The 140,244-nt window shown below is 47.6% G+C and overlaps 4 protein-coding genes and 2 pseudogenes across 15 annotated transcripts; 4 read left to right on the top strand and 2 right to left on the bottom strand.

Moving 5' to 3' along the window:
• The first annotated feature begins 10,228 nt into the window (after nucleotides 1–10,228).
• Nucleotides 10,229–24,887, top strand: TFE3 (transcription factor binding to IGHM enhancer 3). Its single transcript, XM_053580817.1, has 10 exons — nucleotides 10,229–10,624; nucleotides 13,067–13,180; nucleotides 14,212–14,515; nucleotides 15,595–15,840; nucleotides 15,923–16,027; nucleotides 19,807–19,924; nucleotides 21,442–21,498; nucleotides 21,607–21,682; nucleotides 22,600–22,747; nucleotides 23,190–24,887. The coding sequence occupies exons 1-10, from the start codon at nucleotides 10,509–10,511 to the stop codon at nucleotides 23,631–23,633; spliced, it is 1,728 nt and encodes a 575-aa protein (XP_053436792.1). The 5' UTR covers nucleotides 10,229–10,508; the 3' UTR covers nucleotides 23,634–24,887.
• Nucleotides 24,888–40,215: 15,328 nt separating this feature from the next.
• On the bottom strand, nucleotides 40,216–56,696 carry LOC128576813 (cell division control protein 42 homolog; annotated as a pseudogene).
• GRIPAP1 (GRIP1 associated protein 1) lies at nucleotides 56,665–84,999 on the top strand. Of its 9 annotated transcripts, XM_053580804.1 has the most exons (26): nucleotides 56,689–56,736; nucleotides 59,817–59,883; nucleotides 60,025–60,086; nucleotides 61,356–61,382; nucleotides 62,400–62,507; nucleotides 67,400–67,550; nucleotides 68,804–68,988; nucleotides 69,186–69,233; nucleotides 69,875–69,906; nucleotides 70,001–70,048; nucleotides 70,171–70,270; nucleotides 71,961–72,038; nucleotides 72,231–72,323; nucleotides 74,155–74,289; nucleotides 75,493–75,588; nucleotides 75,918–76,130; nucleotides 76,265–76,378; nucleotides 77,553–77,630; nucleotides 77,734–77,829; nucleotides 77,924–77,980; nucleotides 78,065–78,164; nucleotides 80,404–80,534; nucleotides 81,795–81,917; nucleotides 82,033–82,126; nucleotides 83,497–83,651; nucleotides 84,444–84,999. In XM_053580804.1, the coding sequence occupies exons 1-26, from the start codon at nucleotides 56,695–56,697 to the stop codon at nucleotides 84,534–84,536; spliced, it is 2,526 nt and encodes an 841-aa protein (XP_053436779.1). In that variant the 5' UTR covers nucleotides 56,689–56,694; the 3' UTR covers nucleotides 84,537–84,999. The 9 variants fall into 9 exon arrangements, with proteins under 9 accessions (XP_053436776.1, XP_053436779.1, XP_053436783.1 ...); XM_053580801.1 differs by lacking the exon at nucleotides 84,444–84,999 and having other exon boundaries at nucleotides 56,665–56,736; nucleotides 83,497–84,435; XM_053580808.1 differs by lacking the exon at nucleotides 72,231–72,323.
• A 2,653-nt stretch (nucleotides 85,000–87,652) lies between these two features.
• KCND1 (potassium voltage-gated channel subfamily D member 1) lies at nucleotides 87,653–96,990 on the top strand. 2 transcript variants are annotated; one of them, XM_053580798.1, is made up of 7 exons: nucleotides 87,653–87,819; nucleotides 89,325–90,399; nucleotides 92,921–93,083; nucleotides 93,186–93,269; nucleotides 93,356–93,454; nucleotides 93,717–93,976; nucleotides 95,566–96,990. In XM_053580798.1, the coding sequence occupies exons 2-7, from the start codon at nucleotides 89,546–89,548 to the stop codon at nucleotides 95,783–95,785; spliced, it is 1,680 nt and encodes a 559-aa protein (XP_053436773.1). In that variant the 5' UTR covers nucleotides 87,653–87,819; nucleotides 89,325–89,545; the 3' UTR covers nucleotides 95,786–96,990. The 2 variants fall into 2 exon arrangements, with proteins under 2 accessions (XP_053436773.1, XP_053436772.1); XM_053580797.1 differs by having other exon boundaries at nucleotides 89,159–90,399.
• A 3,452-nt stretch (nucleotides 96,991–100,442) lies between these two features.
• OTUD5 (OTU deubiquitinase 5) lies at nucleotides 100,443–138,637 on the top strand. 3 transcript variants are annotated; one of them, XM_053580779.1, is made up of 9 exons: nucleotides 100,443–101,800; nucleotides 114,123–114,213; nucleotides 122,273–122,337; nucleotides 122,425–122,581; nucleotides 122,680–122,828; nucleotides 134,448–134,651; nucleotides 136,801–137,002; nucleotides 137,103–137,216; nucleotides 137,527–138,637. In XM_053580779.1, the coding sequence occupies exons 1-9, from the start codon at nucleotides 101,207–101,209 to the stop codon at nucleotides 137,649–137,651; spliced, it is 1,701 nt and encodes a 566-aa protein (XP_053436754.1). In that variant the 5' UTR covers nucleotides 100,443–101,206; the 3' UTR covers nucleotides 137,652–138,637. The 3 variants fall into 3 exon arrangements, with proteins under 3 accessions (XP_053436754.1, XP_053436753.1, XP_053436752.1); XM_053580778.1 differs by having other exon boundaries at nucleotides 114,120–114,213; nucleotides 137,530–138,637; XM_053580777.1 differs by having other exon boundaries at nucleotides 114,120–114,213.
• Nucleotides 129,155–129,275, bottom strand: LOC128578874 (uncharacterized; annotated as a pseudogene).
• Nucleotides 138,638–140,244: the final 1,607 nt, after the last annotated feature.

The raw sequence follows: 140,244 nt of genomic DNA, 5'->3' as shown, positions 1-140,244 counted from the left end.
GACCCAAGCCAGGTTCAAACCTGCCAGCCTTGGTATATGTGGCTGGCGCCCTACCCACTGAGCTACAGGCGCCGCCCAATGATCTGTTCTTAAAACAACTTAATTGAAATATAATTTATGTACCATAAATTTACCAGAGTGTGGACCTATCACTGTATTCCAGTTTTTTGTTGTTGTTGTTGTTTTTTGCAGTTTTTGGCTGGGGCTGGGTTTGAACCCGCCACCTCCAGCATATGGGGCTGGCACCCTACTCTTTTGAGCCACAGGTGCCACCCTTGTTTATTTTTTTTGAAACAGAATCTCAAGCTGTTGCCCTGGGTAGAGTGCAGTGGGGTCGTAGCTCACAGCAAGCTCCAACTCAAGCTCAAGCAATCCTCTTGCCTCAGTTTCTCCATTTTTACTAGAGACAGGGTCTTTCTCTGGCTCAGGCTGGTCTCGAACCTGTGAGTGCGGGCAATCCACCTGCCTCAGCCTCCCAAGTGCTGGGATTAAGGCGTAATGCCTTCTAATTATACCTTCAAACTATCCTTGATAGTCCTCAAGCATACCCCTAAGTCCTTCCAATGACCCCCAACTTAACTCCTTTTTTTTTTTTTTTTTTAGAAACAGAGTCTCACTTTGTCACCCTCAGTAGAGTGTTATGGCATCACAGCTCACAGCAACCTCGAACTCCTGGGTTTAGGCGATTCTCTTGCCTCAGCCTCCCAAGTAACTGGAACTACAGGTGCCTGCCACAATGCCCAGCTATTTTTTTGTTGTTGTTGCAGTTTGGCCCGGGCTGGGTTTGAACCCACCACCCTCGGTATATGGGGCCGCGCCCTACTTACTCACTGAGCCACAGGAGCTGCCCCCCAACTCTACTCCTAAACCATCTGTATTAGTGTTCTGTGGCTGATGCAATTACTCACCATAAACTTGGTGGCTCAAAACAGCATAAATTTATTCTTTTACAGTTCTGGGGGCCAGAATTATAAAATCAGTTACACTGGGCCAAAATCAAGCAGACCCATACTCCCTCTGTATGCTGTAGGGGACAATCTGTTGTCTCTTCAACCTTCAGGTGGATGCTAGCATTCCTTGGTTTGTGGCCAGGTCAGTATAATCTCTGCCACTGTGGTCCCATTGCCTCCTCTTTTTCTTTTACTTTTTTCTTTCTTTTTTTTTAGAGATATAGTCTCACTTTACTGCTCTCAGTAGAGTCAGGTGACATCACAACTCACAGCAAGACCACAGGCGCCCACCACAACACCCGGCTTCTTTTCTCTTTTACTTTTCTTTTTCTTTCTTTCTTTTTTTTTTTTTTTTGAGACAGAATCTCACTATGTTGCCCTCGGTAGAGTGCTGTGGCATCACAGCTCACAGCAACCCCAACCTCTTGGGCTTAAGCAATTCTTTGCCTCAGCCTCCCCAGTAGCTGGGACTACAGGTGCCTACCACAATGCCCAGCTATTTTTTATTGCAGTTGTCATTGTTGTTTAGCTGGCCCAGGCCGGGTTCAAACCTGCCAGCTTTGGTGTATGTGGCTGGTGCCATAACCACTGCACTATGGGCGCTGAGTCTGCCTCTTCTTATTCTTTTTTTTTTCTTTTTTTGAGACAGAACCTCAAGCTGTCGCCCTGGGTATAGTGCCATGGCATCACAGCTCACAGTAACCTCCAACTCCTGGACTCAAGTGATTCTCCTGTCTCAGCCTCCCAAGTAGCTAGGACTACAGGCGCCCACCACAACACCCGGCTATTTTTTGGTTGCAGCCGTCGTTGTTTGGCAGGCCAGGGCTGGAATCACACCCACCAGCTCAGGTGTATGTGGCTGGTGCCTTAGCCACTTGAGCCACAGGCACCGAGCTGCCTCTTCTTATTCTGAAGGTCAGATTTCCTTCTACATACATCCTATATGAACATTTATGATCACAATTAGGGTCTACCTGTATAATCCAGAATAATCTCCCTAGTCCAAAATCCTTAACTTAATCATATCTGCAAAGTACTTTTATATTGCTGTATAAAGTAACATTCAAAGGTTCAAGAGATTATTCTTCTTAGTAAAGTATCTCAGGAATGGAAAAAATATATATCCATTGTACTCAGTAATATTATGAAACCAATTTATAATCACTCACACTTTCCTTTTTTTTTTGTTTTTGGCCAGGGCTAGGTTTGAACCCGCCACCTCCAGCATATGGGACCGGCGCCCTACTCCTTGAGCCACAGGCGCCACCCCACACTTTCCTATAAAAGATGAATTACAACTATAGCCCAGGATGAAGGAGAGAAGGGGGGGATATAAGGGGAGGGGGGGTGGTTCGATAGAGGGAGGGTTAATGGTGGGACCACACCTATGGAGTATATTGCAAGGGTACAAGTCAAATCTATCAAGTCTAGAATATAAATGTCTTATTTTATTTTATTTTTTTTTTTATTAAATCATTGCTGGGTACAATAATGCAATCATGAGGTACAATGTGCTGGTTCCATATACAGTCTGAAATATTTTCACCAAACTGGTTAACATAGCCTTTATGGCATTTTCTTAATTATTGTGTTCAAACCCTTATACTCTACACTTAGTAAACTTCACCTGCACCCTTCCAAGATGCACCCTAGGTGTGGACCCACCAATCACCCTCCCTCCACCCTTCCTCCTCCTCCCTTCCCCTCCCTTGCCCCCTTCCCCATATTCTTGTACCGAGATTGGGTTATAGCCTTCGTATGAAAGCTATAAATTAGTTTCATATTAGGGCTGAGTACATTGGGTACTTTTTCTTCCATTCTTGGGATACCTTGCTAAGGAGAAAATTTTCCAGCTCCATCCATGTAAACATGAAAGAGGTATAGTCTCCATCTTTCTTTATAGCTGCATAATATTCCATGGTGTACAAATACCACAATTTATTCATTCATGAGTCGATGGGCACTTGGGTTTTTTCCATGACTTAGCAATTATGAATTGGGCTGCAATAAACATTCTGGTACAAATATCTTTGTTATAATGCGATGTTTGGTCTTCTGGATATATACCTAGTAGAGGAATTATAGGATCGAATGGCAGATCTATTTTTAGATCTCTAAGTATTCTCCAAACATCTTTCCAAAAGGACCATATTAGTTTGCATTCCCACCAGGAATGTAGAAGTGTTCCCTTTTCTCCACATCTGCGCCAACATCTCTGGTTTGGGGTTTTGTGATGTGGGCTAATCTTACTGGAGTTAGATGATATCTCAAAGTAGTTTTGATTTGCCTTTCTCTGATGGTTAAGGATGATGAGCAATTTTTCATGTGTCTGTAGGCCGTGCGCCTGTCTTCTTCAGAGAAGTTTCTCTTCAAGCCCCTTGCCCAGCCTGAGATGAACAAGAACACAAGTGTCTTAACACTGTGATTAAGTAAATGCGGTGAAAGCTATGTTAATTGGTAGGATGTAAGCACTCCAATTTGTACAAATAATCAACACACTGAATCCCACAAAGGCATAAATGTATTCATGATCTATGTATATATGGCTTAAGAAAAAAAAAAGGAAAAAAAAGATTCGAGAGATTGTTAGGACATGGGCATCTTTCAAGGGGGTTATTATTCATCCTACCATGTCATCCTGTGGCAGTTAACAGCTCTGCTCCTTAAACTACCTTACAGAATATTCAACTCTGTCCCTGAACACTCAGTATCTTCAGACAGTCCCTCCACCTTTACCCCAAACCGTCCATCTTCATCCATCTTCCAACCTCCCAACTGTATTCTGAATCCACACTCCAATAGCTCTCATCTGCACTCTTGAACTGTCCTCTCAAGCCTCATTCCTCCTGAAGATCTTCATATGATCCTTTAATTGCATGCAAACTATCCTGTTTTACACCCCAAACTTGCCCCAAGCCACCTTCATCACCACTCATATCTATCCTTAATTAAGCATCCCCTAGGCTGGGCACAGAGACCAGCCTGAGCAAGACCCCATCTCTACTAAAATATAAAAAAAAGTAGCTGGGTGTAGTGTAGCAGGCCTATAGTCCAGCTCCTCTGGAGACTGAGGCAAGAGGATCATTGAGCCCAAGAGTTTGAGGTTGCTGTGAGCTATGATGCCATAGCACTCTACTGGAGGCAACAGAGTGAGACTATACCTTAAAAAAAAAATTAAAGGGTGGCACCTGTGGCTCAAAGGAGTAGGGTGCTGCCCCATATGCCAGGGGTGGTGGGTTCAAACCCATCCCTGGCCAAAAACTACGAAAAAAAAAAATTAAACCCAACATCACCATCCATCTCCCTTCCCTCCTCCCTCCACATGTCCCTTTCAAGCCATCCCATGGTATGAAACTCCAACTACATCAGAAGGATGCTATTGAGCACAAAAGATTAAGAGAAAAGAGCAAGAGAGCCCACTTGGTGGCTCTTGCCTGTAATCCTGGCACTCTGGCAGTTCTGGCACTCTGGGAGGTCAAAGTGGGTGAATTGCTTGAGGTCAGGAATTAAAGACCAGCCTGACCAACAGTGAGATCCCCCCCACTAAAAAAAAAAACAGAGAGAGAGAGAAAAGCAGAGAGATGTGAGGGGGCATATTGTGCAAGGTATATGATGGGAAAGCACTTGTCATGGAGACATTTGAGACATATAGTGAAGCTGGTGTTTGCACCATGGAATATTATGCAGCCTTAAAGAAAGATGGAGACTTTGCCTCTTTCATGTTTACATGGATGGAGCTGGAACATATTCTTCTTAGTAAAGTATCTCAAGAATGGAAGAAAAAGTACCCAATGTACTCAGCCCTACTATGAAACTAATTTAGGGTTTTCACATGAAAGCTATAACCCAGTTACAACCTAAGAATAGGGGGAAGGGGGAAAGGGAGGAGAGGGAGGGGGGAGGTGGGTAGAGGGAAGGGGATTGGTGGGATTACCAGCGGTGCATCTTACAAGGGTATGTGTGAAACTTGGTAAATGTGGAATGTAAGTGTCTTGGCACAGTAACCGAGACAATGCCAGGAACACTATGTTAACCAGTGTGATGAAAGTGTGTCAAACGGTCTGTGAAGCTAGTGAATGATGTCCCATGATCATATCAATATACACAGCTATGATTAATAAAAAAAGAAGAAGCTGGTGTTTGTAGGATTGGGGTGTGTGATGGGATAATTAATCTGGGTCTAATGCTGTAAATATTAGCTCCCAGTTTGATGCAAGTCTTTCAGCTTTGTGTGTAGCAACTTTCACCAGGCTGTATGTAGGTATATATTTTGATGTGGAAAGGAGAGACCTATGGAGAGACTATGAAGTCCAGTGATGAAGATTGCCTGGGTTCAAATCCCAAATTTTATGACCCAGGCGGGGGTCATAGTGTACAGCAACCTCAAACTCCTGGGCTCAAGCTATTCCCTGGCCTCAGCCTCTCCAGTAGCTGGGACCACAGGCACCCACCGCAACACCTGGATAATCTTTCTTTCCTTTTTTTTTTTTTTGAGACAAAGTCACAGCTCACAGCAACCTCAAACTCTTGGGTTTAAGCAATTCTCTTGCCTCAGCCTTCCAAGTACCTGGGACTACAGGTGCCTGCCACAACACCCAGCTATTTTTCTTGTTGTTGTCATTGTTGTTCAGCAGGCCCAGGTCAGTTTTGAACCCACCAGCCCCGGTGCATGTGCCAGCGCCCTAACAACTGAGCTATGGGGGCTGAGCCAAATTTTTCTATTTTCAGTAAAGATAGGATCTCACTCTTCCTCAGGGTGACCTCAACTCCTCTTCTCAGTCAATCCACCCACCTGGGCCACCCAGAATGCTAGGATTACAGGCTCCAGCCACCACGCCAGTCCTTTTTTTTTATTTTTTAAAAGGCAGAGTTCTTGTGCTAATCCTTGGATAAAGAAAAAATAAAAGGCAGAGTTCTGGCTTGGTGCCCAGAGCACAGTGGTTACAACACCAGCCATGTACACCAAGGCTGGCGTGTTCGAACCCGGTCAAGGCCAACTGCAATAAAAAAATAGCTGGGTGTGGTGGCTGGTTCCTGTAGTCCCAGCTATCAGGAGGCTAAGGCAAAAGAATCGCTTAAGTCCAGGAGTTTGAGGTTGCTGTGAGCTGTGATGCTATGGCACTCTAACCAAGGGCAATATAGAGAGACTTTGTCAGAAAAAAAAAAAAGGCAGAGTCCTGCTCTGCAGCTCCAGGCTAGATTGCAGTGGCCTCAGCGTAGCTCCCAGCAACCTGAAACTCTTGGGTTCAAGCAATCCTCCTGCTTCAGCCTCCCAAGTAGCTGGGAGTACGGGCACCCGCTAGTGACCATTGGAAAACGCTCAGTTGCTCAGCTTGGGCTGCGCATGGGATAAAGAAAAGAATTTCTCTAGATAAAGATTAGGATAGAAAGAAGAGATTTACTTACTTTTCCTAGACGAAAAAACGCCAACACCTTGAAGGAAAGGAAGAGTAGGTTGAGCTAAAAGGGCTACTTATTTAGAATTTTTATTTGGGAAATGATTAAAAAAAGAGGATGAAAGATGTTTGATGGCTGTAGTTAAATTAACCAGTTGTGGTGAATTGTCGTGTCTGCTCCTTTTATTCTTCTTGGTGGCAGGAATAGAATGGGCTGTATGTAGCTGTTGTAGCCGTTTCTTTTCAGCAGAGATGGCCATTAAATGATCTTGCCTTAAAGATTTGATTTTTTTTTGTAGGTTTGAGGCTTGGAATTTGTTTGCTCTATTGTCTGTCCAGGAGCTTTTCAGGAATCACTAGGGGCCACTGGAACAAATTCTCTAAAAGACAAAGGAGGTGGAGAAATGTAAAGAGAAAGAATTTACATTTCCTTTTGGTCTATTGGTCTCCTCAAGAGTTTGTGAGAACTGAAATCTACAGGGTTGGGGGTAGGGGCTGCTGGCAAGAGAAAGAAAGCAAGAGGAGAGAGAGAGATTTTTGGCCCCATTGACAAACTGTGAGTTAATACTATTTTTTTTTATTTTGCTATAAACACCCCCATCCTTACAACCAGGATACCTGGCTATTTTTTTTTTTTTTTTTAGTAGAGACGGGGTATCATTCTTACTCAGGCTGGTCTTTAACTCCTGAGCTCAAGGGAGCCTCCCGCCTCAGCTTCCCAGAGGGTTTAGGATTACAGGGGTGAGCTATAGTGTTTTGCCTCTTGCTTCTTGTTGATATGAATCTTGCTGCTTCTTTTATGCTTAAAGCCTTAAACATATACTCCAAAAATAGTTCGTTTTAATATTTTATAGTTCTGTTTTTTATATTTAGGTCTTTAACCATTCCGGAATTAATTTTTCTAAATTGTGTAAATTAAGAGTCTAACTCCTCCCCCTGGAAGATAGTAATTTCTCTCCAAACCATTTTAGTAAATAGTCCATGTCTCTCCCAGTGACTTGAAATATTTTTATCATTAATTAATTACAATAGGTCCACTTTGGGATTCTCTTTATGTACTATTGATCTAGTTTTCCATCTACTCCCATATCACAAAGTTTTAATTTCTAAAAATATTGGGCCTGGTGTGTTGGCTCACACCTGTAATCCCAGCACTTGGGAGGCCGAGGACAGTGGATTGCCTGAGTTCCCATTTCGAGACCAGCCTGGGTCAGAGGGAGATCCCATCTCTAAAAAAAATTAAAAATAAAAATAATAGCCGGGCATTGTGGCAGGCGCCTGTAGTCCCAGCTGCTTGGTAGGCTGAGGCAAGAGGATCGCCTGAACCCAAGAGTTTGAGGTTGCTGTGAGCTAAGATACCATAGCACTCTAAATGAGGGTGACAAAATGAGACTCTAACTCAAAAAAATAAAATAAAGGGTGGCGCCTGTGGCTCAAGGAGTAGGGCGCTGGTCCCATATGCCAGAGGTGGCGGGTTCAAACCTAGCCCCAGCAAAAAAATAAATAAATAAATAAAATAAACAAAAATATTGGTAATATACTCTGAATCTCATGCCCCCCTCTTTTTTCTTCTTTTGTAAAATTAGCCATTCTTTTTTTTTTTTTTGCAGTTTTTGGCCCGGGCCAGGTTTGAACCCACCATCTCTGGTATATGGAGCCATCACCCTACTCCTTGAGCCACAGGCTCTGCCCAAATTAGCCATTCTTACATGTATAACACACCACAGAGATTTTAATATCAGAACTACAAGTTGCATTTTGGAATCTTTTTTTTTTTTTTTTTTTGAGGCAGAATCTCACTATGTCGCCCTGGGTAGAGTGCGCTCATATCACAGCTCACAGCAACCTCCGACTCTTGGGGTTAAGTCCTAAGTAGCTGGGACTACAGGTTCCTGCCACAACGCCCGGCTATTTTTTGGTTGTATGTGGCTGGCGCCCTAGCTGCTGAGCTACAGGCGCTGAGCCTGCATTTTGGAATCTTGATTGGTAATGCATTTTTTTTCAAGATTAATTTGGGGCTTGGCACCTGTAGCTCAGCAGCTGGGGTGCCAGCCACATACACCAGGGCTAGCGGGCTTAAACCAGGTCCCGGCCTGCCAAACAACAGTGACAACTACAAAAAAAAAAAAAAAATAGGGTGGCGCCTGTGGCTCAGTGAGTAGGGCGCCGGCCCCATATGCCGAGGGTAGCGGGTTCCGACCCAGCCCCGGCCAAACTGCAACAGAAAAATAGCCGGGCGTTGTGGTGGGAGGCTGAGGCAAGAGAATCCCGTAAGCCCAAGAGTTAGAGGTTGCTGTGAGCCGTGTGACGCCACGGCACTCTACCCGAGGGCCGTACAGTGAGACTCTGTCTCTACGAAAAAAAAAAATAAATAGCCGGTTGCCTGCCACAATGCCCGGCTATATATATATATATTTGTTTTTTTTTTGTTGTTGTTGTTGTTGTTAGTTGTCCTTGTTTAGCAGGCCCTGGCCGGGTTTGAACCCGCCAGCCGTAGTGTATGTGGTTGATGCCCTAACCACTGAGCTACGGGCACCGAGCCCTTACTTTCAAGTTTTGAAGCTACTGTGTATTGAGTTGGAGTCTGGTGTCCCCGATGGGTAAAGTTTCCATGGAGTTTGCCTTGGGTGGAAGCTAGCTCAGGAAGATCTGTCGATTTGAGTCCGGAGAGATGACTCTAGGAAAGCCCTTGTAGAAGCTCAGCTCCCGGTAAGGGCTGCCAATGATGGGTGTGAAATGCTCAGCTGGTACTGATGGTGGGACGGGAAAAGAATTTCTCTAGACCAAGATTAGGGTATAAAAGTTTTAGTTTGGGGCCAGGCAGGGTGGTTCATGCCTGTAATCCCAGCACTTGGGAGGCTGAGGCAGGTGGATTGTCTGAGCTCACAGGTTGGAGACCAGCCTAAACCAGAGGGACACTACGTCTCTAAAAATAGCCGGGCGGCAGGCGCATGTAGTCCCAGATACTTGGGAGGCTGAGGCAAGAGAATCGCTTAAGCCCGAGAGTTTGAGGTTGCTGTGAGCTATGACACCACGACACTCTACCAAGAGCAACAAAGTAAATTATCTCTAATCCTCGTAACAATCCTGCCAGGTAGGCATTATAACCCCCATTTGACAGGCCAGCAAAGCTGAGGCTCGGAGAGGGAATGTCCCCTGCCAAATTCAAACTCTGGTCTTTATGATTCCAGAAGTCGTCATTCACCAAAGGGACAAGATCTAATTTCCATTCATCCATTCTTCATTCTCCTGCCAAGGATTTAAGCATTTAAGCATTTATTGCGTAGCACAGCGACCATAGTACAACAACCGCTCTGGATGGCATAGCACTCCCGGGAAGACCAACTGGACGGCTGGACTTCAGACACCAAAAGAGTGGGGTTTCTGGCCCACACCTCCAGGGAATTCGGCTGCGGCTGCCTCCTAGTTACGGCTTCTGCTAAGGGGCATGGCCAGATCGAGGTTGGAGCCCGGCCTAAGACGCAGATATTACCAATATTGGCTGAGAGAGGGCGCAGCCCCGCAGCTAAAAGCTTGCCCTGGAGACCCTCCGCGCGCTGGCAGGCCATTGGTGCGCAGGCGCAGAGGACCCAAGGATGGGTCCTCTGCGCCTAATAATGCCTGGAAGAGAGGTAAGTGGAAAGGAGGGGGCGTAGCTGAGAAAGAAAAGCAAACACTGAGGCGAGACTCAACCAAGTTCCCCTCGCCTATTTGCCACTGCCGCTGAGGGCGTGGCCTACGTGCCCCCTTCTGGAGAGAAGGGAGGGCTAAATCTAGTTTTTTCTCTGCGTCTGAGGCGTTGCTTAAGGCAGGACCTCGAATCTCCCATCAGCGATTGGCTGCCTCACCTAGGGGGCGTGGCCAAGCGAGCCGTGCGGTCACTTCCTGTGGAGTTTCCCCAACCCTGGGAGGAGGGGGAAGAGGACGGGAAGGAGGAGGGCGGTCGTCCAGGGTTAGGTTGGGGGGGGGTTGTCGGTCCATTCAGGGCGGGGGATGACTCACGGCCCATCCCATCTCTCCGACGCCACCCGCCCGCGCAGAACTAGCTCCATGGCTTAACGGAGGAGGCGGTGGCGAGCGGGGGGAAGGGGACTCTTATTTTGTTAGGGGGACCGGGCCGGGGCCCGACCGGCCTGGCAGGGCTCGCCCGGAGTCGGGCGTCATGTCTCATGCGGCTGAGCCAGCTCGGGACGGCGTAGAGACCAGCGCGGAGGGCCCTAGAGCCGTGTTCCTGCTTTTGGAGGAGCGCAGGCCGGCCAACTCGGCCCAGCTGCTCAGGTGCGGGGCCGCCTGGGGCTGGGAGTAACGACTGGGGTTCCTAATATGGGGGTAGCGAGGGCTTTGCACTGGGGTTGAAAACCCTCGGCCTAGGTTTGGAGGACGTCGGGGCGCACGTCTTGAAGAGCACCTAAGGAATCCGGCAGTGGTGTTGAGATTTAAAGGAGTCGTGGAAGTGTATGAAGGGGGGCTTGGGTCATATTTAGGGGACCCTTGACTGGGTATAGAGTGCCTGCTTCCGGTAGTATCTAGAAACTGGTCTAAGGTAGCTGAATTTGGGGGACTGGGACTATGCTTAGAGGCTGAATTTGGGATCCTTAAGTCAGGGAGGAGGGAAATGAATTTGAGGGGACGCTGTGTCAGGTGAAGCACTGCTTTTAAGGGGAATACTGGAATTTTTTTCCCTAAGTGTGAGAGAAGGGGTCCTGACAGCTTGGTGACTCTGACTCTAAAGTAGCTGGTTACGGTGTTGATAACGTGAATCTAAAGGGATTGTGGATCCCTCAGCTATGCTACCAGAGACCAGCCTTGCGAGTGTGAGTGAATGGGCAAAAGAAGCAACATTTAGTAAGACTTGACCAAAATAATCTTTTTACCCCACCCCAAGCTGGGGCAGATTTCAGGGATAGTGGAAAAGCCTTCTTCCCATACCCCCATAGGGGCTTGAATGGGAGATAGGCCGGCAGGCAGAGAGGTTGGAGATGATGTTACCTCTTACCTTAGAGAAGGCCTCAGACCTTGTTTGAGAAACTAGAAGAGGGTCTTGTACCTGCTACCATTTGCCCTAGCTGCTCAGCTAGCCCTGCCCACTTCCTACCCACACATTCTTCTTTTTATCTCACCCCAGTCCCTGGGGAGGTAATCTTGAATCTGTCCCTAGAGCTGGAATGAGTACAGATTGCACCATCTCTGCTTGGGTGCGTCCGTGCTCTGGCCTCTTCTCATCTGCACCTCCATCCTAGGCTTTGGATCTCTAGTGCTCCCAGTCCAGCCCAGCACCTATCTTTTCCAACTTCTGTGCAATGGGTGTGTGAGCATGGGAAGGATTTTTGCCTTCTTTCTGCCTGGGATTGTGCTGAGCTCAGCAGCTCCTGAGCTTCCTCTTCCCGAGTTCCTGGGTGGTTTTAGGGCCCCATCTGAGTGTGAGGACAGGAAAACAGATCCTTGGGGAGGGGAGAAAATTCTTATTAAGTGAAGTCACCCGCAATCTCTCAGGATTCTAAATCCCAGACTAATTTCAAGGATGCATATTCACCCACGTGTGTGTTAGTCTCCCTTGTACATTAGGGTCCTAGGACCTGGCATGGTGGGTGTGCAGTAGCCTTTTTGTATATTGATTCAGCATCTTCTAATTCCTTTATAACAACTTATATCTTCATGGTATTGGGCATAGTTGAAAGGGAGAGGTGTACGTGGCGTGTTATTTTGTGTGCCAATGGGTGTTGGGTGTGTGTATGTATGTGTTGATCTATCCAAAAAACAGAGGGCTGGGCAGACTCCTCTGGCTAAGAAAAGAATGCTCATATGAAGCAGATCACCCCTCCCCCAGTTCTCCCGCTTGTAAATCCAGACTGTTGGCGTGAGGGGAGCCTTTGGTATTTCCATTTTTATATATGGGTGTGTGTTGGCATCCCAAGAACTCTAGCTGGGCCTGGGAAAAACTCCTGAGAAGTAGTAGATCCTTAGGTAAAGTGAAGAAAATCATTGACCTCCAGTTCTCTTTGTGATGCATTCATTTTGTGTTACGATGGACTGTTAGGCTCTGAAACATCCCTACTTAGAGTCTCTGTGCACCTGGAGTCACAATCAGCTGTAAAGAAATCAGTAGGGGGTATGGTGACTGGGGGAACTCTGAATGCAAAGTCAGAAATCCTGTGAAGTAAACTGTTATTCCTAAATTCTTTGTTTTCCTCAAAGCTAGGCTGTTCTTACAGTGTGGGGGTTGGGATCCAGGCACTCTCACTGTTCTCTGAAGGGACTATGGGTAACCCAGCATTCAAAAGTGGTGTGGGAAAAGGGGGCGGCGCCTGTGGCTCAGTCGGTAAGGCGCAGACCCCATATATTGAGGGTGGCGGGTTCAAACCCGGCCCCGGCCAAACTGCAACCAAAAAATAGCCGGGCGTTGTGGTGGGTGCCTATAGTCCCAGCTACTTGGGAGGCTGAGGCAAGAGAATCGCTTAAGCCCAGGAGTTGGAGGTTGCTGTGAGCTGTGTGAGGCCATGGCACTCTACCGAGGGCCATAAAGTGAGACTCTGTCTCTACAAAAAAAAAAAAAAAACAAACAACAAAAGTGGGAAGGGAAAAGTATGTGAGAATTTATGGTAGTGGTACTTAGCAAGGTGGCCAAATTTGAGTGTCTCTCTCTCTGTCTCAGGGGAGGGCTGGGGAATAAGGTCTCCCTGCAATCACTGATCACCACTCCTACCTCCCCCCTACCCTCAGCCTGAACTCTTTGCTTCCGGAATCTGGGATTGTTGCTGACATCGAATTAGAAAACGTTCTTGATCCTGACACCTTCTACGAGCTCAAAAGCCAACCCCTACCCCTACACTCAAGGTATGACTCACCTATCTGACTCCCCTCCAAATTCCTCAGCCCTCCTCTCCCCTCTCCATGGGCAGAGGCCCTTGATTGCAGCCCAACCCATTCCCTCACCATCCTACATATTCCAGATATTAAAATTAGGAGCCAGAAAGAGCATGTCACACAGGAAAACTGGTGGTCAAGCTAGGATTCCAGCATCTCTGACCCAGACCTCCTCTACTTACCCCACTTGCACACCCATTCATACACAAATATTCCAGCCACCCAGGAGCACCCAGAGATAGGGCATGGTCTTCTTAAACTCTTACCCCAGGTAGGTAGAGTCATCCCCCCATCTCCTGCTCAGCCCCTTCCAATACTCTAGCAAATCCCCCATCTTTAGCCCTTGGAGAATCCCTGCTGGTCTTTTCTTTCCCCCTGCCTGGCAGTCCAAATGTGCTGAGTCATGGGCCTGGGCTCTAAAGAGAGGGGAGGAGAACTGGAAGAGGGGCAGGAAGAGAGGATTGTGAAATCTCTGAGATTTTCAAGACTGACTAGCTCCTGAGACCAGAGGCCCAGGCAGGGGAGGAAGAGGGGCCTGGTGCTGCCATTATAGCCTGACACCTATCCCCAGAAACTCAGCATCATCAGCCTCAAGTTGGGCTTAGGAGCCCTCTGCATCCACATTCTACTGCCACAGCTTCAATTCTGCTGCTTCTGCTCTCTTCTAAATAAGATAAGCCCCCTCTCCCAGAGCTGAGCAATGGCATTTCTACTTACTGCATGAACATGCTCGAATCAAGGCATCACCATAAGGTTGGAGGGCTAAAATTCTCTCACCAAACTGTGACCTCTGAGTGCTGGGACCAGGTCTGGTTCCTCTAACAGGCTATGAACCCTGAGGGCTGCCACCAGTCTTGGTTTCTGTGTCTCAGCTTCCACACTGTGGCCTCTGAAGGCAGATGACAGGCCTGGTTCCTGGGTCTGCTCCATCACACTGTGACCCCTTAGGCCCAAGACGAGACGTTTAACTTACCTGTGGCCCCATATTTCCCATTCCACAGCCTCCCAATATCACTGCAGGCCACACCAGCCACCCCAGCTACACTCTCTGCATCGTCTTCTGCAGGGGGCTCCAGGACCCCTGCCATGTCGTCATCTTCTTCATCGAGGGTCTTGCTGCGGCAGCAGCTGATGCGGGCCCAGGCGCAGGAGCAGGAGAGGCGTGAACGTCGGGAACAGGCTGCTGCAGCTCCCTTTCCCAGTCCTGCACCTGCCTCTCCTGCCATCTCTGTGGTAGGCGTCTCTGCTGGGGGCCACACATTGAGCCGTCCACCTCCTGCTCAGGTGCCCAGAGAAGTGCTTAAGGTAAGGGAGAGGTCCAGAGCCCTTGGGAGGGAGATCCTGGGGACTAACGAGTTGGCCCTAGGATCTAGGGATGCCCTGGGCTTCCTGGCAGTTTTGGGACAAGGTCCTAGGGGCTCTAAGGAATATCTCTGGTACTGTTTGAATGGTCTGTGCTCATATCCTAAGTGTGTAGGGTTTTTGAGATGTTCTTGTGGAGTTTTAAGAGGTTCTTGGGTCCATGAGGTTGTCTTCGTAGACCATGGAGGGCCATGTATGCCTCAAGTGAGTCCTGGCTTTTTAGGAGGAGGAGGAGGGGTGTGTGTGTGTGTGTGTGTGTGTGTGTAAGAGAGAGAGAGATTAGGAGTTCTTTGGGCATTAGGGCTTCTTGCAAAGCTATGTATAGTTCCCAGGTCTGTTAGGTAGTGTTAGAGACTACCAGGGAGTCTTGGGGACTATAATGAGTTTTATAGAAACCGTGAGGGATCCTTTCAGCCATGGGTAGATCTTGGGGGCTGCAAAGAATTTCTGAGAAATAGGCCAGGCGAGGCAGCTCATTCCTGTAATCTTAGCACTCTGGGAGGCTGAGGCAGGTGGATTGCGTGAGCTCATGAGTTCGAGACCAACCTGAGCATAAAAGCAAGACACACACCCCCATCCCCCCACTCCCTACCCTGTCTCTACTAAAAATAGAAAAATTGAGGCAAGGGTAGTGCCCGTGGCTCAAAGGAGTAGGGCTGCCGATGTGGCAGGTTCAAACCCAGCCCCGGCCAAAATGCAAAAAAAAAAAAGGAAAGACTGTGGCAAGAAGATCATTTGAGCCTGACTTGGAGATTGCTGAGAGCTATGATGCCACGGCAGTCTACCGAGGGCAATAGCTTAAGACTTTTGTCTCAACAACAACAAAGAATTTCTGAGAAATGGAGTTTGGCTCCTGGGGGAGACTCACTAGTATTTTTGGGGAGGTTCTCAGATTCTACTAGAGGTTCTCCAGTTGGCCTGCCTGAGTCTAGGAACAGATAAGTTAGGAGAGTCAGGCTAGGGCTCAGAGTTACCCCTTGGAGCCTTATTCTACCTTGCCCTTCTCTTTCTTCATCCCAAAGGTACAGACCCACCTGGAGAACCCAACACGCTACCATCTACAGCAGGCGCGCCGGCAGCAGGTGAAACAGTACCTGTCCACCACACTTGGGCCCAAGCTGGCTTCTCAAGCCCTCACCCCACCTCCGGGCCCCACAAGTGCCCAGCCGCTACCTGCCCCTGAGGCTGCCCATGCTACAGGCCCCACGGGCAGTGCTCCCAACAGCCCCATGGCGCTGCTCACCATCGGGTCTAGTTCAGAGAAGGAGGTAAGCAGCTGCAGCCAGCTCTCCTACACTTCCCCCACCCAAAATTCTTCTAACATTGTATAATATTTACTTTTTCCCCCAGATTGATGATGTCATTGATGAGATCATCAGCCTGGAGTCCAGTTACAATGATGAGATGCTCAGTTATCTGCCCAGAGGCACTGCAGGGTTGCAGCTCCCCAGCACAGTGAGTCCTTGAGATGGGAGGTTGGTCTGCAAATGAGGGCACCCCTCTATCCCTGAGATCACACCCATACTGGCTTGGCTATATGAGAGCCTTGATGTAGATTGTGTTGAGATGGAGAGGGTGGCCTGATGGTAAGAACTGGGAAGGCTAATTGTTGGATTGCTGATTGAGAGGTAGGCCTTGTATACCTTGGGAGATAGAGGATGGGGAGTTCACAGAGATAGTAGGGCACACTGAGGGGCTAGGTACTTACTTAGGCTTTGCTGTGTAAATTACCAAGAGGTGGGATTCTCAACTTTTTGGATGTAGCAAGGGAGTTGGGTCACTGGGACATACCCAGACCACATACTAATTAGAATATACCAAGTCTCTTGCAGTCAGCTGTCCCTATAGAGAGTGGATACATATAAAACTTTCTAGAGCAAGGTATGTACTATTGTTTTTTTTTTTTTTGTAGAGACAGAGTCTCACTTTATGGCCCTCGGTAGAGTGCCGTGGCCTCACACAGCTCACAGCAACCTCCAACTCCTGGGCTTAAGGCGATTCTCTTGCCTCAGCCTCCTGAGTAGCTGGGACTACAGGCACCCGCCCCAATGCCCGGCTATTTTTTGGTTGCAGTTTGGCCGGGGCCGGGTTTGAACCCGCCACCCTCGGTATATGGGGCTGGCGCCCTACCAACTGAGCCATAGGCGCCGCCCGGGATGTACTATTGTAATGTTCTGGTTCTCAAACATTCCAAGAGTTTCATAATTTGCTTTGAAATATACCTAGTGGTTATAGCTTTGTTTTTTTCCAACTTACCAAGAGGATAGAAGCATGTATAAAAACGGTACCAATGGGGCGGCGCCTATGGCTCAGTGAGTAGGGCGCCGGCCCCATATGCTGAGGGTGGCGGGTTCAAACCCAGCCCCAGCCAAGCTGCAACAAAAAAATAGCCGGGCGTTGTGGCGGGCGCCTGTAGTCCCAGCTGCTCGGGAGGCTGAGGCAAGAGAATCGCATAAGCCCAAGAGTTAGAGGTTGCTGTGAGCCGTGTGACGCCACGGCACTCTACCCAAGGGTGGTACAGTGAGACTCCGACTCTACAAAAAAAAAAAAAAAAAAACGGTACCAATGGGCAGCGCCTGTGGCTCAGTGAGTAGGGCACTGGCCCCCATATACTGAGGGTGGTGGGTTCAAACCTGGCCCCGGCCAAACTGAAACAAAAAATAGCCGAGCGTTGCGGTGGGCACCTGTAGTCCCAGCTACTTGGGAGGCTGAGGCAAGAGAATGGCTTAAGCCCAAGAGTTGGAGGTTGCTGTGAGCTGTGACACCATGGTACTCTACTGAGGGCAACAAACTGAGACTCCATCTCTTGAAAAAAAAAAAAAAAAGTACCTTGGGCAGCACCTGTGGCTCAGTCGGTAAGGCGCCGTCCCCATATACCGAGGGTGGCAGGTTCAAACCCGGCCCCAGCCGAACTGCAACAAAAAAATAGCCAGGTGTTGTGGTGGGCACCTGTAGTCCCAGCTACTCAGGAGGCTGAGGCAAGAGAATTGCTTAAGCCCAGGAGTTGGAGGTTGCTGTGAGCTGTGTGATGCCATGGCACTCTACCGAGGGCCATAAAGTGAAACTCTGTCTCTACAAAAAAAAAAAAAAGTACCAGTTTAGAGCAGCGCCTGTGGCTCAGTGGGTAGGGCGCCGGCCATAGTGCAACAACAATAAAAAAAATAGCTGGGCGATGTGGCAGGCGCCTGTAGTCCCAGCTACTTGGGAGGCTGAGGCAAGAGAATCGCTTAAGCCCAAGAGTTGGAGGTTGCTGTGAGCTGTGACATCATGGCACTCTACTGAGGGCGATAAAGTGAGACTCTGTCTCTAAAAAAAAAAGTACCAGTTTAATAGTTTAATGCCCAGCGTTGTGGTGGGCACCTGTAGGCCTGTAGTCCAAGCTACTTGGGAGGCTGAGGCAAGAGAATCGCTTAAGCCCAAGATTTTGAGGTTACTGTGAGCTGTGACAACATGGCACTCCACCGAGGGCGACATAGTGAGACTCTGGCTCAAAACCAAAAATGGTACCAGTTTGTCAGAACTTTTTTTTTTTTTCTTTTTTTTTTTTTGAGACAGAGTCTCACTATCTCACTTTGTCGCCCTCTGTGGAGTGCAGTGGCATCACAGCTCACAGCAACCTCAAACTCTTGAGCTTAAGAGATTTTCTTGCCTCAGCCTCCCAAGTAGCTGGGACTACAGGCGCCTGCCACATCGCCCAGCTATTTTTTTGTTGCAGTTGTCATTACTGTTTAGCTGGTCCAGGCGGTTTTTTTTTTGTTTGTTTGTTTGTTTTTGAGACAGAGCCTCAAGCTGTCGCCTTGGGTAGAGTGCTGTGGCATCACAGCTCACAGCAACCTCCAACTCCTGGGCTTAAGCAATTCTCTTGCCTTACCCTCCAAGTGGCTGGGACTGTAGGCGCCCGCCACAATACCTGGCTTTTTTTTTTTTTTTTTTTTTTTGTTGTTGTTGTTGTAGTTATTATTGCTCTTTGGCAGGCCCTGGCTCTGGTGTATGTGGCTGGCGCCTTAGCCGCTTGAGCTACAGGTGCTGAGCCCTGAGCTGGGTTTGAACACACCAGCCTCAATGCATGTGGCTGGCACCGTAACCACTGTGCTACTGGTGCTGAGCCAGAACTTTTTATTAATTTAGACACAGCTAGATATTGAGACCTTATATTAAATGGATCCAGCAGACTAAAGGGGGTTTCAAGTGATGAAAACTCATCAGGAGTTGATACTTTGGTATACTTACAGATTAGTGTGCTGCCCTAGAGTGTATCCAGGATATGAAAACTAGTCTAACATAGGCTGAGTGCCTGTAGATCTGCTAGAGCTCCAGCTACATGCACTGGAGCTGGCAGGTTTGAACCCAGCCTGGTCCTGCCAAACAACAATGACAGCTACAACCAAAAAATAGCTGGGCTTTGTGGCAGATGTCTGTAGTCCCAGCTACTTGGGAGGCTGAGGCAAGAGAATTGGTTAAGCTCAAGAGTTTGAGGTTGCTGTGAGCTGTTATGCCATGGCACTCTACTCAAGGCGATATAGTGAGACTCTGTCTCAAAAAGCAAAAAAAAAAACCTAGGCTAACATAAAAGCTGTGCTAGTTGCATAGTTGAACAAGAATCTTCTGAGAGGTCAGAATGTTCAGGAAGATACTGGTTATCAGGACCTTGGTACACAGCTGTAGGAGACCATGATGTGGAAGGTGGTATGAGTTGATCTTAGCACAAGATTGGAGATTAGGTTGGAACGCTTCGCTCCAAGAGGCTAGATTTTGGATGGAACATTGCCATAACAACTTATCAGAGTCTGAGAAGATTGGGTTGGAGTGTTTCAAGAATGCTGGATTGTAACGTTGTGCTGGGAGGAGCTAACAGACCAAAATGTCGCATCAGAGCACACAAAGACCTGAGAACCATGGTTTTCCAGGATTCTTTCTTGAGGCAGCCCTGGGATTTGAGAGAGGGGCTTCAGAGGTCACTGAGGAATGAGGAGCTGGGTGGTGGAGTGATAAGTCAGGCAGTCTTCAGTCTCCTAGCAAAGCAGAGTAGGACAGTTTGCTCTGCCCTCCATGTTGGGATGCCACAGGAAATTGCCTTGAAAGAGAATGAAAGGTTCCCATGCTAGTCAGCTGATCCCTTGTGTTAGAGGGTCCAATCTTTTGGGGTATATGGAGGGTCAGTAGTCTGGTTCTGAGGAGGGACTGAGCCTGGGGTCTGTTGCCAATCATTATTTCTCTGCCTTTCCTCCCCCCAGCTCCCAGTGTCAGGAAATCTGCTTGACGTGTACAGTAGTCAGGGCGTGGCCACTCCAGCCATTACTGTCAGCAACTCCTGCCCAGCTGAGCTGCCCAACATCAAACGAGAGATTTCTGGTAAGTGACAGGGTCTTGGCCCCACACCCTCACCCTGTACCCTGGGTGATCCCCATGCCTACCAGGTCTGTGGGTGGGCCTAGTTCTTGGGGAAAGGCCTTAGGCATACAGAAATGGGGTCTCTTTGCCCTCTTTTTCCACATGGCCTGTGGTCCTGCTTTCACCCTACTTCCTCTCATCTGGGATTGAACAACTGATTGTCACCATGGCTTTATACGAAATAGTAAAGGCCGGGTGCAGTGGCTCATGCCTGTAATCCTAGCACTCTGGGTGGGAGGCTAAGGCGGTGGATTGCTTGGGCTTATGGGTTCAAGACCAGTCTGCACAAAAAGCAAGAACTTGTCCTACTAAAAACGGAAAAACTGAAGCAAGAGGATCGCTTGAGCCCAAGAGTTGGAGGTTGCTGTGAGCTATGACGCCACGGCACTCTACCCAGGGTGAGCACTTGAGACTGTCTTTAAAAAAAAAAAAAAGAGGGTGGTTCCTGTGGCTCAAAGGAGTAGGGCACCGGCCCCATATGCCAAAGGTGGTGGGTTCAAACCCAGCCCTGGCCAAAAACTGCAAAAAAAAGAGAGTAAAATTAGGCCAGGTGCAGTGGCTTGCTCCTGTAATCCTAGCATTCTGGGGGCCTGAGGCGGGTGGATTGCTTGAGCTCAGGAGCTCTAAAATTAGCCAGCATTGTGGCGTACACCTGTAGCTAGCTACTTTGGAGGCTGAGGCAAGAGAATTGCTTGAGCCCAAATTGAGGTTGCTGTGAGCTATGATGCTATGGCACTCTGCCAAGGGCAACAAAGCGAAACTCTGTATCAAAAAAAAAAAAAAAAAGGGCGGTGCCTGTGGCTCAAGGAGTAGGGCGCAGGTCCCATATGCTGGAGGTGGCGGGTTCAAACCCAGCCCCGGCCTAAATAAATAAATAAATAAATAAATAAAATAATTCTATAAAAAAAAAGGGAAAGAAATAGTAAAATAAAAGCCCTTTAAAAAAATTTGGCCAGCATGGTGGCTCACACCTATAGTCCCAGCTACTCAGGAGGCTGAGGCTTGAGGATTGCTTGAGCCCAGGAATTTGAGACTGCAGCGAACTATGGTGATGGCACTGCATTCCAGCCTAGGTGGCAGAGACCCTGTCTCAAAAAAAAAAAAAAAATCACTTCCTCAGGGCGACGCCTGTGGCTCAGTGAGTAGGGCGCCAGCCCCATATGCCGAGGGTGGCGGGTTCAAACCCAGCCCCGGCCAAACTGCAACAAAAAAATAGCCAGGCATTGTGGCAGGTGCCTGTAGTCCCAGCTGCTTGGGAGGCTGAGGCAAGAGAATCGCGTAAGCCCAAGAGTTAGAGGTTGCTGTGAGCCGTGTGACGCCACAGCACTCTACCCAAGGGCGGTACGGTGAGACTCTGTCTCTACAAAAAAAAAAAAAAAAAAATCACTTCCTCAGCCTACCAAATCCTACCTCAGCATCTGCACATGCTCCCTTCTTTCTTGTACATGGAAGCCCTGACCACCCTCACTCTTTTCCAGAAACGGAGGCAAAGGCCCTTTTGAAGGAACGGCAGAAGAAAGACAATCACAACCTGAGTAAGCCAGGGAACTTGTGACCTTGCCCAGGCACTGTGCAGTCCTGCCTTGCCCTTGCTGATTAATGACTCTTTCTTGCTCTTTCTTTCTCACCCGCTTCCTTCCAAGTTGAGCGTCGCAGGCGATTCAACATTAACGATAGGATCAAGGAGCTGGGCACTCTCATCCCCAAGTCCAGTGACCCGTGAGTCTGGTTGGGAACCTCAAGCCAGTGGGAGGTGGGGTGGTAGCTCCATGCTGCTGAAGTTGTGCTTTGGGGGCCTATCAGCTAGTCTTGCCCAGGACATTCTCCTCTGGTTCTTTCTCAGCCTAAGCTGGATTGTAGGCCTCACTATTCCCCACTTAAAACATTAGGTACATGACATTGTAGTCTCTGTGCTCTTTCTGGTCTCTGTAGGATGTGTGTGTGTGTGTTCACTTAGTATGTCCTTTTATTTCTTCAAGATTTATTTATTGAAGATACCAGAGGGAACCAAATAGACAAAGTTCCTTGTGGAACTGATGTTTTAGTGAGGGCAGACAGACAATAAGACAAGATAAAATGAGTAAAAATCAAGAAATCTCTTATGATGAGTGTTATGAGAAGAATAAAAAATAGAAGGAAAATAGGAGAATAATGTGCAGAGGGTTACACCTTGGGGTATGGAGGGTGGGGACAGGACAGGCCTCAAGTGACAAGGAAGCACTTGAATAGAGTCTAAGGAGGTGAAGCAGGAAGCCATGTGGGTGTGTAGGGAAGAGTGTTGAAGGCAAAGGACACAACTGGGATTGAGTCCCTGACATGGAAATAGTTTTCCATGTTCTAGCAGCACTGAGAGGCCAATGTGGCTGTAGTGAGATAAATCAAAGGGACATAGGTGAGAGAGAAGCCATAAGGGATCGTGTGACAGAGGGTTTCCAGGGTTCAGAGTATAATGGGGCACTGTTGGAAGGTTCCAGGCAGGGGTTTTCATCTGAGCATTCCATTGCCTTGATGTAACCCCACCTCAAGCTCTAGACATGTATATGACGTTCTCTGTCTGCCTGGTACAATCCCTGGCTCAGCTCCTGAGAAACTCCTTATGCAACTTGCCCTTCTTTCCTCCCACTTGGGCCCCCCAGGGAGATGCGCTGGAACAAGGGCACCATCCTGAAGGCCTCTGTGGATTATATCCGCAAGTTGCAGAAGGAGCAACAGCGCTCCAAAGACTTGGAGAGCCGGCAGCGATCCCTGGAGCAGGCCAACCGCAGCCTGCAGCTCCGAATTCAGGTCTGGAAGGGGAGATGGTAGCTGGGTGGGGGTGAGAAGCAGAGGAAGAACAGGACAGGGTTTCCCCTCGTGGCATATTTGGGGGGACCCCAGGTTTCCCAACTCAGAGGAGGAGAAGAAGTAATAATCATAACATTTACAAGAATAATAATGAGTATTAGCCAATGTACATAGCATTTATCTTGTGCCATGCACTGTGACAAGAGCTTTGTATCCATTAACTCATTTAATCCCCACAACAACCCTATGAAATAGGGACCGTCATTATACCCATTTTACAAACTGGGACTCTGAGGCTCAGGGTCTTTAAGAGACTGACATAAAGTTTCACTAGTAAGTGGCAGAGGTGAAATTCCAACCCAGGCAGACTGTCCTTTTAGCATTTATATTTCTCTGCCTCTGAACCCCATCCTATCCTGCACCCACCCCCTACTTTTTGCAGGAGCTAGAACTGCAGGCCCAGATCCATGGTCTGCCGGTACCTCCCACCCCAGGACTGCTCTCCCTGGCCACAACTTCAGCTTCTGACAGCCTCAAGCCAGAGCAGCTGGACCTTGAGGAAGAAGGCAGGCCAGGCACAGTAACGTTTCATGTAGTGGGAGGACCTGCCCAGAATGCTCCCCATCAGCAGCCCCCAGCACCACCCTCGGATGCCCTTCTGGACCTGCACTTTCCCAGCGACCACCTAGGGGATCTGGGGGACCCCTTCCACCTGGGGCTGGAGGACATTCTGATGGAGGAGGAGGAGGGGGTGGTGGGAGGACTATCAGGAAGTGCCCTGTCCCCACTTCGGGCTGCCTCTGACCCCCTGCTGTCTTCAGTATCCCCTGCTGTCTCCAAGGCCAGCAGCCGCCGCAGCAGCTTCAGCATGGAGGAGGAGTCCTGATCAGGCCTCACCCTTCCCCTGGGACTTCCCCACCCAGGAAAGGAGGACAAGTCAGGATGAGGCCCTGCCTTTTCCCCTACCCTCCCATGAGACTGCCCTGCCCAGGTATTCTGGGGAAGAGGAGATGAGGCCTCGCCCCTTCCCCAAAGAAACAGCCCAGTACAGGTATTTCAGAGGGAGAAGGCAATGAGATCAGGTTCTGTACTATGGAGATCACAGCCTTGCCCTTGCCCCTGCCCTTTTGGGAACCATCCTTGCCCAAGTGAGGTAAAGAGAGTGGAAGGGGTCCTACCCCTGTACCCTAGGCACTGCTCTAGCCAGGTCTCCTAGGAAAATGTGTCAGAATAATGTTCCATCCTTTGTCTTGGAACCAGCAGTCTTCTCTATCCTGGCACAGAAGGGGAATCAAATAAGAGTTCCTAGCCTTGCCCTTTCCTCATGAATTCTACCCTGCCCAGGCAAGGAAAGGAAGATGAGACCTACCCCCTTCCCCTGGGAACTCAGTCCTGGCCTTCTAGGAATGGAGGAGCCAGGCCACCCAGTGTGGAGATTATAGTCCTGCCCTTTTCCCTAGCGACATCCCATCCAAACATTCCACACTGCAGGGAAGAGTGGTACTTAAGCTCCCCTGCCTTAACCTGGGACCAACCTGATATAACTTAGGAGGGCTATAAGCTAACCTCACTCTTGGGGAAGGTGGCAGATCTTAAAATCTTCTAAATTGACTTTCCAGACCTAGATCTGGAGTGAGAGTTGGGCCCTCTTGGGTCCTGCCTTTTTCCTTGAGAGGCAATTTGGGGAAGCAAGAGGGATCAGCTGGGACCAGGTTCCCAGTATTGATTTTCAATGTGTAGAGGAACAGGATGAAGGAAGGGGCCATTCCTGGGAGTTCCCCAGCCCAGGGAAATGTAGAAGCCTCCCCCACGAAGGCAGAGGCTTGGAGGAGGGTTACAAAAGCATATTGTATCCCCTCGTTTGTTTATCTGATTTTTTTATTGACCCTCCCATTCAGAAGTTAGGTCACCCCCAACCTCTGGTCCCCACCTGGTTCTCCATTTGGAGGAATCACTTCATTTCAGAGTTACCAAGAGACACTCCCTGCCCATTCTCACCCCTCCTACCACCTACACCCAAGGTTGTCAGCTTTGGATTGCTGGGGCCAGGCCCCAAGGAGGGTGTACTGAGGGGGTCTTTAGGTTTGTGATTAAAATAATAAATGCTAGGCGTGTTTGATGCGCTTTTAACTTTGGCAAAGAGTCTCCTGTCCTTGTTTTTGACTGTGCAGTGGACACGGTCCATGCAGGCCAGGAGGGATAAATGTTCTTGGGAGAAGGAGATTTAAGAAGGATGGGTAAAATTTAGATGGGAAGAGGGGCTGGAAGAAAAGAATCTTCCATTGGGAAGCCAAGGCAGATGGATTGCTTGAGCTCACAAGTTCGAGACCAGCCTGAGCCAGAGAGAGACCCCATCTCTGAAAAAAAAATAGCTGAGTGTTGTGGTGGGTGCCTGTATTCCCAGCTGCTTGGGAGGCTGGGACAATAAAATTGCTTAAGCCCAAGAGTTTGAGGTTGCTGTGAGCTGTGATGCCATAGCACTCTACCAAGGGTGACAAAATGAGACCCTGTCTTAAAAATTAAACAATCTTCCAGCAAACAAAAGCCATCAGTCCTTTATACAACCTGCCAGGTGCCATCCTAACTGCTATAAGTGTTTCACCTAATTTATCTCTCTAAGTAATATTAGGAATTGCTTATTCTCATTTAGTGTTTGAAGAACATAGGATCAAAGTAACTGTTCTGAAGATGGGCAGCCTGTGAATGATGAAATGAGAAACAGGAAAATCAGGTGAACGAGAGGACTCAGGATTGAAAAATGCCACTGAGGACAGGAGAAAGAATTTTCTTGGAAGTTCTAATAAGTATGTAAAGATTTTGTTTTTTTCTGACAACAGATGTGTTCAAGATGGTAGAAAGAGCAAAGACAAAAACCATAAAGGTAGAGGAACAAGGCAAGCAACTCAAATTTAGAACATAGTTGAGATTTGGGGGAATTTTAATTTTTAATTTTTTTTTTTTCCAGTTTTTGGCCTGGGCCAGGTTTGAACCCGCCACCTCCCGTATATGGAGGTGAGCCACAGGCGCTGCCTGGAATTTTAATTTTTTTTTTTTTTGTGGTTTTTGGCTGGGGCTGGATTTGAACCCGCCACCTCCGGCATGGGACCGGCGCCCTACTCCTTGAGCCACAGGCACCGCCCTTAATTTTTTTTTTTTTTTTGACAGAGTCAGAGTCATTTTGTTGCCCTTAGTAGACTGCCATGATGTCATAGTTTATAGCAACCTCAGATTCCTGGGCTTAAGTGATTCTCTTGCCTCAGCCTCCCAAGTAGCTGGGACTATAGGCACCCACCACAATGCTGGCTATTTTTTTTGTTGTTGTTGTTATTGTTTGGCAGGCCTGGACTGGGTTCAAACCTGCCAGCCCCAGTGTATGTGGCTGGCGCCCTAGCTGCTGAGCTTACCCTTGGTAGAGTGTTGTGGTGTCACAGCTCATAGCAACCTCCAACTCTTTGGGCTTAAGTGACTCTTTTTCCTCGGTCTCCCAAGTACAAGGGACTTCAGGTGCCCACCACAGTGCCTAGCTAATTTTATTCTTATTTATTTATTTATCTTTGAGACAGAGTCTCACTTTGTTGCCCTTGGTAGAGTGCTGTGGCATCATAGCTCACAGCAACCTCAAACTCTTGGGCTCAAGCAGTTCTCTTGCCTCGGCCTCTCCGGCTATTTGTAGAGATGAGGTCTCCCTCTGGCTCAGGCTGGTCTGGAACCTGTGAGTTCAGGCAATCCACCTGCCTCAGCCTCCCAGAGTGTTGGGAGTATAGGTGTGAGCCACTGTGCCTGGCGTTTATTTGGATTTTGCCAGTTTTTCCTCTAATGGTTTTCCTAAGATCTAAATAAGGACACTGTATTAGTTATCTATCCCTCTGTAACAAATTGCCTCAGGCTTAGTGGCCAGAAAAAACACAGAGTCATTATCTTTCAGGTTTTGTGAGTCAGGAGTCCAAGGTGGGCTCAGCTGGTCCCCAACTTCAGTGTCTCTCATGAGAGCACAATCAAGGAAGGAGTCGGGCAGGATGGAGGACTCTTCTGAACATGGGACTGGAGAAGGATCTGCTCTGGGATCCTGTGGTTGCTGGCAGGATTCAGTTCTCTGAAGCCTGTTGAATGGAGGGCCCCAGTTCCTTGCTGGCTGTCAGGCAGAGGTACCCTCAATCACTGCAGTGTGCTTTTCTATGAGGCGGCTCAGAGCATAGAAGTTTACTTCATCAAAGCCAGCAAGAAAGTGAGTTGGCCTGCAAAACAGGTAATGTCTCTTGTAATCTAAGCATGGAAGGGATATCCCCTCTATGTTGAGGCATTTTTTTGGTTAGAAACATGTTTCTTAAAGGAGAGGAGATTTTATTTATTTATTTTTGAGACAGAGTCTCAAGCTGTCACCCTGGGCAGAGTGCCCTGGTGTCATAGCTCATAGCAACCTTCAACTCTGGCTCAAGTGATCCTCTTGCCTCAGTTTATTTATTTATTTATTTTATTATTATTATTATTATTATTTTTTTTTTTTTGTGGAGAGAGTTTCACTTTATCACCCACAGCAGAGTGCCGTGGTATAACATAGCACACAGCAACTTCCCAACTCCTGGGCTTAGACGATTCCCTTGCCTCAGCCTCCCAAGTAGCTGGGACTATAGGCGCCCACCACAATGCCCGGCTATTTTTTTTTGTTGTTGCAGTTTGGCTGGGGCCGGGGTTGAGCCCACCACCCTCCGTATATGGGGCTAGTGCCCTGCCCGCTGAGCCACAGGCACTGCCTCTGTTTATTTATTTATTTATTTATTTTTTGAGACAGAGACTCACTATGTCGCCCTTGGTAGAGTGCCGTGACGTCACAGCTCACACCAACCTTAAACTCTTAGGCTTAAGCAATTCTCTTGCCTCAGTCTCCCAAGTAGGTGGGACTATAGGCGCCTGCCACAACACTCATCTTTTTTCTTTGGTATTGTAGATGTTACTGTTTAGCAGGCCTGGGCCAGGTTCGAACCTGCCAGCCCTGGTGTATGTGGCCAGCGCCCTAACCACTGAGCTATGGGCACAGAGCCAGAGTTTTTCTATTTTTTTTTTCTTTTTAAGTTTTTGGCCGGGGCTGGGTTTGAACCCACCACCTCCGGCATACGGGGCCGGCGCCCTACCCCTTTGAGCCACGGGCACCACCCCAAGTTTTTCTATTTTTAATAGAGACGGGATCTTGCTTTTGCTCAGGCTGGTCTCGAATCTGTGAGCTCAAGCTATCTACCCACCTCAGCCTCCCAGAGTGCTGGGATTATAGGCGTGATCCACTGTGCCAGTCAGGGGAGGAGATTATAAAAGACCATGAATACAATAGGCAGGGACTACAGGTGCAGGGGCATTTTAGAAGCTACCTACCACGGAGATCATATTACATTTAGGTATGATATCCTCTTGGGTCTTTGATGACAGTTTTCTCAGTCTGTCCACTAAGAAGACCTAGAAACTGCTACTCTAGCAGCAACAAGCACATCTAGGACTCCCAGAGAAGTGGGTGATGTTAGTTTTGAGGCAGAATCTCACTTTGTCACACTTGGTAGAGTGCCATGGTGTCACAGCTTACAATAACCTAAAACTCTTGGGCTCTAGTGATCCTCTTTGCCTTAGCCTCCCAAGTAGATGGGACTACAGGTGTCCGCCAGAGATGGGGGTCTCACTCTTGTTCAGGCTGGTGTTGAACTCCTGAGCTCAGGCTATGTGTTCCCTCTGCCTCCTAGAGTGCTAGGATTATAGGCGTGAGCTACCACACTCAACAAAAATGGGTGATTTTAAGTCTGGAGCAGAGAGATGAGGCAAGAGAATCGCGTAAGCCCAAGAGTTAGAGGTTGCTGTGAGCCGTGCAACGCCACGGCACTCTACCAGAGGGCAGTATAGTGAAACTCTGTCTCTACAAAAAAAAAAAAAAACTATATACTTAAAAAAAAAAAAAAAAGCCAGGCTCGGCGCCCATAGCACACTGGTTACTGAGCCAGCTATATACACCAAAGGTGGCAGGTTCGAGCCCAGCCCAGGCCAACTAACCAACAACAACAACTGCAACAACAACAAAAAAATAGCCAGGCATTGTGGTGGGTGCCTGTGGTCCCAGCTGCATGGGAGTCTGAGTAAAAAGAATCGCTTGAGCTCAAGAGTTTGAGGTTGCTGTGAGCTGTGACGCTACAGCACTCTACTGAAGGTGACAAGGTGAGACTCTTGTCTAAAAAAAAAACAAACAAAAAAATAAAGAAACCGGGGCGGCGCCTGTGGCTCAGTGAGTAGGGCGCCGGCCCCATGTGCCGAGGGTGGCGGGTTCAAACTCAGCCCCGGCCAAACTGCAACAGAAAAATAGCCGGGCATTGTGGCGGGTGCCTGTGGTCCCAGCTGCTCGGGAGGCTGAGGCAAGAGAATCGCGTAAGCCCAAGAGTTAGAGGTTGCTGTGAGCCATGTGACGCCACAGCACTCTACCCAAGGGCAGTACAGTGAGATTCTGTCTCTACAAAAAAATAAAATTAAAAAAAAAAACCAGGGCTGGGGACTATGGCTCATGCCTGTAATCCCAGCACTCTGGAAGGCCAAGGCAGGCAGATTGCTTGAGTTCACAGGTTTGAGACCAGCCTGAACAAGAGCGTAACCCTGTCTCTAAAAAGTAGCCAGGCATGGCATCGTGGTGGGTGCCTGTGATCTCAGTAACTCGGGAGGCTGAGGCAAGAGAATCACTTAAGCCCAAGAGTTTGAGGTGGCTGTGAGCTATGTTGCCACAGCACTGTACTGATATAGTGAGACTCTGTCTCAAAAAAGAAAAAAATAGCCAGGCATCGTGGCAGGTGCCTATAGTCCTAGCTACTTGGGAGGCTGAGGCAAAGAGGATAACTTGAGTCCAAGAGTTTGAGGTTGCTGTGAGGTGTGACACTACAGCACTCTACCAAGGGCAACAAAGTGAGACTGTCTCAAAGAAAAAAACACACCTCAAAAGGATCAAGCCATATTATGGAATTTATAATGTACGTAGATATAATATACATAACAATAACACAAAGGACAGTGTCTGGTAAATGAAAACACTATTGCAGGTTTTTCCCACCTTACCTGAAAGGGTACAATATCAAGTTTAAGTTGACTGATTAGTTAAGGATGCATTTTGTAATTATCAGGGCATCCACAAAAGGAAATAAAACAGGTACAGCTGAAAAACCAACAGAAGAATAAAAACTGAATATTAAAAATGTGTTAACATTAAAGTGGGAAAGGAGGAATAAATCCAAAACAAATAATCATGTGATAGAGCTTAATCTGAGCATATCAGTAATTCTATAAAATGTAAATGGAGTAAAAGATGGAATTAAAAGGCAAGGATTTAACCCTGGAAAATCAAAAAGCAATACCCAACTAGATCCAGGATTAGGGTAAGGCGAGACAGGGACTAGCCTTTAGTATAAAATTTAGCGGTGGGGGGGGCACCAAAATACTCAGTAATAAAGGTAAATTCTCTTGCTTCAGCCTCCCGAGTAGCTGGGACTACAGGCGCTCACCACAACACCTGGCTATTTTTTTGATGAAGTTTGACAGGGGCCGGCTTCAGACCTGCCACCCTCGGTATATGGGGCCTGAGCCCTACTCAATTGAGCCACAGGCACCGCCCTATTTCTTTGTTGTTGTTGTCATTGTTGTTTAGCAGGCCCAGGCCAGATTTGAACCGACCAGCCCCAGCCTCCTGAGTAGCTGGAACTACAGGCGCCTGCCACAACGCCCAGCTATTTTTTTGTTGCAGTTTGGCTGGGGCCGGGTTTGAACCCACCACCCTGGGTATATGGGGCCAGTGCCTTACCAGCTGACCCACAGGTGCCACCCTACATTTTGGATTTTTAACCAGAGAAAAGATACTTAATAAAAATACATCTGGTTTACAAGAGGCAGCCACTAATCACTGATTCAAAAATAGTCTGATAATTTAAATCCTGTAAAAAGGTATTTGAAATAGTTTTAAGGAAATATACTATCAATACTTTTTCTTGGCTTGGCGCATGTGGCTCAAGCGGCTAAGGCACCAGCCACATACACCTGAGCTGGCGGGTTCGAATCCAGCCCAGGCCTGCCAAACAACAATGACGGCTGCAACCACAAAATAGCTGGGTGTTTTGGCGGGCACCTGTAGTCCCAGCTACTTGGGCGGCTGAAGCAAGAGAATTGCTTAAGTCCAAGAGTTGGAGGTCTCTGTGAGCTGTGATGCCACTGCACTCTACCCAGGGCGACAGCTTGAGGCTCTGTCTCAAATAATAATAATATTTTTTATTTTTAAGACAAAGTGTCACCATGTCGCCCTCAGTAGAGTGCCTTAGCATCACAGCTCACAGCAACCTCAAACTATTGGGCTTAAATGATTCTCTTGCTTCAGCCTCCCAAGTAGCTGGGACTATAGGCACCTGGCACAACGCCCGGCTATTTCTGTTGTTGTTGTTGTTAATTTGTCATTGTTGTTTTAGCTGGCCTGGGCTGGGTTTGAACAAGCCAGCCTCAATGTATGTGGCCCGTGTCCTACCCACTGAGCTATGGGAGCTGCCAATAATTTGTAATATAAATTTAACATTGTGTTAAATCTTCTTAGACTGATTTATAAATTTTACGTAATGAGATCCTTTTTTTTTTGTTTGTTTGTTTTTTTGAGACAGAGTCTCAAGCCATCACCCTGGCTTGAGTGCTGTGGCATCATAACTCATAGCAACCTCCAACTCTTGGGCTCAAGCAATCCTCTTTCCTCTGCTTTTTCTATTTGTAGTAGAGACGAGGTCTCGCTTTTTGCTGAGGCTGGTCTCAAACTCATGAGCTCAAGCAGTTCTCCCACTTCAGCCTCCCAGAGTGCTAGGATTACAGACATGATTCACCGCACCCAGCCACCTATTTTTTTTTTTTTTAGAGGTAATATTCACTCTGTCACCCAGTTTAGAGTGCAGTGGCCTGAACATATAAGGTCTGACAATTAAGTTCGTAAACTCATTCCTGAAAAAGTGCTATATACCTCATTGCTGATTATCACTACGGTCACCTTCAATGTACTATACTTGGGAAGTTATGCACCAACACCAATGCCTAGTCTACCCTTCAAAACAATTTTGGATCTCTTTTTCTGGAATGCTGATCAAAATTGTAGTTGTATTACCTTTGATACCCTGAATGTCATCAAAATATCTTCCTTTTGGGTGGCACCTGTGGCTGAGGGAGTAGGGTGCCAGCCCCATATAGCAAAGGGTGGCGGGTTCAAACCCAGCCCCAGCCAAACTACAACAACAAAAACAAAAATAGCCAGGCATTGTGGCAGGTGCCTGTAGTCCCAGCTACTTGGAGGCTGAGGCAAGAGAATTGCCTAAGCCTAGGATCTGGAGGTTGCTGTAAACTGTGATGCCACAGCACTCTACCAAGGGTGACAAAGTGAGACTCTGTCTCAAAAAAAAAAAAATCTTTTAATATTTCCTTTATCTTCAGATAAAGAAAAAAGTCACTGAGGGCCATATCAGGTGAGTAGAGAGGATGTTCCAATACAGTTATTTGTTTACGTGCTAAAAACTCCCTCATAGACAGTGCTATGTGAGCTGGTACATTGTCATGATGCAAAAGCCATGAGTTGTTAGCCAAGATTTTCAGTAAAGATTTTACTAACTGGGCCAGGCGTGGTGGCTCATGCCTGTAATCTCAGTACTCTGGGAGGCCGAGACTGGTGGATTGCCTGAGCTCACAGGTTCGAGACCCGCCTGAGCCAGAGTGAGACCTCATCTCTAAAAATAGCTGGAGAGGCTGAGGCAAGAGAATTGTTTGAGCCCAAGAGTTTGAGGTTGCTGTAAACTATGATGCCATGGCACTCTACCAAGGGCAACAAAGTGAGACTATCTCAAAAAAAAAAAAATTACTATTTCTCCATTGATATTTACTTGGCCTGCTCTGCTTTTTACAGTCAGCCAATGATTTTGATGCAAAATTTGATAAATTTTTGCATTGTTTTCATCAGTTCTACTCGTTACTGGTCAATCTGACCTCTGTACATCAGTGACACTTTCTCCTCTCAGAAAAAATGTTTAATCCATTGTACAGTGGAGTTTTATTTTTATTTATTTATTTTTTGCAGTTTTGGCCGGGGCCAGGCTTGAACCCACCATCCCCGGTATTTGGGGCTGGTGCCCTACTCCTTGAGCCACAGGCACTGCCCCATACAGTGAAGTTTTCTTCATGGCTGTATCCCCATATACTTAGACTAACATGTTCCTGATTTCACTTCCACTCTTGCCACATTTACCAAGAAATTTAATGTTTGTTGTTTGCTCCAATTCAAGCTCCAGCATTCTCAAGACAGCACACAAAAGCAAGCAACAATAATCTTGAACACCACTTAGAGCAGTGGTTCTCAATCTTCCTAATGCCGCAGCCCTTTAATACAGTTCCTGTGGGTCACAACCCACAGGTTGAGAACCTCTGACTTAAAGAGACACTACCATGTGTGAATAAGAACACAGCTGTGAGATACTGATAAACTAAGGTTATGAAACCTTTAGTTGTTTGTACAGTGCTACCACCATAAGCACATTGTGGCAAGTTCGAGAACTTAATTGGCACACAACAGCCTTGAATTTCTGGGCTCAAGTGATCCTCCCATTTCAGTCTCCTGAGTAGCTGGGACTACAGGAATGCACCACCACAGCTAGTAACTGTTTTTGTTTTGTTTTTGTTCTAGAATTGGAGTCTAGCTATGTTGCCCAAGTTGATCTTGAATTCCTGGACTGAAGTGATTCTCCCACCTTGGCCTTTAAAATGCTGGGATTACAGGCATAAAATTGGAATGGCTATAGTAATAACAATAAAATAGACTTAATAAGACTGTGGATATTGTCTCGGCACCTGTAGCTCAAGTGGCTAGGGTGCCAGCCACATACACTAGAGCTGGTGGGTTCGAATCCAGCCCCGGCCGCCAAACAACGCTGACAACTACAACCAAAAAAAATAGCTGGGCATTGTGGTGGGTGCCTGTAGTCCCAGCTACTTGGGAGGCTGAGGCAAGAGAATCACTTAAGCCCAAGAGTTGGAAGTTGCTGTGAGCTGTGATGCCACGGCATTCTACCCAGGGTGACAGCTTGAGACTCCGTCTCAAAAAAGAAAAAAAAAGACTGTGGATATTATTAGAGATAGAGGTACATTTCATAATGATAAAAGGGTGAATTCACAGGTCTGCATGGTGGCTAATGCTTGTAATTCTAGCGCCCTGGGAGGCCAAGGCAGGTGGATTGCTTGAGCTTAGGAGTTCAAGACAAGCCTGAGCAAGATTGAGACGCCATCTCTACTAAAAATAGAAAAACTAGGCCACGCTTGGTGGCTCATGCCTGTAATCCTAGCACTCTGGGCAGCCGAGGTGGGTGGATAGCTTGAGCTCACAAGTTTGAGACTAGCCTGAGCAAAATCAGGACCCCGCCTCTACTAAAAATAGAAAAAATGAGGCAAGAGAATTGCTTGAGCCCAAGAGTTGGAGGTTGTTGTGAGTTATGATGCCACGACACTATATCTAGGGCAACAGATTGAGACTCTGTCTCAAAAATAAATAAATAAATAAAAATAGAAAACTAGGTGGGCACTGTAGCAGGTACCTGTAGCCTCAGCTACTGGGAAGGCTGAAACAAGAGGATAAAAGGATAGATTAAGCCCAAGAATTTGAGGTTGTGCTGTGAGCTATGATGATGCCATGGCACTGTACCCAACATGACAGTGAGACTCTGTCTAAAAAAATAAAAGAAAAAGAAATGATAACGTGAATTTATCAGGACGACAAACATCATAGATGTGTCAGAAACCAAATGACAGGATTTCACAATAGATGACAGAAAATCCAACATAAACAAAGGGAGAAATAGACAAATCCATAATCATGATTGGATATTTTATTTGTATTTTTTTTTTTGAGACTGAGTCTCACTTTGTTGCCCTGGGTAGAGTGCTATGGTGTCATCATAGCTCACAGCAACCTCAAACTCCTGGGTTCAAGTGATCTTCTTACCTCATAATTGGAGATTTTAACATCCTGTGATTAGTAGCTGATAAAACTGCCAGACTGGGTGGGGCATGGTAGCTCTCCCCTGCAATCCCAGCACTTTGGGAGGCTAAAATGGGCGGATCTCTTGAGGCCAGGAGTTGCAGACCAGCCTGACAAACATACAGAGACTGTCTCTACAAAAAAAAAAAAAAAAAAAAAATTTCTTTTTTTGAGGCAGTCTCACTTGGTCACCCTTCGTAGAGTGCCATGGTGTCTTAGCTCATAGCAACTTCCAACTCTTGGTTTCAAGTGATTCTCTTGCCTTAGCCTCCCTCTGTGTGTTGTGTTGGACTGTAGGCGCCCACCACAACACACAGCTATTTTTTAAAGATGGAGTCTCACTCTGGCTCAGGCCGGTCTCGAACCTGTGAGCTCAGGCAGTCCACCCACCTCGGCCTCCCAAGTGCTGGGATTATAGGCAAGAGCCACGTTACCTGGCCTACCCCCCCCATTTTTTTTTTAATCTACCAGATTAACAAAGCAATAACAAGATTTCCATTTCCAACTAATATGGAATAATGGGAATCTATTTTTCCCTCCTGTCTGAAACAAATAAAAATCCAGATAAATAGGGCAGTGCCTGTGGCTCAAAGGAATAGGACACTGGCCCCATATGCCAGAGGTGGCGGGTTCAAGCCCAGACCTGGCCAAAAACTGCAAAAAAAAAAAAATCCAGATAAATAAAAATAACATGAAACAACAAATCAGAACATATTGGACATCGAACAAGGAAGGAAAGTGGTCTCTGAGAGGTAGGAAACAAACAAATTGAACTTTATGAATACTCAGTTTACTGCTTGGAGACTGATCAACTCAGGATGAATCTTAAAAATATGCTAAGTGAAATAAGTCAGGAGACAAATTTTGTATGAATCTGTTTATGTGTAGACTCTAGAATAGGCAAATTCATAAAGACAGAAAGTAGAATAGAGGTTACCAGGGGCTAGGAGGTGGGGGAGAATGAAGAGTTATTGCTTAATGGGTACAGAGTTTCTGTTTGGGATGATGAAAAAGTTCTGGAAATAAACAGTGGTGATGATTACACAACTTCGTGAATGTACTTAATGCCTCTGAATTGTACAGTTACAAATGGTTAAAAATGATAAATTCTCTGTTATGCATATTTTACCATAATTTAAAAAAGGATAAAGGAGAATACTATCAACAACTTCATGCCAATAATTCTGACAACAAATTCCTTGAGAGACACAAAATACCAATGCTCACTCAGGAAGAAATACATAACTTCAATAGCCCCATAAATATATATATTTTTGAGACAGAGTCTCACTTTGTCACCCTCAGTAGAGTGCCCTGGCTCACACCTCACAGCAACCTCAAACTCTTGGGCTTAATTGATCCTCTTGCCTCAGCCTCCCAAATAGCTGAGACTATAGGTGCCTGCCACAATGCTTGATTATTTTTAGAGATGACGTCTTGCTCTGGCTCAGGCTAGTCTCGAATCCGTGAGCTCAGGAAGTCCACCCGTCTCAGCCTTCCAGAGTGCTAGGATTACAGGCCTGAGCCACTGTGCCTGGCCTTAGCCCCATAGATATTAAAGAGATTGAATTCGTAGTAAATTTACCTTTCCACAGAGGAAATTCCAGGCCCAGACATCTTCCTGGTGAGTTCTACCATATACTTCAGGAAGAAATAATATCAATTCTACATAGACTCTTCTGGAAAATTTAAGAGGGCGTATACTTTCCAATTAGTTTCATTCTATCAAACTAGCATCGTTCTGATAAAAAAAAAAAAAAGAGAGAGAGAGAAAGTCATTATAAGAAAAGAAAATGATACATAACTATCCTTCAAGAACACTGAGATTCAAGGCCGGGCACGGTGTTTCACGCCTGTAATCCTAGCACTCTGGAAGGCTGAGGCGGATGGATTGCCTGAGCTTACAGGTTTGAGACCAGCCTAAACCAGAGTGAGATCGTGTCTCTAAAAAAAATAGTCAGGAGTTGTGGCAGATGCCTGTATTCCCAGCCACTTGGGAGGCAGAGGCAAGAGAATCCCTTGAGCTCAAGAGTTGAGGTTGCTGTGAGCTATGACGCTACAGCACTCTACCAGGGTGACAAAGTGAGACTCTGTCTAAAAAAAAACAAACAGCAAAGGCAAACAAATTTCCTTGAAAGTCACAGTCACATATATAGTGCATCCTAGAAAAGAGGAAGGGCAAGACAGGTTCCACTCACTTTCAGGATTTTGGTCAAATACTGGATCTAATCAAGGGTGGAGAGAAAAGGCAACTTTTTTTTTTTCTTTAAATTCAATAATTCTTTTATTTTCCATTATTACCCACCTATTATAAAAAAAGTTCTCCAGAGCAGTGCCTGTGGCTCAAGGAGTAGGGCGCCGGTCCCATATGACGGAGGTGGCGGGTTCAAACGTAGCCCCGGCCAAAAACCACAAAAAAAAAAAAAAAGTTCTCCTAAAGAATACATTTTATAGCTACAAGCTTCTCTTCTTACAAAACATCCCCTATTTTAATTACTTTCAGTATCAATTTTACTTTATTAATCTTTAATAATTTCACTTTTATAATCAAGATAAGTGTTAGAATGTCTGTAATATAATTTTTAGAACATAGGGCGACGCCTGTGGCTCAAGGAGTAGGGCGCCGGTCCCATATGCCGGAGGTGGTGGGTTCAAACCCAGCCCTGGCCAAAAAAACAAAAAAAAAAAAAAAAAAAAATTTTTAGAACATAATTTATGTTATCACTGTTGGAGTAGTTAATATATTCAAATTTGTGACAATATTGTTTGGAAGCACTTTCTCTTCAAAGAATAAATGGAGTAATTTACAGCTTAAGCACACTCTTGTAATAAAAAGTAGACAAATTGGCGGCGCCTGTGGCTCAGTCGGTAAGGCACCAGCCCCATATACAGAGGGTGGCGGGTTCAAGCCCAGCCCTGGCTGAACTGCAACCAAAAAATAGCTGTGCGTTGTGGCGGGTGCCTGTAGTCCCAGCTACTCTGGAGGCTGAGGCAAGAGAATCGCTTAGGCCCAGGAGTTGGAGGTTGCTGTGAGCTGTGTGATGCCATGGCACTCTACTGAGGGCCATAAAGTGAGACTGTCTCTACAAAAAAAAAAAAAAAAGGTAGACAAATCAATTAAAATACTAAAGAAAAACTCATTATTAGAAATACTAGTCACACTCAACCTGGAAGATTTTTTATTTTCAGAATGTCTGACAGTGTGCTAACTTAATACTTAAGAGTTTCGGTGGTAGAAATCTATAAGTTTACTAGCTAGGGAGTTAGTGTATCTGAGCTTGAAAGAAAAAAATAGAAATTTTGGGAGGCAATTTGGAACAGAAAAATATCATGGAAGGAGTCATCCACCCAAATCCACTCAACCCCTTTGCTAAGCACATGACTACACGTGTGCAGAGGAGCCTCAGTGGGAAAAGGCAACTTTAAAAAAGGAGTATGCTATTAAATGAGGCATTAACTATTCTCCTTCCTAAGAGCACCAGATCGGGAACACGTTTTCTAAGCTAGATTTAAAAAGTGGAAATGTGGGGCGGCGCCTGTGGCTCAGTCGGTAAGGCGCCGGCCCCATATACCGAGGGTGGCAGGTTCAAACCTGGCCCCATATACCGAGAGTGGCAGGTTCAAACCCGGCCCCGGCTGAACTGCAACCAAAAAATAGCCGGGCGTTGTGGCGGGCGCCTGTAGTCCCAGCTACTTGTGAGGCTGAGGCAAGAGAATCGCTTAAGCCCAGGAGTTAGAGGTTGCTGTGAGCTGTGTGATGCCATGGCACTTTACCAAGGGCCATAAAGTGAGACTCTGTCTCTACAAAAAAATAAAATAAAGTGGAATGTGGCCGGGCGAGGTGGCTCAGGCCTGTAATCCTAGCACTCTGGGAGGTCCAGGTGATTGGATTGCCTGAGCTCACAGGTTCAAGACCAGCCAGAGTGAGACCATGTCTCTAAAAATAGCTGGGTGTTATGGTGGGTGCCTGTAGTCCCAGCTACTTGGGAGACTGAGGCAAGAGAATCGCTTGAGCCCAAGAATTTGAGGTTGCTGTGAGATATACACATTGTTGGGGGGGGAGCGACAAAGTGAGACTCTGTCTCAAAAAAAAAAAAAGTAGAATGTGTAATGAATCCATCCTTCTCCTGTTAAGGGCTGTCCACTTGTTTTTCTTTTTCTTTTTTTTTTTTTTGTAGAGACAGAGTCTCATTGTACTGCCCTCGGGTAGAGTGCTATGGTGTCACACGGCTCACAGCAACCTCTAACTCTTGGGCTTCCGCGATTCTCTTGCCTCAGCCTCCCGAGCAGCTGGGACTACTGGCGCCCGCCACAACGTTGCAGTTTGGCTGGGGCTGGGTTTGAACCCGCCACCCTCGGCATATGGGGCCGGCGCCCTACTCACTGAGCCACAGGCGCCGCCCAGGGCTGTCCACTTTTTAACGAATTAAAAAAAACAAGACTAAAGACTAAGAAACAAAGTCCCCACATACTCCCCTGAACAACAGAGAAAAAAAAAAGAACACTAAGATGTCCCAGATTATTTTCTGAGTGGAACCAGGGAGCAGCTTCAACAATTCAAATTATCTGTTACTGAGTCATCACGAGCATGCCTTACTTAAAAAAAAAAAAAAAATTTGAAACAGCAAAAGGAAAACTAGTACTGATCACTTTTGTGACAATACACAATTACTCAAAATTAACTAGTATTGGGAGGGGAAAGGGGGGCCATACCTAGGGACCTCGTCTGACACAAATGCATATGGGTAGGTGCAGGGCATTTGTCATTATTGCAAAAAAGAATTTTAATTTTTAATCTTTTTTTTTTTTTGTAGAGACAGAGTCTCACTGTACCGCCCTCGGGTAGAGTGCCGTGGCGTCACACGGCTCACAGCAACCTCTAACTCTTGGGCTTACGCGATTCTCTTGCCTCAGCCTCCTGAGCAGCTGGAACTACAGGCGCCCGCCACAACGCCCGGCTATTATTTTTTTTGTTGCAGTTTGGCCGGGGCTGGGTTTGAACCCGCCACCCTCGGCATATGGGGCCGGCGCCCTACTCACTGAGCCACAGGCGCCGCCCTTAATTTTTAATCTTTAGGGCTCGGCGCCCATAGCTTAGCAGTTAGAGTGCCAGCCACATGCATCGGGGCTAATGGGTTGGAACCCAACTGGAGTCCACTAAACGACAAACAAATAAAAAAAATAGCCAGGTGCTGTGCGGGGACACCTGTAGTCCCACCTACTAGGGAGGCTGAGGGAAGAGGATCACTTGAGCCCAAGAGTTTGGAGGTTGCTATGAGCTATGACACCACAGCACTTTACTGAGGGCAACGTAGTGAGACTGTCTCAAGAAAAAAAAAATTAATGTTTAGTTTGATTTAAACATTGCTCTTTGTATGATGCCGACACCTACTATGCAGAAAGAGCTCTGGAGAGATGTTCATAGCAGCACACACCTGCAGCTCTTCTTCGGTTCTGGAGGTTCCAGGGAAGCCAATATTGCTTCATCAAATACATTCTTTAGGCCTTTCTGTGTAAGTGCAGAACACGCCACATACTTGACACCAGTCAGGTCACGGGCCAACTTTTCAGCAGTCTCTGTTATGATAGGCTTCTGTTTGTTCTTGGCAAGTGTCTCAATAGTAGAAGGGTCATCTCTGAGATCAATTTGGGTCCCAAAAAGACAGAAAGGAATCTTTGGACCTACCCACTTTTCTTTCACATTTTCTTTTCCTTTTTTTTTTTAGAGACAGAGTCTCACTTTATCACCCTTGGTAGAATGCCATGGCGTCACAGCTCACAGCAACCTCCAACACCTGGGCTTAGGTGATTCTCTTGCCTCAGCCTCCCAAGTAGCTGGAACTACGGGCACCCACCACAACGCCTGGCTATTTTTTGTTGCAGTTTGGCCGGCGCCGGGTTCTAACCCACCACCCTCGGTATATGGGTCCGGCGCCCTACCCACTGAGTCACAGGCACTGCCCATCTTTCACATTTTTTTTTTGCAGTTTTTTGGCCAGGGCCAGGTTTGAACCCACCACATCTGGTATATGGGGCCGGCGCCCTACTCCTTTGAGCCACAGGTGCCACCAATCTTTCACATTTTCAAATGAAGACAGAGATACCAGTGAAAAACAGACTAGAAATACATCTGTTTGTTGATAACTCAGCTGTCATAATCTGTCATAATCCTCTTGCCCCACAAAATCAAAAAGTCCAAGAGTCTATGGCTATCAACCAATTATAACTGCGGTCGCATAGTTGTGAAAAACAGTCAAACATATTCAGATGGAGATTTGTTTGTTGTGTAGGATATCAGGAGACATGCTTTACCAACAGCACCATCACCTACCACAACACACTTACCTGTCTGTATTGCTGAAATAGTTTTTTGTTTTTTGTTTTTTTTTGTAGAGACAGAGTCTCCCTTTATGGCCCTCGGATAGAGTGCCATGGCATCACACAGCTCACAGCAACCTCCAACTTCTGGGCTTAAGTGATTCTCTTGCCTCAGCCTCCCGAGTAGCTGGGACTACAGGCGCCCGCCACAACGCCCAGCTATTTTTTTTTTTTTGGTTGCAGTTCAGCGGGGGCCGGGTTTGAACCCGCCACCCTCGGTATATGGGGCCGACGCCCTACCGACTGAGCCACAGGCGCCGCCCGCTGAAATAGTTTTGTATCCACTTTAAATATTTCAGATCTGATGTTGACCTCAGCGTCTCCACTAGGGTGTTGGCAGCACTGTGAGGAGTCTCCTCAGTTGCTGGACAGGGGCACTCACATGGCCTTTTAATATTTTTTTCCTATTTTAAGTAGAAATGGGGTCTTGCAGTGGCACCCATAGCTCAGTCGGCAGGGCGCCACACATACACCTAGGGTGGAGGGTTCAAACCCAGCCCAGGTGTGCTAAGCAACAATGACAACTGCAACCAAAAAATAGCCGGTAGTTGGGTGTTGTGGCGGGCGCCTGTAGTCCCAGCTGCTCGGGAGGCTGAGGCAAGAGAATCGCGTAAGCCCAAGAGTTAGAGGTTGCTGTGAGCCATGTGACGCCACAGCACTCTATCCGAAGGCGGTACAGTGAGACTCTGTCTCTACAAAAAAAAAAATAGCCGGGCATTGTGGCAGGCACCTGTAGTCCCAGCTACTTGGGAGGCAGAGGCAAGAGAATCGCTTAAGCCCAAGACTTTGATGTTGCTGTGAGCTGTGATGTCACTGTACTCTACTCAGGGTGATAGCTTGAGACTCTGTCTCAAAAAAAAAAAAAAAGAAAGAAAGAAAAGAAATGGAGTATTACTCTTGCTCAGGCTAGTCCTGAACTCCTGAGCTCAAGGGATCCACCTGCCTCAGCCTCCCAGAGTGCTAGGATTACAAGTGTGAGCCACTGAGCCTAGCCCTCAATATTGTTAAAATGACAATTCTCCTAAAATTGATTTATGGAATCAATGTAATCCCAGGGAAACCCCAGTAGGTGTTTTTGTAGAATTAACAAGTTTTTTGTTTGTTCGTTTGTTTTTTGAGACAGAGCCTCAAGCTGTCACCCTGGGTAGAGTGCTATGGCATCACAGCTCACAGCAACCTCCAATTCCTGGGCTCAAGCGATTCTCCTGCCTCCACCTCCCAAGTAGCTGGGACTACAGGCACCCGCCACAACACCCGGCTATTTTTTGGTTGCAGCCATCGTTGTTTGGCGGGCCCAGGCTGGATTCGAACTCCCTAGCTCAGGTGTATGTGGCTGGCACCTTAGCCACTTGAGCCACAGGCGCTGAGCCAGAATTAACAAGTTGATTCTAAAATTCATATCAAGGCTAGACATGGTGGCTCACACCTATAATCCTAGCACTCTGGGAGGCTGAGGCAGAAGGCTCATTTGATCATTTGAGGTCAAGAGACAGAGACTAACCTGAACAAAACAAGGCCCTGTCTCTAGAAAAAATAGAAACATGGGTGGCACCTGTGGCTTAAGGAGTAGGGCGCTGGGTTTGGTGGGTCCAAACCTGGCCCTGGCCAAAAACTGCAAAAAAAAAAAGAAAAGAAAAAATAATAACATTAGCCTGATATGATGGCAGGTGCTTGTAGTCCCAGCTACTCAGAAGCCTCAGGCTGGAGGATTGCCTGAACCCAATTTTCTGAGGTTTCTGTGAACTAAGGTGATGGCACGGCACTCAAGCCTGGGGCAACAGAGTGAGACTATGCCTCAAAAAGATTAACTAATTAATTAAAATTAATATGGAAGCCAGTCTCAGCGACTCACACCTATAATCCTAGCACAGTAATTTATTTATACTTTGAGACAGAGTCTCACTCTGTCACCCTGGGTAGAGGGCCATGGCATCCTCATAGCTCACAGCAACCTCCAACTTGGGCTCAGGCAATCCCCTTGCCTTAGCCTCCCACATAGCTGGGACTACAAGCACCCGCTACAATGCCTGGCTAGTTTTTCCTTTTTTTTTTTTTGAAGTTTTTGGCCAGGGCTGGGTTGAACCCACCACACCTCCGGCATATGGGGCCAGTGCCCCACTCCTTTGAGCCACAGGCTCCGCCCCTGGCTAGTTTTTCTTTATCTTTACTTTTTTTTTTTTTTTTTTTGATAACAGAGTCTCAAGCTGTCTCCCTGAGTAGAGTACCATGATGTCACAGCTCATAGCAATCTCCAACTCTTAGACTTAAATGAGAGTTGCCTCAGCCTCCCAAGTAGCTGGGACTACAGGTGCCTGCCACAACGCCTGGCTAATTTTTTGTTGCAGTTGTCATTGTTTTTTTTTTTTTTTTGGCCGGGGCTGGGTTTGAACCCACCACCTCCAGCATATGGGGCCGGTGCCCTACCCCTTTGAGCCACAGACACGGCCCTGCAGTTGTCATTGTTTAGCAGGCCCAGGCCGGCTTTGGAACCTGCCAGCCTGGTGTATGTGGCCGGCGCCCTACCCACTGAGCTACAGGTGCTGCCTTGTTTTTTTTTTGAAACAGAGTTTCACTTTGTCACCCCAGTAGAGTGCTGTGGCATCACAGTTCACAGTAACTTCAAACTGTTGGGCTCAGAGGCTGGGTGTGACGCCTGTAATCCCAGAATTTGGGAGACCGAGGCTGGTGGATTGTCTATGCAATCGGCCTTCCAGAGTGCTAGGATTACAGGTGTGAGCCGTTGTAGTTTTTTTTTTTTTTTTTTTTTCTTGAGACAGAGTCTCACTTTTTTGTTGCCCTGGGTAGAGTGCAGTGGCATCACAGCTCACAGCAACCTCCAACTCTAGCTTAAGCAATTCTCTTGCCTCAGCCTCCTAAGTAGCTGGGGCTACAGGCACCCACCAAAATGCCCAGCTTTATTTTTTGTTGCAGTTGTCACTGCTGTTTTAGCTGGCCGGGGCCAGATTCAAACCTGCCACCCTCGGTATATGGGGCTGGCATCCTACCGACTGAGCCACAAGCGCCACCCAGTTTTTCTATTTTTAGTAAAGATGGGGGTCTCACTCTTGCTCAGCCTGGTCTCGAACTCATGAGCTCAAGCAATCCACCCACCTCAGCTTCAATGAGTGCTAGGATTATAGGTAAGAGCCATCTTGCAGGGCCTTAATCCCAGCATTTTGGAAAGCCAAAGTTGGGAGAATCGCTTAAGTGTAGGAATTTGAAACTGGCCTGTGCAACATAGTGAGACCCTGTCTTTAAGAAAATTTGAAAAAGCAAGACATGATTGCAAGAGGGACTTTACCTAACAATTGCAATCAGTGTAACCTGGCTTATTGTACCCTCAATGAATCCACAACAATAAAAAAGAAAAAAAGAAAATTTGAAAAGAAAACAAAACAGCCAGGCATAATGGTGTATAGTCTACTATAGTCCCAACTACTCAGGAGGCTGAGGGAGGAGGATCGTTTAACTCCAAGAGTATGATGTTACAGTGAGCTATGATCACATCACTGCATTCCAGCTTGGGTAATGGAGTGAGGAATGAGATCTTGTCGCTACCAAAAAAAAAAAGAAAAAGAAAGAAAGATGAAAGGAAAGGAGGAAGGAAGGGAGTGAGTGAGGGAGGAGGGAAGGAAGGAAAAAAGGAAGGAAGGAAGAAGGGAGGGAGGAAAGTAAGTAAGTAAGTAAGTTCATTAACAGGCTGGGCATGGTGGCTCAGACCTATAATTTTAGCACTCTGGGAGGCCAAGGTTGGAGGATTACTTGAGGCCAGGAGTTCAAGACCAGCCTAGACAATATGGAAAAACCTCATCTCAACAAAAAAATAGAAAATATCTAGCTGGATGTGGTGATTTATGCCTGTAGTCCTAGCTACTCAGGAGGATGAGGCAGGAAGATCCCTCCAGCTCAGAAGTTTGAGGTTACAGGGAGCTATTATCATGCCACTGCACTCCAGCCAGGGCAACAGAGTGAGACCCTAACCCAAAAAAATAAAAATCTGAAAGGAAACAATAAGTAAAATGAAAATGTTTTATTAAAAAAACAGGCAGCACCCATAGCTCAGTGAGTAGGGGGCAGGCCACATACACCGAGGTTGGCAGGTTTGAACCTGGCCCAGGCCAGCTAAAACAACGATGACAACTGCAACAACAACAACAACAATAACAAATAGCTGGGTGTTGTGGTGGGCGCTTGTAGTCCCAGCTACCTGGGAGGCTGAGTCAAGAGAATCGCTTAAGCCCAAGATTTTGAGGTTGCTGTGAACTGTGACACCATAGCACTCTAACCAGGGCAACAACTTGAGAATCTGTCTCAAAAAACAAAAAACAAAAACAAGGCCGGGTGCGGTGGCTCCCAGCTGTAATCCCAGCACTCTTGAAGGCCAAGGCAGGCGGATTGGATGAACTCAGGAGTCAGAGACCAGCCTGAGCTAGAGCAAGACCTCATCTCTAAAAATAGCACAGATGGGTGGTGCCTGTGACTTAGTGAGTAGGGCGTCAGCCCCATATACCGAGGGTGGCAGGTTCGAACCCGCCCTCTGCCAAAATGCAACAAAGAAATAGCAGAGCATTGTGTCAGGTGCCTGTAGTCCCAGCGACTCGGGGGGCTGAGGCAAGAGGATCACTTGAGCCCAAGATTCTGATATTGCTGTGTGCTATGATGCCACAACACTCTACCCAAAGTGACAAAGTGAGACTCTGTCTCAAAAAATAAACAAAAAAACCTGAAAAAACCCCAAAGCAGTCCTTGCAATGTGGCTCATGCCTGTAATCCCAGCCCTCTGGGAGGCTGAGGCTGGAGGATCCCTTGAGCTCAGGCCTTTGAGACTAGCCTGAGCAACGCCAGACCCCATCCTTACTGAAAATGGAAAAATTAGGCTGGATGCCTGTAGCACAATGGTTACGGCACCAGCCACATGCACTGAGACTGGGTAGGTTTGAGCCCGGCCTGGGCCAGCTAAACAACAAATGACAACTGCAACAAGAAAATAGCTGGGCGTTGTGGTGGGCGCCTGTAGTCCAAGCCACTTGGGAGGCTGAGGGAAGAGAATCACTTAAGCCCAAGAGTTTGAGGTTGCTGTGAGCTGTGACACCACGAACTCTACTGAGGGCAACATAGTGAGGCTCTGTCTTGGAAAAAAATAGAAAAATTAGTTGGGCATGGTGGTGCACACTTGTAGTCCCAGCCACTCAGGAGGCTGAGGCAGGAGGATTGCTTGAGCCCAGGCATTTGATGTTGCTGTGAGCTAGGTTAAGGCCATGGCACTCTAGCCTGGACCGACAGAGTGAGATCATCACCACCACCACCATCCCCACACACCCTCTGGTGAAGCACCAGGAACATTAAGTATTAAAATGCACTATACACCTCACCAATCTGAGAGTAATAATGGTATCTGAGGTGTAGTTTTAATTTTTTTCTCATCTTGATAGAAGTAAATGATTTGCCTCTGTGGGAAAATACTTTCAGCCAGTGATCTTTTTTTTTCTTTCACAATTCATTGATCCTTATTGAGATAACTATCTATCTTTCAGTATAAATGTACCCATTTAAGGATACAATTCAGTGAATTTTGACGAATGCATACAACCTGTACCCACCACAATCAAGATATGGACCATTTCCATTGCCCCAAAATGTTCCTTTGTTCCCCATCCCAAACTCCACCCCCCATCCCAGGCAACCACTGATTGGCTTCCTGACTGTAGATTTATATTTGTTTTTTGTAGTTCCATTCAAATGGAATGGGACACCAGGCAAGTGGCTCACGCCTGTAATCCTAACATTCTGGGAGGCTGAGGTGGGTAGATTGCCTGAGCTCAAGAGTTCAAGACCAGCCTAAGCAAGAGTGAGACCCCATCTCTAAAAAAATTGCCAGGTGTTGTGGCAGGTGCCTGTAGTCCCAGCTACTTGGGAGGCTAAGGCCCAGGAGTTGAGTTGCTGTAAGCTACGAAGCCATGGTACTCTATTGAGGGCGACAAAAGTGAAACTCTGTCTCAAAGAAAAAAAAAAAAGGCTCAGCGCCTGTACTTCAGTGGTTAGGGCACTGGCCACATACACCAGGAGTGGCAGGTTCAAACCCAGCCCAGGTCAGCTAAACAAGAATGACAATGGCAAGAAAAAGGTGGCTGGGCATTGTGGCAGGTGCCTGTGCTCCCAGCTACTTGGGAGGCTGAGGCAAGAGAATAGATTGGGCCCAGGAGTTTGAGGTTGCCATGAGCTGTGATGCCACAGCACTCTACTAAGGGTGACATAGTGAGACTCTGTCTCAAAAAAAGAAAAAAAATGGAATGGGACAGTGTGTTCTCTTTTGTGCCTGCCTTCTTTCACTCAGCATAATGCTTTTGAGATTCATCCAAGTTGTTTTCTGTATTAGTATTTTTTCCTTTTAATGATGAGTAAAATTCCATAGTGTAGATATACTATTTTTTAATATTTATTTATTTATTTTTTGAGACAGAGTCTCACTTTGTCGCCCTCGGTATAGTGCTGTAGCACCATAGCTCACAACAACCTCATATTCTTGGGCTCAAGCAATCCTCTTGCCTCAGCCCCCTGAGTAGCTAGGACTACAGGTGCACACCACAACACCTGGGTATGTTTTTTTTTTTTTTTTTAGAGATGGGGTCTCCTTTTGCTCAGACTAGTATCAAACTCTTGAGCTCAGGGAATCCACCTGCCTTGGCCTCCCAGAGTGCTATGATTACAGGTGTGAGCCACTGTGCCTGGCTTGCTCAAGATTGTCTTTAACTCCTGGCCTCTAGCAATTCTCCTGCCTTGGCCTCCTGAGTGCTGGTATTATAGTCATGAATCACTATGCCTGGCCTGTTTAAAAATGCACATTGTTGAAAACAGAAATGAGGCCGGGTGCAGTGGCTCAGGCCTATAATCCTAGCATTCTGGGAGGCCAAGGTGGGTGGATTGCCTGAGCTTACAAGTTCGAGACCAGCCTGAGCAAAGAGCAAGACCCCTTCCCTACTAAAAATAGAGAAACTGAGGCAAGAGGATCGCTTGAGCCCCAAAGTTGAAGGTTTCTGTGAGCTATGACACCATAGCACTCTACCCAGGGTGACAGCTTGAGACTCTGTCGGGGAAAAAAAAAAAAAAAGAAAACAGAAATGGGAAGGGGTTAGAAATAGGGAGTCCCAAATTTGGTGGTTCTAAGAGTGCTTGTGGGAGTGGATGGCAAAGCTCTTAATAAGGGTCACTCTACAGGATTGAATGGCAGATCTATTTTTAGATCTCTGAGTGTTCTCCATATATCTTTCCAAAAGGAATGTATTAATTTGCATTCCCACCAGCAGTGCAGAAGTGTTCCCTTTTCTCCGCATCCACGCCAGCATCTCTGGTCTTGAGATTTTGTGATATAGGCTAGTCAGCCCTACTATGAAACTAATTTGGGACTCTCACATGAAAGCTATAACCCAGCTACAACTTAACAATAGGGGGAAGTGGGAAAGGGGGGGTGGGTAGAGGGAGGGGAATCGGTGGGATCACACCTGTGGTGCATATTATAGGGGTATTTGCGAAACTTGGTAAATGTAGAATGTAAATGTTTTGGCACAGTAACTGAGATAACGCCGGAAAGGCTATGTTAACCACTGTGATAAAAATGTGTCAAATGGTTTATGAAGTGAGTGTATGATGCCCCATAATCATATCATTGTATACAGTTATGATTTAATAAAAAAATTAAAAAAAAAATAAGGGTCACTCTAGGGACTATTGCTGAGGAAGAACCAAGAGACTGACATGAGGAATAGCTGAGTGGGCACTCCACTTTGTCAGCTGACAGGATGTTCCCCATTAACAAGGTAGAAGATGATTTGAGCTCATGCTCTGTGGTGTCATTGTGCAAGAGGAGGCGTCAAGCTTCCTGTACTGAATCTTCTGCTCACTCTGATCTGGACTTGTTTGAGACAAGTGTCCAGTTCAGAGGAATTGTCCCAATAGCTCTGCAGACTCATTCTCTTCTTCTTTTTTTTCTTTTTTTGGAGACAGAGTCTCACTCTGTTGCCCAGGCTAGAGTAGCATCTTAGCTCACAGCAACCTCAAACTCCTAGGCTCAATTGATCCTCTTGCCTCAGCTTCTGGAGTAGCTGGGACTACAGGCACCCACCACTACACCTGGCTAGTTTTTCTATTTTTAGTAGAGACAGGGTCTCCCTCTTACCAGGCTGGTCTTGAATTCCTGAGCTCAAGTGATCCACCCGTCTTGATCTCTGACAGTGCAGGACTGCAGGTGTGAACCACTGAGCCTGGCCTCATTCACTTATTTCTTGAATGTATGTGCTTATCTATAATGTCTTCTCTTGGCTTAGAAAAACAAGCAGAGTTGTCTTTCACGCAGTCAGATAGGATTTGTTGAATAGTCTGTGCAAGGTGCTTGGATAAGGAGATGGATATGTTCTGGGAGGTCCAGCCCTTGAGGAGCTCACATCCTAGTAGGAGAGAAAGGTGGATACACAGCCTCCCCATGAGGCAGCAGAGCCACATCTCACATGCTGCCTCAGTAACACCCAGTAAGGTGTGTCCTTGCTTGCTTGGTAGCCACTCCCCATTTGCCCTGCCTTCCAGACCCCGCCAACCACTAACTACTTTCTGTCTCTATGAATTTGCCTATTCTGAAAATTTCCTACAAATGGAATCATAGACTATGTAGTCATTCGTGTCTGGCTACTATTTAGTCTAATGTTTTCAAGGCTTATCCATTTTTTAGCACACACCAGTACTTCATTCCTTTTTTTTTTTTTTTTTTTTTTTTTTTTTGGTAGAGACAGACTCACTTTATCGCCCTTAGTAGAGTGCTGTGGTGTCACGCAGCTCACAGTAACCTCCAACTCCCGGGCTCAGGCGATTCTCTTGCCTCAGCCTCCCGAGTAGCTGGGACTACAGATACCCACCAGAATGCCCGGCTATTTTTTTGTTGCAGTTTGGCGGGGGCTGGGTTTGAACCTGCTACCCTCAGTATATGGGGCCAGCGCCCTACTCACTGAGCCACAGGCACCGCCTTATTTTTTTTTTTTTGAGGAAAACAAAAAAAAGGTAAGCTGAAGTACTTCATTCTTTTTTTTTTTTCTTTTCGAAACAGAATCTCACTCTGTTGCCCTGGGTAGAGTGCGGTGGAATCATAGCTCAAAGCAACCTCAAACTTGGGCTCAAGCAATTCTCTTGCCTCAGTCTCCCAAGTAGTTGGGACCAGCGGCACCCACTATGCCTGGCTATTTTTTAGAGATGGGGTCTCCCTCTTGCTCAGGCTGGTATTGAACTCGTGAGCTTAAGCAATACACCCAACTTGGCCACCCAGAATGCTAGGATTATAGGTGTGAGACATCTTGTATGGCTAGTACTTCATTCCTTTTATGACTTCATAATATTCCATTGTATGGATATACTGCATTTTTATTTTTTTATTTTTTTTTAGAGATAGAGTCTCACTCTGTTGCCCTCAGTAGAGTGCTCATCACATCTCACAGCAACCTCCAGTTCTTGGGCTTAGGCGATTCTCATGCCTCAGCCTCCTGAGTAGCTAAGACTACAGGTGCCCACCACAATGCCTGGTTATTTTTTCGTTGCAATTTGGCCAGGGCTGGTTCGAACCCGACACCCTCAGTATATGGGGCCAGTGCCCTACTCACTGAGCCACAGGCGCTCTGTTTTTGTTTTCTTTAAGATAGAGTTTCACTTAGTCACCCTCAGTTGAGTGCTATGGTGTCACAGCTCACAGCAACCTCAAACCCTTGGGCTTAAGTGATTCTCTTGCCTCAGCCTATCAAGTAGCGAGGACTACAGGTGCCTGCCCTGATGCCCAGCTACTTTTTTAGAGACAGGGTCTTGCTCTAGCTCAGTCTGGTCTTGAACTCCTGAGCTCAGGCAATCCACCCGCCTTGGCCTCTCAGAGTGCTGGGATTACAGGTGTGAGCCACCTCACTGGGCAATGTGCTGCATTTTGTTGATACATTAATCCATTTATGAACATTGGTGTTACTCCTACCTTTTGGGTATTATGAATAATGCTCCTATAAATATTCATATGTTAAAAAAATGTGTTGCGGGTGGCGCCTGTGGCTCAGTGAGTAGGGCACCAGCCCCATATGCCAAGGGTGGCGGGTTCGAACCCGGCCTCGGCCAAACTGCAACCAAAAAGTAGCCAGGCGTTGTGGCGGGCGCCTGTAGTCCCAGCTGCTCCGGAGGCTGAGGCAAGAGAATCGCGTAAAGCCCAGAAGCTTGGAGGTTGCTGTGAGCCATGTGACGTCATGGCACTCTACCGAGGGCGGTAAAGTGAGACTCTGTCTCTACCAAAAAAAAAAAAAAAGTGTTGCACTAGAATGTTTTTTGCTGCTCAATTCACGTCACCAATATGTGGAATCAACCCAAGTGCCCATCAACACATGCATGGATTAACAAACTGGTATACTGGCTCGGCGCCTGTGGCTCAAGCAGCTAAGGTGCCAGACACATACACCTAGGCTAGGGGGTTCAAACCCAGTCCGGGCCTGCCAAACAACAATGACGGCTGCAACCAAAAAATAGCTGGGCATTGTGACGGGCACCTGTAGTCCCAGCTACGTGGGAGGTGGAGGCAAGAGAATCGCTTGAGCCCAGGAGTTGGAGGTTGCTGTGAGCTGTGATGCCACCGCACTCTACCCAGGGCTACAGATTGAGGCTCTGTCTCAAAAAACAAACAACAACAACAAAAAAAAAACTGGTATATATACCATGGAATACTATTCAGCCATAAAGAAGATGGAGACTTTACATCTTTTGTATTTACCTGGATGGGGTTGAAGCACATTCTTCTTTGTAAAGTATCACAAGAATGGAAAAGCAAGTATCCAATGTACTCAATACTAACATGAAACCAGGAGATAAACAACTACACGTCCACAGGTGAGAAAAATACAATTGAACTCAAATGGAGGGGGAGGAAGGAAAAAGGAAAGGGGAGGAGAGAAGGTAATTGGTAAGCTCTCACCTAATGTAAGGGCTCACAACACACCTTTACCTAAGAAATGCAAGACCCCATCTCTAAAAAAAAAAAAAAAATAGCCGAGTATTGTGGTGGACACCTGTAGTCCCAGCTACTTGGAAGGCTAAGGCAAGAGGACTGCTCGAACCCAGGAGTTTGAGGTTGCTGTGAGCTATGATGCCACAGCACTCTACTAAAGGCAACAAAGTGAGACTCTGTCTCAAAATAAATCAATAAATGGGGCAGCGCCTGTGGCTCAGTGGGTAGGGTGGTGAGTTCAAGCCCAGCCCTGGCCAAACTGCAACAAAGGAATGGCTGGGTGTTGTGGCGGGCGCTTGTAGTCCCAGTTAATTAGGAGGCTGAGGCAGGAGAATCGCCCAAGCCCAGGAGTTGGAGGTTGCTGTGACCTGTGTGACACCACAGCACTCTACTGAGGGCGATAAAGCGAGACTCTCTCTCTACAAAAATAAATAAATAAATAAAAAATAAGTAAAATAGATAAGCGGATTGTATCAGTAGTTTTTCTGATGTTGATGATGATAATCTGTTTATATAAGAGAAATCTTTAACTTATATGTCTTTGTACAGAAAATACTGAGACATTATACTCAAATCTGATTGCAAATTTTTCCCTTGACTGGTATCTGGAACCCTGGCTGGGAAATAGTTCCCTAACATTGATATAAAAACATTGATATAAAAGTTTTCCTAAATTGTAAGAACGGTTCACGGTGCCTAAACTTTGTAGGAACAATGTGGTTTATGCTAACACCTGCATTCCTTCAGAGCCTGGACTTCTGGATAACTTTGTGACCAGTCCTCACTATAAAACTTGAGCACTGGGTCCCTAATGAGCTCCCCTGGTAGACAATAATTTGCATGTGTGGTCACAACCTATTGCTGGAGGAATTGAGTCCCGTATGACTCCACTGGGAGAGGACTCTTGGACGCTTCCCCTGGTTTCCTCTGGACTTTAGCTCATGAACCTTTTGCCCTTGTTCAGGCAAGGCATGGAGCATAAGGAAGCCTGTGTATAGATCTCTAGGGTGTCTTTTTTCTTGCTGATCCTATCTCCTATCGTTTATCTATCCTTTCACTGTAACACATATTAGCTATGAGTACAACGATATACTAAGTCCTGTAAGTCGTCCTACTGAATCACCAAAACTGTGGATGGCCTTGAGGACCCCCAACTACAAAATACACACACACACACACACACACACAGAAAGAGACAGAGAAAGATATAAAACTAAATCTGCACCCTAGGTGTATGTATTGCTCTTTGTTACTTTTTTTTTTTTTTTGCAGTTTTTGGCTGGGGCTGGGTTTGAACCCACCACCTCTGGTATATGGGGCTGGCGCCCTACTCCTTTGAGTCACAGGCACCACCCGTTACTTTTTTTTTTTTTTGAGACAGTCTCACTATGGCACCTTTGGTAGAGTGCTGTGGCATCACAGCTCACAGCAACCTCAAATTCTTGGGCTCAACCGATTCTCTTGCCTCAGTCTCCCAAGTAGCTCGGTCTACAGGCACCCACCACAACGCCCAGCTATTTTTTTGTTGTAGTTGTCATTGTTGTTTGGCAGGCCCGAGCTGAGTTCAAACCAGCCACCCTCAGTGTACATGGCTGGCGCCCTAGCCACTAAGCTACAGGCGCCGAGCCTGTATTGCTCATTGTTATAGGTATACCTGCTCTGAATTCTCTCAGTGAACAGACATGCAAGACACACACACACACACACACACACACAAACGCATGCAAATTCTCTTTATAGCTCTCTTTATCTGACTGTCTCTATGTAAAACCAGGAGTTTGGCTTGGTGCCTGTAGCTCAGCGGCTGGGGCACCAGCCACATACACCGGAGCTGTTGGGTTTGAATCCAGCCTGGGCCTGCCAAACAATGACAACTACAACCACAAAATAGCCAAGAGTTGTGGTGGGTGCCTGTAGTCCCAGCTACTTGGGAGTCTGACGCAAGAGAATAGCTTACACTCAAGAGTTTGGGGTTGCTGTGAGCTGTGACACATGGCACTCTACCCGGGGCAACATAGTGAGACTCTGTCTCAAGAAGAAAATAAAATAAAACAGGAGTTTATTCTGGTATCTCCAATTCCAATTCAATATTTCAAAGTACATTCTCACCTGTGGTGCATCTTACAGGGGTATTTGCGAAACTTGGTAAATGTAGAATGTAAATGTTTTGGCACAGTAACTGAGATAACGCCAGAAAGGCTATGTTAACCACTGTGATAAAAATGTGTCAAATGGTTTATGAAGCGAGTGTATGATGCCCCATGATCATATCAATGTATACAATTATGATTTAATAAAAAAAAAATCTGTTAAGAGAAAGGTTAAAAAAAAACAAAAACAAAAACAAAAAAAACAAAGTACATTCTCAGTTTCCCACATCCATATCTTTAATCCCTTTAGGAAGTAACCTGGCTCCCATTATTCCTAAATATTTACTTGTTTCCTCATGCCTAGATTACACAAAAGAGATTTTCAGAATTTTTTTTTGACACAGAGTCTCAAGCTGTTGCCCTGGGTAGAGTGCCATGGTGTCAGAACTCACAGCAACCTCAAACTCTTGGGCTTAAGCCATGCTCTTGCTTCAGCCTCCCAAGTAGCTGGGACTACAGGTGCCCGCCAAAACGCCCAGCTATTTTGTTGTTGTAGTTGTCATTATTGTTTGGGAGGTCCAGGCTGGATTAGAACCCGCCAGCTCCGGTGTATGTGGCAGGCGTCCAAGCTGCTGAGCTACAGGCTCCAAGCCGATTTTCAGAATTGTTAAATCATACTACTACAAAAACAAATCTTCTTACCAGAGTCAATATTTGTTTACAGGTATTTTTAGGGTAAAATTTACATACGGTAAAACTCACAAATCAAAATTCATAACAACTTGATAAATGAGTACAATCAAGTAGCTCATACCCCTAATCAAGATGCGGAATGTTAACATCACCCTAGAAAGTTCTCTTCTACCCATTCTCAGCCAATCCCCTCTCAAATGGGGCAATGACTGTTGGATTTTTAATTTTTTTTTGGTGTGTGACTGTCCAATTGCTTCAACATCATTTGTTGAATAGACTATCCATTGTGCACTTTACACTTTTTCCAAAAATCAATTGGACTGGATTTGTGAATCTATTTCTAAAGTTTCTATTCACTTTCATTGATCTATTTAGCTGTCTTGACAACAATACCACAACATCTTGATTATTGTAGCTTTATAACAAGTCTCGAGGTCAGGAAGTAAAAAAATCCTCCAGATTTGGTCTTGTTTTTTTTTTTTGTAGAGACAGAGTCTCACTCTACCGCCCTTGGGTAGAGTGCTGTGGCGTCACACGGCTCACAGCAAGCTCTAACTCTTGTGCTTACGCGATTCTCTTGCCTCAGCCTCCCGAGCAGCTGGGACTACAGGCGCCCCCCACAACACCCGGCTATTTTTGTTGTTGTTGTTGTCGCAGTTTGGCCGGGGCTGGGTTTGAACCCGCCACCCTCGGCATATGGGGCCGGCGCCCTACTCACTGAGCCACAGGTACCGCCCCAGATTTGGTCTTGCTTTATCAAAATTGTTTTGATCCTTTCCATTTACAAATGATTGGGTGGGGGGCATGGTTTTGCTTCTCCTGGGCTAGAGTACAGTCGCACAATTATAGTTCACGGCAATTGGCAATCTCAAACTCCTGGGCTCCCAGGATCCTCCTTGCCTTTGCCTCAGGAGTAGCTGGGACTATAGTCATCTGCCATCTCGCCTGGCTAATTTTTCTATTTTTAGCAGGGATGAGTCTTTTTTTTTTTTTTTTTGCAGTTTTTGGCCAGGTCTGGGTTTGAACCCGCCACCTTTGGTATATGGGGCCGGCGCCCTACTCCTTGAGCCACAGGCACCGCCCTAGGGATGGGTCTTGAACTCCTGCCCTCAAAGGATCCTCCCAACTCAGCCTCTGAGAGTGTTAGCATTACAGACGCGAGCCACTGCCCAGCCTCTTTCAGGTATTTGTAGTTCATTGGTGGCTAGGTCCTTTACCTAACATGCTGTACGGTATCAAGTTAATAAAATCGTGTCAGGTCCTTAAAATAAAAAAAGGGGGTGGGGCTAAGGGCTTCACGAAGGGCGGGATTTCCCTTTGAGGTCACCAGAAGAGGGCAGGAACAAGACCAAACCAAAGCTTCCGCTTTCATTTCTGCAGTTATTAAGTCAACCGTTCTCATTAAAGGAATACGGGGGAAGGGTGATTTCTGTCGGCAAACGCCCCTAGAAACGAGTCCAACTTTGAGATAGGGATGCCATAATGTCGCACCGTCCTGTCTATAAAAGCTCAAAAGCGAATCAGATGACTTGTGTTCTGGTAGAACATTAAATTACAATTCAGCTAACCTGTCAGTTTTGTTTTCTTCTCTCTGCCTCCAAAATGCTAACTTCTGAATTAGGTTCTACCCCTTCCATTCGTAGCCAGTGGTTTGGTCCGACCTTAATACTGACAGAAGTTGCGAGCTGCGTCTGCGCAGAAAACTGTGGGGGGGGGTGGGGGGAGGAACATGGCGCAAGCTCTGTCTGAGGAGGAGTTTCAGCGGATGCAGGTGTCTCTCGCGATGGGAAAGACCACCTGGCTAGGCTACCGGGGGTTGGGACAGAGGGAGGTTGTGCTGAGAACAGGTTGGTTGGGGCGGATTCAGAGTCTAAAGGGTTGATTTGGAGAAGGAAAACTGAGGCTCTGAGTGGTGAGAGTATTGGATTCTGAGGTACTATGGGGGCTCTGAAGGTTGGATTCTGTTAGCCTTGTGGGCGGGGGAGACCGTCCTTGAGTAGGCGGTACTTTACTCAGACTTGGAAGGGACAAAACTTTCAGGCCCGTGCAGGGGACACACACCATCGCTGGGTGATGCTAGTGTTGGGCATTGAGAATGAGATCCTGAGAAGGTGAAACCATTTTGCCTGGAGAGGAAGGAAGCGGGTGTTGGGCCGTTTGCGTCATGATGGGGGGGGAAGCCCTTGAGAGGGCAATACCATTAGCGGTGGGAGGTAGAAAGTTTGTGGGAAATACCATTATACCTGGGGATTGAGGAAAGACCCCAGATGTTGTCGGTTTTCTTGGTTGGTGGAGTTCCTGTATGAGGGGAAGTACCATTGGATGATTAAGGATGATTGCATTAGGCCTGGGGCAAAGAAGGCCCCGAATGGGTAATAACATCAGTCCCTGTTGGGGAGAGGAGGTGAAAAAGTGAAACCTTGGACTACATGGAGGAGAGATAACTGGGCTTTTGGGGGGAGCCCTCTGACCACTTGATTCTTTTGGGAGGGGGAATTCTGACAGGGTGAAAGGCCATAGCATTGTACCATGAGTGGGCCCTTGTTGAGAGTTCCTCCCTGGGGGAGATTCTGGGGGGAGAAGGGAGGAACTCTGAATGAAGGAAATCTGGTGTCCCTGTATGAGGAATACTGAGGATAGATAGAAGGGTGAATTCATTGGACCATGGATGAGGAAGATTAATCCAACTGACCCACCCAAGGCTTTGTAGAGGAGAGACTGTGAAGGGTAGGGACTATCTCATTGAATCATGACTGGGTAAATCTTGAAGAGAGTAGGGGGGACCCTTAAGTGAGGAAGGTTGGTCTCACTGGGTTGTGAATGAGGGAAAACTATTGGGCTCTGTTGGAGAGGGACTCTAAGGAGGTGTAAAGTGTATTCTAGTTGAATTAGGATTTAGGGAGATAGATCACTGGGTCCTGGGGAGGATGTGGGTAGGCAAGATTCTGTAGAGGCCAAGCCCTCTGACCTTGAGCAGACTACCAGGATCTAGGGGATGGAGGCTGGTGCCATGTGAGAGAGGAAGGGAAAGGTCCTGATTGGGTAAGAGACAGTGAGTGGGTCTGGGAAGAGCCAGAAAATGGGCCCTACAGGGCTGGAAGGGAGGATTTTGCTGTTTGGAATGACTCATGCTTCACTTCCCTTAACTCTTGAAGGGGGCCTGGACATGTTTGAGAGCCTTGGAGGTAGGGGGACCTTGGGAAGCCCCTGACTCAGTGGAGGTTAGGCAGGAGAATACCAGACCTTCTTAACTTGGAAAAGAGGGAGGAAGAAGATCCCTGTTCTTTTCCTTCAGAGGCTTCTGGCTTCCATGTCTGACCAAGAAGATGGGCCACTCTCCTGACAGTGTTTAATGTGTGAAGAGGTCAGCCAAGATGCAGTGGAGGAACTTTTTTTTCTTTTGAGACAGTTTTACTTGGTCACCCTGGGTAGAGTGCCCTTGTGTCTTAGCTCATAGCAACCTCAAACTCTTGAGCTCAAGTGATCAATCCTCTTGCCACAGCCTCCCAAGTAGCTGGGACTACAGGCGCCTGCCACAATGCCCGGCCATTTTTTTTTTTTTTTTTTTAAGAGATGGGGTCTCACTCTGGCTCAGGTTGGTCTCAAACTCATGAGCTCAGGCAATCCACCTGCCTCAGCCTCCCAAGTGCTAGGATTACAGGCGTGAGTCATCACGCGTGGCTGCAGGGGAGGAAGTTTATCCTGTGGGCATATGAACAAGAGCCCAATTGGGGCAACACTCTGTGATGGCCTTAGTGCTGAATACATTGGGGATGGGGAGATGGAGGGTGAGACTGTCTTGGGTTACAAGTGGAGCTGGAGACAGTGGGACAGGGACTGAGGGCCTGGAGACTCCACTTCAAATGTAGCATGTACAGGTCTTAAAATGGCTAAAGAGGTACATGGATGGTGTGGGGTCTGGGGGCTTAGGGGCTTGAGTCCCTTATGGTGGGGGTAGAGAGGCTTTCTTGACCAATTCTTCTTTTTTAAATTTTTTTTAAAGAGATTTATTTATTTTTGTTTTTTGCAGTTTCTGGCTGGGGCTGGGTTTGAACCCACCACCTCCGGCATATGGGGCCAGCACCCTACTCTTTTGAGCCACAGGTGCTACCCCGACCAATTCTTTTTTTTCTTTTTTTAGAGACAGAGTCTTACTTTGTCACCCTCGGTAGAGTGCTGTGGCATCACAGCTCACAGCAACCTCAAGGTATTGGGCTTAGGTGATTCTCTTGCCTCTGCCTCCCGAGCAGCTGGGACTACAGGCGCCCGCCACAATGCCCGGCTATTTTTTTGTTGCAGTTTCCCTGGGATCGGGTTTGAACCCACCATCCTTGGCATTTGGGGCCGGCACCCTACTCATTGAGCCATAGGTGCCACCCAAACTTTTTTTTTTGCAGTTCTTGGCTGGGGCTGGGTTTGAACCCACCACCTCTGGCATATAGGGCCAGCACCCTACTCCTTTGAGCCACAGGCATCACCATCTGACCAATTCTTTCTTTCTTTCTTTCTTTTTTTTTTTAGGGACAGAGTCGCACTCTGTCACCCTTGGTGGAGTGCTGTGGCATCACAGATCACAGCAACCTCCAGCTCTTGGGCTTAGGTGATTCTCTTGCCTCAGCCTCCCGAGTAGCTGGGACTTCAGGTGCCCAGCACAACGCCCGGCTACTTTTTGTTGCAGTTTGGCCAGCGCCAGATTCAAACACATCACACTCAGTATATGAGGCTGGCGCCCTACTCACTGAACCACAGGCGCCACCCATTCTGACCAATTTTTTTTTTTTTTTTTTATTGTTGGGGATTCATTGAGGGCCATTCTGACCAATTCTTTTCCCTTACCTGCTTCTCCTAAAGGCTCAGCTGCTGGAACTCCGGACAAACAACTACCAGCTTTCAGATGAACTACGCAAGAACGGTGTTGGTGAGTTAGAGGGTCTCATTAGATGGGGTGGAGGTGGCTTTAGGGAATAGAAGCCAAGGTTTTCCCTCAGAGGCCTGGTAAGAAGACATTTCAGCTCCTTGCTACTGCCTGAAGCTGTGGTCCTTGATTTCTCCACACCAGAACTTGCCAGTCTTCGACAGAAGGTTGCCTACCTGGATAAGGAGTTCAGCAAGGCTCAGAAGGTACCTCCCTCCACCCACCCACACTTCCCTCTACTACCCATCTGACTCATTCATCTATCCAGTGAGCACCCACAGTGAACCAGACCTGATGTGCTTGCTACTTTTATGTAGTCATTTAAAGAATTTTCATGGAAGTCTCTAGTTTGCTAATTTTACCTAACCCTGCTTAATTTATTGATTAAATTTAATTTACCCTTAATTCATTTCTAATTTCAATTACTTACTTGTTCTCATTCACTAACTGACAATCCAGTTTTTTTTTTTTTTTTTTGAGACAGAGTCTTGTTATGTCGCCCTCAGTAGAGTGCTGTAGCGTCACAGCTGACAGCAACCTGACACTCTTGGGCTTAAGCAATTCTCTTGCCTCAGCCTCCCAAGTAGCTGAGACTATAAGTGTCCACCACAACACCCAACTATTTTTTTTTAAGTAGTTGTCATTGTTTAGCAGGCCTGGGCCGGGTTCGAATCTGCCAGCCCTGGTGTATGTGGCTGGCGCCCTAACCACTGAGCTAGGTACTGAGCCTCATTCACTAACTTTTAACTAAATAGTGAAATTTATCAGTTAAGCTGCCTTGTGCTCCTGCCTCCCATCCCTGTTGTGGTCCAGTTGGCAAAATGAGACCAAAACCACTTCTCAGATCCTCTAAAGATGAGATACATTATAACCTATTGTGGCCCCTGAAGACATTCAAGGTCATCCTTTGTGTTCTTTACTGCTCTATCACATGCATAGCACAATGCTATACATAGTATGAGCTTGATAAATATTTGTTGGATGGAGGGATAGAGAATGCAGCAAATGTGATAGTCAGGAAGCTGGGCTTTTTTTTGGTAAGGTGCTGATTCTCCAAACTGGCAATGCCCTTGGCTGCCTAGCAGGAGTGCAACAGTTTTCACAGTTACATGATAGGGATCCACAAACATGTTTGAACAGATATACCAATGAAACCACAATTTCTGAGCCTGGAGATCCAGCCTATAAAGGATTACCATAAATACCAAGATCTCTTGGCCAGGCTCAAGAGCTTAGAGGAAAGGATGATTTCTCTGTGCTGTAGCCCAAGGCAAGATTCTCATTCATTCACTCACTCACTCATTCCATCATTCTCGTGGGCTCCAAATTGTCACACAAGCTCTGTGGTTGAAGATACTCCAATTCTGCAGTGCCTATCACCATTGCCTCCCCTTAATACTTGCCATAATTGTCTCATACCTTAGTAAGGTAGCCCATCTCCATTCACGTTAATTCTCTTCCCACTCCACTTTTAGGCACTGAGCAAGAGCAAGAAAGCTCAGGTAAGAGGACCCATGGGGTCAGGGTGACCAGGAGACTACCTTGGTGGGATATTCGTGTATGCTGGGATTTCCTTGTACTGGTCTGTCTTTCTCTGTGTGTGTCCTCGTCTCTGCAACTACCTCGCTGCCATGTGTTTCTTTGTTGTCATTTTCCTGTGTTTTTCTTGAATTTTGTGCCTCTCTGTGTATCTTTCCTTCTCCTTTCTGTCTTTACTGTCCAATCTTTTCTTTGTCTTTTCTCCACCCTGTTCTATTTCTGTCAGCATTTCTCTCTTTTCTACTTCCTCCTTTTCTCTCGACTCCTTGTTTCTCTTTTGCCCCATTTCTCTGTTGCTTCCTAACTCATTTGTTTCCCTGACCTACTCTGTCCACTACCTCTTTTCTGTTTTGTCTCTGCTGATTTCCTTCTGTTCTTTTTTTTTTTTTTTTTGAGACAGAGTCTCAAGCTGTCACCCTGGGTAGAGTGCTGTGGCGTCACAGCTCACAGCAACTTCAAACTCCTGGGCCCAAGCAATTCTCTTGCCTCAGCCTCCCAAGTAGCTGGTACTACAGGTGCCTGCCACAACGCCCAGCTATTTTTTGGCCCAGGGTGGATTTGAACCTGCCAGCTCTGGTGTATGTGGCTGGCTCCTTAGCCGCTTGAGCTACAGACGCCAAGCCGCCTCCTGTTCCTTTCTCTCTGTCTTCATGATCTTTCCTTTTCTCTCTCTCCCTTTCAATCCCTTTCTCCTTCCCTGTCTTTCCCCCTTTTCTCATCTCTCTCTACCTCCTCTCTCCTCTGTCATTATCTTCCCCTCTTTCCCTCCACTCCCTCCCTGTCTTCTCTTCTTTCTCCCTCCCCATGTTTCTCTCTTCCCCTCTCTGTCTCTCCTTGTGACTTGTCTCTGCTGTATCACTTCACTCTCTGTACCTTACATCCTCCCCTTCATGTCATTTTCTCCCTCTCTCTGTTTCTTTGTCCTACCTCCCCATCCTTTCTGCCCTTGTTGGAGTCCTAGCTCATGTCTGCCACTGCAGGAAGTCGAGGTACTGCTGAGTGAAAATGAGATGCTGCAGGCAAAGCTGCACAGCCAGGAGGAGGACTTCCGTTTGCAGAACAGCACGCTAATGGCCGAGTTCAGCAAGGTGCTGGTGCCTGGGATAGCTGAGGGGGAAATCAGGGGTTGAGGCTGCCTAGGCTGAAACTTGACAGCTGCCGTGTGTGGCTGGACAGGGGCTAGCCCTGGAGCACTGTCCGTGGTGCTGAAACAGGTCCTGGATTGCTGTTGGGGGGTAGAAATTTGACAGATGGGGCCACTCAGTGTGCTGGGAATATAAGGCTTTAAGCTCTGAGGTCCATTGGTTTCTGGCCAAGTCACCTCTTTTCTTTGTGCTTCAAGTCTCCAGATTCTATGGAGCCTCAAGGCGTTGGGGTAGGGGCTTTAAGTAAAATTCTTCTGCTTAATGTGAGGTAAAAAGGTGATCTAGCTGCTTCCCTTTTCTCTTTGCTCCCTTCTTTCAACATGAGCCTGGGGTTCTACTTCTTCCAGATAATCCATTCTGAATCAGCTGATTCTATCTCTTTACTGATTTTAATGTCTTGGCTGTTTCTAAATACTGGGCAGTTGAAGACATTGTCTTTTGTTTCCTTATCTATCTTCTCTATCTGATGTTAATAATTTTCTAAGTTCTGCCTTGCTGTTTTGTTTGTGAAAGAAAAATTTAAGAACACATGATTTTCTGTTTTTAGATTGTTTTAAGGAAACAAGTCCCATGGTAGGAAATATGGTGTTTCTAAGGCTCCACCTGGGAATATAGTACTTAAGACCATAAAACAAAACAAAACAAAGCAAAAAAAAATAATCTTTAATCAAGTAGAATATCAGGAGAGGCAGTTTAGCAGGTGGTAGTGTCATTTTTTTTTTTTTAAGAGACAGAGTTTTATCACCCTTGGTAGAGTGCTGTGAAGTCACAGCTCACAGCAACCTCCAACTCCTGGGCTTAGGCAATTCTCCTGCCTCAACCTCCCGAGTAGCTGGGACTACAGGTGCCTGCCACAACACCCGGCTATTTTTTGTTGCAGTTTGGCTGGGGCCGGGTTCGAACTGGTTACCCTCAGTATATGAGGCCAGCACCCTACTCACTGAGCCACAGGTGCTGCCTAGCAGGTAGTAGTTATGAGCAGGCACTCTGGAGCCAGAAGGCCTAGATTAAAATCTTGGCTTTAGGGCAGTGCCTGTGGCTCAGTGAGTAGGGTGTTGGCCCCAAATACCAGCTGTGGTGAGTTCGAACCTGACCCCAGCCAAACTGCAACAAAAAAATAGCTGGGCGTTGTGGCGTGTGCCTGTAGTCTCAGCTACTTAGGAGGCTGAGGCAGGAGAATCGCCTAGCCCAAGAGCTGGAGGTTGCTGTGAGCTGTGATGCCACGGCACTCTACCAAGGGCAACAAAGTCAAACTGTTTCTAAAAAAAAAAAAATCTTGGCTATACCTTTTACTAACTGTAACCTTGAGCAAGTCACTTAACCTACCTGGTTCTTGGTTCTTAAATGTTTAAAAAGGAAATGATAATAATAATATTACATGCTTCACAGGGACATTTGTGAGGACTAAATGGGTAAATGTATATAAGTCACTCAGAACAAAGCCTTGCATATAGTAACAGCCATGGAAGTGTTAGCTACTAATATATCCTTCAGTTAACTCATTTTTGCTCTAAAATATTTCTTGACTTTTATTATTATTAAGACAGTCTCACTATGTCACCCTTGGTAGAGTGCCATGGCATCACAGCTTACATAAACCTGAAACTCTTGGGCTTAAGCAATTCTCTTGTCTCAGCCTCCCAAGTAGCTGGGACTACAGGTGCCCACCACAACGCCTGGCTATTTTTTTGTTGCACTTGTCATTGTTGTTTAATTGTTGTTTAGCAGGCCGGCGCTGGGTTCAGACCTGTCTTCTTCATTGTATGTAGCCAGTGCCCTAACCACTGAGCTATGGGTGCTGAGCGTATTTCTTGACTTTTTTTTTTTTTTTTTGAGACAGAGTCTCCCATGACACCCTCGGTAGATTGCCGTGACATCATAGCTCACAGCAAACTCTTGGGCTTAAGCAACTCTCTTGCCTCAGCCTCCCCAGTTGCTGGGACTACAGGCGCCTGCCACAACGCCCGGCTATTTTGTTGTTGTTGTTGTTGTTTTTTTTGAGACAGAGCCTCAAACTGTTGTCCTGGGTAGAATGCCTTGGCCTGACAGCAACCTCCAGCTCCTGGGCTCAAGTGATTCTCCTGCCTCTGCCTCCCAAGTAGCTGGGACTACGGGCGCCTGCCACAATGCCCGGCTATTTTTTGGTTGCAGCCGTCATTGTTGTTTGGCGAGCCCGGGCTGGATTCGAACCCGCCAGATCAGGTGTATGTGGCTGGTGCCTTAGCTGCTTGAGCCACAGGCGCTGAGCCTTGTTGTTCTTTTTTTTGTAGTTGTTATTGTTCTTTGGCAGGCCAGGGCCAGGGCCAGGTTTGAACCCATCAGCCTCTGTGTATGTGGCTGATGCTCTAGCCGCTGAGCTACAGGCACCGAGCCTTGTTGACTTTTTAAAAGTTTTATATCAGCTCGGCACCCACAGCACAGTGATTTCGGCAACAGCCACATACACCAAAGTTGGTGGGTTCAAACCCGGCCCGGGCCAGCTGACCAGCAATGACAACTGCAACAAAAAATAGTTGGGTGTTGTGGTGGGGGCCTGTAGTCCCAGCTACTTGGGAGGCTGAGGCAAGAGAATCCCTTGAGCCTAAGAGTTTGAGGTAGCTATGAGCTGTGACAGCACGGCACTCTACCCAGGGTGACAGTGAGACTCTAACTCAAAAAAAAAAAAAAAAATCTATCCTATGCCCTGGCCTTGCCTCAGGCTCTTACCACTCCTCACCTGCTCTGCTTCCACACCTCCTCCCTGGTCTTTTTGCTTCTAGTTTCTTCTACTAATTCACTCTACAGAGGCTGTTCTGACCTGCAGGTTTTACCATGTCACTCCTTTAAGCAATATCTTCCATTCCCTCCTCCCACCTGCTGTTCAGAGCCCTCCCCACCCCACCCCACCCCACCCCATCCCCTGGTCATAAAACTGCTAGCTTACAGCCTCACCCCTCACAGTTCCTGCCTCCAACTTCCATGGGATCATGATTCTTACAGGTGAGACAGGGGAGCTGGTGCTTCCCTGTACCTGCCCTGAGCCAAGTGTAAAGATTCCCCTCATAGTCCCCTTCCTTCCTCCTTCCCCTCCCTGGAAATACTCAGAGAGATGCCTGGGTTCTATGCCCCTGCCTCCACCCCTTATTTGCTGAGACAATTCAGCTCAGTTGCTCCTTCAACATATAGTTATTGAGCACCTACCATGTGCTGTACTGGAAATATAGCTGTGAGCACAGAATGGTTTCCACTCAGGCAGCTTACATTCTGGGAGTGGGATGGGGCTGAAAGATGATAACATAGTAAACAAATAATACTAGTAGTAATAGCTTACATTTATGTGGTGGTTACTGTGTGCCAGGTCCTGTTTGAAATGTGCCACACTCTGGGAGGCCAAGGCAGGTGGATTGCCTCAGCTCAGGAGTTTGAGACCAGCCTGAGCAAGAGCAAGACCCTGTTTCTACTAAGAAAATAGAAAAACTTGCTGGGTATAGTGACACCTTAGTCCCAACTTCTTGGGAGGCTAAGGCAGGAGAATCACTTGATCCCAAGTGTTTGAGGTTGCTGTGAGCTATGATGCCACGACACTGTACCCAAAGCGACAGAGTGAAACTCTGTCCCCCACACACAGAAAAATGAAGTTCTCCACATTATTCACTAATTTAATTCTTGAAATAAGAATATGAGATATTCGGTTATAACTGGGTTATAGCTTTCATGTGAAAGCCATAAATTAGTTTCATAGTAGGGCTGAGTATATTGGATACTTTTTCTTCCATTCTTGAGATAGTTTACTAAGAAGAATATGTTCCAGCTCCATATTAGTAGTATCCCTATTTAACAGATAAGGATATATAGTATCCCTGTTTAACAGGGAGACTATGTAATTTGTCCCATGGTCATACAACCAGTAAATGGCAAGCTAGAAATTCAGATCCAAGCAGTCTGGTTTTAGAATCTGTGCTTGTAACCCTACGTGACAAAATAAAATTTAATTATGATTAGTGCTAGATAAGATGGAAATGAGCAGGGCAGCACCCGTGGCTCAAGAAGTGGGGTGCCCGTCCTATATACCGGAGGTGGTGAGTTCAAATCCAGCCCCAGCCAAAAACAAAAACAAAAAAAGAAAGAAAGAAATGAGCAAAGTACTATAATAGAGAGTACTGAAGCAGACCACTGAAGGATGTAAGGAGGTCGGTCATGTGAAGAACTGGATGAAAGGAATAGTGTTCTGGATAGAACATATCACAGGCAATAAAATAAAAATTCTCTGTGGGCTTTGATATACTCATTTGAAAATGGTGACGAGATTTTCTTAGGACTTCTGTGCAAATGGTACTTTAGCTAGGAGTTGCGCATGGGCTAGCTAGGTTTTATTCGTAGTGAATTACCTCTTTAAGGCCAAGGACTGGCAACATGGGAGGTATCAGCGGTGCTGGCCCTGGAAATGGCCTGAAAGCTGTCCACAGTACCTAGGTTGAGAGAGAGCTATCTCTGGGCCTAGGATCCAGGACATAGATCCCTCTATAAAAGAGGAGTGGCAGTGAGGCTGTCTGGTACTGACAAGGTCCAGAGGAGCCAGAGGTTTTGGATTGTATCCATGAGGGTGGGAGTAGGAAGGGGAACATTATTCTTGGTATCCTCATTCTCTAACTCTGCCACTTAACAGATGTGTGAATTTGAAGTTCAACATTGCTGTGCTTCAGTGTCCTTTTTTGTAAAGTGTGAAAGCACCTATATCAAAGGGTCATTATGGAAATTAATTGAATTGTAAAGTGTATGGCCAAATGCTAGGTATGTTTCAGCAAACCTTGTTCTGATTCTCTGCTTCTCTGCTCCCTTTCTCTTTCCCTGCTCAGCTCTGCAGCCAGATGGAACAGCTGGAACGAGAGAACCAACAACTGAAGGAGGGGGCTGCTGGAGCAGGGAGTACCCAAGCTGCATCTCTCGTGGATGGGGAGCTGCTGAGACTACAGGCAGAAAACACTGCCTTGCAGAAGAATGTGGCAGGTGGATGCAGGCCCTCCTGGGGATGTGGGGACCTCAGGGCTCAAATAGGACAAGGAAGGCTTTTATCCTCTCTGGAAGGAGGAGTGCTTCAGAATGAGGCTTGGCCCTGGCACAAACCAGTGTTTGCCTTTGATCAAGCCATTTCACTTCTCTTGAGCTCAAGCTTCATTGTCGACATAGTGCACGTAGTGATGTCTGTCACCCAGAAGATTGTAGTAAAGATAAGAGGTAGTATCACTCTGTGTTTGGTTCAGTGCCTGGTACCTACCAAACGTTACAGAATAGCAGTTTTAATGTCAAAAGGCAGTATTTGCTAAGTAGAGAAAGTGAATGAAGGAACATTGGGAAGTTTCTGAGCCTAGATTGCAAGTGGGGTCTGGTTCGAAAGCTGAAAGAAAGTTAAGTGTGGGAAGATGTGCTTTGTGTACCTTTGGAAAACAGCTGTGACTAGTGTGGTAGGTGCTGGTTCATCGATCAGGAGGGAGACTTGGTAGGAGATGGGTAGGCATTAAGGAGGTTCTAGGAGGGATTCAGCTATAAGTAGAGAGTGGAGCATGGTGGGCATGGCTTTGGAGGGCAATAGGTGGGGCTTAGAGGATTGAAAATGGGGCTTGAGAAACCATCTTGGGGTAATTTGATGGTAGACTGGATCTAAGTATTTGTTTTTTGTTTTTTTTTTTTTTTTTTGTGATTTTTGGCCGGGGCTGGGTTTGAACCCGCCACCTCCGGCATATGGGACCGGTGCCCTACTCCTTGAGCCACAGGCACCGCCCTGGATTTAAGTATTTGGTTGGGCTTAAAAGATTTGTGAGAGAGGCGGTGCCTGTGGCTCAGTCGGTAGGGCACCGGCCCCATATACCGAGGATGGCAGGTTCGGACCCGGCCCTGGCCAAACTGCAACCAAAAAATAGCTGGGTGTTGTGGCGGGCGCCTGTAGTCCCAGCTACTCGGGAGGCTGAGGCAAGGGAATCGCTTGAGCCCAGGAGTTGGAGGTTGCTGTGAGCTGTGTGAGGCCATAGCACTCAACCGAGGGCCATAAAGTGGGACTCTGTCTCTACAAAAAAAAAAAAAAAAAGGATTTGTGAGAGATGTGAAGGGGGCAAAGCCTTCATCTTGTAGGCATGTGGTCATTTGGGACAGGGTCTCTGCCTCCTGAGGGGTTGAAGGTGAGTTCTCCCTTCATTCAAAACAAAACATGGCAAGGGACTTCTGAGACCATCTTATCTGTCACAAATCCCTGTTTTACCCACCAGCCTTGCAGGAACGCTATGGGAAAGAGGCCAGGCAATCCACAGGTGTCAGTGAGGGCCAAGGGGACCCCCCAGGGGGCCTGGCCCCCACTGTCCTGGCCCCCATGCCATTGGCAGAAGTGGAACTGAAATGGGAAATGGAGAAAGAGGAAAAGAGATTGCTCTGGGAGCAGCTACAAGGCTTGGAGGTGAATCTGGGTCTGTTGGGGCTGGGATGCCAAGAGGCAGGCATTTGTCACTCTAGCTCTGCCTATGGTTCCATGGAGATGTCTGTGACATCACCATCTTGTGGGCCTTGATGGGGTGAGGGAAGCAGAAGGGCAGGGGAAGGTAGAGGCCTTCCCTTATCCCTGCTGACAACCCTATCCCTTATCCTTTTCTGCAGAGCTCAAAGCAGGCCGAAACGTCCAGATTGCAGGAGGAACTCGCTAAGGTGGGGGTTTCCCTGAGCTTTGTTCTACTCTACTCCTTATCTGCCAGGCTTTGCTTGACAGGACAGAAGATGCCTTGTACTCTCTCAAAGTCTCAGTTTCGTCATCTGTGAAATGGAAAGACTCATACTTATGTCTCAGAGTTGTTTTCAGTATGAAATGGGCTAATGTGGTCCCAGAGTATGGAAGGCCCCATCTCGTCTACCTCCTCCTAGCTTTGCCTATTCATTCACCCAAGCATTTATAGACCCCTGGCTCTTACCTTAGGACCTGGAGACCCAGTGGTGAGGCAGCTTATCATGATTCTGCTTTCTAGGCCTTCCAGCATAGCCACTCTATGACATAGCTTATTGGCCACTATTTTGGGGGCATAAGTGCTGGGCTTTGGCGCCTTGGAGAACTGGTGGAGATTATATGGTTTCTGCTGACCTGCTGGACAACCAATTACTTAACCCTTCTGAAACTCAGTTTCCCAATTTGTAAAACTGGTACTACTCACTTCTCAGGGCTGTTCTGAGAATTCCTATGAGATGTCATAAGTAAATCCTGGCTTCCAAAAAGGACTGTAAATATTAAGTTTATTGTTGTCTTTATTAATATTATTCTCATTGTTATCATTTGTTTGTGTCCCTTTCACACCCAGCTCTCTGAGAAACTGAAAAAGAAACAAGAAAGGTAAATTTCTTTTTTTCTGGGTGTTTTGGGAGACTACGGGGGTGGAGGGGGAATTGACTTGTGAAACTATCTACATCTGTCTTTCTGTACCCAGTTTTTGCCGTCTGCAGACAGAAAAGGAGACACTATTTAATGACAGCAGGTAACTGCCGTGGTAGGGGGCATTGGGATAATGCCCAGCAGAATTAACTGAAGATTATGGGAACAGAGCCAAAGACAGGGCTTCAGGCCATGCCCAATGCACCTACTCCCTAACATTCCCAGGAACAAGATTGAGGAGTTACAACAGCGGAAAGAAGCTGATCTCAAGGCCCAGTTGGCTCGAACCCAGAAGCTGCAGCAGGAACTCGAGGCTGCCAATCAGGTGAAGAGGACTGGGTTCTGAGATCCCTGAGTTAGGGACCAGGGCCGGGAGTATGGGAAGGTCTGAGATCAGTGGAGGCTGGTTAGAGAGTCTGAGATTGCCTGTGTTGGAAATACAGGGAATAGATGGGTCTAGGCCCTCAAGTTGCTAGGAACTTGGGATCTAGAGAACCCTGAGAACCCTAGGTGTTTGGGATAGGAGTCTGCATGAATCGAAGATCCCAGGGAACTAAGGTCTTAGGGGGTTGTGTGCCACAAGTGTTGAAAGAACTTGAAACTCTTGGTGGTTGTTGGAGACTGGAGTCTAGATGAATGGGGGTAAGTCTGAACTCCTTGGAGCTTGAGTGACTTTGAGACTTTTAGGGCCTGGGATGTCAGTAAATTTGAGACTCCCAGAGGGTAAGGACACGGGGACTGAGTAGACACAGACTTTAAAGGTGAGGCTCCGTGCCCGTAGCACAGTGGTTACGGTACCAGCCACATGCACCGAAGGTGGCGGGCTTGAACCTGGCCCAGGCCAGCTAACCAACAGCTAGGAACAACTGCAACAAAAAATAGCCAGGTATTGTGATGGGTGTCTATAGTCCCAGCTACTTGGGAGGCTGAGACAAGAGAATCGTTAAGCCCAAGAGTTTGAAGTTGCTGTGAGCTGTGATGCCATGGCATTCTACTGAGGGTGACATAGTGAGACTCTGTCTCAAAAAAAAAAAAAAAAAGACTTTAAAGGTGAGACAGTTTGGGCTGGAGGCTGCAGGCACTTGAGACCCTCAGGGTCTGGTGGCTGGTTCAGGCCTGAGACACCTAGGAAGCTGTGGTGGTGGGCTGAGACCCCTGGAACCTGTGAACAAAAAGCTGGTCTGTCCCTGAGATCTATGGGGGATGGAACAGAATTCTAGGTGAGTCTGAGGCTCCTAAGGGGTAGGGGCTGGATGATTTTAAAACTTGTGTGTTTTCCCTAGGAAGGAGTAAGTCACGGGGTCCCTTGGATTGGAGAATATGGTAGCTAGTGGGTCGAAGACCCCTAAAAGCTGGGGACATGAGGGCTAGGACAAGGGCCTTGGTAAAGCTGAAATCCCCAGGAGCTGGTGATTAGCTAGATCTGAAGATCCCTAGAGACTGGAGAGCAGAGTGGACAGGTGGAAGATCACTCTGAGACTTCACCAGGGGCTAGAAATTAGGTTGTATGAGTTTGAAAACTCTTAAGGTCTGAGACTGAGTTTGGGTGGGTCTGAGACTCCCAGGAGCTAGGGGGATGGGAGTTGAGTGTGTTTGAAACCCTCGTGGTGGGTCAGGAGTCTGAGTGAAGCTGTAGCCTGGGTGCTGGCTGCATCTGAGATCTGTGAGGGCTGAGTGTGTCTGAGAGTCCCAGGGCTCCCTAGATGAAATCTGGGTGAGTAATGAAACCTCTTATGGATAGGGGCTGGAGAAGTTTGAACCCTCCTGGAGGTAGAACCTGTAGTCTAGGTGTGTCTAAGATGCTTGGAGGCTGTGATAGAGGGATTGAGTGTGTCTGAGGCCCCTGGGGTTAGTGACCTCTAGGTGAACCTGAGATCCCTGATGACTGAGTAGTCTGAGATCCACAGTTGCCAGGGACATGCTGTTGGGTGGTCAAAGAGGAGAGTGTGTATGGTCATACACCCCAGGGGAGGCTGAGATCTGGAATGGGTCCCCTGGCCTCCTGGTCCCCACAGAGCTTGGCAGAGCTGAGAGATCAGTGGCAGGGGGAGCGCCTGGAGCATGCAGCAGCTTTGCGGGCCCTGCAAGATCAGGTAAGCTGTGCTGGGTGGGCTCAGAGAGCTGGGGTTCAGGGTGGGGCAGCCTAAGTAGGTACTACACAGGCAGGCCCCAGGGATCCTGCTTCCCCCAGTCCTCTGTGTGTGTTTCTCCTTTCTTTTCTTGGCTGTGGGTAGGTCTTCTCCCCCTGCTCTGAACCCACTCTACCTGTTGTGGGGTGGGGTCAGATGTCCATCCAAAGTGCAGATGCGCAGGAACAAGTGGAAAGACTTGTGGCTGAGAACACTGCCTTGAGGACTAGCCTGGCTGCTCTGGAGCAGGTACAGGACGCTTGGGGACCCTGGTGATTCCTCCCAGTTCCCCATCTCCTGCTTCTGGTCTATGTTAGGGCAGAGTGGCCTGGAACCTATGTTGTTCTCCTGCCTCTGTTTCTGTTGCTTCTTTCTGTTGGCTTCCAGCCTCATCTCCCTGGCCATCCATTATTACTTCTTTTGCATTCTAGTTTGTCTCCAGTAAAGTGCAGGAAGTATACTAATCTTAAGTGTATGCTCAGTGAATCATCTCACTTCCCTCCTTCCTCCATCCCTCCCTCTCTATCCATGTAGCCACAACCCAGATCAAGATATAGAGCTTTTTTTTTTCTGTAGAGATAGAGTTTTACTTTATTGCCCTCGGTAGAGTGCCGTGGTGTCACACAGCTCACGCAACCTCCAACTCCTGGGCTTAGGCGATTCTCCTGCCTCAGCCTCCCGAGTAGCTGGGACTACAGGCGCCCACCACAACGCCTGGCTATTTTTTTGTTGCAGTTTGGCCGGGGCTGGGTTTGAACCCGCCACCCTCGGCATATGGGGATGGTGCCCTGCTCACTGAGCCACAGGCACCGCCCATAGAGCTTTTTTTTTAATTTTTGAGATAGGAGCTTGGCACTTGTAGCTCAAGTGGCTAAGGTACAGCCACATACACCAGAGCTGGTGGGTTCGAATCCAGCCAGGGCCTGCCAAACAACAATGACAATAGCAACCAAAAAATAGCCAGATGGGGCGGTGCCTGTGGCTCAAGGAGTAGGGTGCTGGCCCCATATGCCGGAGGTGGCAGGTTCAAACCCAGACCTGGCTAAAAACAGCAACAAACAAATAAAAAAAAAAATAGCCAGACGTTGTGGCAGGCGCCTATAATCCCAGCTACTTGGGAGGCCGAGGCAAGAGATTCGCTTAAGCCCGGGAGTTGGAGGTTGCTGTGAGCTGTGATGCCATGGCACCCTACCCAGGGTGACAGCTTGAGGCTCTGTCTCAAAACAAAAATAATAATAATAATTTTTTGGGATAGGGTATCACTCTGTTGCCCAGGCTAGAGTGCAGTGGCATCATCACTGCTTACTGCGACCTCAAATTTCTGGGTTCAGGTGGTCTTCTTGCCTCCGCTTCCTGAGTAGTATGCTATCATGCCTGGCTTTTAAGATATAGAGCATTTTTATACTTTAGAAGATCCCCTTTACCCCTTCAGTACTCCCGAGATCTCTAGCAACATAGATTCATTTTGCTTGTTCTTTAACTTCATGTAAATGGAACCGGATACTCTTTAGTCTCTAGCTTCTTCCTGGCAGCATCATCATCATTATTATTATTATTATTTTGAGACAGAGACTCAAGCTGTCACCCTCAGTAGAGTGCTGTGGTGTCACAGCTCACAGCAATCTCAAACTCTTGGGCTTAAGTGATTCTCTTGCCTTGGCTGCCCAAGTAGCTGGGACTACAGGCGCCCGCCACAACTCCCAGCTATTTTTTTGTTGTAGTTGTCATTGTTGTTTGGCGTGCCCGGGCTAAATTTGAACCCGCCAGCTCTGGTGTACCTGGCTGGTGTCCTAGCCACTGAGCTACAGGCGCCGAGCCATTCCTGGCAGCACTATTATTTGTAAGGTTTAACCATATGTAGCGTGGGGGGGGTCTGTCCTTTTATCAGTAGGTAGTATTCCATTGTATGAATATACCACATTTACCCGTTTCCCTCATTGATTTTATGTCTGAAATTTTCTTTTTCTTCCTGGCTCCTTTCCCACCTCTCTCCCTGTGTCCCTGGAACTGGGAGGCCAACACCCTGTGCCTGGCCCCTGGGACCTTTCACTTCACTTCCCATCACCACTACTTTCTCTAGATACAAACAGCAAAGACCCAAGAACTGAATATGCTCCGGGAACAGACTACTGGGCTGACAGCTGAGTTGCAGCAACGGCAGGCTGAATACGAGGACCTCATGGGACAGAAAGATGACCTCAACTCTCAGCTCCAGGTCACAGTTCTGTCTTCTCGTAGGTCTCTAATACTGATTTAGTGGAGGCCCAAATAAGGTACAGTGGGAAGGCTGGAATCAGAAGGACCTAGGTTCCAGTCTGGCTGCCTAATTTATTAGTACATATGTGTCCTGGCACAAGTCATTTCACTTCTTTGAGACCAAGCCTCTTTAGTTAGTTAGGATATCCATTCTGATTACATAATAGAAACCAGATTAATAGTAGACTAAAAAAGATACTAGTTTAGTTCTCTCTCATGTAAAAGTCCAGGTAAATTGTTCAGAGATGGAATGATGGCTGTCCAGTCAGCAATGGCCCAGGTTCCTTCTCCATTGCTGATCTGCCACCTTCAACCCAAGACCTCTATCTTAGCATCCAGAATGGTTGCTAAAGCTCCCCTACCGTCATGTTTGCATTCCATCTGTAAGGAAGGAGAAAAGAAGGCAGGGAATAGTATTCCCCTTTCCTTTAAGAGCATAACCTAATTAATCACTTGGCCACACTTAACTGTGAGGGAGGAGGGGAAGGAAATGCCTGCTAGACAACCATGTGCCTAACTAACTACAAATTCTATTGCTAGGGAAGTAGGGGAGAATGACCACTGGGGAGCAACTAGCAGTCTCTGCTTTATTTTTCATCCATAAATTGAGATCATAACACCCACTTGACCAGAGTGAAGGGAGATGGTCTACCAGATGGTCCTGGGTGACTGGCATCTACTGGGGGCTCTTTATAAAATTCATCTGGCTGAGCATGATAGTTCATGCTACCCTGTTTCCCCGAAAATAAGACAGTGTCTTATTTTAAGGTGTGCTCCCAAAGATGCGCTAGGTCTTATTTTCAGGGGACGTCTTATCTTTCCTGTAAGTAGGTCTGATTTTCAGAGGATGTCTTATTTTCGGGGAAACAGGGTAGTAATCCTAATACTCTGGGAGGCTGACGTGGGATAATCACTTGAAGCCAGGAGTTTGAGACCACCCTGAACAAGAGCAAGACCCTGTCTCTGCAAATATAAAAACTAGCTGGGCATGGTGGCATATGCCTGTAGTCCCGGCTATTTGGAAGGCTGAGGCAGGAGGATCACTTGAACCCTGTAGTTTAAGGTTGTAGTGAGCTATTAGGACACCACTGTGCTCTCCCTGAATGACAGAGTGAGATCCTGTCTCAAAAAGAGAAGTTAATTCCCTTCATTCCTACATTAGGAGTCATTACGGGCCAATAGTCGGCTACTGGAACAACTTCAAGAACTAGGGCAAGAAAAGGAGCAATTGATCCAGGAGCTACAGGAGGCTCGGAAGGTAGGGCAACATAAGGGTGGTGTACATGTGTCAGGGGTTAGGGATTAGCTCTGTCCACGGGGATGAGGAAATATGATGTGGCTCAATACATGGGGACAGGAGGGTAAGGAAAGTTCACTAGTTCCCTAATTAACCAGTTTATTGGCCAAATCCATGAAAACAGGAGGGGAAAGAAAGTGACCAGTTCCATAAGGATAGAGTGATTTAGCCAGTTTGGTGGGTATGGGGAGGGTAGGGTTTGGCTAGTTCCTTGGGCATGGGGAGAGGCTGGTGGTGGGCCTTTTGTGGTGTCAGGGGAGGAGATTGACTGCCACCCTTCTGGCCCCCAGAGTGCTGAGAAGCGGAAGGCCATGCTGGATGAGCTGGCGATGGAGACATTGCAGGAGAAGTCCCAGCACAAGGAAGAGCTGGGAGCAATACGACTACGGCATGAAAAGGAGGTGCTGGGAGTGCGTGCTCGCTATGAGCGTGAGCTCCGAGAGCTGCATGAAGACAAGAAGCGGCAGGAGGAGGAGCTCCGTGGGCAGATCCGGGAGGAGAAGGTAGGTGGGTAGAAGAGGATGCCTTTCCTCCTCTAAAACCTGAGCACCATGGCATTGCTGATGGGCAGTGGGTGGTGTGTGTAAGATGCACATTGCTCTATCTGCCTGGTCTGTGACAGTCTACCTTCCACCAGGCCCGAACACGGGAGCTGGAGACTCTCCAGCAGACAGTGGAAGAACTTCAAGCCCAAGTACACTCCATGGATGGAGCTAAGGGCTGGTTTGAACGGCGCTTGAAAGAAGCTGAGGTGAGTTGGTTGTGCCAATGAGCCACAGAGGCTGGTTAGGGCCCACGTACCAAACCAGGGGAACAGGAGTGGTCAAGCCCTGGAATTTCTGAGATGTTCTGGACTTGAGGGTATCCTCACAGTCTCCTGGCTCAACAGCAGCACTCTGCAGTAGATCTGGGGACAGCCAATAGATAGGGTAGACGGTTAGGGTTCAGGGCCGTCCTGCCTTTATTGAAAAAAAATTTTTTTTTTTTTTTTAGAGACAGAGTCTTACTTTATTGCCCTCGGTAGAGTGCTGTGGCGTCACAGCTCACAGCAACCTCCAAAACCTGGGCTTAGGCGATTTTCTTGCTCAGCCTCCTGAGTAGCTGAGACTACAGGCACCCACCACAACACCCAGCTATTTTTTGTTGCAGTTTGGCTGGGGCTGGATTCGAACACACCACCCTTGGTATATGGGACTGGCACCCTACTCACTGAGCCACAGGCACTGCCCTTTGTTGGAAATTTGAATAGATACCTCTTCTAAAACTATTTCATATCAGGAAAGTATTGTAATATACAGATACTATAGAACCTGTATTGGGGCGGTGGGTAGGGCACTGGCCACATACACTGAGGCTGGCGGGTTCAAACCTGGCCCGGGCCAGCTAAAACAACAATGACAACTGCAACAACAGTCGTATTGCATTTTCTGGAAGATTTATGACAATACATGAGAGGCAGTGCCACGGAACAGTGAAGAACACAGATCAGAGCCAGTTATTTGCCTGGGTTTGAATCCTAGCTGGGCCAGTTCCTAGCTATGTGACCTTAGGCGAATTACCTCACTTTTCTGTGGCCCATTTTCATCATCAGTAGAAAGGTAACGACAATAATGCCTACTGCCTAGGTATTATGGGAAATTATAGAAAATGAGTTAATAGATGTGAAATCCTTCGAACATTCCTGGCATGAAGTAAGTGCTGTGTTATGTTTTGCTAAATAAAACATAAATGAAAATCTAGGCCAACCATCTGAATCATGCAGCCCTAGATAGGACAATTCTGCAAACTGCCTAAGGGCACATAGAGTGCCCCGCAGGAGGGTCATTTCTGCCGACCCATAGGCCCCTGTTGCAGTCCCTCACACCTCTAGCTTGGTATGATGTCTTCTGAGGGTGCTATGACCAGACCTGGGACTTGTCTTGTAGGAATCCCTGCAGCAGCAGCAGCAGGAACAAGAGGAAGCCCTCAAGCAGTGTCGCGAGCAGCATGCTGCCGAGCTGAAGGTGCTTCTCACATGATGGTGTACCTCTCTCCCAGCAGTGACAGGCCCTTGGGGGAGGACAGAGGCTTCCCAAGCTGAGGCCTGAACTATTCTCTGCTTTGCAGGGCAAGGAGGAGGAGCTACAGGGTGTGCAGGATCAGCTCCAGCAGGCCCAGGAAGAGCTGGACTGCCACCTGAAGACCATCAGCATCCTGAAACAGGTAAGCCATCCCTCCATGGCCCCAGACACACCACTGGGCTGTGACAGGGAGCAAGGAAATGGCACCTGCCAGCCATGCTTTCTCTCTTCCACAGGAGGTGAAGGACACAGTGGATGGGCAGCGGATCCTGGAGAAGAAGGGCAGTGCTGCTGTAAGATGGGGTTACCCAAGAATGGCCCTCCCACCTATGGGCTTGTTAGGCCCCAGCCCTCATCTTCCTCCTGTCCCCCCACAGCTCAAAGATCTCAAGCGGCAGCTGCACCTGGAGCGGAAACGGGCAGACAAGCTGCAAGAGCGGCTGCAGGACATCCTTACCAACAGCAAGAGCCGCTCAGGTGATGGACCAGGACAGGCAGGGGAGGCTGAGGCTGTGGGTGGTAGGGCTTGGGCCTATGGGCCACGAGGCCTTCCTACACTTCCCTCACCTTCCTGCACCTCCCTTGGCTGTGTCCCTCTTGAACTTAGTCTGTCTTTTACTTTTTGTGTCTCTCTTCTATTTTTTTTTTTTTTTAGAGATAGTGTCTCACTTTGTTGCCCTTGGTAGAGTGTTGTGGCATCACAGTTCCCAGCAACCTCCAGCTCTTGGGCTTAGGTGATTCGCTTGCCTCAGCCTCCTGAGTAGCTGGGACTACAAGCACCCGCCACAACACCCAGCTATTTTTGTTGCAGTTTGGTTCGAACCCGCCACCCTCGATATAGGGCCGGTCCTCTACTCACTGAGCCACAGGTGCTGCCCTCTGTCTCTCCTCTAATTCTTCCTCTACATTGTCTGGGTTTTCTGTCTCTATGTCCTCCTTGGTATGTCTCTTCTCTGTTTCTATCTCTCTCTGCCTCTGTCTCATTTTGTTCTCTGTCCTCTATAGTTCTCTTACTTTCTCCTCCCCTTTTTTTCTTCTCTGTCTCTTGATATCTCTACCTCTGTGTCTTTTTCTCTGTCTTCAGTCTGTCTCTGTCTCCTCGCTGTACGTACTACATATACATTCCCGCACTACATTTGGTGTTCCTAAATCTATTGTATTCATTCTCTTATTCTATAAATCTCCATGTTCAAATCCGGGGTCCCTGATATGAAACCTGCTATGTCCCTGCCCTTCAGGGCTCCCCATTGAGCTAGGGAGACAGACTTACACACAGAAAATAATGCTGCAGTGTTTTTATTATACAACTAAGCCAACTCATATTATTTCTGTCACTTAAGGGAGAAGACACACACACAAAAACTGGAGTTGCCTCACCTTTTCTTTTTTAAATGGGGATGGCCTATAAATACATTTAAATAAATAAGATGCAGTAATGGCTCTGGTATATCTCTTAGATCTCAAATTCAGAGAAAACTTGCTCCCTTGTCCCCCCACTCAGGGTACTCATGGAGCCCCACTTGCCTACCCCACCCTTACTGGAGATCCTTAGGGTGTGCACAGAGCAGCCACAAGAGCAGCAGCACAAGCTCAGTGCCTGTATTTTTTTTTTTTTTTTTTTTTGTAGAGACAGAGTCTCACTTTATCGCCCTGGGTAGAGAGAGTGCCGTGGCATCACACAGCTCACAGCAACCTCCAACTCCTGGGCTTAGGCGATTCTCTTGCCTCAGCCTCCTTAGTAGCTGGGACTACAGGTGCCCACCACAATGCCCAGCTATATTTTTTTGTTGCAGTTTGGCCAGGTCAGGGCTTGAACCCGCCACCCTTGGTACATGGGGCTGGCGCCCCACTCACTGAGCCACAGGCGCCGCCCTCAGTGCCTGTATTTTAAGTGAGATGGCAAAACAGATGGATATCTCACCAAATCAATTTCTCTCTGAGGCACTCAGTCTCCTGCAGTAACCTCTCTTTATAAAGGAGGAATTGTGTTTCTGTTTTGTCACAGATTACTTGGGATTGATTAGAATCATATACCATACTTTCACCTTGTCCATTGGATAAAATTTAGATTTAGGTATATGGTTACTAGAGTCTGCCTTCATCATTTTTTCTCTCGGTATCTGCGGTGACTTGTGTCTTTACAGGGTTTCTGTTCATCTCGGTCATCTCTGGCTTTCTGTCCCTCTGGAGTTTTCTGTCTTCACATGAGTGTGCACCTGTGCCCTCTCCAGCTGTCTCTCTTCCCTTCTTTGAACCCTGAGTCTGAGTGTCTTTGCCACTTGAACCCCATGTGTAACCATGTCGCCATCTTTCCCTCAGCCTCTTCTGTTTTATTTCTTTCTTTCTTTTTTTCAGACTATTATGGAGGTACAGACATTTTGGTTACATAAATTGCTTTTGTACAGTTTGAGTCAAAATTATAAGTGTGCCTATCACCTAGGTAACGTGCATTGTACCCCTTAGGTGTGAATTTACCCATCTCCTCCTCTAGCCTCTTCTATTTTGTCTCTTTTGTTGTCTGTGTTTGTCCCAAGGGGTAGCTCCTTTTTCTGTTTCTGTCTCCCCCTATCCTGCTATATGCTCCTGCCTTTTCCCATGTCTGGGTGTCTCTGCTTCTTTCCATCTCTGTCAAATCTATTTCTGCCTCTTCCTGCCAGTTGCTGCCCTGGGACCTGGGGGGACTGGAGCTCAGATTTCTCTTCCCTCCACTGCCCAGGCCTTGAGGAGCTGGTTCTCTCAGAGATGAACTCACCAAGCCGGACTCAGACAGGGGACAGCAGTAGCATCTCCTCTTTCAGCTACCGGGAGATCTTACGGGAGAAGGAGAGCTCGGCTGCTCCAGCCAGGGTAAGGGGCAAGAAAGAGCCTACAATTCTCCAGCTTCTTGAACCCCAAATCTAGGACCTCTCCCCTCTTTTTTCCTTCACCTATAGCTATCCATCTCCTTCTACTCTGGACCTTCAACACACATTTTCTTGTCAACTTCTCCCCAAGGCCGTAAACTTGGATTCAGATGGCCATATGGGGGATGAGCCAGTAATTTGAAAATAATGTATTTTTATTGTCCCATAAATAGTATGTATGCATTGTAGATTTTTTTTTAAAAAACCACAAGTGAGCAACAATTTTATATTTAAATATCAAAAAAGTCACATTTTCAGCTGGGTACAGTGGCTCATGTCTGCAATTCTAGCACTCTGGGAGGCCGAGGCAGGAGGATTGCTTGAACTCAGGAGTTGGAGACCAGTCTGAGCAAGAGTGAGAACCCATCTCTACTAAAAATAGGAAAAATAGCCAGACATTGTGGCAATCACCTGTAGTCCAAACTACAGGGGAGGCTGAGGTAGGAGGATTGCTTCTGCTCAAGAGTTTGAAGTTGCTATGAACTAGGCTGATGCCACTTACTCTACCTAGGGTGACAGAGAGAGACTCTGTCTCCAAGAAAGAAGTCACATTTTCACCATCCAGAGATCACCATCATAAATGCTTAGTTCATACCCTTCCAGATCTCTCTTTTCTAGACTTAAATGAGATTATGAGTAACCTGTTTTTGTTCAGCTAATCTCTATACCTTCCCAATTTGGTAAATTTTCATGTCATTTAATACTTTGACCTTAATCAGGTTTCTCTAACTTGGCCCCAAAATGCCCGTTTCAGAGCACATGCTGCATCTGGTTGTTTTTTGTCCCTTAAGTCTCGTGAATCTAATGTGGTCCCTTTTTTCCTAAGACTAACTTGTTGAAGTAACCATTCCAGTTGACCTGCTGGAAGTATCCCACCTTCTGGATTTTTCTCTTGGCTTCCTAGTGATATCATTTAGCTTGTTCCTCTTCATTCTAGTTTTCCTGTCAGCTGGAAATTAGATCTCATTTGTTATAGTATCTCCCTTAATCCTCTCCATGAGGCTCTGATTTGGTTACTCTACCCCCCTTTTGGCAAAGGGGAATAGAGTCTCTGAGGATTCTAAGATGGACCCATAGACACCACTGCAGAGCCCATACTCTCCCACCCACCTCCAGCCTGGTTCTCCCCCCTCAGCTCCTGACTGCTATCTGAGATTGGTGGCACTGAGCCTGGGGCTGGCCTCTCCCCTTCTCTTTCCTACAGTCCTTATCCAGCAGCCCTCAGGCCCAGCCTCCTCGGCCAGCAGAGCTGTCAGATGAGGAAGTGGCCGAACTCTTTCAGCGGCTGGCAGAGACACAGCAGGAGAAATGGATGCTGGAGGAGAAGGTGCTGTCTGTCTGCCTGTTCGTCCCCACTTGAAGTGGGGGGGTCTGAATGGGCCCCTCCTCATGTGTGAACATGTACAGTCAAGAGGTCTGAGGTGGGCTGGGCCATCTTGCAGGTGAAACACCTAGAAGTGAGCAGCGCCTCCATGGCAGAGGACCTCTGCCGGAAGAGTGCCATCATTGAGACCTACGTCATGGACAGCCGGATTGGTCAGTGCCCCATCCCCAGCTATCTGCCCTGTTTTAGCCTTAACCTGGCCCTCCCTCTCCATTGTTCTATGCTGTGGTTTCTGTCCTTCTCTCCTCTTGGAACTCAGTGAAGCTACTGACAAGACTGTGACCCGGGCCGGGTGTAGTGGCTCATGCCTGTAATCCTAGCACTCTGGGAGACCAAGGTGGGTGGATTTCCTGAGCTCACAGGTTTGAGACCAGCCTGAGCAAGAGCAAGACCCTGTCTCTGAAAAAAAAAAAAAAATAGCCAGCCGTTGTGGTGGGCACCTGTAGTCCCAGCTACTTGGGAGGCTGAGGCAAGAGAATCGCTTGAGCCCAAGAGTTTGAGGTTGCTGTGGGCTATGATGCCATGGCACTCTACTGAGGGCGACAAAATGAGACTCTCTCAAAAAAAAAAAAAAAAAAAAGACTGTGACCCATGGAGGGGAAAGCGGTGATGCTCTGTCCCTTTATCTCACCTCCCTCCTTTCTGTCTCTGTCATCTCTGCACTCTCTGTTCTCTAATGTGTCTTTCTCTTTTTTCCTTTCTTCTCCCTGTGTCTCATCTTCTTCTTCATTTTTTCTTCTCTCTTCTTCCTGTTTTTCTTTGTACCCTCTCTCCTTCATCTTGTCTTGCTGTCTATATTATCTTATTGCTGTAAATTTTTATTTTCTGGATCTGTATCCATTTTTGGATTCTTTTTTTTTTTTCTTTTTTTTTTTGTAGAGACAGAGTCTCACTTTATGGCCCTTGGTAGAGTGCCGTGGCCTCACACAGCTCACAGCAACCTCCAACTCCTGGGCTTAGGCGATTCTCTTGCCTCAGCCTCCCAGGCAGCTGGGACTATAGGCGCCCGCCACAACGCCCAGCTATTTTTTGGTTGCAGTTTGGCCGGGGCTGGGTTTGAACCCGCCACCCTCGGTATATGGGGCCGGTGCCTTACCGACTGAGCCACAGGCGTCGCCCCCATTTTTGGATTCTTATCTCCTTCCCTCCTTCTCTTTCCTCGCTCCTTCCCATCTTTATTTTGTTTGCTCTTTTTAAATCTTCTTATTTGCTCCCTATTTTTCCTTATTAATCAGAGTAATACCAACTGACATGCTCTGAGGATTTACTGTGTGCTCTGTGCTTCACATGCTATCATGTGCACTTTTCTAATTCCATGAGTTAGTTATTGTCCTCATTTCTCAGGGTTGCAGAGCTAGTAAGTGAAAGAGCTAGGTTCCACATGTCAAAGCCTCCACTTCCTACATAACATGGCTTCTCCCCCTCCCATCTTCCCTGGCTCTGTTACCTTCTTTTCTCCTCTGGCTCTGCCTGGCTCTCCTGGCTTTGCCGAGGGACTGGTTCTTAGCTTGGGCCCTTGCAGATGTATCTGTGGCAGCAGGCCACACAGATCGCAGCGGGCTGGGCAGCGTCCTGAGAGACCTAGTGAAGCCAGGCGATGAGAACCTTCGAGAGATGAACAAGAAGCTGCAGAACATGCTGGAGGAGCAGCTCACCAAGAATATGCACTTGCATAAGGCGAGTGTGCCTTTCAGTCTACCCATCTGTCCACTCAGACACACACCACCCCCTACCTGCTCGTCGACTATCCCCTTCATGTTCTTATTTTCTACCCTCCAGTCAACTTATGATCAATTCAGTCCTTCCATCTACTCATTCATCCATTCATACACATATTCACCCAACCATTTACCTATCTGTCCATCTACCTACCCTATTATTTACCCATCTCAGAATCTCCTCCATGTCTTGCAGCCTATTTCCTGAGATGCCACTCTCTTATCATTAGTTCCCCCTTGCCTTACCTTTTACCTACGCACCCCATGACCTGCTTTCCTGCCTGCCTGTTGTCCTCCATCTGTCCTCTGGACAATTCACTTATCCACTTTTGCCTACCACAGATCCCCCCATACATCTACCCACACATCCATTTGCCAAACCTGCTACTCAACTAGTTTTCCCATCTCCAGGAGAGTCAGAAAGGAGTTGGACCCAGCTCCTGTCTTTGAAAAGCAAGGTCACATTTAGTAGAAGAGAAGATGGTGAGGGTGGTGGTTGTATCCTCCACCAGCACCATGTAATAGTATCTGTAGCACCAGAGGCTCCCTACCCATGCTTGCAACTTTTCTGGGTCCAGCTCACTGCTGGGGACTCCATGAGCTTCTCCAAGTACGTTCCTGTACCAGCTCAGGTGTAGCTGGGTGTTGATTAATTAATGGAGCAAGAAGGAAATCATAGATGATACCCCTACTTTGGCAAGGGAGTGGTCTGCCCCCTTCTCTGGCCCCTGATGGCTTGTTTGTTTCTTAGGACATGGAAGTTCTGTCCCAGGAAATTGTGCGGCTCAGCAAGGAATGCATGGGTTCTCCTGACCCAGACCTAGAGCCAGGAGAAACCAGCTAAAGATCTGCAGGCTTCACCCACTTCTTCCCCTTCCCACCCCACGAGATGCCGTTCTCTTTGGCTGTGGTGGGAAGATGGGGGCCGGAGCCAACATCCAACATCAGATAGGTTGAGAGACTGGACATTAAAGGGGCTGTAGGCCTTTTGAATGGTGTTAATTATACTGTCTTAGGGCAGAGGTCCCGGGGGAGTGGGGATCCTGAGGGAAGGGGCAGGAATTTCTCCTCCTTCTTGGCCCTAGCTCCCAAGGTCTTCTGCCTTCATCTCTGCATGAGCTCTCCCTCCCAGAGACCAACTCTTTTTTATTTTATCTTATTTTTTAATTTATGTCTGGAGCCTAGCTACTCTGCATTTGGGATTGGGGATGGTGGGTGGGGGCGCAGTCCATGTTCAGCGTTCTAGCGACGTGTGTGTGTAAAGGCTGTGCAGCCAAAATACCATCTGGCCAGACTGGCCCACCCACTGACTGTGTGGTCTCATTCTTTTAAACCAGGAGGGACATGCTGGGGGGAGGTCACACCATTGTAATGGGAGGGAAGCTATAACTTTCCTCTCATTCCCCCACCCTCAGGCAGCTTCTCTCCATTTACTACTGACCAACCCTTCAAAGTGGAGCAGAAATATTTGCAGATACATATGTGGGTGGATATGTATGGGGTTGTGGGCGTAGATAAGTGGACAGATGGGAGGATGGATAAGTGATTGACAACTGATGGATGAATAAGTGGACAGTTTATGGATCAATGATGCATAAGTTGGTAAATAAATGGACGGATGGGGGCGGCGCCTGTGGCTCAGTGAGTAGGGCGCCGGCCCCATATGCCGAGGGTGACGGGTTCAAACCCAGTCCCGGCCAAACTGCAACCAAAAAATAGCCGGGCGTTGTGGCGGGCGCCTGTAGTCCCAGCTACTCAGGAGGCTGAGGCAAGAGAATCGCTTAAGCCCAGGAGTTGGAGGTTGCTGTGAGCCGTGTGACGCCACGGCACTCTACCCGAGGGCGGTACAGTGAGACTCTGTCTCTACAAAAAAAAAAAAAAAAATGGACGGATGGATGGATAGGTGATTGGATGAGTAAATGGGTAGATGGGTTAGTAGGTGGATAGGCAGAGGGTGCATGGGGGATATCAATGGACAAATGGATAGATAAGTGCATGGACAAATGTACAGGTGGGTGCATTAGGTAGGTAAGTGGATTGATGGATTTATGGACAGGTTGTGAGTAAATGGATGGATGAGCTAATGAGTGGGAAGGGTAAAGTGAGTGAATAAATGATCAACAGAGCTATAGGTGGGGGCATAGATGGGTGGAGAATGGGTAAGTATGGATAGGTTTGTGAATGGTTAGTGGATAGGATGAACTTACAAATGGATGAGTGAGTGGGTGAGTGGATTAATGACTCAATGAAGAGATGGGTGGAAGGATAGGCAGAGTAATTGGTTACGTGGGTGGAGGGATAGAGAAATTGGCAGATCAGGAGTGTTACCAGTGGGCAAATGGAAGATTACACGGATGAGTAAATGGAAAGCCTAGGGTTGGCCCTGCATTACTGCTCCCACGTCAGCTCACACCTTTAAGATTTGGAATCTGCTGTGCATGCCATACCCTTGTGCTATCACTTTTCACATCATTTAATGCTCCAAATGACAATCAAGTTGGGATAACTTTGCCATCTGACAAGTGAGGAAACAATGTAGGTAATTTGCTCAAGAATACAGCAGTGGTGGAGCTCACCTGCGGTCCCAGCTACTTTGAAGGCTGAGGATCACTTGAGCCCAGGAGTTAAGGCTGTAACCTGTTAACGGCCACTGTACTCAGCCGGGGCTCACGCCTGTAATTCTAGCACTCTGGGAGGCCGAGGCACGTGGATTGCCTGAGCTCACAGGTTCGAGACTAGCCTGAGCAAGAGCGAGACCTCATCTGTAAAAATAGCTGGGCATGGCTTGATACCCATAGCACAGTGGTTATGGTGCCAGCCACATACACCAAGGTTGGCGGGTTCAAACCCAGCCTGGGCCAGCTAAACAACAATGACAACTGCAACAGAAAAATAACCGGGCATTGTAGTGGGCACCTGTAGCCCCAGCTACTTGGGAGGCTGAAGCAAGAGAATGGCTTAAGCCCAGGAGTTTGAGGTTGCTGTGAGCTGTGACGCCACAGCACTCTACTGTGGGCAATATAGTGAGACTGTCTCAAAAAAAAAAAAAGCTGGGCGTTGTGATAGTCCCAGCTATTCGGGAGGCTGAGACAAGAGAATCGCTTGAATCCAAGAGTTTGAGGTGGTTGTGACCTGTGACACCATGGCACTGTACTGAGGGCGACAAGTGAGACTCTGTCTCAAAAAACAAAACAGCTCCTGTGCTCCAGCCTGGGTAACATAGCCAGACCCCATCTCTTAAAAAAAAAAAATACACAACAAGTCAATGGCAAAGCTGGGATTTGAACCCACCTGCAACTTTCCAGAAGCACTCTGTACTCAGTGCTGCTGCCCAGGAGAGGAGGTGTGATTTGAGGCCACTGACTGTGGACAGATTTTCTTAATCTGTGAGACTGTCCCTTTGGAATGGGGCCTGCCTGGGGAGAACTTGGTGTGGGGTGGGGTAGGATTGTCCCCCTGGATTGTCCCCCTCTGCACTCCCCAACTCCTCATTTCACATTCCAAAACAGGAAGATGAGAGCTCTGGTCTCACAACAGAAGTCTTGATTAGAGCTGGGGCTCTAACCCAGACTACACTCCCCTACCCAGGGGAACACTACCCACCAGTTACCCCCACCCCCACTTCTCCTGCCTTTCCACAGTCTGGGGGCAGGGAGGGGACAGCGCTGCATCATTCTCCATGGCACTTTGCTCTGGGGCCATTAACAGACGCCTGCCCATCGATCGGATCAGCTAAGTGCTGCTGATTCAGGCGTTTGGGGGGTGGGGGCCCCTGGGGGCAGAGGGTGTAGAAGCTGGGCTGGAAGAGAGGGGAGTCCAGGAAGGAGGTGGGGAGAATTGGCAAATTTCCCTGCCACCCCCATTTTCCAGATGACGCGACTGAGGCCCAACCACTTTGTAGGAGGCGGAGTCTCCCCAGGGTCCCTCTCAGGCTGTCCTAGGGGAGGGGGCTCGGGGAGCCACAAGGCTCCTCCCTGCCTCTCTCTCCATCTCCCAGCAAGCTCGAAGGGGCCGGGAGAGACAGCCAGAGGAGGAGAACTCAGGCAGCTCTGCAGAGGGGGCCAGGAGCTCCGGTGTTAGTTACCCCCAGCCCCACCGCTGTTGCTGCTCGTGCAGCAGGAACACAGGTGAGGACAGCCCGATGGGGAGAGGGAGGAGGCTACCAATAATGTGGTCCTTGTTCTACCCTGGTCTAGCCCCCACGCCCTAGCCCATTCTGGGATAGTCCCCAAGGATTCTTCTGGACCCTGCCCTTCCAGAGCCTCCATCCGAGGGCCCATCCCCCTCCCCTTGCCCGTGCTGCCTCCTCTCTGAAGCTAGGCTGTGGCCGCCTCTCCTCTGCTGCCGCGAATGCCACTGCCACCCCTACCGCTTCCCTGCACACACCGCCAGCCCCTCGGGGTGTGGTTTCCCCAGACTTGCCCCCAACGGTGGGACCCAGCCTTCTCCAGACCTCCCCAACAGCCTCCTGCAAGGCTCAGCAGCCCCCTTCCCAGGAGACACACCCAACTCTTTCAATACCCCACCCCCCTCTCGGGCCCATTTGGGGGAACTCCCTTCCTCTTAGTCTTTTCTGGTCCTCTGAATGCTCTGGGGCTGTGCCCAACTTCCTTCCAATTGAGCCCCAGACCCTCAGGATTCCCCCAGGCTCCTTTTTCCTCCTTGCAAAACTCTTAAGGGTGTGGACCAGGCTTTCTTAACCCCTTTAGATACCCTCCTCTTCCGGATAACTCTCAGATTCTTAAAAAGTAACCTAGCCCCATATCTACCCCTCTAGATTCCCCACTCCCCTCCACAGCCCTGCAGGAGGCCCTCACCTCTCCTTCCTTCCCCAGAACTCCTGTAGAGTGTAGACAACCCCCCAGGCTATTCTTGGCAGCTCTAGGCACTCCCCAGACACCTTTCAGCCTCTTTACAACCTCCTGGCTCTATAGCCACCCCTTAAATGCACCAGCCCCCTTTCCAGATCCAGAAAGGACCTCCAACCCCCATTTCTCCCCCCCCCAGAAGTCTTGAGGGTGTGGACAACCCTCCTCACCTGTCTCAGTCCCTCTAGACTACCCCCCTCCCCTTCTAGACACTGTCAGCCTCTTTCAAGCACCTCTTGTCCCATTTCTACCTCTGTGAATACCCCCAACCTCCTCTCCAAGCCTGCTAAGAGGTTCCAGGCCCTTCTTCCTTCCCTGAGACTGTGGACAACTCCTCAAATGTTTCTTGGCCCCTCTAGGCACCCCCTAGGCAGCTATCAGGCACTTGTTCACCCTTCTAGAATCATCTCAGTATCTCTAAACTTTCCCTCAGATTCTTTTTGGCCTTTCTGGAAACACATTTTCTGCTTTTGTCCATGTCCCTCTCCCCTTCTCAGTCCCTAGACATTGCCCAGGCCCCTCCTAGACACTCTAAATGCCCTCCAAGCCCCTGCCCATTTCTCTAGTTCCTCCTCCCGGTTCCTCTTGGCCTCTCTAGACACCCCCGGTCTCCTTGTCCGGGTGGCCCAGGGCCTCTCCAAGCCCACCATCCTGGAGACAGCCACTTTCTCCTAAACGCCACCCCCCCCAAGTCTTCGTGGGCCTGGGGAGTGCCAGGATGGCGGCAGGTGTGGCCACGTGGCTGCCTTTTGCCCGGGCCGCAGCGGTGGGCTGGCTGCCCCTGGCCCAGCAGCCCCTGCCCCCAGCGCCGGGGGTGAAGGCATCTCGCGGAGATGAGGTTCTGGTGGTGAACGTGAGTGGACGGCGCTTTGAGACCTGGAAAAACACACTGGACCGCTACCCAGACACCCTGCTGGGCAGCTCGGAGAAAGAGTTCTTTTATGACGCTGACTCGGGGGAGTACTTTTTTGATCGTGACCCGGACATGTTCCGGCACGTGCTGAACTTCTACCGCACAGGCCGGCTGCACTGCCCGCGGCAGGAGTGCATCCAGGCCTTCGACGAAGAGCTGGCCTTCTACGGCCTGGTGCCAGAGCTCGTTGGCGACTGCTGCCTTGAAGAGTATCGGGACCGCAAGAAGGAGAACGCTGAGCGCCTGGCAGAGGACGAGGAGGCTGAGCAGGCGGGAGATGGCCCAGCCCTGCCGGCGGGCAGCTCCCTGCGCCAGCGGCTCTGGCGGGCCTTCGAGAACCCACACACGAGCACCGCGGCCCTTGTTTTCTACTATGTGACCGGCTTTTTCATCGCAGTGTCGGTCATCGCCAACGTGGTGGAGACCATCCCATGCCGGGGTTCGGCGCGCCGGTCCCCGAGAGAGCTGCCTTGTGGTGAGCGCTTCCCAGTGGCCTTTTTCTGCATGGACACGGCCTGCGTACTCATATTCACAGGTGAATACCTCCTGCGGCTTTTTGCTGCCCCCAGCCGTTGTCGCTTCTTGAGGAGTGTCATGAGCCTCATCGATGTGGTGGCCATCCTGCCATACTACATTGGGCTTTTTGTGCCCAAGAATGAGGACGTCTCAGGAGCCTTTGTCACCCTGCGTGTGTTCCGGGTGTTCCGCATCTTCAAGTTCTCCAGGCATTCACAGGGCTTGAGGATTCTGGGCTACACACTCAAGAGCTGTGCATCCGAGTTGGGCTTTCTCCTCTTTTCCCTCACCATGGCCATAATCATCTTTGCCACTGTCATGTTCTATGCTGAGAAGGGCACAAACAAGACCAACTTTACCAGCATCCCTGCAGCCTTCTGGTATACCATTGTCACCATGACCACACTTGGGTGAGTGTAGACCCTGTGTTGGGGAGTTCCCGATCAATTGATTACACTCTCCCTTTCCCTAAAATTAGGAAGGTTAGATGAATGATCTTTTTTTTTTTTTTTTTGAGACAGAGTCTCAATATGTTGCCTTCAGTAGAGTGCTGTGGTGTTACAGCTTACAGCAACCTCAAACTCTTGGGCTCAAGCGATTCTCTTGCCTTAGCCTCCCAAGTAGCTGGGACTGAAGGTGCCCAGCATGCCTGGCTACTTTTTTATTGCAGTTGTTGTTTAGCTGGCCCGGGCTTGGTTCGAACCCACCACCCTCAGTGTATGTGGCTGGTGCCATAACCACTGTGCTACAGGCACTAAGTCTAGAAGAATGATTTTTCTTTCACTTTGTGCTTTAGTTTGCTCATCTGTAAAAACTGAGTAAATTGGACTTAATCTTCAAATCCCTCCTTGTTCTGATAGTGCCTTGGTTTTGTAGACTCAGAAACTTGGATTCAAGGATCATCTTAACTGCTCTTTTTTGTGGATGTTGTTTTCTCAGGGCCTCAGTTTCCCTCTCTGTAAAATAGGAAATGATAATCCCTTCATCATGTAGAGAGGATTCAATGAAATCACAGTTGTGGAAGTTCTCTAAATGTTTTGGTGCAGAATACATTAGTACTGGCTTTCTATATCACCCTTTTTTCTATTTTGAGGACCCATGTCTTCCAACCTTCTAGAATTGTCTGCGATGTGGGGCACTACCTCTGTGGCTTTGTGATTCCTTGCTGTTTCCCAGAACAAGATATTTTCAGCATTATTTATTACTTCCAATCCTTGAGAGTAAACAGAGTTGGGATAAAAGTATAAATTCAGTCTGGGAATGGTGGTTTAGGCATGTAATGCCATCGCTCTGGGAGACCTGGGGGGAGGATTGCTTGAACTCAGGAGTTGGAGACCAGCCTTAGCAAGAGCAAGACCCTATTTCTACTAAAAATAGAAAAACAAGCCAGGTGTGGTGGTGTACACCTGTGGTCCTAGCTATGCGGGAGGCTGACGTAGGAAGATCACTTGAATCCAGGAGTCTGAGGTTACTGTGAGGTAGGCTGACATTACAGCACTCTAACCTGGGCAACAGAGTGAGACTCTGTCCCAAAAATAAAAGTATGAATTCATGGCATTCCCACAGATATTGTCAGGGCAGATTCTGTGAGCCTTATCTATGTTTCCATCACTGGGATTAGATATATAGTTGATGCTCGGTATCTGTTGAGTAAATTACTGAATGAATTGGGCTTGCTTAGCGTCTTATAGTGGTATGAAAATTGATTTGGGGTTTCTTTTCTTTTTTTTTTTTTGTAGAGACAGAGTTTCACTTTATGGCCCTCGGTAGAGTGCCATGGCATCACACAGCTCACAGCAACCTCCAACTCCTGGGCTTAAGTGATTCTCTTGCCTCAGCCTCCTGAGTATGATTTGGGATTTCTAAGGGGTAGAAATTAATTCTGGTTAGAGGCTCAGGATCAGAGCAACAAATATTGAGTCCTGACAATGGGTTGACACTGAGTATTTTGATGCCCTTTATTCAGTCCTCACAATAACGCTGTGAGGTGGATGGCTGCCCATGTCTCTTAGTTGAGGACATGGTCTGAGATGACACATCACAGAGCCAGAAATGGCCAAGTTGGAGAGACTTTTGAGCAGAGTCCTGAATGCTTAAAATGAGTCAAAATACAGAAATAAGGAAAAGCCATCCTAGGGCAACACATGAACGAAGGCCTCCAGGCTGAAGATTGCAGAGGCTGCATTTCTATGGAGGAGTTCTGATTGGTCCTGTGATCAGAACAAAAGTATGCAGCATGATCTTGGGCAAGTCAGTTATAGAACCTCATTGAGCTTCAGTTTCCTTCTCTATGAAACAAGTTAGGTTGGCTCTGCTCCATCACTATGGGAGTGGAGTAGCATGGAGAAGGGGGGGTTCAAGCCTTCCCCTATTTTGTCATATGAAGACAGTTTTCAAGACTACCTCTAGGGCAGCGGTTTTCAACCTGTGGGTCGCAACCCACAGGAACTGTATTAAAGGGTTGCAGCATTAGGAAGGTTGAGAACCACTGCTCTAGGGGAATAAAAAGGGGTCCTACCTAGAGAAGGTAAGACAGAGGCCTTCAAAACCAACAGAACATTCCTCCTAGGACCCTTGCTGGCCTGAGGTGGTGGGACTCTTTCCATAGGGGCCTATGTTTACTGCCTGTGATTTCCTCACTCTCTCCTCTGCTTGGTATTAATAGATTTCCAGCTGACTCAGAAGCTCAGGGTGAAGCTTGGATAGGGGCAGCAGATGGTAGGGGCTGAGGGCCAGGCCCATTTCTCATCTGACCCACACTGGTGGGTGGCCAGAGAGGTCATTGCCCACATCTTTCACAGCAAGAAACGGAGGCTCAGAGAATTGGAATCCCTGGCCAGGGTGGCAGGGTGTGTCGGGTTTAGATGGGATGGAAAGGGGGACTGAGAGGTGGGCACTTTTCTGATCTGGGCCCATTTCCCCCTGCTCCAGCTACGGAGACATGGTGCCCAGCACCATTGCTGGCAAGATTTTCGGGTCCATCTGCTCACTCAGTGGCGTCTTGGTCATTGCCCTGCCTGTGCCAGTCATTGTGTCCAACTTTAGCCGCATCTACCACCAGAACCAACGGGCTGACAAGCGCCGAGCACAGCAGGTAACTGCACCTTCCATCTGAGCACTTTTTATTCCCCAAACTCCAAGCCAGTCTACTTTGGGGCTTAACCACCTGACTCCTTATCTCCTCCTCTCTCTGTAGAAGGTGCGCTTGGCAAGGATTCGGTTGGCAAAGAGTGGTACCACCAACGCCTTCCTGCAGTACAAGCAGAACAGGGGCCGTGAGGTCAGTAGGGCTCAGTTTGGGGTTAGGGGTGAGCGATGATAGGGGAGGAGGGTACTGCCCTTATCTCTCTGCTCTGTCCACTCCAGGAGAGCAGCAGTGGAGAGGAGCAGGTGCTGTGTGTCAGGAACCGTTCTGCTTTTGAGCAGCAACATCACCACTTGCTGCATTGTCTAGAGAAGACAACGGTGAGGCCCACTAAGAGATAGCATGGCAGAATGGAGGGGGTCTCTCTGCTGCCAAGCCAGCTCCCTACCCTGGGTGGGAGGGTCACTATTGATTGTGGAAATCACTCAGAGCTTCCTGGAACAGAGCTAAGCCTTGAATGGTGGACAAGGAAGGGAGGGAGGGAGCAAATTCCACAAAGGAGGGGATAGCCAGAACAAAGGTGTGAGTGTGGGATCAGCTCCCATGGGGTCCCCTGTGACCCTGCCTCCCTTCTGCCCATAGTGCCATGAGTTCACAGACGAGCTAACCTTCAGTGAAGCCCTGGGAGCTGTCTCACTGGGAGGCCGCACCAGCCGCACCAGCCGCAGCACCTCTGTGTCCTCCCAACCAGTGGGGCCTGGTAGCCTACTATCTTCCTGCTGCCCTCGCAGGGCCAAGCGCCGTGCTATCCGCCTTGCCAACTCCACGGCCTCAGTCAGTCATGGCAGCATGCAGGAGCTGGACACACTGGCTGGGCTGCGGCAGAGTCCTGCCCCTCAGAGGTAAGCACACTTCCCACCTGCTGGCCACACCTGGGGAAGCTCAGAGCTTGGACCAGTGGGCATGAGATTTCGTGATTTTAGGCCTAGCAAGAAAAGCTCCAGCCCAAATGCCTCCATGCTGAGAGCTTGGGCTTATCTTGTCTGCAGTTCCTCATTCTTCATCCATTTTTTCACCAAAAATTTATTGTACACCTGCTGTATGGCAGGCACACGTTCATGCACTTTGGATGTAGCAGTGAACAGAACAGATAGAAATCTGTTAGGTTAAGACAGTTAATAAACAAATACAGATTATGTAATATGCCAAACAGTTGTGAGCACCAAGGAGGAAAATAAATCAGGGATGGAGGACGGAGTGTGGAGCAGGGGGTGGTGCAGTTTTTTTTATTTTATTTTATTTTTATTTTTTTTGTAGAGACAGAGTTTCACTTTATGGCCCTCGGTAGAGTGCCGTGGCCTCACACAGCTCACAGCAACCTCCAACTCCTGGGCTTAAGCGATTTTCTTGCCTCAGCCTCCAGAGTAGCTGGGACTACAGGCGCCCGCCACAACGCCCGGCTATTTTTTGGTTGCAGTTTGGCCGGGGCTGGGTTTGAACCCGCCACCCTCGGTATATGGGGCCGGCGCCTTACCGACTGAGCCACAGGCGCCGCCCGGGTGGTGCAGTTTTAATAGTGTTGTCAGGGAAGACTATTGAGGTTACAACTGAGCCAAGACCTGAAGGAAGTGATGGAGTGAGCCATGCAGATAACTCGAAGAAAAACTTTCTAGACAGAAATAACAGCCAGTGCAAAGGCCTTGGGGCAGATGTGGGTATGCACATTAGAAATGCAGCAAGGGAGCTACTGTGTGTGGGTGGAATGAGTGAGCTACTGTGTGTGGGTGGAATGAGTGGGGGTCGAGGGGGGAGCCATAGGAGGTAAAGGCTGAAGGGAATGAGGACCTGATGAGCTGCATGTAGATCCTACTGTAGACTCTTTTTTTTGAGACATAGTCTCAAGCTGTTGCCCTGGGTAGAATGCTGTGGCATCACAGCTCACAGCAACTTCAAACTCTTGGGCTTAAGTGATTCTCTTGCCTTAGCCTCCCAAGTGGCTGGAACTATAGGCGTCTGCCACAACACCCAGCTACTTTTTTTTTGTTGTTGTTGTTGAAGTTGTCGTTGTTTTAGCTGGCCTGGGCTGGGTTAGAACCCTCCAGCCTTGGTGTATGTGGCCAGCGCCACCCCTACTATAGACTCTTATGAGAAGTCTACAGTAGGCATTGTTAGGAGTAACCATGACAGATAACATTTTTGTACATGCTCATTATGTTTTAGGCACTTTTCCGAGCACTTTATATCACTTATTATTTCATTGAATCTTCACAACAACTCAATAGGTTTAGAGTGGTTAAAGTGAGACCAGGATTTGAATGCAAGACTGTCTGACTCCAGAGCCCTCACTCTCTACTACCATAATTGAGGATACAGGGGAAGCACTGGGTCCCCTGCCAGGGACCTAGAAGGCACTCAGTAAATGCCCCGATTGCTTGGCAAGTATTAAGATGACTTTTTAAGAGCCTTCCATCTTCCCCACCCTTGTCCACAGCCGCTCAAGCCTCAATGCCAAGCCCCATGATGGCCTTGACCTGAACTGCGACAGCCGGGACTTCGTGGCTGCCATTATCAGTATCCCAACCCCTCCTGCCAACACGCCAGATGAGAGCCAACCTTCCTCACCTGGTGGCAGGGCCAGCAGCACCCTCAGGAAATCCAGCCTGGGTACCACCTGCCTCCTCCCCGAGACTGTCAAGATATCTTCCCTGTGAGGGGTGGGCCTGCCTATTCAGAGGGCCCTCTTCATTTGTGAGACTCCTTTCCAAAGCCATATTTTGGGGAGGCATAGAGGGCCAGGCCTGGGGACCCGGTCAGCCCCCCACTTAGAACTATGCAATGGAGTTTCATGGAATGGTCCACATGGGGACCATGTGGGGAAGTAGCCAGGGAATGGGAAACTATCTCCACCCCCAGACAGTTATCCTGGTGGGAGTTGAAGCACTGGACTTCTATAGGCCCCCAGCCTCCCTGCCCCAGCACACTGGGACTGGTCCCACTACCCCTGCTGGCCTCCTGCATGCTCCTCCCCGAGAGCCTCAGAGATAGATAAAGCACCTACCTGACATCTGAGCTCTGGTCTGAGAAGGAGAGTGGAGATTTCCTCTTTTCTCTGGCTGGGCTGTGAAGGGAGGTCTGGAGGTTTGGAGAAGAGAATCTTCACCTCTGATGTGGTCTCTAGGAGAGGTCCCTGCCCTCTACTTGGCCCAACAATTCCTAGATTTTGAAGCTTGGAATGCAACCACAGGCTTTATGGGCTGTGCCTCAGCTGTGGCCTGCTACCCCCAATCCTTGCCTGAGGGGTCAGGCTACCTCTCCCAACACACACAGATAGCACAAATTCCACCACCCCCTTCCCTAGCTGCTGGAATGGGTCCTTGCAAGCCTGTCCTTTGCCGGGCCCCCAGCAAACTCTAGCAATAGCAGCTGCTGCTGTGACATTATGCAAAGCCTCTGACCAGTTTGCTGCAGCACTTACATCTGCCCTAATCAGAGGGCTGCCTCTAACTACTATTCCTTCTCTCTTCTATGGTTTGCTTCCTTCCTGGGTTGGGCTGGAGTCTGGACTGACTGAGATAAGAACTTAGCAGCCAGCAAAAACTAGGCTGTGTTTGGAGATCATGAGCTGATTCCATGTTTTTGGGCAGGAGTCCAGAAGGATCAGGGGCTGAGGCCTAGGTTGTTCCTGAAGTCTTGGAGTTGTAGGAGACAGGAGGAATTTCTTGATATACTCCTCCTCCCTCACAACTCCTTTTCACATATTCCTCTTCCTTCTCCCTCTTTGGTTACCTTCCAAAACTGTTCTCAGGCTGAAATCTGGCATCATCTCAGGTTCCCTGTCCCCAGCAATGTCCCTGTGGAGCTGGTGGCTGACAAAGATGTAGTTTCTGTCTGTCAATAAAACCTGAGGGACAGATGACACTGAGCACCTTCCGGGTCTGTGGGTTTGGGCACTGGATTGATCTGGGGTGGTGGTAGTGAAAGCACTTGGATTTCAATTTCTTTCAACTAGGTAAAGGGCTGGTATCAGTAAAGGTATGGGAAGTGGATGGCTGGTAATGTATTCTGAAAGATGAGGATCTAAGAGAAACAAAACATGATGGTTTAGAGAATCTAATCTATAGCCAGCAAGGCAGAATAGGGGGTGCTGAAACATTCTTGGACATCATCTACTCTAACCCCCTCATTCACAGAGGGAAAATCAAGACCCAGAGCAGCACAGAGTTGGTTAGAGCAGACTTAAACCCAGGATTCCTGACAGTAAACAATTCTGAATTTAACCATTATAAAAACATTTCTCAGTTTGGCAAATTTCCCTTGCTGTGGACATCCCCTATGTTATCTCTTATTTTTTTTTTATTATTTTTTTTTATTAAATCATAACTGTATACTTCCTTGTTCATTCTTCTTTGTTTGAAGTACTGTTTTTTATCTTCCTCTGGCGGTGTTCTTGATGTTAGTAGAGACGGGGTCTTACTCTGTCTCACATGCTGTTACATACAGGTCTCGAACCTCTGAGCTCAGGCAATCCACCCGCCTCGGCCTCCCACAGTGCTGGGACTACAGGCGTGAGCCACCACGCCCGGCCCCCTATGTTATCTCTTATGAGCTACAGGCTACACTAGGCTAAGCGGCTGAGCTCTGTAGAGCACCAAGAAGACTTTGATTCAGGTCAACCTGGTATGACCTTGTCTTGCCTCACGTTGTTAATCTGTGAAGTAGAGATAATTCATTTAGTCATCAAATATTAACTGCCCATCATGTGCCAGCCCTAGGAATGAGCATGGAAGGAAGACAAGTAATCATAACATGGTATGGTAGAACTATTATGGATTATAAAAGCATGGCTAAGACACAAGGAATGAGTTGGAGTTAGCCAGGCAGAATAAGAAAGGATGGAAATGTTCTAGGCACAAGGAACAGAATGTACAGTGTCCTGGAGGTTAGAGAGCAAGCTCATGGCCTTTGGGGAACTGAAAGTAATTCAGTCTAGCTGGGGAGGAGAGTGTGCGGCTTGAGGATAAGAAGTATGGCTAGGTAGGCCAGATCACAGAAGGCCTTGGAAGATATGACAAGGATTTTAGCCTTCATCCTAAGGATAATGGGGACCCCTGAAGGCTTATCAACAAGAATATCATGATGAGGTTTGTGTTTCAGAAGGATCATTCTGGCTGTGGAGAGTGTATTATAAAGAAACAGTCCTGGAAGGAAGCAGAACACTGAGGAGGCTTTTGTGGTATTTAGTTGGTAGGTAGGTGATAGTGGCTTGGACCAGAGTAGTGGCAGTAGAATTGGAGAGTCAGGAGATTTGGGAGGTAGAATCAGCAAGACTTGAGATTGATAGGCAGGTGGGTGTTGAGGAACATGGAGCAATCGAGGTTGACTCAGGTTTCTGGCCTGGGCAATGACTGGATGGAGGTGCTACTGACTGTCAAAGGGAATTTCAAAGCTGTCAGTGCACAGTTCCAGGTATATAGTAAGTACTTGGTGAAGGTTGGCCATAATTATTATGAGTTCAGTTTTATTAATATTATTATTATTTTGAGACAGGTTTCACTATTTCACCCTTGGTAGAATGCTTCCCTTGGTGTCACTGCTCACAGCAACCTCAAACTCTTGGGCTTAAGCGATTCTCCTGCCTCAGCCTCCCAAGTAGCTGGGACTACAGGTGCCTGCCACAACCGCCCCACTATTTTTTGTTGCAGTTGTCATTGTTGTTTAGCTGGCCAAGACTGGGTTCGAACCCACCAACCTCGGTGCATGTGGCTGGCGCCATAACCACGGTGCTATGGGTGCCCAGCCAATTATTATTATTATTTTTTGAGACAGAGTCTCAAGCTGTCGTTCTGGGTAGAGTGCCGTGACATCACAACTCACAGCAACCTCAAATTCTTGGGCTTAAGTGATTCTCCTGTCTCAGCCTCCCAAGTATCTGGGACTACAGGCGCCCGCCATGATGTCCAGCTATTTTTGTTGTTGTTGTTGTTTAACAGGCCCGGACTGGGTTCAGACCCGACAGCCCCGGTGTATGTGGCCAGCTCCGTAATCACTGAGCTGTGAGTGCCGAGCCAATGAGTTCAGTTTTATTTTATTTTATTTATTTATTTATTTTTAGAGACAGACTCTCACTTTATTCCCCTCCAGCTTGAACCCAGTCAGCCGGACTGACTGGAAAACATCAACACTCCCACAGCCTAGCATTCCCCTGTAGCATCAATTCCGGTCCCACCCACCTGCAAATCACAGCCAGAACGCCCGGCTATTTTTTTGTTGCAGTTTGGCTGGGGCCAGGTTTGAACCCGCCACCCTCGGTATATGGGGCCGGCGTCCTACCCACTGAGCCACAGGCGCCGCCCACGCTCAGTTTTCGGTGTGTAGTTCTGGACAGAAATATCCAGTGGGGGGGGCTAGATACATGGTTCTGGAGTGGGACAATCATGAGGCAATTCAATGTAATAATGTGCATAGGCATTCATAACAGCACTCTAAATACAAACCCAGAAAGTAAGTCCCCTCCTTCCATTAAGTCTCATGAGCAGACACTACAAGAACCTGTTTATTACTGACACGTTCCAGGCAAGGACTTCAACTAGGGTCAGTATCTGAAGTGAGGTGAGATGGTACTCAGAAAAACATCTGAACCCCGGAAGTATTCCCTGAGGTATCCTGCGCAGCCATTATCACTCTTGTTGTACACATGGATAATCTAAAAAGATATATAATGATTTCCTCAAGGTCATACAGTTGGTGATGGTACATCTGTGCCTAGAACTGAGGTCTTCCTGACTCCAAACGCTGGAATCCTTCCATTGCGTCACCATGCAGGCTAATTTATTGAGCACTTAACTATGTGCTGAGCACAGCACCGGGCTTTTAAAAGCATTAATCTCTTATTCTCAGATTGGGATTATCATTGCCATTTAACGGAGGAGAAACCAAGGATAAGATGGGTGTTAAGTGACTTGCCAAAGATCATTCAGGAAGGGAAGAGCTAGGATTAGCTTATAGCTCTCCAGCCACTCAATAGCAGGGATTTTATCAACTTTATTGCTATATGCCTGTTGGGGACACAGGCGGATCATAAACATTCGCTGGCCGGAAGTTAACTCGGTTTTAGGAAAAGGCAGTACCAGGCTTGCGCACTAGGCATAGGGGTGGGGAGGTCAACGCGAGGGCAAGAGGGCGGTGGTGCTAGAGAAGGCGTGTCTGTTTTTCCAAACACTGTCCCCACGGTGTGTGTCTGTCCCAAGGTTGGTCTGTATGATGTGAGTGACAGTTTATTTTAACCAATTGCTGCAGAATCAGCCTTTGCCAGGGCGAAGGTGTGCCCGCCTCTGCCGGAAGGGGATTTTCAGGTGGGTGGGACCGGAATTGACGCTACAGGGGAATGCTAGGCTGTGGGAGTGTTGATGTTTTCCAGTCAGTCCGGCTGACTGGGTTCAAGCTGGAATCCTGGAGGGGCGGCGTTCTTACTGTCCTGCAACGATATCCTTTCACAGCACCTACGCCTGCGAGTCAGCAATTGGGGAGAAAAGTGAAAAGCAGGACTAGACCAAAGAGAAGGCTGGGAACTAGGGTGCGGACTTTGAAATCTGAGACCGAGGGCGTAGGAGGGCGAGCACTCGCCTCTGATTGGCCTGTGGGCGTCGTCGAAGACCCACGCAGCTGTTTCGATTGGTTGGAGATCACAATTGTTGCGCTGGCGACCGGGGGCGATCTTGCCAACGTACTTCCGAGCGAGGGGCGGGGCTGTGCCCTGGCGCGCGTGCGCATAGCCTGGGGCCCCACCCGGTAGTACAAGAACCTGCGAGGGGGCGGGGCGAAGAGCTTGTTTTGGTTCTGTTTCCTTTGAAGCTGAAGGCTGGAAGGAACATAGCAATAAAGTCGCTGGAGTTGGAAAGAAGGCTACGACAAACTCGCCACAGTATCTTGGTTTTGGAGTTCACATCCGGGTTCTTCTCCCAGCGTGATCCGCGCGTTGCCACTGCCGACAGTTCTCGAACCGGTGCTTCGAACCCTTTATCCGTGTCTAGCCGTTCCCGTCGTGCTTCGCGCACTATAGTAGACCCCTCATCCGGGTTCTCTCCCGGCGTGCCCCGCGCCGGGTTTGCTGCGGGGTACTCGGCGGTGCCGCCATGACTATTCTCCCCAAAAAGAAGCCACCACCTCCCGACGCTGACCCCACTAACGAGCCGCCGCCGCCTGGGCCACTGCCCCCGGCGCCGCGCCGCGGCGGGGGTGTGGGCGTGGGCGGCGGCGGCACGGGAGTGGGCGGTGGCGACCGAGACCGTGATTCGGGAGTAGTGGGGGCCCGTCCTAGGGCTTCGCCACCGCCTCCGGGCCCTCTACCGGGGCCGCCGGGCGCTCTTCACCGCTGGGCTCTGGCTGTGCCGCCGGGCGCAGTGGCGGGTCCCCGGCCACAACAGGCTTCTCCTCCTCCTTGCGGGGGCCCTGGTGGTCCCGGCGGTGTTCCTGGGGACGCGCTGGGTGCAGCAGCGACGGGTGTCGGTGCGGCAGGTGTGGTGGTGGGCGTGGGCGCTGCCGTAGGTGTGGGTAGCTGCTGCTCCGGGCCGGGGCATAGTAAGCGGCGCCGTCAAGCTCCCGGCGTTGGCGCTGTTGCTGGGGGTAGTCCCGAGCGAGAGGAGGTCGGCGCAGGCTACAATAGTGAGGATGAGTATGAAGCAGCTGCTGCACGCATCGAGGCAATGGACCCTGCCACTGTCGAGCAGGTAAGAGGTGAGGGGTGGGTGGCTATGGGGCCTCCAGCCTAACAGGGGACCTAGGGAAGGCTAATTGAGATCGCTCCAAGGAATCTAGATATTCTCATAGGGTCTGAAACTTTTCTGGTGGTAGAGGTATAGACATTCTTTTGCCTGCTGTCCAAGGACTTGGAGTTAGAATCCCCAGATAGGTGGCGAACTTGAAGATGGGGACTGAGGCCTCTTATGGTCTATAGTTATTTCAAGCCCTAGAATCTCATCTTGTAGGGCCAATACGTGACACTTCCCCAAGAGACACTTGGAGGATTGAGCCCTTCCTGAGTAGGGATCTCGGGTCTCTCCAAGCGACCTTGGTCTATGTTCAGTGGCTTAAGAGTTCTTTTTCTCTGGGATAGGAGTCTGAGATTCCCCCTCCAGGGAATTCGAATAAGGAGGGGGACCTCAGAGATAAGATCTGAGCACTGGCAAAGGAATCTAAGCTCTTTTAAGTGAGACCCCAAGGGTCCTAAGTCTGCCTTCAGAGATTTGGGATTCCTTTTCTAGAACCAAGGGACACACAGAGAAACACACACCCCTTTTAGATAATGAGATCTTCTGAGCTTTTTCCAAGGATCTAAGATTTCTTTCAGGGAAATAAGATTCCCTCCCTCTTGGGAACAAGAGCCAAAATCAACACCCAGGGACCAGAGGCTCTACTTGAGTACATGAGAGTTATCCCTTTTCTGAGTGACAAGGGTCTACATTTCTGATCAGTGGTCTGGGAATTCTCTGGAGACCACAGTCTGAACCTTTCTTCAGGATGTTTAACTTCTTTGAAGGGATGGTCCCTCCCACCAAGGACTTGAGCTTTTCTGCAAGGAAGTGAGTGAGACTCATGCCTTTGAATACTGGTGCTTACGATCCTCCTGCTTATGGAGTGGGATTTTTAGAGACTGGGTTTGAGGCCTTTTCAGGGACTTGCTATCCTTCTGCAGGTCCCAGGCAAGGTGAGGTCTTTAGGAGACTTTTTTCCTTGGGCTGTGATCTGAGTGATCTTGTAAGTCTGAGACCCGCCCCCAAGAAAATGGAACCTTTTTACCTCAGTTATAAGTGACTGAAAGACTGCTATGTCCTTGGGGATATAACATTCCATCTTTTCCTTTGTAACAGGGGTCTGAGGGCCTACCCCTCAAGGGCCTGAGCTTCTTATCAGGGACATACAACTTCTTGGGAACACTCACCCTAAGTCCGCTCTTCAGGGGATATAAGCAGCATGGGATTCCAAAGACGCTGTCTAAGGCCTTTCTCCAGATTATAAGCCTACCTTCAAGGGCCTTAGACCTATTTTGCCAAGGACATTTGAGTTTTCCCTCAGGGAAAGGAGACTCATACATACTCCAATAACTGCCATGTTTCTAGAGATAAGACTTGAGCTTCAACCTTCAGGAACTTGAAGTACTTCTCAGGAACAGGAATCTCCCCACCAGACCTGAGCCCAGGGTCAGTTCCTTTGGGACATGGATATACGATCCCTGAGGAAGAACAGAGTCCTGAATCTTCCTCCAAGGATCTGAACTTTACCTCAGGTGTGCAAGGATCTGCTCCTCAACTGAGGACCTGAAACATCAATCTGCCCTGAGGGTACTGACACCTCACTTCAGACAAGGACACACACTCAAGTCATAGGGAACTTTTTTTTTTTTTTTTTTGAGACCGAGTCTCACTTTGTCACCCTCAGTAGAGTGCCATGGTGTCACAGTTCACAGCAGCCTCCAAATCTTGGGCTTAGGCGATCCTCTTGCCTCAGCCTCCCAAATAGCTGGAACTACAGGTGCCCACCACAACGCCCGGCTATTTTTTGTTGCAGTTTGGCCAGGGTTAGGTTCGAACCTGCCACCCTTGGTATATGGGGCTGGTGCCCTACCCCTGGAGCCACAGGCGCTGTCCCATAGGGAACTTTTAGAGATCTAATTTCTGCCATGGGGACTTGAGAGGGGATTTGGGCCTTAGATTCCCACACACCTTGAGTTTTTTTTTTTTTTTTTTAGAGACAGAGTCTCACTTTATTGCCTTCAGTGGAGTACTGTGGCATCACAGCTCACAGCAACCTCCAACTCCTGGGCTTAGGCGATTCTTTTGCCTCAGCCTCCTAAGTAGCTGGGACTACAACACCCGCCTATTTTTTTGTTGCAGTTTGGCCGGGGCCAGGTTCAAACCCACCACCCTTGGTATATGGGGCTGGCGCCCTACCCACTGAGCCATAGGTGCTGCCTGGGCAATCCTTTTGAACCAGGGAAAGGAGCATGAGTTGATCCTCATTGTGGCCAGAGCCTCCCCCATTGAACAGAGGGACCTGGGTGCTCTTCGGGGTCCTAAGAACCCCTTATTCTGAGCCTGCCCAGGCCAGGAAGGTCCCCTTGCTTTCTATGAGACAGTTGTCAGGACCTGGGGATATGGAGTCCAAGGCTTCTTCTCTGGAACTATACTGTGCTATGCTTCCTTCTCACCTCCAGGACCAGGGAAACATTCTAAGTTGCGAATTGCTTTTGACAAGCATATTTCCTTCCAAAGACAGAGAAGGGGTTTGGGATATCCCCACCCTGGGGAAATTCTCCTACATTCCCTTTCCCCTTGGCTCAGGTAAATCTTTCTGTACTTTACAGGGGCCAGGGCCTTGTCTTGAGCCCCCTGTCCCCACCCATTATCACTTCTGGTAGGATAAATCATCTGGATTCACAGGGTAATGCCAAGAGTTGTTTCTTCTCTCCCTGGTTGAGGTAAAACCTTTTCCTCCTCAGAAATAGGGAACAATACATTCCTGTGGTTGTAGAGGAAGAAGGTCCTGTGATGCCTTGGTACTCAAAAAAGACCTCCTTCCATTCCCCCCTTGCAGCCCCTCCCTTATACTTGCCCCCATCATAACATGGAAGTGAAGCTCTGGGGGCTCGTGAAACTTGCCCTTCCTAGTGACAGGCTTTCTGTTCTCTTACTTGGACAAAGAGAATAAGATGCTTCTCTTCTTCAGTCCTTACCTTGTCCAAACTTGGGTGAGAAGAAGGGAGATAATTTCTGCTTCCACAGTCTTTTTTCTGAACTGTCACTGGTGGGTTTTATAATCTGGAGGCCAGTTGGATCGCTGGGGAGGTGGAGAGTTGTTGAGAAGAAGTCTGGATGGCAAATGTGAACTTGGTTCTGACTACTTGCACTTCCTGTTTGTCCGATTCTCTGAATGTTCCCCTACTACCTTGAGGAGTCCTTTTGGCACCCTGGAGTCCAGGTGCTAGGGAGGTGATGATGTCAGGGGTTTGCCTTCTCATGTGGCTGCCTTGCTGAGAGTCTGCCCTAAGAAAAGATTGGCTTGTAAGCATCCTGAGCTTGGGTACCCACAGAGGTTTTTTTTTGTTCATTTTGAGACAGAGTCTTTGTCACCGTGGCTAGAGGGCAGTGGCATTATCATAGCACACAGCAAACTGCAACTCCTAGGCTCAGGCGATCCTCCCCCCCAGCCTCCCAAATAGCTGGGACTACAGGCATCTGCCACCATGGCCAAACAATTTTTCTGTTTTTAGTAGAGTCTTGCTCTTCCTCAGGCTGTTTGTTCTTGAACCCCTGAATTCAAAGGATCCTCCCACCTCAGCTTCCCAGAGTGCTAGGATTACAGGCATGAGCCACCATGCCCAGCCCTACACAAAGCTCTTTTGAGAAGAGCTCAGATGATAGATACTGTAGTCGGTGCCTGGGTTCCAACTGAATCTGTCAGGGTTTTGGATGAACCAGAGACCTATGCTATCTGGGCCTCAATTTCCTCACTGGTCAGGTAAGGTGTCATTTAGCTTTGGGATTTTAGGGAACTCGGTCCAAAGTCCTCTGGACCAGGAGATGATGAAGAATGGTGGGTGTCTTTTGAGTAGGAACTTGGTTCTTCCCCTCTCTTTCCTGGCCCTCTGTCCCCTCCCAGCCATCCAAGCTTGGTGGGCAAGACAAAGGGGCTTGTTTGGTGTGAGGCTCAGGGTTGATGAATAGCAGTTTTTGTGGCCAGCTGTGTTGCAGCGAAGAAACATTATGGGACTTCTTGTCAGGGGCCTGTTGGATAGTGTGAGTTGTGTGTGGAAAGAGTTTGGGCTTTGGAGCTAGGCAGGCTTGAGTTCAAACCCCCGTATCTCCTGCGTGGCTGCATTGTGTCTTTAGCAAACTACTTTCCCCTGAAGCTACCTTTTTTGGCAAAAGTCCCATGTGTGTGCTGGGTTATTGAGTGTGAATATCCAAACCTGTCCACTTTGGACCTTGGCTGGTTCTGCCTAGCAGCATTTGTCCACCCTTAGTATCCCATCTCTGGCTGGTAGCAAACCCATCTTTTGGCATGTAGGAACCTGCCGATTCCTTGGGTTCCTACCCCCGCTGGAATTGGGTAGCTAACTGGTGAGGAAGCAGGAAGGGATCTCTGTCCAGGCAGCAGAGATTCGAGTCCTGTTTCTGAACTGTTTGTTTTGTTTTGTTTTTGAAACAGAGTCTTTGTTGCCCTTGGTAGAGTGCTGTTAGAGTGCTATGGCGTCATAGCTCACAACAACCTCAAGTTCTTGGGTTTAAGCTATCCTTTTACCTCAGCCTCCCAGAGTTCTAGGATTGCAGACATGAGTCACTGCACCTGACGCTGCGCTAAGCTTTTGTGTGGTCTTCGGGGAATTCCCTTTTTTGGGTGTTTCTCCATCCATGAAATGGGTGGGTAGAGGTGAGGGAGGGAGGGAAGTTGGACTCATTTCTCTGGAGCAACTTGTAATCTCTTCAATTCCCTGCTTCCCACTCCCCTTACCCTTTGTGAAAATTTTTAGTGGGAACCCTCAGCTTTTGGGGAAGTGTTACCTTTTGGGGGATGTGTTAATGATACTTCAAGCAGCATTCAGCTTCTTTGTCTCTGGATGGTGCTGTAGGCCTTTGGATGTTTTTCCTTCAAGAACAGGTTTATTGAGATGTAATTTATGCATCATACAATTCACTGATTTAAAGTGTACAGTTCAGTGGCTTTTAATATATTCACAGAATTGTGTATCCATCACCAATTTTAGAACATTTTCATTACCTTAAAAAGAAACCCTAAACCCCTCAGCCATAATCTCAAGAACTTCTCATCCTTGCAACTACTGATCTGCTTTCTTCCTTGATTGATTTGTCTGTTCTGGACATTTCATGTAAATGAAATCATAAAATCTGCAGTTATTTGTGACTTGGTTTCTTTCATTTACTATAATGTGTTCAAGGCTCATCCATGTCGTAGTATAAATATCAGTACTTAATTCCTTTTTATTGCTGAATACTAGATTCTTAGAGTTTTTTTTTTTTTTTTGAGACAGAGCCTCAAGTTGTCACCCTCAGTAGAGTGCTGTGGTGTCACAGCTCACAGCAACCTCAAACTCCTGGGTTTAAGCGATTCTCTTGCCTCAGCCTCCCGAGTAGCTGGGACTACAGGCACCTGCCACAACGCCTGGATATTTTTTGGTTGTAGTTGTCATTGTTTGGCAGGCCTGGATTCGAACCCGCCAGCTCTGGTGTATGTGGCTGGTGCCTTAGTCGCTTGAGCTATAGGCGCCACCAGATTCTTAGAGTTTTAATCCTCCTCCCCTTAGTGGCTCAGCAATAGGTTGAGGCCTTACTCTTCTGCCCTAGAGGGTTTGTGTTCATCCTTAGAGGGCAGTATGTCTGTGTTTCTCACTGACTGTGCTTTGCCCTTGGAGCTGGGCCAGTGTTCCTGAGTGTTTTTGGGGAGGGGGTACTCTTGGAACCAGGATTACTGGGACAGAGCTGTGAGGCCCAGAATACTAAACATCTCTTGGCTGTGGGCTCTGGGAAGACATCTGTCCATGAACTGCTGCTGCTGCCATCTTCTTGTGCCTCCTCCCCTCTTCATTGACAGCTCAATTCATCCTTAGTGTCAGCAGCTTCTCAGGCTAGGAGAGAGGATTCTAGGCCCCTGCTGCCTTAATTCTAAACCCCCTCCCCGGGGGGAATTAGATACCGCTGAATGGGAGGCATGTCATGTCTCAAAGCCATGAGCACATAGAGCTCAGGCTCCAAGGAATGCTACGCAGGGGGTTGTGCGATGTGTTAGTCAGCTGTGGCTGCTGTGGCTAATTACCACAGACTGGGTGATTTAGCACAGCATAAGTTTATGCTCTCACAATCCTGGAGGCCAGAAGTCCAAAATCAGTTGGACTGGGCCTAAATCAAGATGTTGGCAGGGTTATATTCCCTCCAGAGGCTCTAGAGAGGAATTCAAGCCTTTCTAACTTGCTGTGGGTGCTGGCATTTCTTGGCTTGTGGCTGCATCACTCCAGTCTCTGCCTCCATCTTCACATCACCTTTTCTGTATGTGCAGTTTCCTTTTCTATCAAATCAGTTTCCTCTCTTACAAGGACACTTATGTTTGCCTGCCTGCTACTGCAAGATAATCTCTCTGTGTCCAGATCCTTAATCACATCTGCATATGCCCTTTTTATTAGAAGATAGCATTTACAGGTTCCATGGATTAGGATCTGGTATCTTTGGGTGGCCATTATTCAGCTTAGAGGTGTTCTTGTTTCCCTCCCAGGGAGTGGAAGGGAACTCTTTAAGTGGTCTCTTACTGGGCAAGGTCTTGTAATATTTGAGTCTGCCCAATATCCCTAGTATTGGGAGTTTTGGTATCCCCGTTTCACAGATTGGAAAACTGGCTCAGAGCAGTTCATCACATGGCTAATTGGTGAAGCTGGATTGGAACCTAAATCACTTGGGTTCCATAGCCTGCACCAACTTTGCTTTAGACCAGTAGTTGTGCTTCAGCTCCTAGGATACTCTGGAGTTTCAGATGTGGACGGATCTTCCCATGGGCTCAGCAGTGGGCTTGCAAGGTTCAGGCTCTGAACTTGACCTCGTTAGGCCAGGGCATAGATACAGCATAAATTTATCTATGGCTGAGTTATCCCCTACCCCCTACTCCCACCAGGCCCTACTAAACATTTTCACCCCAAGAGGAGGGAGAAGGGCCAAAGCTCAGTTTCTTTCTTTTTTTTTTCTTTTTTTTTTTTTTATTAAATCATAACTGTATACAATGATATGATTATGGGGCATCATACACTCACTTCATAAACCATTTGACACATTTTTATCACAGTGGTTAACATAGCCTTTCCGGCGTTATCTCAGTTACTGTGCCAAAACATTTACATTCTACATTTACCAAGTTTCGCAAATACCCCTGTAATATGCACCACAGGTGTGATCCCACCGATTCCCCTCCCTCTACCCACCCACCCCCTTTCCCACTTCCCCCTATTGTTAAGTTGTAGCTGGGTTATAGCTTTCATGTGAGAGTCCCAAATTAGTTTCATAGTAGGGCTGTGTACATTGGGTATTTTTTCTTCCATTCTTGGGATACTTTACTAAGAAGGATATGTTCCAGCTCCATCCATGTAAACATGAAAGAGGTGAAGTCTCCATCTTTCTTTAAGGCTGCATAGTATTCCATGGTATACATATACCACAATTTATTAATCCATTCGTGGATCGATGGGCACTTGGGCTTTTTCCATGACTTAGCTATTATGAATTGGGCTGCAATAAACATTCTGGTACAAATATCTTTGTTATGTTGTGCTTTTTGGTCTTCTGGGTATATGCCCAGCAGAGGAATTACAGGATTGAATGGCAGATCTATTTTTAGATATGAGACTAGCCTATATCACAAAATCTCAAGACCAGAGATGTTGGCGTGGATGCGGAGAAAAGGGAACACTTCTGCACTGCTGGTGGGAATGCTCAGTTTCTTTCTTTGCTTCTTTTTTTCTTTGAGACAAAGTCTCACTATATCACCCTCAGTAGAGTACTATGGCATCACAGCTCACAGTAACCTCAAACTCTAGGGCTTAAGCGATTCTCTTGCCTCAGGCTCCCAAGTAGCTGGGACTACAGGCACCCGCCACAATGCCCAGCTATTTTTTTTTGTTGTTGTTGTTATTGTCATTTTTTTTTTTTTTTTTTGTGGTTTTTGGCTGGGGCTGGGTTTGAACCCGCCACCTCCGGCATATGGGACTGGCGCCCTACTCACTGAGCCACAGGCGCCGCCCTATTGTCATTGTTGTTTAGCAGGCCTGGTCTGAATTTGAATTCACCAGCCCTGGTGCATGTGGCTGGCACCTTAACCAGTGAGCTACAGGCACTGAGCCCAGAGCTCTTTTTTTTTTTTTTTTTTTGAGACAGAGCCTCAAGCTGTCGCCCTGGGTAGAGTGCAGTGGCATCACAACTCACAGCAACCTCCAGCTCCTGGGCTTAAGCAATTCTCTTGCCTCAGCCTCCCAAGTAGCTGGGACTATAGGCACCTGCGACAATGCACGGCTATTTTTTGGTTGTGGCTGTTGTTGTTTGGCAGGCCCAGGCTGGATTCGAACCTGCCCAATCTGGTGTATGTGGCTGGCGCCTTAGCCACTTGAGCTACATGCACCAAGCCAGAGGTTAATTTGTTAAGGATACCACAGCTAGTAGCTAGTGGGTGGCCAGGGCTCCAGTCTCTTGATCCAGGCCTAGGTGCCAATCTGGCTGCCCTATGACCCAAACCCTGCTTGTGCAAGGAGTCTACTCAGGCCTCTTGTTTTTAGAGACACACCAAGATTTTCCTAGGATAGGCTGCCAGGTATGTCCTCACACTGTGGCTCATGTGGCCTCCCATGTTGCCTCTACACAGGCCTTGTTGGTACCCAAACCCCAGCTCTTTTCTGCCTTTGTAAAATGAGGATAATGCTTCTTGCCACCTGGGCTGTGGTAAGGACAAGTAAATGAGGTCACCCTTTACACGTGGCATCTGGCATGGGGCAGATATTCATCTAAAAGGAGTTCATCTTTCTTCCTGACCCTTCCCTGTTTGCTTAGTCCTACCCTCATTGCTGGCTTCCAAGCATCCCTGTTTCTTTATGACAGAAGTGACTTCATTTCTCATCCATTACCAAGCATTTGTGGAGGTCTTGGTATTCTATTCCTTTGGTCTCTCAGGTGCTAGCCTTAATGGCTGAGTCAGGTCCCTTCTTTCTTTTTTTTTTTTTTTTTTTGTAGAGACAGAGTCTCACTTTATGGCCCTCGGTAGAGTGCCGTGGCCTCACACAGCTCACAGCAACCTCCAACTCCTGGGCTTAAGCGATTCTCTTGCCTCAGCCTCCCAAGTAGCTGGGACTACAGGCGCCCGCCACAACGCCCGGCTATTTTTTGGTTGCAGTTTGGCCGGGGCCGGGTTTGAACCCGCCACCCTCGGTATATGGGGCTGGCGCCTTACTGACTGAGCCACAGGCGCCGCCGAGGTCCCTTCTTTCACAACACCCCAAGTTCATCTCTTTCACAGCCCTGCTCACACTCTGGTTGTTGCCTGTTTCTATGACCCTCCCTTAGTAGAGACCATGTGATTCATTTCTCTGTCCTTATTGTCTAGCCCAGGATCTGACTCAGTAGTTGCCTGGTAAATTTTTGTTGGATGAATAAATAGGAGCCTCTCTCTTCCTCTTTTTTTTTGTGATTTTTGGCCGAGGCTGGGTTTGAACCCACCACCCCCAGCATATGGGACTGGCGCCCTATCCCTTTGAGCCACAGGCGCTGCCCTCTCTCTTCCTCTTTGATTTCCCTTTCTTGTTTGTGTTTACCCTCCATACCTAGAGGCAAGAGGTTGCTGTATTCCCTTCTTTTTAAAGAATTTTGTCTTCCATCAGGTCTGAGGCTGCAGTTACGGTTGACACCTTCCCTGCTGGAGAGCCCTTACTGGGGAATACTTCATGATTCTGGGAGATGGCTGACCCTGTGGGGCAGGGAGGGGTAATTGGTGGGAACGTGCTTGTCCCGAGCCTCTGGGGCAGGAAAGACACCTGGACTGTTGGGATGTTGTACCCAAACAGGAGTCTTTGTGCTGCTCATGGATGCCTTTGTCATCTCTGGAATTCCAGCCACATCTTCATGGGGTGTGGGCCCTGTTGGTGGGGCTGACTGGGTGTTCCCTTGTCACCTCCTCTACATCCCCTCCTGTCCAGCTACTCAACCTAGGACTTTCAGAGGGCCTCTCTCTCCTTCCGTGATTGGTGACTATTTCATCAGTACATGGTACATCATTTACAAAGCCTCTGAGCCTCTTGACAGCTATGTCAAGTAGATCACATATCCCCCATTTAACAGGAAAATAAGGCTTAGCAAAAATCAGGCAGCAAACAAGTGATGGATCTGGGATTGGAACCCACAGCTCTCAGCCTCCAAACTTGTGCTTATTACTTTGCCAGAGAGTAGGCTCCTAAGTCTGTCATAGATAGCCTGGATCCCATAAGTCTTTGGGAAGAACGATGTCTCTGAGGAGCAGACTTGGGAGCCTGTAGTTTCAGCCCTCTGTTGCTGGGTCAGGAGGGCTGCTTCTGGTGGCCAGCAGAGGGCATGAGGGGCTCAGGAATGGTCTGCTGCTTCTGGTTTGTTTTGTTTTGAAATGGAAAATACACTTTAAGTGTTTATGTGGTCATTTTTAAAAAAATTCTGCAATTACACATTTGTACAGATGCACTTCACCTGAAACTCTGAGAACAAATGTGCTTTGGAGTTCAGAAAAATTTCAGAATTTAGGGAAGTCACTTGGTGTATATATTTTGTATTATATGATACTTCCAGCAGGGTCTGAGACAGCACCTCATAATCAAATATTTCAATGCTTTCTGCGTCGAAATACTTGAACATACACTCCTAAGTAGGATAATAGTCACTTCCAGTAAGGATGCCGAATGAGTTAGATAAAGGCTTTTGATTGTTAAAGCTTTTTGGATTTTGAAATTTTGGATGAAATACCTTTATATAGAAGGAAAGTGAAATAAAATCACCTGTAACACCAGCACTTAGGGATAATATTTTGGTGTCTAGCCTTTTCAATTTTGTGTACATATGTTTGTGTACATGCTATGTATGTGTAGATGTTTATGTGTGTATATATATGTATATATGTTAAATGTCAGTCACAAATGAAATCACAGTTCACACACTTTTTGCCTTATGCTATTTATTTTGGAATACCCTAGTTGTTTATGGGATTAAGGATCTAGGCCAGGCGTCCTCAAACTTTTTTTTTTTTTTTTTTTTTGTAGAGACAAAGTCTCACTTTATGGCCCTTGGTAGGGTGCCATGGCCTCACCCAGCTCACAGCAACCTCCAACTCCTGGGCCTAAGCGATTCTCTTGCCTCAGCCTCCCGAGTAGCTGGGACTACGGGCGCCCGCCACAACACCTGGCTATTTTTTGGTTGCAATTTGGCCGGGGCTGGGTTTGAACCTGCCACCCTCGGCATATGGGGCCGGAGCCCTACCGACTGAGCCACAGGCGCCGCCCATGCGTCCTCAGACTTTTTAAACAGGGGGCCAGTTCACTGTCCCTCAGACCGTTGGAGGGCTGGACTATAGTTTAAAAAAACAAAAACTACTAAGAAAATGCCATGAAGGCTACGTTGAACAGTTTGATGAGAATATTTCAGATTGTATATGAAACCTGCACATTGTACCCCTTGATTGCCCTAATGTACACAGCTATGATTTAACAATAAAAATAAATAAATTAAAAAAAAAACAAAAAACAAAAGTTGTTTCTCATAAATCCTCTTAAAAAAAAAAAAACAACAACTATGAACAAATTCCTATGCATACTGCACATATCTTATTTTGAAGTAAAAAAACAAAACAGGAACAAATACAATCACACCACCTCATGTGGCCTACGGGCTGCAGTTTGAGGACCTCTGATCTAGGCTGTTGTCTTCACCCGGGCATTTACTGGGTCTGGGCCCCTGGCTGCCTGAGCTAGGCTCTGCAAGATCAGCAGAAGTCAGAAGGCAGATAGAGGGGCTGGGTGCAGTAGCTCACACCTATAACCCCAGCACTCTGGGGGGCCAAGGCAGGTGGATTGCTTGAGCTCAGGAGTTCAAGAGCAGCCTGAACAAGAACCAGATGCCGTCTCTAAAAATAGCCAGGCATTGTTATGGGCACCTGTAGTCTCAGCTACTTGGGAAGCTGAGGCAGGAGGATTGCTTGAGCCCAAGAGTTTGAGGTTTCTGTGAGCTCTGTCACCAGGGCATTCAACTGGGGGCAACAAAGTGAGACCCTGTCTCAAAAAAAGAAGGAAGATAGGGCCTCTGTTTTCAGGGTACCTGGGACCCCTTTGGAAGTCAAGTCAGTCCATGTTCACCCACTGACTGATTCTCTAAAAAAAAAAAAAAAAGTCTCCTGTTACCCCTGCATGGAGTGGACTCTAGGGAGCTTGAGGGCAGGGCTCTGGGGAGGGGGTACAGACCTTCCCTGTTGTTGACCCCCACCTCTTCCCTCCAGCAGGAGCACTGGTTTGAAAAGGCCCTACGAGACAAGAAGGGCTTCATCATCAAGCAGATGAAAGAGGACGGCGCCTGTCTTTTCCGGGCTGTAGGTGAGTCTCTGCCTCAGCTCTCAAGGGCTTAGAGCTATCCCTGAGCTGTGTCCCAGTTATCAGGAGTAGCCCCTGACACAGGGTTGAGGCAGAGTTAGCTGATCTTTTAGGCACTCCAGGCCAGCATCAAGTTAGTATTTGGCCTGTAGCTCTGGGTCATGAGACAGCATAGTTGTAGGAGAATAATAATAATAGCAATAAATAGAATAACATCACTTAAGGACCAATTGCTCTGTCAGGCATTATGGGAAACCCCTTTAATTCTCCCCCAAACTGAGTACAGAGACTGTTGTTGCTTCTGTTTGTCGGATGAGAAAAGTGGCTCATAGGTTGGGGGACGACTTGCCCAGGGTCATTCAGTATGTTGTAGAGCCAAGATTCAGTGTCTGGGATAGATTAGTCTGAGGCCCATGCTCATAATTATAGCACACTGCTGTCACCCTGGGATATAGGTTTGCTGTCACTTTAAGTTTGTATCTAGACCCTATCTCTGGTGTGTTTTTGAGTCTCTATCCCCCAATCGGTGTGTGTATAGGGATCTAGATCTTTACAAATTTCTCCTATTAATAGAATTTTTTCAACTTAGACAAAAGAGAGAATAATGGACCTCTATGTACTTATCATCCAGCTTCAAAAGAGTCATCAGTGCATGACCAGCCTTGTTTCATCACTACCTTGTCCATCTTTCTCACTCTCCTGAAACAAGAGTATTATTAAAGCAAAACCTTGACATTGGATCATTTCATCCATAAATATTTCTGTATGTTTTTCTGATAAATACGATTTTTCTCTTTTTTAACATAATCAAAATGCTGTTATTGCACCAAATAAAATTAATAATTCCTTAATACTATCTGTTATCTGTTATGAGCTAGATCTTTGAGGCCTTTCTGGCTTTGAACCTGTGACCCAACAAGTAGTTGTGAGGACCCATTTTAGGGTGAGGGGGAAGCTGGGAATCTGACCTGATCCTCCCTTTGGGCCTCTGATCTCTACTGAGGAAAGGTACCCTTTGACAGGAGCTTTGAACTGGGAGTCAGGAGACCTATCTTCAAGTTCTAGCCATGGCTGTGTGACCTTTGGCCTTTATCTTCACATCTGTGAAATGGTGTTGATTTTCAAGGGCTCCTTGAAGTTCCTTCTGGGTCTACTGTTCTCTCAGTCTGTGAGAGAACATATGTCTATTGCTGGGCTGGACTGATTCAGGCTCCCCTCCTGCCTGTACTACTGATTCTTGGTGTGACCTTGTGCAAGCAGCTCTTCTTTCCTGAGTCTGTTCTTCACCTGTAAAATGGGGGTAAAAGACCCCGGTGCTATAACGATTTAATGGGATTACTTTGGTAAATCCCTTTGTGCCTAACACATAATAGAGCCTCATGGAACAGTAGCATTGGTAAAGCCCAGATGCTGACTTCAGTCAAAAGTGTTCGTTGAAAGGGTGAAAAGAAGATGGGGTTAATGGTCACGTTCATATTCTGCCAAGTGGAAAAGTTTTAGGCAATGGGCTCTGTTGGGCTGGGAAAAATCTCACCCCTCCTACCTCTCTGCCTCATGTTCATGTTCTCCTGGCATGTTTCCTACAGAGAGCGAGCGAGCGAGCAATAGCACACTGTGTTTGGGGGCATCTCAGATAGAAGGAGAATAGAAGAGGGCCTGTTAGGTGCTAGGTCCTGTGTTGAGACCTCAGGCTGGATTTGGGGTAAGCAAGGCTGCTGGTGGAGTTAGGGTTAGAGAACATAACTGAGCAGCTGATTTTAGGCACTCATTGAAATAGACCTTGGGGCTAGTGCAGCAGAATCTGGCTTGTGCAGTAACCTGTATGAAGAGCAATATTTGTGTGTGTGTGTGTGTGTGTCTGTCTAGTTCTTCCCAGACAACTCTTGACTCTTTCCCCCACTGGGACCTTCCAGTAAGGGGCCTAAGCTTACAGGAAGAGCTGACCATGGCAGGTTGAAGGCCTTTTCTTATCTGTATTATGGCTACACATTTCCCCTGACGAGGCTGCCCTCAGCTTTTCGCTGTAAAACCTTAGAAGTCCTGTGGCCTCTCCCTACAAGTACGTAGCCCCTTGTCTCTAGGCTCCATCTGGAGGTTTCCCTGGTACAGAGCGCACAATACATGTATCTAGGAAGGGGACTTTGGCCCTAGGCTTTCTGCCACCCCGGTTTCCAGCCTAGCCTGGACAGGGACAGATGGCAGTCAACTTAAGCTCTCATGCAAAGTCCTGCAGGCTGTGACTTCCTGCCATTTATTGAATAATGGAAGGAGCATGTAACTGATAGTTGGAATTGGGGGGAGTTGCAAACAGAGGACACTTTGTCATTTTCTTATGTGCTAGGTATTTAGCTGGGTGCTTTAGGCTCACCTGCAAAATTTGAATCATTATCCCATAAGACGTGTAAGATGATTGAGGCTTAGAAGAAAGGAATAACTTGCTCCTGATCATGGGTGGCAGAGCTGGTATGGGAACCCAAAGATGTCCAGAGGACACATTCTTTCTGTGATCTAGGAGCCTTAGGCTTATTAGCTTGGTTGTCCCCTGGGCTAGTGACCTCAGCTGTGTTTCTTGATCTCTTTGGGCCTTAACCTCTTCCACCTAGGAGCACATGGTCGTCTATTGTTGGGGGTCCTGAAGCAGGTGGCTTTATGCCTTCAGTTTTGGCTCTGGGGTCTAGGTGTTCCCTATGTGAACCAGTATCCATTGCTTGTGCTCGGTTCTCTCCCACCACCTCCTACTGGGGATTCTTGAGCATCAGTGAAGGCTTGGGTGGACTGGAAGCAGGATCCTGAGTCCCAGAGGTATCCTGTGGCCCACCCTACCCCTGCTAAGCTCAGATAACCTCCTCCTGGAAATGTGACTCTGCATTTCTTCTCTCCCTCCCTCCATGTGGCTTTGACTCAGCAGAAACCTCTGATCCTGACCATGGCCCTGGTGCTGGCCTCTGTGGGCAAAGTGGTGGCCATGTGGTTGTGTCTCCATTGGCCACGGGGAGGAGCTGGGGCTGTGTGTGTTATGGCGGGGCTGGGGGGGGACACATTAGCCATACCCACTGTTTTGGGCCTTTTGGGTTCAAACAGAGACCATCAGCACTGTGAGTGATGGATCTTAGATGATTTTGACTGCTTTATTTTTTTTTCTTTTTTTTTGTAGAGATAAGAGTCTCACTTTACTGCCCTTGGTAGAGTGCCGTGGCGTCACACGGCTCACAGCAACCTCCAGCTCTTGGGCTTATGTGATTCTTTTGCCTCAGCCTCCCGTGCAGCTGGGACTACAGGCGCCCGCCACAACGCCCAGCTATTTTTTTGTGCGGTTTGGCTGGGGCTGGGTTTGAACCCACCACCCTCGGTATATGGGGCCGGCGCCCTACTCACTGAGCCACAGGCGCCGCCCGATTTTGACTGCTTTATAAGTGGGGAAACTGAGGTCTCAGGAAAAAGCCAGGGCCTTACCCTATCTAGGTCACTCAGACAGTGTCAGAACATTGATGTTTGAGGTTGAACCAGGCCACAGAAGAAGATTCCCGTGGGCCATTTCCTATATGCCAGCTTCCTTTGGCCTCTCTGCCCTGCATTCTTCAGTTTTCATATCATTGCAGTGGGAATTCTTGAGAGACTGAGGGAGCTGAGTGCTCCTGTCTCCCCCATTAAGAGTGTGCCAATTAAGGTAGTTGGGACCACAGGCCAGGTCATACCACAGCTGCTTGACAAGCATGCGAGACCTTTTTCCTGGGGCCAGGGTTCCCACTGAACCAAGAGGGCAATAGGCAGCAGACTAGGTCCCTGTCTCTCCTTGCTGCTTTGTGGACACACATTTGTAAGGTTTATTTTTAGGTTCCCTGCAGACACCAAGCTTCCTTTTCTGTTGTTACTGGAACTTGCTGTGGCTCTTCTAGTAGGGAGGAAGGCAGGCAACAACCTGGGGAGTAGGTAGTTCCTGGAGGGCCTCTAAATCAAATGATAGGACTTTGTAGAAATATCTTTCTACCCCTGTAGAAAGATAGTTCAGCCTTTCTTGTCTCCCTTCTCCATACTATAACTAGTATACTAGTTATATCTTAAGAAAGCAGAGGAGAGAGGTTGAGGCAAGTCCATTATAGCTATTGGTTATCAACCCACCTACCCTTGCAAAGGCTAGGAAGGAGGTGAGAGGTTCGTCAGTTTGTATAGCCTCCCATCTTGTCTAGCTTTAATTCTTCCATGGTTGGTAGCAAGGGCATTTACTCATTGAATGTGATAGTTCTCTGTTCTGGAGTTTATTGTATGGGCATTTATACTCATGGAACATCTTTGCTAGGTGCTATTAGCCATATATGCGTACACATGTGCATTTCTATACTGATGTCTTCGTATACTCAGAGAAAGGAGAGAAGTGGGATGTGTGCAGAGGGTAAGGTTCATGTTGAGCTCTGTGGCCCTAGGAAGAGGTTTAGCCCCTAATGTCTGTAATGTCTGTGATGGGTAGGGAAACTAAGGCAGACAGGATCGGGCCTGGCCCTAGGGAGTAAGGTGACAAAGGTGATAGCTGGATTGGGATGGGGTTGGCATTATCATCTGAGTTCAGCAGTTACCCCATAAGAGCCTAGCCTCATCTTTATACCCCTAAATATGTGATATTGGGCTAGCTGTGCTGTATTTCTGCATCTTAGTATCCCTCCTGGGTAAAGTACAAGTGTTTTGGTGAGGATGGAATGGGTTGGAATGTGAAAAGGCTTTGGAACCAATTGTAGTATTGTGCTGAGAGTTTCTGAACCCTGTGGGAGTGGGAACAGAGGTGGGCTCTTAGGGGACCCCCTTCTAGCTAGACTCTGGAGGGGAGAACAGGTGCAGATTGCCCACAAGTGCAGCGTCAGCAAGAGGAGGAGTTTCAGTTTCTATCAAAACAAATTCTCTGAATTCCCCTACCTCTACAGGTCCATTGGGCCTCTCTTCCTCCCACCTCAGGCCCCTCCACACAGAGTCTTGCCTGGCCCCAGTGGCCATGTGCCAGCCCTCTGGGAGTAGGAGGGCTTTCTGGAGTATAGGGGCTGGGCTAGGAAAGTCAGAAAAGCTACACCTTGTTGAGTAGTACTCAACTGCCTGTTGAGTACTGACGGTTTTAGCTCTGTGCTAGATGCTTTTCTTGTCTTATATCATTGAAGAAATCCTTCCAGTCCCTCTTGTAGGAAGGTACTGTTGCTGTTTTCCTTGGTTCAGAGATGTACATTTTCTTCCACATTAATTGTTCCTTAATTGGGATACATCTTATCATCATTGTGATGGGTTCTTCCCTAAAAAGCTGCAATTAAATACATGTTATATCATCTATCAGTGGCATCATAGGAGAGAAGGTGATATTTTATGTTTTATAGGTAAGTAGTGAAGTGTCATAACTTGCCCATATTTCAAAACCCTGTTGTGTGCAGTTTGTATTATTAATTTGATACTAATTTCGTTGTAAAAATTTTGAACTAAGTTCACGAAAGGTAGGCTTGTGGACCTTAGGATTTAGTAGAAAGTCAGTCCTTCTTGCAAGAGGAGGGGCAATTTAGGCTGTGTTTGGGGCTTTCCTCTGGCTGGGGAAGTGCAACAGAAATGAGGAAGGGCTTAATAAGCAATTCTAGCAACATTCTGGCTGTGGGTAGCTGGCAATGCAAAGGAGTCGTTATCCTCATGACAAATGGGGCTCCTGTTTCTCGAATACCTACTCTGCCTCAGGTGCTTAAACCTTCCCCTGTAGTCTTGACAGCACCCTTGGAGAGGGAGAGGAGTTAACTGTCCCACTTTATGGCTGAAGACATCTCAGCCAGAGAGGTTAAAGGCCTTATCCAGTGTCACACACAGCTAGGAGGCAGCAGTGCCTTTCTGCCAACCAAAGGAATCACTGTCAGGGAAGTGGGACTTTCCTGGTGTTCTCTCTTAGCTCCTGTTACTGTCCCAGAGTCTCTTCTTTTTCCCCATTTTCTGCATCTGACATCTATCTCTTGATGATAGAACACTCAGGCATGGAAGTGACAGTTGACCCTTTCAAAGAAGATAGTTTTTCTCTAATACTTCAGCGTATCTGCCTGAACCTAGCATGCAGACGCCAATTTAACCCCTTCACTTCCATCTCAGTTCTTGTTTACTACAGCCACCAACTGGCGCCCCTAGCACATCCTACAGAAATAGCTCCTGAAGCAGCTCAACTGTTCTAGCTCTGTGGTCCTGGCTTCTAAGAAAGGCAGCAGCAGGGGGCCCCCAGCCTGTGAGCAGGGCATGTGACTTGCTGGAAGTGCCGCTGGGGGGCGGGGGAGATTGTGGCCACAGAACCCACATCCTTGTTTACATCGGTGAAGGGGCTACCCCTTCCCGCCTTCACATCCCCCACACCCCCTTACCTTTCAGGTCTCTCCGCCTCCAAAAGCACTTGAGACAGACATGGGCCCCATTTTCTATCTTAGAGCAGCCTTTCTTTCCTTATCTCACAGAACCCTGGGTGGGGGGAGGAAGGGGAGGGCAATGAGGGCGTTCTTCTGACAGTTCTTCAGAGAGGTAGATTCATGATCATGGAAGAATTCTGGGGTGTTCTCTGCGTGATCTTACCCTACCCCAGTTCCACAGGGAGATCCCATCAGAGCAGTGGTCCTCTGGGGAAACAAAGGGAAATTCCCTCTTCAGTGTTTCAACCAGTGGAAATCAGACTTGCCCAATCTTCAAGCCCATTTTAATTTTCACAGGGAGAAGAGCTCCCTTGCTTCCCCAGCCTATCAGTCTGCTCAGCAAACTTCTGATATACTTTACTGTACTGAGCCCTGAGATGGGAGTGGACTTAGGTGAACTGCCCTTTGTCTTTTGTGGGAGCCAAGTGTGATCAGGCAGAAGTCTGAGCACGCCTTTGACAAATCTGATGATAGAGGTCCCCTGGAGGGGGAGGAACTGTGTTAGATATTTAAAATCAGCACATTGTACCCCATAAATGCATTAATGTATACATGATCTATGTGTTTAGGACTCAAAAAAAAAAAAAAAAAGAACAAGTTGGTGTTTGAGAAGTAGGCAGCTGAATCGATGGGAAGAGTATCCGGAAGATAGGGGATGGCACGGGTGAAGATCCTGAAGCGAAGCAGGAGGAGCCTGCTTCCTTCTTGCCTTAGTTTGACCAAATCCCATGATGCCTGGACCGTTTGTGCCGCAGGCTACCTTCCTGAGTTAAGCTGAAGTTAGTTGCATGTGTGTCTTCTCTCTCACTAGGCTGTGTGCTCCTCAAAGGCAGGAGCAGGATTTTACTCACCTTGGTCACCTTCATGAGACCCCACATTCAGGCCTCACTGTGGAGAAGGAAACTCTGATTTACTGAGTGACTACTTTGTCCCTAGCCCAGTGGTAGTCACTTTATACCCATTATCTCATTTAATCCCTACAAAAGGCATGCTAGGTTGTTACCCACCTTGGTTTCATTTACAGATGATGCATACGAGGCTCAGAATGCTCAGATCACTTGCCTCTGGTTGCTTAGCTTACTAGTATCTGGCAGATTGGGCTTAGAGCCAATTTTTTTTCTTCTCCTTGATTTCTTTTTTTAACCTACAAAGGCTGAACCTGTAGGACATTGTGCTAAAGGAAAAAAAAAAAAAAAAACTACAAAGGTCATTGCTGACTCCTGGGAATCAGGAAAACTGAATTACAGAGTTGATTTTCTCACAGACCTTTGGCAAGCCACAAACTCCTTGTGCCTCAGTTTCCTTACGTGAAAAGTGAAAGGGATGTGTAGAATTGATGGTGCTCAAGGTCACTTATGAGACAGAGTGTTGTGGATTTGTCTAAGTGGCTAGGCATGCCCTAGACAAAGTCAGCTGCCCAAAGAGAGGCTTGTGGTTGTGTTCCTCTTACCTGCACTCTCTTATATTCAGGTCTGCCCCTGTCTACCTCTTTTTCCATGACCCCATTCCAGCCTACAAGGGTAAGAACTCTCCAGGCCTTAGGGTAGGAAAAGGCATTTCCTGGGTCCCCCAGCACCTTCTTCCCTAGGGATGTTTTATGACTCAGAACTGTTCTCTTACGGCACCTCTGACCCCTCCTCTCCTTTCTTTTGTCCCTACAGCTGATCAGGTGTATGGAGACCAGGATATGCATGAGGTTGTGAGAAAGCACTGCATGGACTATCTGGTGAGACCTGGAGGAAGGCTTGTGGCAAGGGCAGGGTGGGAGGATCTCCTGTCCACACAGACCTTGACCTTCCAATCTATTCTTCAGATGAAGAATGCTGACTATTTCTCCAACTATGTCACAGAAGACTTCACCACCTACATTAACAGGAAGCGGAAAAACAATTGCCATGGCAACCACATTGAGATGCAGGCCATGGCAGAGATGTACAACCGTCCCGTGGAGGTGTACCAATACAGCACAGGTACTTCTGTAGTGGGTAGGTGAGGGACTCATGGCACCTCATCCAAGCTTGCCCTTCCTGGCCTGCTGTGGGTGCTCCTTCCTTCTCTTTCTCTACAGAGCCTATCAACACATTCCATGGGATACATCAAAATGAGGACGAACCCATTCGTGTCAGCTACCATCGGAATATCCACTATAATTCAGTGGTGAATCCTAACAAAGCCACCATTGGTGTGGGGCTGGGCCTGCCATCATTCAAACCAGGGGTGAGTGGGTCCCTGTGCCCAGGATGACTGCTGGGTATAGAGGTCAGAAAGCTCTGCTGGAGTCTCAGTCCTTCCCCTAACCCACAAAAAATGTCCTGTCTCCTTTCTTTTTTCTTTCTTCTTTTTTTTTTTTTTGAGACAGAGCCTCAAGCTGTCGCCCTGGGTAGAGTGCCGTGGCATCACAGCTCACAGCAACCTCCAACTCCTGGGCTCAACCGATTCTGCTGCCTCAGCCTCCCAAGTAGCTGGGACTACAGGTGCCCGCCACAACGCCCGGCTATTTTTTTTTTTAGAGACAGAGTCTCACTTTATGGCCCTCGGTAGAGTGCCGTGGTGTCACACAGCTCACAGCAACCTCCAACTCCTGGGCTTAAGCGATTCTCTTGCCTCAGCCTCCTGAGTAGCTGGGACTACAGGTGCCTGCCAAAATGCCCGGCTATTTTTTGGTTGCAGTTTGGCCAGGGCTGGGTTTGAACCCGCCACCCTCGGTATATGGGGCCGGCGCCTTACCGACTGAGCCATAGGCGCCGCCCAACGCCCGGCTATTTTTAGGTTGCAGCCGTCATAGTTGTTTGGCGGGCCCAGGCTAGATTCAAACCCACCAGCTCAGGTGTATGTGGCTGGTGCCTTAGCCACTTGAACCATAGGCACCAAGCCCCTGTCTCCTTTCTTGATCTTCCCTGAGTCTCGCTTCTATCAAATTAAAGAGTTACCTGAAGTGATCACTCAGGGCTCATTCTGTGGTCACAGTTTGCCTTTTAGTGAGCTGACTCACCCATCTTTTGTGTCTGTTGAAAGCTGCCATTTTAGATTATAGAAGTCCTGTTTGGGAACAGGGTCTGGGTGTCTTGGCATGGATCTTCCTTTCAGACCCATAGCAGTTAGATAGTTGTGGTCACACAGAACCGGGGTGCAGGCCTAGCCCCACCACTTACTAGCTGGGTACCTACCCTGTTTTCCCAAAAATAAGACATCCTCCGAAAATAAGACCTACTAACAGGAAAGATAAGACATCCCCTGAAAATAAGACCTAGCGCATCTTTGGGAGCACACCTTAAAATAGGACACTGTCTTATTTTCGGGGAAACAGGGTAGTATACTTTGTATAAGTACTTTGGTCTGGCAGCTTGGCTGGTATAGAAAGCACCTCCTATTGGGCTTGGAGTCTAGTAGGTGCTCAGAAGGAGCACTCACTGGTAGATTCTTATTCTCTTTCTCATAAACAGTAATCTACTGTGGAATTTTGTTTTGTTTTGGGTTTGTGTGTGTGTATGTTTTGAGACAAGGTCTTGCTTTTCTGCCAGGCTGCAGTGCAGTGGTGTAATAGCTCACTGCAGCCTTAAAGTCCTGGGCTTCAAGCAATCCTCCTGCCTTAGCCTCCTGAGTAGCTGGGATTGTAAGAACACAGTCCTTGCCCAGCTAATTTTTAAAGTTTTTTTTGTGGAGAATGGGAGTCTGGCTGTGTTGCCCAGGCTGGTTTAGAATTCCTGGGTTCAAACAATCCTCCCACTTCAGCTTCTCAAAATACTGGGATTACAGGTGTGAGCCACTGTGTCTGGCCCTGCTAGGGATTTTTCTTTTTCTTTTCTTTTTTTTTTTTTTTTTTTTGAGACAGTTTCATTACATCACCCTCGGTAGAGTGCTATGGCGTCACAGCTCACAGCAATCTCAAACTCTCGGGCTTAAGTGATTCTTTGCCTCAGCCTCCTGAGTAGCTCATGAGACTACAGGAGCCCACCACAACGCTTGGCTATTTTTCTGTTGCAGTTACTTAGCTGGCCCGGACTGGATTTGAACTCGCCAGCCTCGATGTATGTGGCTGGCACCATAACCACTGTGCTACGGATGCCAAGCCTTTTTTTTTTTTTTGAGACAGAGTCTCATTATGTCACCCTCAGTAGAGTGCCATGCCGTTACAGCTTACAGCAACGTTCAACTCTTGGGCTTAAGCGATTCTCTTGCCTCAGCCTCCCAAGTAGCTGGGACTACAGGCGTCCACCACAATAGCCTGACTATGTTTTGGTTCTAGTTCTCATTGTTGTTTGACAGGCTGGGGCTGGGTTCGAACCCGCCAGCTCTGGTGTATGTGGCTGGCGCCCTAGCTACTGAGCTGTTTTCTTTTCTCTTCTTTTCTTTCTTTTTTTGGAGACAAGACTCACTCTTGCCCAGGCTAGAGTACCATGGCATCAGCTTAGCTCATAGCAACCTCAAACTTCTGGGCTTAAGTGATCCTCTTAACCTCAGCTGCCCAAATAGCTGGGACTGTAGGAGCCCACCACAACGCCTGGCTAGTTTTTTCTATTTTTATTTTATTTTTTTATAATGTATTTTTTTAATTGTTTTTTTTGTTTGTTTGTTTGTTTGTTTGTTTTTTGAGACAGAGTCTCAAGCTGTCACCCCTGGTAGAATGTCGTGGCATCATAGCTCACAGAAACCTCTTAACTCTTGGGCTCAAGGGATGTTCTTGCCTCAGTTTTTTCTATTTTTAGTAGAGACAGGGTCTCACTATTTGCTCATGCTGGTCTAAAACCCATGAGCTCAAGCTATCCACCTGCCTAGGCCTCCCAGAGTGCTAGGATTACAGGCCTGAGCCATCATGCCTGGCCTAGTTTTTCTATTTTTAATAGAGGCGTAGTCTTCTTGCTCAGGCTGGTCTTCAACTTCTGAGCTCAAGGGATCCTGCCACAGCCTCCCACAGTGCTGGGATCACCCATCTGAGCCACTGCGCCTGGCCCCTGCTATGGATTTTGCTGTTTTCTATTCAGGTTTCACTTCCTACAAACTTGCTCCTGCTTCATTTTAGGAAACGCATACTCTAACACCAACACACCCTTCAACATAGGGTTTTCTTGTTTTGTTTTGTTTTTAAACTTTTAATTTTAGAGCAGCTTAAGATTTATTGAATCATTGCAGCAATATCACAGAGTTCCCGTATACCCCATTATAATTAGAATATTAGCATAGTACATTTGTCATAATTTATTCAGATAATCTGTTTTTCCCTAATGACTTTTATCTGTTCCACAGTCCATCCAGGATACCATATTACATTTACTAGTGGTATCCCCTTTATCTCTTCTTGACTATGACAGGTTCTTAGAATTTCCTTGTTTTTTATCTGTTTACCAAATCTAGTTTTGCATTTTCTAGATAGAATGTCATACAGTTGGAATCATGCACGATGTACTTTGATGTCCTTGGTAGGGTGCTGTGGCATCACAGCTCACAGCAACCTCAAACTCTTGGGCTCAAGCAGTTCTCTTGCCTTGGCCTCCCGAGTAGCTGGGACTATGGGAACCTGCCACACAGCTTGTGGCCCAGCTTTTTTTTTTTTTTGCAGTTTTTGGCTGGAGCTGGGTTTGAACCCACCACCTCTGGCATATGGGACCAACGCCTTACTCCTTTGAGCCACAGGGCCGCCCTGGCCCAGCTATTTTTTTTTTTTTTTATTAAACCATAGCTGTGTACATTAGTATGATCGTGGGGCACCATACACTTGGTTCATAGATCGTTTGACACATTTTCATCACATTAGTTAACATAGCTTTTATAGCATTTTCTTAGTTATTTTGTTAAGACCTTTACATTCCACAATTACTAGGATTCACATATACCCTTGTAAGATGCACCGCAGGTGTAATCCCATTAATCCTCCTCCTTCCCGCTCCCTCCCCTCCCTTTCCCCTTTCTCCCTATTCTTAGGTTATAACTGGGATATAGCTTTCATGTGAAGGTCCTACATTAGTTTCATAATAAGGGTGAGTACATTGGGTACTTTTTCCAGCTATTTTTTTTTTTGAAGACAAGATCTCACGCTTGTTCAGGCTGGTTTTGAACTCCTGAGCTCAAGCAATCCACCTGCCTGGGCCTCCCAGAGTGCTAGGATTATATGCATGAGCCACTGCTCCTGGTTGTTTTTCTTTTTTTACCTAACACTACGCATTTAAGATTCAGCCATGAGGCGGTGCCCATAGCTCAGTGGGTAGGGTGCCAGCCACATACATCCAGGCTGGCAGGTTTGAACCAGCCTGGGCCTGCTAAACAACGACAACTGCAACAAAAAAATAGCTGGGTGTTGTGGTGGGTGTTGTGGTGGGTGCCTATAGTCCCAGCTACTTCGGAGGCTGAGGCAAGAGAATCACTTAAATCCAAGAGTTTGAGGTTGCTGTGAGCTGTGACGTTTTAGCACTCTATTGAGGGTGACATAGTGAGACTGTCTCAAAAAAAAAAAAAAAAAAACGATTCATCCATGGCTTGTCCTTGATTACTCACTTTTTTCTTTTTCTTTTCTTTCTTTTTTTTGAGACAGAGCCTCAAGCTGTCGCCTTGGGTAGAGTGCTGTGGCATCACAGCTCACAGCAACCTCCAACTCCTGGGCTCAAGCAATTCTCCTGCCTCCACCTCCCAAGTAGCTGGGACTACAGGTGCCTGCCACAACACCCAGCTATTTTTTGGTTGTAGCCATCATTGTTGTTTGGCGGGCAGGGCTAGATTCGAACCCGCCAGCTCAGGTGTATGTGGGGCTAGATTCGAACCCGCCAGCTCAGGTGTATGTGGCTGGCGCCTTAGCTGCTTGAGCCACAGGCGCTGAGCCTTTTTTGTTTGTTTGTTTTTTGAGACAGAGTCTCACTTTGTCACCCTTGGTAGAGTGCTGTGGCAACATAGCTCATAGCAACCTCAAACACTTGGCCTCAGCTTCCCTAGTAGCTGGGACTACATATAGGTGCCTGCCACGACACCTGGCTATATTTTTTTTAACAGGCCTGGGCTGAGTTCAGACCCACTAGCCCGGGAGCATGTGGCTGGCACTGTAACCACTGAGCTACAGGTGGCCCTCGTTTTTTTTTTTTTTGAGACAAAGTCTCAAGCTGTCGCCTTGGGTAGAGTGCTGTGGCATCCATAGCAACCTCCAACTCTTGGGCTCAAGCAATCCTCTTGCCTCAGTTTTTCTATTTTTAGTAGAGATGGGGTCTCACTTTTGCTCATGTGGTCTCAAACTCCTGAGCTTAAGCAATCCACCCACCTTGGCCTCCCAGAGTGCTGAGCCACAGCGCCTGGCAATTTTTTTCTTTCTTAAAAAGTTGAATATTGGCTCGGCACCTGTGGCTCAAGCGGCCAAGGCGCCAGCCACATACACCTGAGCTAGTGGGTTTGATTGCAGCCCAGGCCTGCCAAACAACAGTGACGGCTGCAACCAAAAAATAGTCAGGTGTTGTGGCAGGCACCTGTAGTCCCATCTACTTGGTAGACAGAGGCAGGAGAATTGCTTGAGCCCAGAAGTTGGAGGTTGCTGTGAGCTGTGATGCTCAGGCACTCTATCCAGGGTGACAGCTTGAGGCTCTGTCTCAAAAAAAAAAAAAAGTGTGAATGTTTAGGTAGACTTAATTGTTTAGTTTTTTTTTAAGAGACAGTCTCACTTTGTTTTTGTTTTTTGGTTTTTTTTTTTTGTAGAGACAGAGTCTCACTCTATGGCCCTCGGTAGAGTGCCGTGGCCTCACACAGCTCACAGCAACCTCCAACTCCTGGGCTTAAGGGATTCTCCTGCCTCAGCCTCCTGAGCAGCTGGGACTACAGGCGCGCGCCACAACGCCCGGCCATTTTTTGGTTGCAGTTTGGCTGGGGCCGGGTTTGAACCCGCCACCCTCGGTATATGGGGCCGGCGCCCTACCGACTGAGCCACAGGCGCCGCCCGAGACAGTCTCACTTTGTTATCCTCGGTAGAGTGCTATGGTGTCACAGCTCACAGCAACCTCTGACTCCTGGGCTTAGGCAATTCTCTTGCCTCAGCTTCCCCAGTAGCTGGGACCACGGGCGCCCGCCACAATACCCGGCTATTTTTTGTTTGGAGTTTGGCCAGGGCCGGGTTTGAACCTGCTACCCTTGGTATATGGGGCTGGCGTCCTACTCCCCGAGCCATAGGCACCACACTAGAGTAGTTTTACACTGTAGAACAGTAGAGAAGATAGTGCAGAATTTCCTTGTGCCCTCTGCACATAGTTTCACTATTATTAACATCTCAGATGACTGGTAGGTTTGTTGCAGTGTCTTAACCCATATTGATACATTATTATTAACTAAAGTCTTCAGGCTTCCTTAGACTCCCTTGTCTGTGAGACATAAAAACTCTTGTTTTTATGACCTTGACTGTTTTAAGGAGTACACTTCAAGTCTGTTGTAGAAAGCTTCTCTATTGGGATTTTTTTCCTTTCTTTTTTTTAATTTTCTGAAAATTTTATTAGGCAATTTTTCAAATATACAGTACAGTTGAAAAAGTTACACAGTGATCACACATACACTCACCACATTTTATAATTTTCATCTTCTTCACATGTAGGGGATTTGTTCATAGGGAGGCCACAAGTTTTGTGTGCCCCTCATCACAATTACCCCAGATTCCTGTTGGGTGTATTATAAACAGAGGAGCCATTCTTGCTCTGAGCACACCCCTGAAAGCTTCTCTTTTAGAATTTGGTGTTTTTTATCATAATTAGGCATGGGTTGTAGATTTTAGGGAGGAAGATCACAGAGGTAAAGTGTCATTCTCATTAACATCAAACCAAGGGGAAAAAAAAGGCTCGGCGCCTGTGGCTCAAGCGGCTAAGGTGCCAGCCACATACACCTGAGCTGGCGGGTTGGAATCCAGCCCAGGCCCACAAAACAACAATGACAGCTGCAACCGAAAAATAGCCCGGCGTTGTGGTGGGTGCCTGTAGTCCCAGCTACTTTGGAGGCGGAGGCAGGAGAATTGCTTGAGCCCAGGAGTTGGAGGTTGCTGTGAGCTGTGATGCAACAGGTCTCTACCCAGGGTGACAGGCAGCTTGAGGCTCTGTCTCAAGAAAAATAAAAACATCAAACCAAGGCTGTATACTGTGAATGTGATTTATGACTATTGATGTTGTCCTTGATCATCTGGCAGAAGTAGTGTTTGTCAGGTTTCTCCACTGTAGAGTTACTCTTCCTACAGTTTTGGGTTTTATTTTATTTATTTATTTTTTGAGACAAGGTCTTTCTCTGTCACTCCAACTAGATGCAGTGGTGTCATAGTAGCACACTGCAACCTCAGACTTCTGGGTTCAAGTGATTCTCCTGCCTAAGCCTCTGAGTAGTTGGCTTAGTAGTTGGGACTACAGGCTCACCGCCAGGCCTGGCTAATTTTGTGAAGACTAGGTGTTGGCTCTTGCTCAAGCTGGTCTCTAACTCCTGGCCTCAAGCAATACCCCATCAGCCTCCCAAAGTGCTAGGATTATAGGTGTGATCCGTTGCACCTGGCCTCTTTTCTCGCCTTTTCCATACTGTACTATTTGGAAGGAAGTAACTATGCCCAGCCCATACCTAAGAATTGAAAGTTATGCTCCATCTCTTTGAGGGTAAATCTGTGTAAATTATTTAGAAATCTCTTATCCCCCATTTACTAATTTAATTATATATACATATTTATAAAAGTATGAATTTATAAGTATTTATTTTATTCTTTATTTTTTGTTTTTGAGACAGAGTCTCACTATGTCACCCTTGGTAGAGTACTGTGGTATCACAGCTCACAGCAACCTCAAACTCTTGCCTCAGCCTCCCAAATAGCTGGGACTATAGGCACCCACCACAATACCTGGCTATTTTTTTGTTGCATTTGTCATTGTTTAGCAGGGCCGGGCTGGGTTCAAACCCACCAGCCTCAGTGTATGTGGCCAGCATCTTAACCACTGAGTTATGGGCACCAAGCCTAACTATTTATTTTAAACGTTGGGTTATAATCCATAATCTAATACTACTTTTATTTATTTTGTTTCTCCATTGTTCCCCCCTTTTTTTTTGAGACTGTGTCTTTCTGTCACACAGGTCAGGTGGTATGATCTTAGATCACTGTATCCTTGAAATCCTGGGCTCAAGCAATCCTCCTACCTCAGCCTTCTGAGTAGCAGAGACTACAGGCTTGAGCCACTGCACCTGGCCATTCCATCTTTTTAAAAAGCATTTCCTTAATTTCTGGAGGAAATTACAAGCTACAAGGTGCTCCAGGTTCATATTGTATATTTCTTATCCCAGCCCTAGAATCAGCTATTTCTCCAAAGAAGCCTGGAATCTTTTATTAGAGAATGATTAGAAACCAAGGTTTAGGTGTTCAATATGCTCTTGGCTACCAGATTGTCCTTGCTTCTAGTCTTGCTCAGGTGATGGAGCAAAGAGATATTTGTGTGTATTCTAGCCTTTATGTACACATATCTGTAAATATTTCTGTGTGTAATTAGGTGTATCTATATTAAACTAAATATGAGTGCTTAGTGATGTCTCCAACTCACATCCACTATCACATTCATCATCCTATCCTTCTCCCCTTGTTCATCTGTAAATTCCCACTCCAACAGAAGAAAACTGGCTGCTGTCGTCCACTATCCACTTACTTAACTGCTTGCTTCCATATAATTGTATAGCAGTATCAGATTTGTTTACCCATAATGCCTGTGGAAACGTAATCAAGTACAAATCTATGTGCAATTCCTTTTGCCTTTTGTATTAAAGACTCCATTTTGAAAGTTACTTAGGTCACCAACTCCCTCACTCCCTTTAATGAGGTTGTTCATACATTTAGATTCTCTTGTCACATTCTGCTTTCCATCCTGGGATCCCTGACCCAATTGATCTTTTGTAAAAGTTAGTATGCATTTAGGTGTTTTAAGGTGGTGTACCTTCTATGGGTTTTGACAAATATATAATGTCATGTATCCACCATTATGGTATTGTTCAGAAGTTTCATTGCCCTTAAAATTCTCTGTGCTCCATATGTTAGTCCTTCTCTCCTTCCCTCCTCCAGCAACCACTGACCTTTCTATTGTCTCTTTGGTTTTGCCTTTTTCAGAAAGTCATATAATTGAAATTGAACTGCTTCTTTCAGTTAGGAATATGCATTGAGGTTCCTTCCTCTCTGTTTTTTTAATGGTTTATTAGCTCATTTCTTTCTTACCACTTCATATTCCATTTATGGAGGTACCACAGTTTGTTTAATCATTCACCTATTGAAAGATGTTTTTGGTTGCTTCTAGTTTTTGATGATTTTAAATAAAGCTTCTGTAAACTGCAGGCAGGTTTTGTGTGGACTTTAGCTTTTAGATCAGTTTGTAAGTACCCAGCAGTGAGATTGCTTGATTGTGTTGTAAAGACTGTGTTTTGATTTGTAAGAAACTGCCCAACTGTCTTCCAAAGTGGCTGTACTACTTTGCATTCCCATAATAATGAATGAAGTCCCCTGTTGCTCAGCATTATTACCAGCAGTTGATATTGTCAGCAAGTTGGATTTTAGCCATTTTGTTAGGTGTAGTGGTATCTCATTATCTCAATTTGCAATTGCCTAATATCCAGTGTTGTGGAGCATCTTTTCATGTGCTTATTTGCCATCTGTAGATCTTCTTCAGTGAATTGTGTGTGTGACTTCCTGGCATACAAGTCTTAAAATCCTTAGAAATTCCAAAGTGATGTCTTTTTGTATGCTAATAAGTTGACTGATGGCTGGCTGCCTCTAGGTAGCTTCAGGATGGGGGCTGGTCACCAGAAAGACCAAGGCAGGATTAGAGGGCTGGGAGTTTCAGCCCACCCCCAATCCCTGGGGAATGATGAGGGGCTGAAGATTAAGCTGGTCACCTGTGGTTTAAGCAATCATGCATACTGGGAGGTTCCGGAGGTGCCTGCAGGGAGGCATCCCAGGGAGGGTTTGGAAGCTCTATGCCCCTTCCCCCATGCTGCTCCCCGTGGGTTTCTTCATCTGTATCCTTTGTAATGTCCTTTATAATAAACCAGAAGAAGTGTTTCTCTGAGTTCTGTGAGCCACTCCAGCAAATTAATCGAACCCAAAGGGAGGGTTGTGGGAACCCCAATTTAGAGCCAGTTAGTTAGATGTTCCCAAAGCCCAAACGTTTGTCTGGTATCTGGAGGGGCTTCTTGTGGGACTGAGTCTCAACCTGTGGGATCTGCAGCAATCTCCAGGTAGATAGTGTCAGAATTGGATTAGAGGATACCCCCACAGTTTTGGTCACTGAAGTCTTCTGTGTTGATTATTGTTGAATGAAAGAATAGAAAAAACACTTGGATGTATATTTTCCACTGCCAGAATGTGTTTTTAGATATTATGTTTATTTTTTAATTGGCTTGTTATTAACAGAATTTTACATTTTCCTCTAGTTTTCCTTTTATTTTTCTTCCTTTACAGTCACTGATTTATAAAAAGGTAGGAGTACAGATATAGATATGTAGGATAGTATTTCTAAAGTTTAGTGATTCTTAATCTGTAAAATTTACATTTTTTTTTTTTTTGAGGCAGAGTCCCACTGTGTCACCCTTGGTAGAGTGCCATAGATCATAGCTTAAACTCTTGGGCTTAAGTGATTTTCTTGCCTCAGCCTCCCAAGTAGCTGGGACTACAGGCACCTGCCACAACACCTGGCTATTTTGTTGTTGTTGTCATAGTTTAGTAGACTTGGGCTGGGTTCGAACATGCCAACTATTTTTTTAATATTTAATTAATTTATTTTTTGAGACAGAGTCTCATTTTGTCACCCTCAGTAGAGTGCTATGGCATCACAGCTCACAGCAACCTCCAGCTCTTGGGCTTAGGTGATTCTCTTGCCTCAGCCTCTGAGTACCTGGGACTAAAGGAAGGCACCTGTCACAATGCCTGGCTATTTTTTGTTGTTGTTGTTGTTGTTGCAGCAGTTTGGCCAGGGCTGGGTTCTAGCCTGACACTCTTGGTATATGGGGCCGGCGCCCTATTCACTGAGCCACAGGTGCTGCCCTATTTCATTTTTTAAAAAGCTGTTGGGCAGCGCCTGTGGCTCAAAGGAGTAGGGCGCCAGCCCCATATGCCAGAGGTGGCGGGTTCAAACCCAGCCCTGGTCAAAAACTGCAAAAAAAAAAAAAAAAAAGATAAAAAAAGCTGTTTTATTTCACAGCCTGACAAACAGAACTCTCATACAATGTCCTACAATTCTGCAACTCAGTAGCACCCTACACCATGCTAGTACTGCCCCTCACCCCTCACACATCCCCCTATTTGTCCCCCCCCTTACAATCTTGAGTACTCCCTCTACCCAGTGCACACACCACTAACTTTGTCCCCATCTGGGCATGTGTGAGGAAATCCTCATCAGTATTGCGAAACTTGAGTCATCACTGGATGAAGCTTTTTTTTTTTTTTTTGGTAGAGACAGAGCCTCACTTTATGGCCCTCGGTAGAGTGCCGTGGCCTCACACAGCTCACAGCAACCTCCAACTCCTAGGCTTAAGCGATTCTCTTGCCTCAGCCTCCCGAGTAGCTGGATGAAGCTTTTTAAAATTAAGGTCTAGTCTGGAAGACTCCTGGCTGCCCCAGACTTAGTACCTCAGTTGATGTGTCTCAGGGGTAGAGTCAGGTCTTCTGAGCACAGGAGTTTGGAATGACAAGTCTTATAACCCAAGCCTGCTTTCCCTCAGTGTCTGATAAAGAGGTAGTCTTCTGAGGAATCCTTTGTGGGAGTACTTGACTTCTTGTTTCCTTTTTTCTGGGGCCTCTGGGACTCCCTCCCTGAGCCCTTTCTGATTCTTGGCCAGGTTCAGATTGTCATTGCACATCCCTGTTCCTCTTCCCCCTTGCAGTTTGCGGAGCAGTCCCTGATGAAGAATGCTATAAAAACATCAGAGGAATCATGGATTGAACAGCAGATGCTGGAAGACAAGAAACGGGCTACAGACTGGGAGGCCACAAACGAGGCCATTGAGGAGCAGGTGGCTCGGGAATCCTACTTGCAGTGGCTGCGGGATCAAGAGAAACAGGCTCGCCAGGTTCGAGGCCCCAGCCAGGTTGGTCATGGGTCTCTCACTGGCCTAAACAAGAATTCATACTTTGCCCCTAAATGGGCAGTAAAAAAATTAAGTAGTTTTTTGTTTGTTTTTTTTTTTAATAGACAGAGTCTCTTTCTTTCACCCTGGGTAGGGGTACAGTGTCATCATTGTAGCTCATTGCATCCTCCAACTCCTGGGCTCAAGCAATTCTCCTGCTTCATCTTCCCAAGTAGCTGGGACTACAGGAGGCTCATGCCACCACATCTGACTAGTTTTTCTATTTTTAGTAGAGAAGGGGTCTCGCTGTTGCTTAGGCTGGTCTTGAACTCCTGATCTCAAGTAATCCTTCCGCCTTGACCTCTCAGAGTGCTAGAATTATAGGTATGAGCCAACACACCCAGCCAAAACTAAGATTTTACATCTGAGAGGGAAGGAAACTTCTAGACTCTTCTGTAACTTATCTTCACTTTAGTTTGGTATTGTGCCTTGGAACTTTCAATATGTATGTAGATGAGGCACTTCAGGAATGAGAGAGGGCAGCCACTGCCACTGGTGACGTAAAGGAGCAATGGGATAGCTTCAGAGACAGGCTTTTATGGAATGCCCTTGTGTGCCAAGCTTTGTACTCAGGATATAGGGACCTAGCCACTCTGCTCTCGGTGATTCCATGTGTTGAGGGAAACAGATTCATTAATGGGGCCCTTGACCCTGGCTGGAGAACCAGTGGAGGTGGGGCCTCTAGTCAGTCTTTACAAAGGAAGGTTGAATTGTCACAGCAAGAAGGAGGCAGGGCAGACAGGCATCTGAGGAATCATAAGGAGTTTGGAGTGATTGTAGATGTTGGCAAGAACTGAATAATTTGTTCAACAAATACTACTTACTGCATGCCTGTGCCAGTCACCACTCTCAGTGTACATAGGTGAACCCAGGAGGGCAAGAGCCTTATCCTTTTGATGCTCATATTTTTGCAGAGTGAAACCAAGTAAACATAATAAATAAATTAGTCCAGAGGTGCTGTGGTTGAAAAATCTAGAGCCAGAAAAAGGGGAATGAATAGGACTGAGTGAGATTTGAGCAAAAGCTTATAGAAGGTGAGAGAGCTGAGCACAAATGCAGGGACCAGCACACAGCTTATCTGCTGCCTTCATATTAAAATAGAATACATTGGATTCTTGCTTCTCTATTTTTGTGATGCTTTACTAAGACGAATGTGTTCCACCTCCATCCAGGTTAATACAAAGATATAAAGGCTCCATCTTTTTATTTTTATATTTATTTATTTATTTATTTATTTTGTAGACACAGAATCTCACTTTATGGCCCTCGGTAGAGTGCCGTGGCCTCACACAGCTCACAGCAACCTCCAACTCCTGGGCTTAAGCAATTCTCTTGCCTCAGCCTCCCGAGTAGCTGGGACTAAAGGCGCCCGCCACAACGCCCGGCTATTTTTGGTTGCAGTTTGGCCAGGGTCAGGTTTAAACCTGCCACTCTCGGTATATGGGGCCGGCGCCTTACCGACTGAGCCATAGGCACCACCCCAAGTCTCCATCTTTTTAAATGGCTGAATAGTATTCCATGGCATACATATACCACAGCTTGTTAATCCATTCCTGGGCCCAGAGGAGGGCCAGTGTAGCTGGACAGGGTGTAGTAGTAGATGAAGTCAGAGGGGTGGTGGTGCCAGATTGTGTAGGGGCTTGTGGGCTATAATGAGGCAGAGGCTGTAGGAGGGTAGCAAACAGAAGAAGCATGGGATCCGACTTAGGATTCAGCAGGATCCCTCGACTGCTAAGTGTAGAACAGAGTCTGAGGGATGAGGAAGGAAGCAGGGGGCTAGCAGTAAGGAAGCTACTGCAGAAGTCCAGGTAACTAGTGATAGTGCTGGCTGGCAGTGGAGTTGATGAGAATTAGAATTTGAGATGTATATTAAAGGTAGAGTGCAGCATTTTCTGTAAGATTGGTGGAGGGGTGAGAGAATGGGGTTAAGGATCTTTACTTCTAGCATGAGAAGGAGCCCTTTGGTCCACTGTGTGAGTAGGAATGATGGTGTTCTATGTAGAAGCTGTATCATAGCCAGGATCCTGGCAAGGAAGCTAGAACTCAGGGTAGTGCACAGGAGGGTTGCATCTGGTAGTAGTCCTTACTGCTTTTTCCTTTCGTACTGCAGCCCCGAAAAGCCAGTGCTACATGCAGTTCGGCCACAGCAGCAGCCTCCAGTGGCCTAGAGGAGTGGACCAGCCGGTCCCCAAGGCAGCGGAGTTCAGCCCCTTCACCAGAGCACCCTGAGCTGCATGCTGAGCTGGGCATCAAGCCCCCTTCCCCAGGCACTGTTTTAGCTCTTGCCAAACCTCCTTCACCCTGTGCACCAGGTCAGTGACTTGCTCACAGGGAATGCACTAGGGTTAGGAAGTATTGCCTGAGTCCTGGGTCCTATGTCCTACCTCTGACTGTCCTGTCCATCTGCCCTAGGTACAAGCAGTCAGTTTTCAGCAGGGGCTGACCGGGCTAATTCCCCCCTGGTGTCCCTTTACCCTGCTCTGGAGTGTCGGGCCCTCATTCAGCAGATGTCCCCCTCTGCCTTTGGTGAGCCTCCTCTATCTGGGGGCCAGGGGCCAGCTGGGAGTTGGGGAGGGACTAGAAGAAGTAGCATGTCCTAAGAGGGGGTTTATGTAGCCTATGGTCAAGAAGAGGTGGGAGGGGATTATTCAGGACCAAAAGATTTGCCCCAAAAGGGCTCCAAGTATGGTTTCACAGCCCTAAGGGAGCCTTCTCCTTAGAGAAAAGAGTGAGAAAGGCCTGGATGGGATTTCTCAAAGCCCCAGAAATCAGCAAAGGGGAAGGAGAAGGAAAGCTGAGAGCATTCCATCATCCTTTTCCTCTTCCTTTTGCCCAGCAGGTCTGAATGACTGGGATGATGATGATATCCTAGCATCGGTGCTGGCAGTGTCCCAACAGGAATACCTAGACAGTATGAAGAAAAACAAAGTGCACAGAGACCCCCCCCCAGATAAGAGTTGATGGAGACCCAGGGACTGGACACCGTCTCCCAACCCCCACCACTCCTGCCCTCTGTTGCCACCCCACCTTTGGCTTTCTTCCCTCTTGGCCTCCTTGGCATCTTCCCACTGTCCCCTCTTCCCTCCTCCCTCCTCTCCACTTCCCTTTGGCTGGCCCACTCCTGTGCTCCCTCTCATTGCTGCTGCCACCACCACCACTGCCACCGCCACCTGTCTCTCCGCCAGCTGATGTGCCCTGTTGCCCCCCCCATCCCTGAACAGCATCATCCCTGCATTCCACAGGGGACAAGGGCAAGGGTGCCGAAGGTAGGCAAGAGGCACACAGAGACAAACCAACTGGCAGCAGCCAGGCAGTCCCAAAGGAGAGAGACAGAGGAAAGTCTCCCTGCCCCCCATTTCTTCCAAGATCAGAAAACTTGTCACCCCTCCCCCACAACAACGCCTGGGATGTGGGAGGAAGAAGTGGAATATTTCCCTTCCAAGTACCCCAAGAATGTCTGAGCCTTCAATGTTGAATTTTTTCTTTATTAAAATGAACTTTTATCTTATAAAATCAACCAGTCAAAAATTATATAGACAACAGCATTGGCACTGTGAAGGTGGCATCTCTCTGGTTTGGGGGCAGGCAGGCTATGGGGCATGGAGGGGGTACAAAGATGTGGGTTGCCGTCTTATGGCATCTAGCTCTATGGAGGTGGGCAGAGGGCCTAGGGTGTGAGCTGGGGAAGGGGGCAAGGGTGGCAGGTGTCAGACCAGCTTTGGACAGATGAGACCCTGACCTTGCTGCATTCCTTTTGCTTCCACCACCACCACTAGTCTCTTTCGGAATCTTGGAGTGGGGAGCATCTTTGGGATCATGCCACCACCCAGGATTTCAGTGTAGGGAGTGGGAGCAGCCTTGGCAGATGGGGCACCCGTGCCCTGCAGGTGTTGACAAGATCAGCCATCTGTAATGTCCTTGGCACAATAAAACCAAATGTCAGTTTCCCTGAGCGGCTCTGTTCTGTGTGGGGCAGTGGGTGGGCGGGCCTCCGGGCAGAGGAGGAAATGGCACAGGTCTTTGGCTTGACTTCTGAGGTCCAAATGCTCCAGTAGGATCTGTCTGGAGCCTTGGAATTCATATTTAATCAATTCATTGCATGTTAGACATGGACCTGCCACCACCAGAAAAACCCCCATCTTTGCCTGCTGCCCCAGCCCTTGCCTACATATTTCCTTGAGGGTGTGATGGGAGCAGAGAGAGGACTATGAGCTTGAGGACAAAGGCTGAACTTCCCACCTGAATTCCAGTTTCTCTGCTGCCTCTCACTATTAATGTTTGCTCTTTCCTTGTCATGATCTGATGAGGAAATGTTTTGGAATAGAATAATAGGCACTTAATAGCAACACGAATTTAGTGGAAGTGACCAGAGGGGCCCACCCCACTGGGTTTTAAAAGGTGATAAATAGCTAAAGCCTTTTGTTCATGTCCCCCAGTTCTCTGACACCTCTGTACCTGCCCTTCCTGTGGGGTAAAGCCAAAGCAGGGAAGGCTGGCTGACCTCTAGGTTTTCTCAAGCATCTTTTTCACTGTGCCTTCATGACCCGGGTCCCTGTGAAAGTCTGGCTGTGTAGGTGAGGAAGTGACTGACTGACTGGCTGGGTGCAGAGTGTCTCCGGAATCTAATGGTCAAGTATATGTTTGCTGGAGAGTTGGTTTGAGACCTTCTTCAGCATTTTTTAACTCTGTGGCCTTGGTCACATCACAGCCTCTGAGTTTCAAGTGTCCCATCTGTACAAGAAAGGTGGTTATGGCTTGGGGCCTGAAGCTCAGCAGCGAGGGCACCAGCCACATACACTGGAGCTGGCGAGTTCAAATCCAGTGCGGGCCCACCAAACAACAATGACAACTGCAACCAAAAAATAGCCGGGCGTTGTGGCAGGCACCTGTAGTCTCAGCTACTTGGGAGGCTGAGGCAAGAGAATCACTTAAGCCCAAGAGTTTGAGGTTGCTGTAAGCTGTGACGTCACAGCACTCTACCAAGGGCGACAAAGTGAGATTCTGTCTCAAAAAAAAAAAAAAAAGGTTAATGTCTACTACCTCATGCTCTCTCAGCTTGTGAGCATTGAGAGACTGTATGGTCAATATACTGTTGGGCACAGTGCCTGGTACATTCTGAGAGTGAAAATGTTAGCAGGTATTATTAATTATCCTATTGTGGAAGTTTCTGCACCATTTGGCTCCTGCCTCTCTCTTTTTGTGCTCTGATTTCCTTGGCCTCTGCCTGTGCAATTTACTTTTCCCTTGTTCTGAGCCACCAGCCTTCTTTGTCTTCCAAGACAGGTAGAGGGTCACCTGGGAAGTCTGTTCATGTTCTCACTTCCATCTACAAATATCTGTAATAACTGTACTATAAACAAATTTCCCAGGCAGGGGCTTTTTTTTTTTTGTAGAGACAGAGTCTCACTGTACCACCCTCGGGTAGAGTGCCGTGGCGTCACACGGCTCACAACAACCTCTAACTCTTGGGCTTTACGCGATTCTCTTGCCTCAGCTTCCCAAGCAGCTGGGACTACAGGCGACCGCCACAACGCCCTGCTATTTTTTTGTTTTT

This window comes from Nycticebus coucang, chromosome X (genome assembly GCF_027406575.1).
Source record: "Nycticebus coucang isolate mNycCou1 chromosome X, mNycCou1.pri, whole genome shotgun sequence".
Classification (NCBI taxonomy): domain Eukaryota; kingdom Metazoa; phylum Chordata; class Mammalia; order Primates; family Lorisidae; genus Nycticebus; species Nycticebus coucang.
This window is presented reverse-complemented; position numbering and strand designations above follow the sequence as displayed.

Coding starts and splice junctions, on each gene's coding strand:
- TFE3 (XM_053580817.1), top strand. CDS start 10,509: ATGTCTCATGCGGCTGAGCCAGCTCGGGACGGCGTAGAGACCAGCGCG. Junction 15,841..15,922: donor GGTCTAGTTCAGAGAAGGAG/GTAAGCAGCTGC, acceptor TTTTTCCCCCAG/ATTGATGATGTCATTGATGA. Junction 21,683..22,599: donor ATCCCCAAGTCCAGTGACCC/GTGAGTCTGGTT, acceptor TGGGCCCCCCAG/GGAGATGCGCTGGAACAAGG.
- GRIPAP1 (XM_053580799.1), top strand. CDS start 62,070: ATGATCTTTCCTTTTCTCTCTCTCCCTTTCAATCCCTTTCTCCTTCCC. Junction 69,907..70,000: donor CTGAAAAAGAAACAAGAAAG/GTAAATTTCTTT, acceptor TTCTGTACCCAG/TTTTTGCCGTCTGCAGACAG. Junction 77,631..77,733: donor AGCATGCTGCCGAGCTGAAG/GTGCTTCTCACA, acceptor TCTGCTTTGCAG/GGCAAGGAGGAGGAGCTACA.
- KCND1 (XM_053580797.1), top strand. CDS start 89,279: ATGGCGGCAGGTGTGGCCACGTGGCTGCCTTTTGCCCGGGCCGCAGCG. Junction 93,084..93,185: donor ACAAGCGCCGAGCACAGCAG/GTAACTGCACCT, acceptor CTCTCTCTGTAG/AAGGTGCGCTTGGCAAGGAT. Junction 93,270..93,355: donor AGCAGAACAGGGGCCGTGAG/GTCAGTAGGGCT, acceptor TGTCCACTCCAG/GAGAGCAGCAGTGGAGAGGA.
- OTUD5 (XM_053580777.1), top strand. CDS start 101,207: ATGACTATTCTCCCCAAAAAGAAGCCACCACCTCCCGACGCTGACCCC. Junction 101,801..114,119: donor ACCCTGCCACTGTCGAGCAG/GTAAGAGGTGAG, acceptor TCTTCCCTCCAG/CAGGAGCACTGGTTTGAAAA. Junction 114,214..122,272: donor CTGTCTTTTCCGGGCTGTAG/GTGAGTCTCTGC, acceptor TTGTCCCTACAG/CTGATCAGGTGTATGGAGAC.